This window comes from Crocodylus siamensis, chromosome 7, assembly GCF_052110815.1.
Source record: "Crocodylus siamensis isolate JL-2025a chromosome 7, ASM5211081v1, whole genome shotgun sequence".
Taxonomy (NCBI): Eukaryota; Metazoa; Chordata; order Crocodylia; family Crocodylidae; genus Crocodylus; species Crocodylus siamensis.
In genome coordinates, this window is record NC_143401.1 from 74,935,634 (window position 1) to 75,079,812 (window position 144,179).

Here is a 144,179-nt window from a genome sequence, read left to right on the forward strand (position 1 = left end):
AAAAATGCAAATCCCAGAATTATAGTTCTTTAAAAACTTCTCACAGGAACACAGAGTTACATAGTTATACTGCAAGCTACACATTTAGGGGCTCCCTTCTTGCAATTTTCTCCATACATAAAACAGACTGAGGGTCTTGTCAATGTAACCAAATTCTGTTCACTCACTGATTTGTATGTAATGGAGAGGGTCTCATGTTAAAATTTGCATATGCCCAGCAAAGGAAGAAGTTCTACCTCTGCAGCATGTTCTCAAATGTCAGTGAAGACCATCTATGTGCACTCAACAAATTGGTGGAAAGGAATTAGGAGACCTGGCTCTTCTGCATTCTTTCAGAAGAAAGCGGCTGCCTGGTGCTTTTATTTCTGTGTTCTGAAGTTGATCTCTCTCAGAAACCTGTAGTAGGATAAGCCCCTATGCAGTAGGCTGTGAAAGAGGGTAAAATGCATCTCCCTGGATCTCTGAGGACATAAGAATTAAGGTATTGCAATCCCAGAATCTTCCCCAAAACGGAGAAGTAAACAACATGTAGGACCAACATAATGCAAAAGAAGCTCCAAGTTCAGAATGGACTTTCTTCTGTGGTGTCCTTAGCTTTTGAAGGTAAGGAGAATTTTTAACACTGAAATTTCTTCCTTTTAAGTCAATTGACATGCTATCTCAAAGACTTCACTGGTCCAGAACTGTGCCCTTCATAAGCATCACATGCTTATGTGAATTCTTGTTATGCAAGCACTTGCCATCTCAAATAATCAAAATTTGATACATGTCAAAGAACCCAAGACTTTTGCTAAACTGACTGCACAGGTTGCAGCATTAATATTAACTGAACATTAGGTTTTAGACTGAACACTACAAAAATCAGATTATAAACTGACAGCTAGCGTGAGCCAAATTCTCGCACAGCAATATCAGAAAATGGTTCCTCATTTTCATGCATTTAAAATTATTTTTGTCTATCTATTTTAACTCTTTAAAACTATCTTGCTGGTTTCAATATTGGATGGACACTATGAGTAGCCTGCAAGTTCTTCTCTCTCGTGCTCTCTCTCTCATATTTAATTTGACTAGTCAGTGCCATTCATTGATTTCTTGCAACGGATGAACATAATGAATGCGGACTTGATCCATTTGCTCTAAATGCATGACTTCCAGCAGCCACCATTATCCTGCTTTATTCCAACCTCCAAAGGAATCAATCCCATCTCCTTCATCCCATCTCCATCCTCCATTTATTGAAAGAAAATATTTCCCACCTCACTAGAATAATCCTAGCTAAGTACTATTCATGTTGAATACATGAGAAAGGCAGATCTTGATGGAACATCCCACACTATTACCAGTGCTGAAATGGAGAAAAGAGTACAATAAAGAGTATTAGCATGCAAAGTTAGGGAAAATATTCTACACAAAACCTATTTGTTGTCTGAGTCCTGTGAACAATGGGAGAGATTGCAACAGATATGATCCTGTAAATCAACGTATAAAATAATTAAATATATGTTGATAACCAACATTATGTCATGTCTACCTCTAATGCTCTTACTGCTATAATTTGTTCCCTGCTTGCGGGTAAAATATTGAGCTTGTTTACACACAGAATTGTGAATTGTCTTTCACTCTTCCCATGCAGCAGGAAAATCTGTACTGCATTCAAGAGCAGGCCTGTGCTTACATGAAAATTCCCACAAAGGCAGCATCAAAGACACCGTTTCCCAGACTGCTTTTTATTTTTGTTGACTCTATTGATTTTGTGCCAGAGTTTAGTAGGATTCAGTTTTAATTGATAGTCTTGTAGTTCATCCCTGGTTTAAATTATTAATGAGCAACATGTCTCAGTCATCTGCTTGCAGCACTCCACTGTCTCAGAAGTAATTGGCTTCAATATATAACACCTGAGCATTTGAACAAAGAATGTGGAGTATTTTACAGTAGCAGAAGACGACTTCTGGGTACATTTGAGCTGCTATAGCTCAAAGGTGTCTCAGTGCTATTATAAACCACAGTTTTGAGAGGTGTATAAACTTCAGCTGTAAAATTCTCAGCAAGCCTAACAGTACTTTGAGCAAGGCGTGATTATTGTTAGTATTTGCTTTGTTTTTTAAATCAAGTTACTTCCCTTTGACAGTGTTTTGGTTGCATCAGAGGAACGCAAAGGTAGTTAAGTCATGTTAGCCTAAAATCAGGCATAAGACAGGGCAAACAAGTACATAAGCATAACTGGTTCGGAGAGAGATGAGCTTTCATTGACAGCAACCTACTTCATCAGATAACTAGGAATAGATTATATATATAAAAGCTTTCCTTTCTGCTAGTCCTTTCACAGCATACACTTCATGCCCCTCTGAACCAGTCTCTAAAGATCTGCCCTGCCCTACCTTCTGCCTTAAAAGTAACATGGTATTATTTCATCTGGTATTTAGCTTAGACTGCACTTGTTTGTATCCTGCATATGTAAGTAAAAGCTTATTTAAGATCTCTCACAATTAAGTTATTGCCAAAAAACCTTGCTTCTCACACATTTCTTGGACTATCACAACTATAATAGGACTCATATCCTACTACAAAAATACAAAAAGTTAACAAGGTGATTTTGTATCCAATTGCCACATTAAGGGACAGTTTTCCCCTATTTAAATTAGTATTGATGATTGTTAAGCAATAACATGGACAAAATCCTTTTGCTATTATGCATGCAGGGATGATAAGCAAGTGATCAATTTATTTATCCTCTGCCTTTGACTCTTATTTGAACTCTGCCTATTAATTCATCTCTGCTGGTCCTACTCCCACCAATGCAAACCTTTATTGGTTTCACACTGCTGACTTCTTTAGTTTAAAACTATATTCTACAGAAGTTTTTTGTTTCTTTCCATGAGCACTACTGAGGTTGTGACCAAGTTTAAAATCCAGTATCTTGCCAGTTCTCTCTCTTGGGAACTGATGCCTTATAACAGTAGTCAAAACCATAGCAGCAAAATTTGGTACCTGGAGCAAAGTCCACAGTGGCAGCCCACCCTTGCCCCATGCACAGATCCAGGGGGCACACATCCCACCATACTTGCTTGGGAGCATAGGTGCAGGGAGAAAATCCTATTTGGGGAGCTAAGTAAAACTTAAAAGATATTTCTACACACACAGACAGATGCTACACAGCAAGTAAGTGTGTAGTGGGGGGAGGGGGGGGAATCTGTGCACGGGCCAGAGGTAGGCTGCCACTGTAGGCTGTGACTCCATGCCCCGCTGCTTCTGCCCCAGCAGCTACACAATGCCACATGCCTCCTGCATGCTGCTTGCACCAAGGCCAATGCCTGCCTGGTTGCACCAAGGCCCCCTCCCTGCCTGCCCCCTGACCCTTCTCTACCCCCTTTTACCCCTACACACTTACCTGATGAATGCTACTCCACATGCGGCAGAGCAGGGCTGAGTTCCCAGCCACCTGCAACCTCCAGCTACTCATCTATGTCTGTGCGTGCCCCTCCAACCCGCTGCAGTCACCCAGAGCCCACACCCAGGCTGCCCTGAAGTCCTCTGAGCTGCCACCAATGTGTCACATTGGGGAGAGAGGGAGGACTAAGCCCCATTAGCCCCAGCCTCCCTATGCCCAGGAGTGCAGGCAGCAGCAAGTGCTGCCCTTCCCCCAACCCCATGCCCCCCTAAACAAGCCATTCACGACTCCGTCCCATACCCTGCCCCAGCTGGGCAGTGCCTGTTGGTACCCCTTTGCTTTGGTATCTGGGACAGTTGCCCTGCTTGGCACCCGCCTTGCTATGGCACTGATAGTAGTCGCCTTTTTGGCAGTTGTGCCACACTGATCCTGCCAGCAGTTGGCTGCGATACCCCACAGTGTAGGCTCCCTGCGGCCTGCCTCTGGTGCCTGGTTTGCTCCCTGCTCTATACACTGATGGATGAGGATCTGTGCTTCCCATGGCAAAAATTCTGGGGGAGGAGGCGGGGTGGCACCACACATACCGTTCCATTCAACCCTTCCTCCTCCACGTACACTACTGGGCAGAGGACTGCCTGGCATCTATGGCTGGGCTGCATCCCAAGATTCCCAAAAGAAGGGCATTCTGGTGCCCCTGCTAAAGCCAGTGTGTGTGAAGCTTGCTCCTCAGCTGCAGGAGCAGCTGCTGCCAGAGTGTGAAGAATGCTGGGGCAGGTAAGATACCCCCCTCTTCTCTCCAAAGGTCATCACTGCTCCAGCTCGCTACCCTTAATGCGATATCTATACTGGTTCCGGCCCTGGGTCACAGCAAAGATGGCAGAGTCTGGCAGCACTGAATTCTCAGCAGAGTGGCTAAGCAGGTGAGCAGGGCACAATGGGTGGGGAGAGCCTCATTGCCCCATCCCTGCAAGCCTTCTGGCCTTCTGGCACCAGGCTCTGCACCAGCTCTTCACCCAAGGTGTGCTTCCAGCCCTACTCCGTTCCCCTTTGTCGAAATCTCAACCACTTCATGGTGAACTCACTGCCATTTTCACTGCAGTCCAGGTCAGAAGCTGGCACAGCTGCCATGTTAAAAGTAACATTCCTACCAGCCCCCATGTGCTACTCACAGCAGCTTCATTCATCAGCTGGGGCACACATGCCATGGGTTGGCCACCCGTGTTTTATAACATTCAGTGCACTATTTATTTAAGACTGTGACAGGAAGCCAGGCACAAATGGTCCTATTAGAGAGCAAAGATGTATAGTGCAGCAGAGAGAAATGTGTCTTCTATAGTGAGAATATGGTTTTAATAAAAGCCCTGTGCTAATTATTAAAAGAAAGCAACTCTTTCCCTAGTTCTTTGCTATTGTCATGGGACACAGTAGCAGAAGTGGACTCATTTTAATCAAAGTAAAGGAAAGCAGATATCAAAGCTCAGTCCTCTGCTAAATGCATGGAACATTGCAAGTGGAAGGAGAACTTCCCCCCACATCCAGGGTAGCACTTTGCTGCATTTTGTGCTGTCATTAATTTATGTGTTGGGTGGGAAGCTGAAAAGATTTCTAAAATCATACAGCTTTGCAGAGAAAGATGATCAGAATGATGAAATATGTTATGAAATCTGTCCTTAAAAATTTGATGAGCATTTTCTTCCCAAAAAAGGAATAAAATACATGAATGGACATGCTCTTAAGAAAGGACATAAATGCTAAGAGAAATATAGAGGTATTTAAGGGCTCCCTGTGAATAGAAAGAGTATTGTGATGCTAGTCACATTAAGAAAACATGCCTTGCAACTGGAATTTTAAACAAGGAACTTTCAAAAGGAATTATCATTCCTGCCAGTCTTAGCTAGGGAAAATCCAAGTCATTTAATAAGATGGGACTAGTACCTTGGTGCAAGAAGTAACAAGGGAAAACAAATTCTAAAGACTAAGAAAACATCAAGAGCACCAAGTTGGTAGAACTGGGGCAGGTACAGCAAATGGGAACACAAGGAATGAAGTCTCCTCAGCCAGCAGTATCCTGGGCAAGACACGGGAGAGTGAAGTGGTATTGGGCCCCTACCTCTTGAAGCGCAAGTAAAAGTGTTTGCTTCGTAGAATGCGTGTCCAACACAACAGGTATGAATGGGCCTGGACTGATAATGGCAAAATTTTCTTTTCTGTTTAATTTGTAAAAAGTTTAAAGTACATGAATCTTTGCCCTACATTAGAGAAGCCAAGGATAATGCTTAATAGCTCAATGGATCAATTATAAAAATCTGTGCTAGCTTCAGAGACAAAGAGTATGTGTTTGAAATCTTTAGCATTAATGGTACCATCACAAGTGACCTCCTAGACTGAACTACACTCTGATGTAGACCTCATAAAATGCACATTTTGGGAAGCACAACCTGCTTGAAAGAGAAGTAATAGAATCTGACTAATAAAGCAGCTATGTCTTCTGGTTTCATTGCAAGCCAAAAGGTATCAATCCCAGCACTTCCTTAAGAGCAAGTATTGGATAGGATAGAGAATAGGAGTAGGCTACTGAAATAATACAGTGTCACGTTCCTAGTAAATAAAATGGTTATGTCTACATCTAGGTAGACCTAATAGGGCTCAACAAAGGCCCATTTCAATGGGACTAATATTTCACTCATCTCCAAATTAACTATCATAACAACATCCTTCAATATTCTAAATGCAGCCAGTAAATTTTGGCAAGCTCTATTCTTGCCATCCCAATTTGACAATTTTTATAGCACCATTTAAAAAACACCATTTTTGTCATATTCCACTTGGAATCATAAATCCCCCAAAAATCTGTGTAAATAAAATGAGTAGGAGTCTGCAAGGCACTGAGGTGTGGAAGGTTGATACAAGTGTTGTTTTAATTCATGGGGTATCTGAGGAAAAAGGATGTAAGATTTGGACACATTCTGAAGGCTGCAAGACTAAATTATACAATTAAAGTATAAAAAAACCCTCAGTTACAAATCTCAGAGTATGTGATCAATTACAATGGGTAAGAACAAACCTAGGAAAGGTCAAGGCTCTAGTAGAAATTCCACCACATACATGTTTTCTTGCCTGTTCTTCTGAAGCATCTAGTCCTGGCCTCTGTTGTGGAAAAGATAATGAAATGGATCTCAGTCCAGGATGGCAACTCTTATTCTCTTGTGCTCCTAAGGAACACATTAGAGGCCTTGGCATTCATTTTCTATACATCCTCCATTATGTAAATGTTGAAATAAACTTTGGATAACTTTGTAGAGAGACAGGGTTGTAAAACCAGATTCCATGTTTTTGATGATATAAACAGGAAAGCACTGATTTAGCTGTTTGACTATAGTCACACAAACAAGGCAGTTGAAACCTGCTACCAAAACCAACAGCACTCATTGTTAAGAGTGGAAAGCTAACTGATAATCTCTGAAGCTATCCTAGTTAAACAATTGTCAAGTATTTGTCATAAATTCTTTACTTTGCTGAGGAAGGGGTTCTTCATGAGCAACTCCTTTCATTGCCATATACCCAATCAGGTTGTAGATAGATGCATGTTATTAATGACTGTATACAGATAATTGTAAACCTGGGGGAGTGGGGAATCATGGACCTGAGCTGCTGGAAGAACCAAACAAGAGCTCAGAGTTCCTGGGGTCTGGCCTACACCCATGCTCCCAGAAGTGAGCATGTTTTTGCATTTCAGTTGCATTGATCTGAATGCTAGTTAAATTTATGCTCAGATTTCCAATACAGTGATTCTCCTGAAAAGAGACAGGTGCGCTCTCTCTTTATTCCAGGGCCCATCTAACAAAGCTTCCTTTGCTTCAGTTTGGGGATAGCGAGCTCACTTCACCTATATCCTAATGGTTACATTTCTTTCCTAAGATAACGTCTTGGAGCAAAGTCATACCAAACCATCATCAAACATGTATCAAATATCAGATTGTCAATCCATCATCAAACAAGTACCTTGTCAAGTGCCTTAAAACTCATGGGAGTCCTTCTGGGAATGTAAAGAATTTATTGGCATCTGTAATAGAGGCCTTCTATGATCTTTCCAACCTCACTGATGTTTTAGCCCATGCTAAGGTACGGTATTCACAGGCAAGGTCAGCTCCCAGACTACCGCACTAAGCAGCATAGTTTGGGGAGAAGGTAAGCAGACCTCAATGGTGAAAGAACAGGTTTGGGACTATTTATCATTGGTAGGTGTGTTGCCAGTAGGTCAAAGGAAGTGATTATTCTCTTGTATTCAGCACTGTTGAGGCCACATCTGGAATACTGTTCAGTACTTCAGTTCTGGGCCCCCCACTATAGAAAGGATATGGACAAGCTGGAGAGAGTCTAACAGAAAGCAACAAAAATGGTTCAGGGGCTGGAACACATGACTTATGAGGACAGGCTGAGGGAACTGGGCTATTTAGTCTAGAGAAGAGAAGACTAAGAGGGGATCTAATAGCAGCCTTCAACTACCTGCTTAAAAGCAGATGGAGCTAGACTATTCTCAGTGGTGGTAGATGACAGAACAAGGAGCAATGGCATCAAGTTGCAGTAAGGGAAGTTTAAGTTAGATATTAGGAAGAATTTTTTTTCACTAGGAGGGTACTAAAACACTGGAACAGTTACATGGTGAAGTGGTGCAATCTGCATCCTTGGAAGTTTTCAAGACCTGACTAGACAAAGTTTTGGCTGGGATTATCTAGTTGGTGATGGTCCTGCTTTGAGCAGGTTAGATGACCTCCTGAGGTCCTTTCCTACCCTAATTGTCTATGATTCTATGATATGATCTCCGTGGGAAGCTATTACAGTTACACAAACATGCTTGGAAGCCCACAGCGAATTGTTCCAGATGACCTTGAGACAACAAGGCCAGGTATATACAGAGAATGTTTTTTGCGTCTAAGTGCACGTAACAAGTTCAGAAGGTATTTTTAGTGTCTAATCAAGTTAGCAACAGGCCACAAGCCATTCCACCATTAATAAAATATAAGGCAAGTTACCCTTCAACACTAGAGATTTAAAACAAAGTAAAGTGTGTACTAAAGAAGACCCATATGGTCTAACAAAAATCCTACAGATCACTCACATTATCCACAAGCTGCTTAAGCATGTGGCAGTATATCTGGTGCCCTAGTGGACAGCTGGTTACTCTTATCACAGAAATTAGAACAAATTAAAAAAGCAGTAAGATTAATATATAACAATTGATGATATAGCTACAGTTTCTTAATGAGATGTCATTTTCAGCTAGTAACCACACAATACAATAAGAAAGGCCATTTGGCCATCTGATTACCTATGGTAAACAATACAGTAGTCTTACAGTTCTTAAAAGGTGATATTTTTTGTTACTGGGGAGATGGAAAAATGGGAGTCAATTTAGGAAAAAACAAAGCAGCACCATGAACCTATAGATATGCTGTTATCTAGAATAAATGCCCAGGTGGGGAAAAAACATCCCTAAAACTAATTCTGATATTCCTTTAGGCCATGGAAGATCTCTGCCAGCACATCTGTGAAAACAGCATCAGAAGATTTGAACTAACATAATTTACTGTGTGAAAAATCATACCGATTCAAGTGGGAATTCTAGTTTATCTGAAGCTATATAACTTTCTGTTTTTTTCCCAGGGTAAATATTGTGTGTAAAAGAGTATGAACAATTTCAGAAAAAAAATGGCAAAATATATGCATGCTTTATACAATGTTATTAGCCATTTTACACAGCACTCACTAACAGAACTTTGTGAATGCTACCAGTTATTTCATCATTTATTTAAGAGCAATCCTGTCTGCTGAAGAGTTACAAAAAAAGGGGCAGGAACTAGAAATCAAATTTATTTTGGAGAAACTGGTTAAAAATACACCACCATAAAAATCAATCACTTTAATTTTTTCCCTGGGACCTAACCAAATGATTCTATATAAAATACAAGAATAAGTATAAAAATGTTGGCCAAGAGTAGGAAATTTCAGACAGGTACAGTTAACTCAATTTGAAGTTCTGGATAATGCTATCTGAATTGATTTCCTATACGATTTTTTTTTTTTTTTTTATATAGTCTTGGATTGGTAAAAGGCTAAATTAACAGGCACTCTGCTACTCACAGTTTCTTCCAAGAGAGCTAAGAACATTTCTTCCTGGCCAAAAACATCAAAGACTAACACCTACCACCTGTAGGCAGAAAGTATAGGCTGCCATTTTCAGTGAACTTCCAGGTTCCTAATAGTTACTGTACTACATAGCTTCCTGCCTTGGGTACAGATAAAAACTGTAGTATTTGATATTTTAACTAATAGTAAACATTCACCTTTAATGACAACCCACTTCTCTTCAAGCCAGTAAAAGTTTTGCCTTCATCACTTTTTCTGCTATCATACTGCTCAAGGAAACCTTTCCACCACAGAAGCACTCTATCAAGATGTCACTCAAGAGGTAAGTACTAAAGAGGGGCGTGAGACCTCTAGTAGACAGGTCTTATATCCTCACATCAGGAGCGGCTCTAACTGCAGAATCCAACAGGAAGAAGTAGTGTCTTACTGTTCCTTCCAGATAATGAGAACTACTTGACTTAGCAAATTTACTTTCATTACCATGCAAGTAAGATATGTAGAGAGAAGGTGACAAGAACTTTGACTACTCACTGAGGTCTCATATAGAATGTATGCTAGGGCTGCGTGAAGCTTCGGTCACTGATTCAACTTGGCAGAAATTCAACCCAATTCAGTGGCCAAATCTCCAAATCCAAATTGAATCAGGACACAGTTTAATCTCTCCAAATCGAATAGATTCAGAGAGATTCAGAAAGATTCAATGATTTGGACATAGACACGACTTTAAATGTTTTTTCTACATACCTCCAGGTACTGGGCTTTGTGAATGCTGAGATGCTGTGGCAGATAGAGCATCCCACAGGAGCAAGGGGGGTGGGGATGAGGGGGCAGTCCCCAGCATGCTTGGCAGCAGACCCGGAAGTGGACCAGAATCACTTCTGGTCCACTTCTGGGTCCATCAGGGAGCATGCAGGGCCCACACCCCCAACATCTCCCCAACTCAGCAACTAGTGCCTCCTGGGTCTGGAGTCAATTACAAAGCCAAAAGGGGTGGGGGGGCAGTATTTCTAGTCCACTTCTGAGTTCACCGCCAAGCACAAGGGGGGGGGGCACTCCTGTGGGACTCTCCATCCGCCCACCATCACAGCACTCGTGAGCTACACCTAGTACCTCGAGGTATATAGAAAAAACATTTAAAGCTGTCTATGTCTGAATTGCCGATTCTCTGAACGGGCATCGAATCTTCAAATTCGGATTCAGCTGAATTGAATCAGAAGAGTGATCTGAATCAACTAATCAAATCACTGTCCCCGATTCAAGCCGAATCCAAATCCAAAGCGAATACAGCCCGTTTCGCACACCCCTAATGTATCCCATTAAGAATTTTTACAAAACAGCCAAATCTTTGGTGAGAATTAGTTTGTTTTGCTTATGAGGTCACTACTGTGTTTGTAACAAAGTTCTGTGGAAATTACAATGTTATATACAAATGAATAAATATGCTTGTGCTTGCAAAATGAGAAATCATCTACCAAATCTTGAGAAGTCTTAAGAAGCAGAGGCCTTGTTTTCTGACACATAATAAAAAAAATAATGAAATTGGAGGTAATGTTTGAAAAGTCAGATCTAGAAAATATTTATTCTAGAGAAACATCATTTTGTTTAGTCTTTGACTATTTTAAACATTAAACTTTTTTTAAAAAAAGAAAAAGATTGAGCTAGTGATACTACAACCATTTAAATATACAAAATTGTAAACCTGTTACACAAAATAGAAACAATAAGTTTTATTCAAATCTTATATAATGTATGTTGTTTAGTTTTTAATGTTGTTTAGGGCTAAATTTGACAATTTTCAAATACTTTTATTTGAAGGAAAAGAAACAGAAGTTAGGGAAATCATTTGCTATTTACCTGAAAGACCTGATGCCCCAGATTCTAATCTGCACTATGGCTGGCTGCCTGCAGGAGCTCTTCACTTGCTGCCGCCATGCTCCCACCGCCAACAGTGCTGCTGCCACCTGCAGGAGCTTGCCATGCTCCCCCCTGCTCCCTGCCTTCGGATGCACGCAGCGTTCATAAGTATATGACTGAGGGTATCCTCTACCTCTCCCACCATAGTTGTGTTACTGGGTAGAGAGGATTGAAAGAGTCATGGGGTCAGAAGGAGAGCAGGCAAGAAGTCCAGTGAGGTGGGCATCCCTATGGGAGAAAGGGAGCCATGGCCCTTTTTATACATTTTATCCAACAATTTTAATGAAAAATCTATAAATAGCACCGGGAGCAGAATAAATATGCCAACACAAACATTGGCCATATGAGGTCCTAAATCAGTGTAGCTTGTTAGTTCGACAGACTTTAAAAATATCAAACTTAAAACTCAATAAGAGAAATGTCTTACTATGTAATTAACCCAAGAAATAAGGTATGCTGACAAATCCTAGATATTCAGTCTTTTTCTTTAAAAAAAACAAAAAAAAGAAAGAAGGAAAAAGGAGAAAAAAAGAACTTTTCTATCATTTCTCCCCAAAATAAGATTTAAATTAAAATCTATTTCCTCTGCTTCTTTGGGGTCTCCTTAACCTGTTACCATTAATCCCCTTGATTTCATAATGAATTCCAAAATGAACTAGGAATCAATGCTTTGTTTTAGATTATCCTCTCATTTATTTATTCCTAATAGTATTAGCTTGGTTACTTGTATTTTCCCCCCTCCACATGATTATTATAAAACAAGGGGTAAAAATGCTCACAGCCTACCCCTTGCTTCAGTCTTGTTTTCACTAGGACCCCTAGCAGACATGTCATTTAAAGTGCTATTAATGTGTTAATGGAGCAATAACTTTTAACTTGCCGTACATCCAAACAATTTATCATCTCATAATGACACCCAAAAATGATGATCCAGCCACAAAGATGTTATTTGTTAAATGTAAAATATCTTTTTTTTTAATGTTACACATAGGGGCTAGGGACAGAAATTCCATATAAACCAGTATAAGCAGTCAGAAACAGGTTCAAATCCGTAGCACAACATAAATTCAGTAAACATCAGCCACTTTCAAAATGGCCAAAACTGGTTTAAGATAAACATGTTTGGCTGTAGCATCAGACTTCAGTGATTTCGGTTAAATCAGTTTGTTTGTTTTTTTTAACTTGTCCCAGATCCCCTTGACATTCAAGTTAACTCACAGTCTCCCAGCATCCCAGGATGCTTTGCACCTCCCCTACAAACTCTCCCCTCTCAGGGTGGGTAGGCTAGCCCTGTAATTACAGCACATTGGAGCAGACTCTATTAATCAAGCCTGGTGGAGCATGGTCATTACCAGGGATCCCAGTTTTCTGTGTTAAAAAAAAGCAAATTCTCTGATAAAACCCCCAACATCCATAATTAAAATGAAGGACCACTTATATAGGTATCAACTGAACTATGTTTACTTGATATATTTATCATTTTAAAGCAAATTAGAAGCCTACACTGCCTCAAATCACTATAATAAATAAATTTTAAATATACACATTTTTGGCATTTGCTTTTGGGTTTATCACGGAAAACCAGAGCTCGCAATGCTCCCTTAGCTCACAGAACACAGACCCAAGCTCCTTACTCCCAAGCCATAGCCCCTCCGCTCTCCTGGTGCCCCTCACTCCCCCCTTCCACAGCCCCTAGCCCTGCTGGTGCCCCTTCACTCTACCCCCACAGCCCCCAGCCCTGCTGGTGCCCCTTCACTCTACCCCCACAGCCCCCAGCCCTGCTGGTGCCCCTTCACTCTACCCCCACAGCCCCCAGCCCTGCTGGTGCCCCTTCACTCTACCCCCACAGCCCCCCAGCCTTGCTGGTGCCCCTTCACTCCCAACCCACAGCCCCCTGCCTCCTCCAATCCTGCTGGAGGGGGCCCCCAGCTGCCAGAGCTACAGGGACCTGGGTCTGCAGGCCCCTGCCCCCACAGGAGGCTGAGGCTGCTGCAGCAGAGTGGAGCGCAGAGCCCAGTGCCACCCCCACCTAGCCCACTGCCTATCTGCTGTGGGTTCAGGGGGTTGGCGCCAGCTCCACTGCAGTGTTTACGTGTCTGAGGGGCAGGGCAGGATCCATGCACCCTAGACCTGTGTGCAGGGTAGATGTGGGTGTAGCCTGCCCACTGCAGGCTCCTTGCCCTGCAGCCCTCCCCCAGGGTCTCCACAGCCCAGCAGATGTGACCCAGTACATTGCAGGGAACAGCAGGGACACATAGGGAAGCTAGTTGCAACTGTGAGCTCTGCACTACCCTGGCAAGGTGTCCCCTGCCCATGCAGCTGCAGGGGGCAGCAGCAGTGTGAAGTTGAAGTTGTGCCCCTTGCTGCAGCCACACAGGAAGGGGATGCTGTGCCAGGACAGCACAGGGCTTGCAGCAGCAAGGAGCTTTCCTGTGTAGCCCTGCTGTGCCAGGTCACACCCACTAGGGTGTGGTGGCCTCAGGAGAGGGCAGCAGGGCAGAGAACTGGAACCCACAGCAGGCAGCCCACCCCTGGCCCTGCCCCACACACAGATCTGGGAGGCATGGTTCCTCCCCCGCCCCCTCCCAGTGTGAATGCAGCCAGCCCCACCCCTCCTACCACCTGGATTAGCTGCCCATGGCCCCATCCCACTCCCCACTGGGGCCCTGCGGCTGCACATTGTAATCCTGTTCCCCAAGCCCCACACACTGCCCAGCTGGGTAGCAGCCCCAGCCCTGCCCAACTCCCTCTATCCCCTCCCTCTCCCCCTCTGGGGGCCTCAATCCCTCCCCCCCAAAACTTACCTGCAGAGGCTGCTTTCCAGTCTGCCTGGTGGCCATGTGCATATATATGGCCACCTACCTGACTGTCCTTCTCCCACTCCTCCCCACCCCTTGCAGGCAGGAACTCTACCAGCTTGCAGAGAGCTCTTTGCAACACTGCAAAATCCATGGGTTTCTCTGTTAAAATGATAAATCCATTTTTTCCTCGCGTAAGGGGGAAATCTGGGTTTTCTTTCATTTTTCCATGGGAAATGGAAAACCTGGTTCCATGATAATTACCACGCTCCAACAGATTTCAGCATCACATATATTGGCATCCCCCCACACTGAAAAATGGCTTTAGTGAAAGCATCCCCACCGCCATTTTTCAGCACAGGGATGCTGATACAGGTGATGCTCTGAGCTCTTAGAGCTGCTCTAATTAAACCCCCTCTGCCCATCTTCCCCCACAACTCCTGGAGCATGTGTATAAATGCTCCATGTGTCAGCAACCTCAAACTTTAATATTCAACACAATCCAATCTATGTGGAGATGGCCATGAGAAAAATCAACAACACTTGGGATGGGGAAAATGTCATTGTTAACTCTTCCTGCATTAGAACAGAATCTTACCTACAGCTGTACTTAGGAAAAGACAGATTTCAAAGGTGTTAAAAATGTATAGACATTCTGGATCTGCACCTCATTTTGCGGGCTGGGTAAGCAGATTTCTCTGTGCTTAAAAAGAGCTTGGCTGCTGGCCCTGCAACTAACCAGAGCCTGTATTATTCAACTTCATGTCTCTGAGAGACAAAAGGGAAGGATTTAAAACCCATCTCGTGCTTAGCTGCCTGTCCTCTTTATAACATAATGGTGTTAACCATTTAGTTCTGCTTCAACATTTTTTCTTTTTTCCCTTTTTAACAGTTTCTTGTTTTTAACATTATCCTATTTTGAGAATGCCATTGTTCTCAAGCGCCTCTTCATGAGGACTCCAAAAAATAAGGAGTGGAAAGAACAAATAGACAATGGTAAAATTTGTAACAACCACACCTGTGAGAAAAAGCTTTTTTCTTTTCTTCATGCTCTTTCAGTCACCATTGGTCTCACCTGCACTAGAGGTAGTGTGTGTAAATAATGCATCTTCTCTTTCTCAATTATCTAATTGTCAGTGTCTTAAAACACTTCCACAGTGAATCTGCCTACAGGATCAAATGGCTGGATAAGAAATGAAGTTCAAATGCTTAACACAACAGGTAAATCGCTGGCTGTAGTGGATTCTCTCTTACTTGAGGACCAGGTATCTTTCTAAAATAGCTGCTTGAGCCTGACCAAGTAGATGGACAAATATCATGATGAGTTCCTGTGCAATGGAAAACAGACATGAACCAGATGAGGCCAACTCTACACCACTCACTCTTGGTCCCCCCTCTCTGGCACAGAGAGTGTGTTGATGGCCCTTACAGGTATTAATAGCCTCCTAAGGAGCAACCAAACATAAATCATAACAGCCCAGAGGTTGCTCCAAGATGATACCCCAGAGAGTTGGTGCATGGTGTATCAAGTAGATTTCATAGACATTAGGGCTGGAAGGGACCTCGGGAGATCATCGAGTCCAGCCCCCTGCCCAAAGGGCAGGAAGTCAGCTGGGCTCATAGGATCCCAGCAACATAATCATCCAATTTACTCTTGAAGGTGTTCAATGTAGGTGCTTGAACCACCTCCGCTGGCAGACTGTTCCAGACCTTGGGGGCTCGGACAGTAAAGAAATTCTTTCTTATGTCCAGCCTGAAATGGTCTTGCAGCAGTTTGTGACCATTCGACCTCGTCATCCCTTGGGGCGCTCTGGTGAACAAACGTTCCCCCAGATCCTGGTGGTCACCCCTGATAAACTTATAGGTGGCCATCAGATCACCCCTGAGCCTATGCTTTTCCAGGCTAAAGAGTCCCATGGCTCTCAGCCTGTCATCGTAAGATCTGTTTTCCTGACCTCTGATCATGCGCGTGGCTCTCCTCTGGACTCTCTCAAGCTTCTCCACATCCTTTTTGAATTGTGGAGCCCAAAACTGGACGCAGTACTCCAGTTGAGGCCTCACCAAGGCCGAGTACAAGGGGAGAATGACGTCCCGGGATTTGCTCGAGAAGCATCTATGGATGCAAGCCAGCATTTTGGTTGCTTTACTAGCCGCAGCATTGCATTGCAGGCTCATGTTCATCTTGTGGTCAATGATGACCCCCAAGTCTCTTTCTTCTGTAGTGCTATCCAACGTAGCACTGCTGAGCCTATAAGGATGCTGCAGGTTTTTCCTCCCAAGGTGGAGAACCTTGCATTTATCGGTGTTAAACACCATCAGGTTCTCGTCCGCCCATTTGCTGAGCTTGTCCAGGTCAGCCTGAATCACCCGCCTATCTTCTGGCGTGGATGCTTTGCCCCAAAGTTTGGTGTCATCAGCGAACTTGGCCAGTCCACTCCTGACTCCAATGTCCACATCGTTAATGAAGATGTTGAACAGGATGGGTCCCAGGACAGAGCCTTGAGGGACCCCACTGGTCACAGGGCACCACGATGAGTGACTGCCATCGATTACAACTCTCTGGGTCCAACCACGGAGCCAGTTTCCCAGCCAGCGGATCGTGGTGGAGCCAAGGCCACAACTGGGCAGTTTGGCCAAGAGGTGATCGTGGGATACCAGATCAAAGGCTTTTTTGAAGTCAAGATATATGACATCAATCTCTTCTCCCTTGTCCAGGTGATAGGTCACCTGGTCATGGAAGGAAATGAGATTGGTCAAACAAGACCTACCTGCAACAAACCCGTGCTGGCTATCCCTTAGAATGTTAGCCTGGTCCAGTCCATCAAGGATGGCCTCCTTAATAAACTTTTCTAAGATCTTCCCCAGGATAGAAGTCAGGCTAATGGCCCTGTAGTTAGCCGGATCCACTCTCCTCCCTTTCTTGAAGATCGGCACCACATTGGCCTTCTTCCAGTCTTCGGGCACTACACCAGAGCGCCAGGAGTTTTCAAAGATCCATGCCAGGGGCTGGGCTATGATGCTTGCCAGCTCCTTGAGTACCCTGGGGTGCAGATTGTCAGGGCCAGCTGACTTGAAGGTATCCAACTTCTCAAGGTGTTCCTTCATGAGGTCAGCATTGATGGAGGGTAGGGGATCCCCATCACCCGGATCTCCCTGTCCCATAGTAGGCATGGGCGTCCCATGGGACTGATGAAAGACTGACGCAAAGTACCTATTTAATAGGTTGGATTTTTCCTGGGCGTCAGTTGCCCCATCTGGTTTAGCAGGGGTCCAACATTGCCCTTGCTTTTCCTCCGGCTCCCCACATATCTGAAAAAGAACTTTTTGTTGTCCTTGATGCTTGAAGCTAGTTGGAGTTCAGTTGCAGCCTTGGCTTTCCTGGCTTGCTCCCTGCAGGACCGGACTAGTGCAGAATAATCCTCCTTGGAGGTGAATCCCATCCTCCATCCTTTGTAGGCTTTCCTTTTTAGCTGCAGGAGGTCCACTAGGTCCCTAGAGAGCCAGGAGGGCTGCTGTGCCTTCTTGCTGCCTTTCCTCTGTGTTGGAATTGATTTAGCTTGTGCATTGAGGATCGCTTCCTTGAGAAGCAACCACTCTTCTTGAACTCCCATCTCCCTGGGGTCACGGTCCCTGAGGGCCTGACTGACAAGCCTCTTGAGCTTGTCAAAGTCGGCCTTTCTGAAGTCAAGGACTTCTGTGTTGCTGACTGACTTGCCAGCTTTACGGTGGATGGTGAAGGTGATCAGCTCACCCAGCTTCCCATCAATCACTAGGTCGCCGATTAGGTCGTCCCCCGTAGCCAGTACCAGGTCGAGCAGTGCTTTGCCTCTCGTTGGCCCATAGACTTCTTGAGTCAGGTAGAGGTCATCCACACACAAGAGAAAGCTTTGCGACCGCTCGGATTTTGCTGAGTGATCTTCCCAGGAGTTGTCCGGGTAATTGAAGTCACCCAAGACCACCAAGGTCCTGGAGCAAGCGGCCTCAGTCAGTTCCCGGGCAAACTCCTGGTCAAGCTCAGGACTTTGAGTGGGAGGTCTGTAGTAGATAGCATCTGCAGTCTTAAATCTAGAATGAAGCAGAACATTTAAAAAGCACAAAAGAAAATGACCTGTATTTCAAGTAAAGAGAATTCAAAAACTTTGATTTATTCCTTGAGAACCTTTTTCCAACAGTGAACTTCAGGAAGGCCTGAGGTTTTACCTTTTTCTTTCTGAAGCAAATATTAGATTCCTGGATCTTGAAATTATAAGCAATATTTTTTTTAAATGTGGATAATGAGCCAAAGTCTCCATTCCTCATTCATCAACACTCAAGAGTAACCATGATGAAAAATCCTCTTTCCCTGAGATATTCATCAGCAAACAGATGATAATCAGCATAAATATTCTGACAAAATAGAAAATATTGAACCCTGATATAATAGTCACTGAACATTTTTCAGTACAGAGATTATTACGTGCCTGGTAATTTTTAGCAGTTCTGTACTTTCTTCTGTTAGGAGAAAGCTCCAATATATGTAACAATTTGCCCCTATGAGCATTAATTATTCAACTTCAGATTTTTATAAGCTTCCAACAACAAGAATATATATATATATATATATATAGTTCTGCCAAGAGCAGGAGTGATTTGCTATGCTTCAAGACATAGATACAGCCAGAAGAGAGAGCTGAAAGAAGACTAAAATCATATTTCATTAAGTTAGTGCTTAACAAAAATGAAACTGTTATAATGCAATGCATGAGTGAATATTTTTGCTTGTCCACTGTTTTTATTTACGTATCCAAGCACAATGATATCACTCGCCAAACATAAATAATCTGAATGGCTATGCCTTGTAAGCACTTCATAAATACAACAGCCATTGTGATTCTCCCCATCAGCAGAAGAGTTTGCTGGATTGAGATTGCACCATTGATACATTCACTGATTGAAGACATACCATGCTGCATTATGACTTTTTGAAAGGCTGTTCAAAATATCTCAAGGTAGTAATCTCTTTCCTAACCCCGTTTCTGGCCCTGCAAAAACAAACTCCATTGTCTACACTAAAGCTCAGTCAGGTCCTCCATGGGCTCAGAAATGTATCCAATTGCACAATATAGATCTATATTGTTTTAGTGAAAATATATTATTAGGCAATCCAGGTTTGATTTTTTTTTCAAAGTTCTTAATTTAATATATAATAAAAGCACTTTACGTGCCAGCTTATAATTTAGTAGACTGAAATGCCATGGAAGATGCGTAAAAGATAAACACAAGCAATAAAAAAGGATCTGGTTAGTGTTTTGACTGTCAAATCCTCAGTAACTAATAAGGCTGTGTATGTTCTAGGACTGACTTATGACCTTAATCATGAACACTGGATTTTCTTAACATAAAAATCATGGTCTGTATTCCTATGTTCAACCTGCTTCTCCATGATTTTTTACTAATTTAACTGTAAGCATTTGAATAGACTAGCTAGAAACAGATACTGTCTTCTGATGCCCAGCATAAAACAGTCAGGCAGGTGGCATAACTGACTACAGCTCAAGACCCTGGTGTGCAGCAAATCCCCAGGTGACAGAGCTAGCATTGAACAGGCTTACTTGCAGAGTCTCTTTTTGTTTCCTCTGCTGTCTATCCTCTTTGGAGAAAAAAGTTTCTATAGATACTGCTTTGTCATAGCTACCACTGAGGCCACCCAGTGGCTAAAATGAGGATGAAGTCAAAGATACGGTAAGAGAAAAATACTGCATAATCTTCTTTTTCCCCCCTGACTCTTATCCTTGAGTTTAGGGATTTGCCACTCCCAGGAGGAAGTATATGGTCTCAATAAAATTGTTATCTTGCAAACAAAATTAAATGCACTGTTAGCCACTGGGCTCTAACCTAACAATATTGTCTCATTCAACAAATACCATTGTGCTGACAGAAAATTATGACACAGTCACACTTCCTGGGTTCAACAGAAAAGGCAATGAAAGCAGACAGTGGTTGTTATTATTAGATATTTATACCGTAGGTTTATTCTCCTTTGGTTTGCTTCTCCTCACATTTTAAGCTTTCTTACATTTTATTTCACTTTTGCAAGATAAAGTAATTTAATAATGAGAAATTGAAAAGTATTTCTCCAGACTGCTGCCATTTGCTTCGTTTTCCCCATATAGTCTTTTTCTAGCCGTACCCTACATTACTTCGGAAAGCTCTGCTTCAAAATTCATATCAATGTATTCATCAAGGAGTCAAGTAGACATTAGAGTTTATTAATTAAATAATATTTTTTAAAAATAAACTCCTTGCTGGAACTGGTCAAAAATATTGCAAACAAGAATTAATTCCACCCCCACCCTGCAAATTACTTTTGACCCAACCAGCACTACACACAAATCCAGCAAATAGTTTTAGCTATGAAAAGATTTGTGATGCCCTATCTTACACTTATTAACCAATCATTACAAGCCTAGATTAGCCTCTCAGTCCATTTTTCCTTTCAAACTGAAAATAAAAAAGGCACATCCTCTGTGCACAAATGTTAAAGGTTTCCTTGGTATTTGCTACCTTGGAAACACTATACTAAAGGAGGACCAATAAAAATATATTATGTGGTTCACTCTACACCATAATCTATCTAAAAAGGTCTGACATGTAAAATGGTACTGTTGTACTGAGGCACTGATATACAGCCTTTTATTTTTAGATGAGTACTTCAGGATCAAAGGTCAGAACTAATGCAAATATTTCATTTGGTTCTTGTTACAGAATATACTGTAATCTCTTCAGTCTTTGCTTCTTTAAAGTTATTTTTTCAGAGAGAGAACAAGTGTGCTTTGTATGCATCACTGACTACTAAGCTGTACTTCTACCTTGCCCCCTAATGCCATGTTTTCCGTCTGTCAGAAGCCTCTAGTAGGGAAACATTCAAGGGTGCTGTCATTTACTAGACTACATTCCTTGCTGAACAGTCACGGAGTCAGTGCACAAGCTAAATCTATTCCAACATGGAGGAAAGGCAGCAAGAAGGCACAGCAGCCCCCCTGGCTCTCCAGAGAACTAGCGGACCTACTGTGGCTAAAAAGGAAAGCCTACAAAGGATGGAGGACGGGATTCACCTCCAAGGAGGATTACTCCGCGCTGGTCCGGTCCTGCAGGGACGAAACCAGGAAAGCCTAGGCTGCAACTGAATTCCAACTAGGCTTCAAGCATCAAGGACAACAAAAAGTCCTTTTTCAGATATGTGGGGAGCTGGAGGAAAAGCAAGGGCAATGTTGGACCCCTGCTAAACCAGATGGGGCAACTGACAACTGACGCCCAGGAAAAAGCCAACCTATTAAATAGGTACTTTGCGTCAGTCTTTCATCAGTCCCATGGGATGCCCATGCCTGCTATGGGACAGGGAGATCCGGGTGATGGGGATCCCCTACCCTCCATAAATGCTGACCTCGTGAAGGAACACCTTGAGAAGCTGGATACCTTCAAGTCAGCTGGCCCTGACAATCTGCACCCCAGGGTACTCAAGGAGCTGGCGAGCATCATAGCCCAGCCCCTGGCACGGATCTTTGAAAACTCCTGGCACTCTGGTGTAGTGCCCGAAGACTGGAAGAAGGCCAATGTGGTGCTGATCTTCAAGAAAGGGAGGAGAGTGGATCCGGCTAACTACAGGGCCATTAGCCTGACTTCTATCTTGGGGAAGATCTTAGAAAAGTTTATTAAGGAGGCCATCCTTGATGGACTGGACCAGGCTAACATCCTAAGGGACAGCCAGCATGGGTTTGTTGCGGGTAGGTCTTGTTTGACCAATCTCATTTCCTTCCATGACCAGGTGACCTATCACCTGGACAAGGGAGAAGAGATTGATGTCATATATCTTGACTTCAAAAAAGTTTTTGATCTGGTATCCCACGATCACCTCTTGGCCAAACTGGCCGGTTGTGGCCTTGGCTCCACCACGATCCGTGGGCTGGGAAATTGGCTTCGTGGTCAGACCCAGAGGGTTGTGATTGATGGCAGTCACTCATCATGGTGCCCTGTGACCAGTGGGGTCCCTCAAGGCTCTGTCCTGGGACCCATCCTGTTCAACATCTTCATTAACGATGTGGACATTGGAGTCAGGAGTGGACTGGCCAAGTTCGCTGATGACACCAAACTTTGGGGCAAAGCATCCACGCCAGAAGATAGGCGGGTGATCCAGGCTGACCTGGACAAGCTCAGCAAATGGGCAGATGAGAACCTCATGGTGTTTAACACCGATAAATGCAAGGTTCTCCACCTTGGGAGGAAAAACCTGCACCACCCTTATAGGCTCGGCAGTGCTACGTTGGTTAGCACTACAGAAGAAAGAGACTTGGGGGTCATCATTGACCACAAGATGAACATGAGCCTGCAATGCAATGCTGCGGCTAGTAAAGCAACCAAAATGCTGGCTTGCATCCATAGATGCTTCTCGAGCAAATCCCGGGACGTCATTCTCCCCTTGTACTCGGCCTTGGTGAGGCCGCAGCTGGAGTACTGCGTCCAGTTTTGGGCTCCACAATTCAAAAAGGATGTGGAGAAGCTTGAGAGAGTCCAGAGGAGAGCCACGCGCATGATCAGAGGTCAGGAAAACAGATCTTACGATGACAGGCTGAGAGCCATGGGACTCTTTAGCCTGGAAAAGCGTAGGCTCAGGGGTGATCTGATGGCCACCTATAAGTTTATCAGGGGTGACCGCCAGGATCTGGGGGAACGTTTGTTCACCAGAGCGCCCCAAGGGATGATGAGGTCGAATGGTCACAAACTGCTGCAAGACCGTTTCAGGCTGGACATAAGGAAGAATTTCTTTACTGTCCGAGCCCCCAGGGTCTGGAACAGTCTGCCAGCGGAGGTGGTTCAAGCACCTACATTGAACACCTTCAAGAGTAAATTGGATGCTTATGTTGCTGGGATCCTATGAGCCCAGCTGACTTCCTGCCCTTTGGGCAGGGGGCTGGACTCGATCTCCCAACGTCCCTTCCAGCCCTAATGTCTATGAAATCTATGAAGCTTCCACAGTAACCCCTCTCTGAAAACATGACTTATTCTTTGCTAACAATTAATTTACCTGTTGAATACAGAGATATTTTGGAAAATAAGGTAAAACCCATTGACAGGCTTGACTAAAATCTATATTTGATGCTGAAGGGAAAAAAAAAAAATCAAAGAAGATAATAGTTATTAGGGATTACTCACTGATCTACATGGTTTAAAATCAATATAAAATAAATACTATCCAAAATCAGAAGCAGCTAAGATCACAGTAACAAAAATATTCTTGTAGTGTCTCTGTCACCTAAAGATTGGATTGCTATAGCACACTCTACAAGGAAAATCCAGGTTGAAAGAATTTGGAAAATGAATTTGAGTGCAGCATGTAGAGGATTTCTTATTAAGTGAAATGATATGCTGTTATTTCATAATATTTGTCCACCAGGTTCTGCACTAGTTACTGGGTACAACTTAAGGTGTTACTTTTAAACTATAAGCTCTACCACCAGACTCTTACTAGTTAGGTTTATTATGTTATTTTAGCATTCAACAGACTCTCTCTTTGAGGCAGGGATTACCTTTTCATTCTGTAGGTGTTCAGTGCTCATCACAAATGAAGTCTTGGTCCGTAGTTGTGCTACCATAATACAAATACAAATGAGCGTTTTTCTTGCCAAGCTTGGTCAATCTTTTGTGTGCTTAAATTAGACAAAGAAGGCTAGGTGCTTGAGATCATTTGGATTATATCTAAAGATTTCTTGAGTATATAAATTCAGAACGAACAACAAAGAACTAACTTTTGGAACCACGCAGCTCTTCATTCGGGCAACATTTCTTATAGAAGCCTTCTGAAAGCAGTAACTTCCCTGTACTTTCATAGTGCAAAAGACTCAAATAATATCCTTGAGCAACAGTACAGGTAAACTGTGCCCCTTTAACCTGCTAGAATTCTTGCAAAAACTTAACAAAATAGTAGATGAAGGAAAACAAGTGATATGATTTATGTAGATTCTCGAAACTCTGTGGCAAAGTGCCTCAGTAGAAGCTATTAAGAAAACTCAGTAACCACAGGGTGAAAGGTAAAAGTCTTGTCATGGATTAAAAACAAGTTAAGAAATACGAAACAGAGTGGAAATAAATGGCCAATTCTCAGTATGGAAAAAGGTTAATAATGGAGTGCCCTGGGGATCAGTTGTAGGTCTGGTGTTTTTCCAACAGAGTCATTAACAACCTGAAAAGGGTGGTAAATAGTAAGGTGGCAAGGCTTCCTGACAAAATTCTTTTAGCTCAGTCAAGACTAAGGAAGGCTCTGAAAATTTAGAAGGAACTAATGCTAAGGAATTAGCATTTAGAAGGAATAAATTCAGGGTAGCACGCCTCAGAAGGAACAATTTTAAAGTACTTGAAGACACTGTTAGGCTCTGTATTAGTTGTAGTCATGTAAGAAAAATATGTAAGAATCACATGGGGAGTTCAATTAATGCTTTATGGCTGCTCAACCTATACCAATATGTAAGTTACTCTTAAAAGAAAGAGTAACCTGGAAAGTACAAGATCTCAGAAATAAATCAACTTTCTCTCCTCATCTTTGACATTTGTATTTGGCTTTGTGGTTACCTCATTGAAAAAATAGCAAAAACAAAATCACTTCAGAATAGCACAGTGACATTCTGACAGTAGTTTGTCTGTTGCACATTTTTATAAAGATAATCCTCTTTGACTACTTAATGCTCTTCCATACAACAAGCTTCATGCAGTACATCTAAGCAGTATCTTTTGGATCACCCTGCCTCCTTCATTTCTGGGGATTTGCACTCATGGTGTGCTGTCCTTTATCACTCACCTCTATTAGTGATATCACCAAGGCTAAATAAAGGCAGCATATTCTGCAGAGATGAAGGAAGTTCAAGGAATGTCTGATGATAAAAGGAAGACAAGTTCAACAAGAGATTTCTCATTCTTCTTACTGAATCCTGTTGGGATGATAAACTGATTCACCATTAGACTGAAACATTCAAGGAAAAAATCTCCACAGAGTTAAAGGAAAGTTAGTATGATTGAATTGACACACACTGACTAGTATAATCTGTAGATGGAACCTGTCTAATGCTGGTGCAGGGTTCAGCTAACCCTTCAGATAAATGTTATGGTTATGAAGAGTATATCCTAGGAATGGGCTGGCAATATGCATGTGTGTAATAACTAGTAATTATTTATAAGATACTTATATGGACCTGATGGCATCAAAGCACCTCACTAACTTAAATATTTTCAAAATATACTTGTAAGATAGGAAGTGCTATTATCTCATTTTACAAAAGAAAAACTGACATCTAGAAATAAACTTTAATAGGAATTAGGCACCTAATATCTTTGTGGACCAGGCCAAGATCATACAGGAAGGTTGCGGCAGAGCAGGAATTTTGCCCAAGTCCCAGAAAGGTCTTCTAACCATGGAGATACCAGACTGAAAGTTGTCTTGTAGGAAGAACCAGAACTATTAGACAAATCAGGGTTTAGCTGAGATTCAAACCAAGATGTATTAAGGAAATTGCAACATACAGGTATAGTTCGTTTACCATTATCTTGGGTTTAATTGGGGGAAAAAAATCAGATGTAGCTCTGTGTTTATTCTCTTTGTGAAACACATCCTGTTCACTACATCTTACTACTACTGAAATGTATGGTGCAATGTTTTCATTACTACTGTATTGACTTGATTCTACAAACCACGGGAAGAGTCCCATGTCTTATCACATATAAGTATGTTGGGTGCAGGCAGCTGCTGTGTCTTGGGCCCCAGGGTCAGGGCTGTAAGCCCAGCTACTACCTGCCCCCCTACTGCCTCTCCCCCCCACCATCATCTACCTCCTTCCCACATACAGCCTCTTCTCCCCCTCCTCCCTTAACCTTGCTCCATGCCAGCAGGCTCCATCCCTACTGCAGCCTGAGGCACTGAGCATGGTTTCTGCCTGGCTCCAAAGCAGTAGTGCACAACCCACAGCTGCTTTGGGGTCAGGACTGAAGCTGTACCTAATGCTCCACCCTGCAGCATGGATGGAGCCTGCTGGCTTAGAGCAAAGGTAAGGGTAGAGGGAAGAAGGAAGCAGAGGCCGGAGAGGAGGGGAAAGAGGGGAGTAGAGAAGGAAAGGAGACTTGAGTTTGTGGGGGACCAGATAAAAACAGGGGACAAACTGTTTGATCTCCCCATATCATCTGCCCCCTACTGCCTAACACCCTGAAATAGTGGGGGGGATGAATTAAAGATGACCCCCCCCTCCAATAATGAGATTCTATAGATGGAAAATTATAACAATTTTCCATCTATAGAATGTAATTATTGGAGGGGGGGTCATCTTAAATTCAGGGTCATCCTAGATTTAAGTAAATATGGTAATAAAGTTTCAAATCACTGTTACTAGAATCCTGGATAATCGTAGTTCCAATGTAAACATAAAAGTGGATTTTCTTAAATGAGCCCCTCAGTACTGGAATAGTGAGCCAGAGGAGTTGTAGGGTTTAGGCACTTTAGCTTTCCTCACCTGTTAATCATTTTTGACTGATTGCTACTTTGATGAGTTCTAATGCTATTACTTATACTAACAAGCTCTGATCTGCATATTGAAATACATCAACCTATACATGAATTGAAATTTGTTCAGCAATACTGCTCTGCCAGCTGACCCTTTATAATGTATTTTGAGAACCTGGGGATGAGCAGTATTTTGTTAGTAACAGAAATGCAGTGATTGTACTAATATCTGTATGGATTTTTTTCTGATAAATGAACATATCTTTGTGGGATATTCAACTTGAACCAAGAAATATTCTATTATTAATTTAAAAAATGATAAACTTATCCAATTATTGTTGTCTGACTATACTTCTATTTTTAATTTATTGAACCCTAAGTTTAATAATAGTTTTATTTACATGGAATCTTTCAAACAAAGATCTTGGGGTCTTTACAAATATTTAATACATCTCAAATCAATTTAATATTTAATACAAATATTTAATAAATCTCAAAAGAAGTATTATTAGCTTTATCTATAGATAGGAAAATAGCAACAAAGAAAGATTAAATGACTATGAGAGGTCATATAGATGCACAATTGCTAATCCAAATTCCTCAGTGCACAACTGTTTAGCAAAAGAAAGTAAAGCTGTTGTGTCCAGATGGAATAAGAAATGAGGAAGAGGTTCAATGCAACACCCCAAGATGCCTGTCTGCACTACTTATTTCTTTCCTACTTTATTCATGTTGAGAAGCAAAATGAAGATATAGGCTGGTTGATGTTGGGATAGCTGACTATTTAAACTGATCTATCCTTTATAACTTTGGTCACCTGTTCCATCCCTTATAATCTGGGTTTATAAAAGGTGCTCCATGTTCCTGATTCTTTGTACACCTTATCACTATAAAGTTATGTTTTCAGTAGTAATTTAACAGAATTACTCAAACATCATCTTTGACTGAAGTTATTCAGATTGTGAAGTTGTTCCTCCCAGAAACGACTGCATTCTGGATACCAGTGGTGATGCATAGGGGGTGCATGGGGTGGGGAGGGGAAGAGGGGGCAGGCAGGAGCAGGAAGGGCACCTGTGCAAGCACTGGCCAATAACTGTAGCCGCTCCCAGAAACAGCTGTAACAACTCCCGAAAGCGGCTGGAACAATTGACTGTCACAGGATTGGCCACGAGGGACACCCCCCCAGTCGGTGGGATCAGCTGTGGGCCCCTCCCCAGTTGGTGGGACTGGTCGCAGGGGGGCATGTGCCCCACCTGACTCAGGCAGCACTAGTCGCCCATGTTGGATACCACCAGTTTGTTGTTGTTAAAGGCAATGCACTCACCCAGATGTGGCTCTGCATATTTTCAGTTCTCTCTTGGGCAAACCAAGTGGCTCCACAACAAGTCAAAATAGATTTTTTTAAATTGCATTATTTAGAACCTGATAGGAGGAATTTAAAACATAGGTCCTTAAAGAGACTTCTCAATCAGTCATTTAGAATGTGACTGTTCAGGAAGGGAAAGCAAATGGGAATTAGAAAGAGATTGCTAGAGACTGCAACACTGGCTGCTATGATATAATATATATAACACCTTAATAGCCTTTATATATGACTTATGTGCACTTCGTCATTTTATTATAGTTGGAACTAATAGCACTGCCTGTAATAAAGGTTGTCTAATATTCCCATTTTAAGACCCCATTTTCAGTTGCTTAGATCTTTGCCAAACTTGACCTCTTTGAGCTCAGACTTCCAATGTTAGGGGTCTGCTTTACTCCGATTTTTTTGTTTGTTTGTTTCTTTGTTTATTCTGGAAAAAGTTCTGCTAAAATGCTTCATCCATTTTCCAGAATGAGGTTAAGGTCAACATAGGTTGTTTTGCCTGAGATAAATTCCTTACAGCAGCTTCCTTGAGAAAATCTTATTCCCTGATTCTTTAAAGGAAGTAGTGATATGCCTTGTACCGCTTCTGTGAAAAACTGCCCAGATTTGGAAAAGCCTTTGAAAAAAAAATCTCAATTTGCACATGCTCAGTTGAGACTTCTTAGCATTTGAGTAATGTTAATATTCTGTGTTCTAGACCATAACTGCAGTGGCTGAGCAGAACTTTCCTTGAAACACCCATCCTGGGTGCCTCAGGCTACAGTAGTGCTGAGGACCAGAACTGAGCAGTGGGATAGTGCCTCCCCTTTTGCACTCCTAGCCTTTTTTTAAATATCAAACTTGGGAAAAAATATGTGGTCAAGTAGTTAAGGATAATCATAGGAAATAAGGCTGGAATGCCATATAAAGCCAATCCCCTGTTTAACACAGCATTTTAAAAATGCACACACAAAAAGGAGTTAAGGTTTTACAGACACCCTTATTCTGATATGACCTATTTTTTAGTGCAAATACTCTTTTAATCTAGATTTTATAAAATATTATACAGGTTGCTTTTGTTTATAATGGGGAAACAGGAAAAATAAGTATTATTCAATTAGACCCCAACCCTACAACAATTGCTTAAAGCTACACAAGGAATTAAGTTCAGGTACTAAAAAAATCACTGGGACAACTGATAGGGCATGAAATTAAGTACATGCATAAATCTCTGAAGAATCAAGGCTCTAGTTTGTCAAAATTTCATAGGAAGGTTTGTCATTTGTTTACAATCCGCTTGGTTCAGAGACTTCCTATTTTGAATAACATTGTTCATGTATCTCTGAGGCAATGTATGTCAAGAATGCTAATCAAGAGAGAGGTTTCTTAGACAAAATTTATGTAATTTGCCTGAGATTTATTTTATATTTGCTTTTTGCTAGGATCCTGTCATCATTACATATATCTGCAGTATGCATCCATTGTTTATATGTAATTTAGAATTCATTAAAAATAATTAAGGCAAAATGGTTCATTTCATAATGAAGTTGTAATCTACTGCTCTTGAATAGAAGCTATGTGCAAAGAATGTTGAAGCAAGTCCAATTCTTAACTATAATATTTTAGAGATTGGTTTTCAATACTAAGAACATGGCATCGTACTATCTGGAAAGATCAGTGTTGTCTTTATACTTCAGAATCACCAAATGAGACATAACAAAATAATAATCAGCTGATCAAAATAAATGCCAGATTAATTAGCATATGCTGAATAGATTTTTCTAAGACAGATATTTGCTACAACTACTGCTACATTATATTTCCTTTTCATTGCTCCTAGATTCAGAGCTAACCCACAAATATTTGTGATGCAGAAACAATTCCATCTACCTATGTATGCAACACAGTTTTCAAGAGGATTTAAAACCACAGCATATTTTCTAAAGTTTAACCACTTTGGGGCTCTGTTTTGAATAAGCTGGAATGCTTTCAATGCAGCTAGTAAACTGACTGTCTTATATAAAGGCTTACAAACAAATTCATTCTCTTTCTAAAATTGCATTTCAGTTACACAAAACCAGACAAGTTTGGAACATGCAGATGAGCATCTCAAGGAGTATTTTTAATAGTATTTTGCTGTATCTAACTCCAACAGAGTAATAAGCTTTTAAGGTCTTTGCATTTAGAATTGTAAATTGTTCTTATGTACAAGGAAATCAGGCAATGTAATTTTCCCCTTATGTAATTGTTTATGGAAGATGTGGTTATATCATTATATTTCTCTCATTAGATATGATCCTTTACATCAGAAACAACTGTGTTTTTAACCATGTTAAAAAAAAATATATTCACTCCACAAGTTCAAAGCGGCAGTCTCATATGCTTTTAAGACAAGGAAGGCTCCATCTAGTGTTACTCACTTAATCTAGGAAAAAACAATATGGTAAAACAAAGAAGTTTAGAATAATTGCTAAAATTGCCAGGTATATTTCAGAGCAATTCTAGTAAAATAATCAGATTTTCTGCCCATATGTTCTTATTTGACAGCTTTCTAACCAACCCCCTTGTGGCTCAGTGTCCAAAATCTAAAGCAATGAAATCAGGCAAAAAATAATCTTGAAGGACTTTTTAATATAAAAAGCCTACTGTTAGCTCCCATAGGAAGTTGGAAGTGTATCACATTCCATAATATAAAACCACTCCTACTTATAACTGTTCTTTGGTTTTAGAGGTGAAACAGGGTAGGAAAAAGTAGTCTGGAAGGATACCATACCAAGCTTTTGGGCTCATAGGGAAAGCCAATGCTTACTAACAGTACTACATTTCAGATTATGTCTTAAAAGCTTCACACTTACCCAGTCTCCTACACGTGGCTCCACAGAAATGGAAGATCACAGCATCTGTTACAAAGAGGTAGAAATAATACCACAGACACTTTTTCTTCTTTGGGAAAAGGAGAGGAGTAAGCATGCACATACACGCACGCACACATATGCAGTCTGTCATTCAAAGTAAACAAGGTCAGGGAATATATCACACCAGTCATCCTTGCATATAGTCTGAAATGCAAGTAATATACCATATTTTCTCACCTAAACCATTCACCTCTTTTCCAACATTCATGGCCTGAAAGAGGGGGGTGGGGGTAAGAGAGAGTGCATTATAAGCAAGAAAATAAAATAGCACTTTTGCTTCTGCCAAGGAAAAGCAAAAATGATTCTGAAGTGCTGTATGTGGGTATTTATAGATGCTGGCTGTGGACATCTTCTTGACCCTCGTCTTCCTCTTCAGCCCTGGCAGAGGCTCCTGCTACAAAAGCAAAGGAAAAAAAAGAGAGAGAGCTTTCTTCTTCATTTTCTTCAATCTTTCAGAAACAAGGTACATGCCTTATTAAGGGGCACGTTTTATGTAAAAAACCAGGGTGTTTCATTTTCAACTTAATATAACCCTGTTTCTGCAATCTCTGTTTTCATATTATGCTAGTAATCCTGAAGAGACTAATTTTGAAGGGATTTATTGAGTACTTAAGGCATGTTTACATTGCCTCCAGACCTTGTTAAGAGGCAGCATAAAGTATACTAGGCCCAATACCAGAGGTCAGCAACCCTTTGCTGCTGGAAGCTCTGGATCATAGGGAAGTAGGGCTGGAAGAGACCTCATCAGATCATCTAGTCCAGCCCCTGCTCAAGGCAGAATGATCCCCCAACTAAGTCAGCTGTCTAATCTGTTCTTGAAAATTTCCAGGGATGGAGATTCCACAACTTCTCTAGGTAGCCTGATTCAATGCTGGACCACCCTCATAGTCAGAATGTTCTTCCTAATCTCCAACCTAAATGTCCTCTGCTGCATTTTCCTACAGCCAAAGAGAAAAGATCATCCCCATCCTTTTTATAATTATCCTAGTTCTTTCAGCTTCTCTTCATAACTCTTGCTTCACAGGCCTCTAATCATTTCTGTCACTCTTCATTGTGTCCACCTCTTTTTTTTAAGTGTCGGGCCCAAAACTGGACACAATACTCCAGGTGAGGCCTCACCAGTCCCAAATCGAGCAGAAGCAGCACTTGCCTTGATTTGCAAAAGACAATCCTGTCAATCCAACCCAATGTTGCTGTGGGCATTGCGTGCATGTGTGCGCACACTAGAGAAAGTATGAAATCAATCAGATGAAATTGAACAGGACAAGGTGAAAAGTCCTGCACCTGGGACAGAATAGTTGCATATACAAATACAGACTAGTAAACGATTGGCTAGGCTTTAGTAATGCAGAGAAGGACCCGGGGTTACAGTGGAGCAGCTTATATTCAGCTGAATATGAACCAATTGTGTGCTCTTCGCATGCATGCACACATACATCCTCTAACTTATTATTAAAGACGTTAAACAATGCCAGACCCAGGATGGACCCTAGGGAACCCCACTTGATACTTCCTCCCAACTAAACATTGATCCATTAACGACTACTCATTGAGCACAATGATTCAGCTAGTTATGTATTCACCTAGTCTATACTTCCTTAGCTTGCCAATGAAAATGTCATGGAAGATAGCATCAAAAGCTTTTCTGAAGTCAAGATATAGCAAGTCCACAGCTCTCCAAGCATTACCTTATCACAGAAGGAAATTGAGTTAGCCAGGCATGATTTGCTCTTCATGAATACATACTGGCTATTCCTAGTTTCCTTTAGGGGCTTCAAAATAGATTTCTTAAGGATCTTTCCAAGTATTAAGGTTAGATTGACTGGTCTGTAGTTCCCAAGATCCTCCTTTCCCCTTTTCTTAAAGATGGGCATTTTTCCCACATCTGGAACATCAATTAATCTCCATGGTTCTCAAAGAGGATAGTCCACAGCTCTGAAATGACTTCAGCCAATTTCTTCAATTACCCCAGTGTATCCCATCCACCCCTGCTGACTTGACAGTATTTAGCTCCTTGTCCCAGACTGCAAATCTCCCAAGTTCCAAAGATGGCTGCACTTACCCTTTCTGCAGATACCCTCACTAGTGTGGTTGGGTAAGTCCAGGCACAAGACAGTAGCAGAAAAGGCTGGGTGGGGGAATACTGTAGATGAAATGAGCAGCAAGGCACAGCTTTGTTTTGCCTGAACCTCTGTGCACCCTTAGACAGAAACTGGACCTTTATGGACCAGATGCAACTTCGTCACAGGCCAGATCCAGCCCACAGATTGTTGACCCCTGCTCTACACTGTAAATAGAAGCTCCCTGGCTCAGGTATTTCCAGGTTGGCACTGAGATGCAACTTAGTGCAGTCCAAAGGCAGAGCTGCCATGCTCATAATTACAGGACTGAATTCAAATAATGTCAAAGTCAAAATTCCACTTGACCCTAAGCAGACCATTGGACAAAGTGGGATAAGGCATACTGTTTTTCTGTAGCAAGGGAGTGATGTGGCTGGCATTACGTCTAGTCACCTGTGAATAACCCAGCCTGATATAACAAGGTACTCATTTACAGCTGGGTTAACTGGGGCTGGCCTTTGATGCAAGTCTCACACTTGTACCTCTGGTTAGCACCTTAAAAATTCTGCTGGTGTGCCCCTTCAAAAAAACCATTGGAAATATTTAAGAGCATAAAATATACCACAAAAGCCAAGTTCTTTTAGAGTCTTGAGCACTGAAACAATAGTTTCAAAAAAGGTTCTGAAAGTTAAACTCACTCACTAGGTTGATTTCAAAGGGCTGAGCAGTTGGAAGGGTTGAGGTGACTTCACTGGAGGATGCCTGTGAAGCAAGAGCAAAGAGAGGCAATTAGAAGAAGCTTCAAAACAAGTGAGCTGCAGTGGAATAGAAGAACGAGACCATTCAAAAGAGAAAAGGATCTTTATTACTCTGATCTTCTCGCTTTACTCCTGTTTCACAACCGTCTTACATTCTTCTAAGTGATTTTCTTCTTTTACGTGTAATTAAACACAAGCCATTGGTTTTTTTCCTGGCATTTATCTTAGTCTATCACTACTTCTTTTCCAGACCTGAAGGAGGGCACTTTGGGCTTGAAAAGGTTGTCCAACTTTTCCCCCAGTTGGTCCTATAAAATACATCACAAAAAAACCCTCACTTTCCTAGACCCTGTAGCTATAACAACACAGCAAACCTACTTCAGTGGATCAAAGTCATGGAAGTTGACTTAAATGAAAGCAGACTTGAGCCAACGTTGAGAGCTTCTGAAAATACCACCCAAAGTTTAATGATGCCCTTTCATTTGTGCTACCAAAGCTTCAAGTAGACTAGTCAAAATTTCCAAACTGCAACAAGCACCTGTTGACAACTGTGCTTTTACTTTCAGAGTACAGAAATGTGCACTTGCATATGAACATTTCTTCTCAGGTATGCATTCTGATTGGCTGTGGGTGTCTGATTAGCATAATTCTTATGACAGGTTCTATATATACACACACAACAGAATGCTGGAAGGACCCTAAAGTTGTTAAGCACCCACACCATGTTACATTTTAAATTAAATCAGGCTGATTCCCATAAGCCCTTTTTGGAAATCCCAGCAAAAGTATATAAAAACTCTGAATCTTGGTTGCCCAGCTACCAATCTTTACCAGTAATAACACAAAGATCTGCCTGGTTCCTATATGGCTATTCCTCAACAAAAGCTTTGTGAGTATATGAACTGCTCTGTGCTAACTGGCTCTACAAACCCTCTGTTCCAATAGCCTCAGTGTCTGCCATCACTGATTCTACCTTAGCTCTTACAAAAGGAAAAAAAAAAAAAAATGAATCCATAACCCTTAATCCTGCAAATGTCCAACTCATTTCCTCTACCCACTTCTGCCTCTGGTTCTTTTTCCATAAAATCTCTCCCCCAAAACAGATGCAGCAATCCACCAGTTACTTTTAAATGCCTCTTTTTCAAAAGAGCTGAGCATCTAGGAGTTTCCTCAAAACCAATGGTGAAAGTCCCCTGCAGGACTATTCTATCAAAAGTTTTTGATAAAACTGAAGTTCTCAAAAGACAAAGCTATAAAAAATGACAATAAAAATCAAGTTTAAGAGCAAGTGATTAACTTATAACCAATGGGTTTGGGTTTTTTTTTGAAGGACAGATCCTTTTAAAGTAGGACAGTTGGGATTACGAAGTTTAAAGACAAAGCTTGCATTCTTTAGTTTCAAAGGAACTCTAGTTTTCCCAGAGCTAGATTAAAGCATAAATACTCTAGGGGCTGGCTCCAGCAATCAAGTGATGGCATCTGAAGAGGAGGAGAAAGTTCCCTATCCAGCCTTTGTGGTTGCAAAAAAAGCTTGAAAACAACTTGACCACAACCAGTGTAGCAACATATCTGAGAAAGACCTGAAAAGAACCCAAAAGTGTAAAAAAAAAAAAAAAAAGTTAATCTAAATGTGGTGTTAACTCTCAAATCTGATGCCCTGGGAACCATGCCAACACAGCAACAGACTCATTGCAGGAGTTCACTGGGAGTAGTCCCCCCACAAACACAAGTAGACAGAGAAAATCTGCTTCATTTGGTACCTGTGGACCACACTGTTGCTACCTCTATTTTTTTTTTTTAATAGGAAAAGGAAGATGCTTCTCCTGAGAGGCAGTGGCCATCTACCAGAAGTTCTGGTGCTGTCAAATGGACTGCTGTTCTGCTGCACCTGCAACCCCACCTCTTAAATTTGTGTCCCTGGCACAAGACAATGATAAGGAGCTCCAAGTCATCTCCAGCATATGCTTAGAACAGGACCCACCTCTGGTCCCTTACATGCCTAGGTAATAACAGAAAAATAGGCTTTTCTTTGTCTGGAAAAGAAAGCTTGCACAATACATTCATGGTACAAGATATGAAATCCTTTCCTGCTCAATGATCAGTGACATTTTTGCACATGCAGATCAGTAGGTCACATACGTCCCACCTTTCTACCAACAACTGAGCTAACGCTGCAAGTACAAGAGACAGACAGAAATTCCTATGAGAGAATCAGCTGGTCAGGACAGCACAGCATGGGGGGAAAATATATGCATTTTCATCAGGTAATAAGGATGCATCTATACTACCATATTTTCTTGCATACAACCTGCACTCCCCACCCCCCAACCAAAACCAGCAAGGGAAATCAGGGTATGAATTATATGCAACGAAAAGGATTCCCTGTGGGTCCATAAATGCAGAGGGGGAGGGCGGTGGAGTGGTGGCAGCATGAATTGCCGTAGCCGTGAGGGCCTTGCTGACCAGCTCCGTCCCCCCTGCTGGCAGTGGCCAAATCAGGCCCCACTGCATGGCTCTGGCTCCGTCTCCAGCCCCTAGTACTGAGTAGACCCTCAGTCCCAGACTCCACACCCCAGGTACTTATCTATATCCTAAGGTAATCTCTCTTTCTCTCTCGGGGCCTTCCCAAAATATTTTATATTTGTGTTATACTGGGGGTCATGTTATATATACGAGAAAATATGATACACAAAAAATAATCTGTTTTTTTATTACCTATTAGCTTGACAAAAAAAAAAAAGGTTGTTCTTAACTGCAGAGATCAGACTTCTCTTCTCTAGAGCACAGATTAGATCTCTGTTTATAATAGAGTTTTGGTCAATAAATGGTCCTGTACTGACACCCAGTGTTGAAAAGCATTATTACAGGTAAGCATTTGATTTTTTGCTTGATTCAGTAACTGGTATGCAGTACCCTCTTGTGGAAATCTTGCAGTACTATTCGATAATCATTGGACAGTCAGGAATTGCAAATGGGGTATAGAAAACATAGGTGGAATTTTATTTATGTATATACCCAAGTCTTTCAGGAGATCTTAGTGCTTGATGTATACGACACAGCTTTATTAAGGCTGAATCAGTACTGGAGAACAGACTCCAATATTCATATTTTGGAATAAATATAACTTCTGGGACAGTGAAATTAAACCACAACACCGATACATCTGCAACAGAACCTTATCATTACAATATTATGCCAATTCATCTCAAATATTCATCGTGAAATTATTCTCACATTTGGGGGGAAAAAAGTACCAGGAATCAACTGCTAAGTTGATTCTATTGTCATACATCTGCACCTACTAGCACTGCACACCTATTGTATTACTTTTTGGAACAATGCAATTAACTGCTTACTGAAATAAAGAGCACCATAGGGTTTGGGAGCAAGTCTGAAATACTGCTTAAAGTTGGTTAATTCTAAACTGGAAATGGAAAGCATTAAACCACAAACGCTGCATGCCCCCAGAGGTGGGGGGGCATGGCAAGCTCTGGCAGGTGGCGGTGGCACGAGCATGATGGTGGCAAATGGTGAGCTCCTGCAGGTAGTTACAGCACTGTCAGCAGTGGGGGGTGGTGAGCGCCAACCAGCAGTTGGCGAACACCTGCAGACGCCGCCGGCAATGGCCAGCAGTGACTGGGGACTATTTGCAGACAACAGGGAGAGGGGGCAATGGGGAAAAGGTGGTGAGCAGTGACTGCCAGCAGTGTCAGCAGCACCTTTTTGCAGGAAGTGCACTGCCACACTCAGGGGGTGCACACGCACCCCCTACGCCTCACCCATGCATTACACGACAACTAGTTATAGTTCAGAAACATGCCATGAGCTTGAAGAAAAAGTTTTAAAACAGCGCAAAATACAACACAACCAACAGATGTTGATCTCAACATTAACATCTGACCCCCTTGTGAAGTGTTGCCTGTTTTCTAGTTGGTCTTTCCTGGAAAAGAGTTACATCAGCACTTTATAATCACCAGTTAGTGCTCATAAGTGGGCTTTTCCAAAGCCCAAAGCACTTGGGGAGAAGGGGAAGCAGGAGAAGGTGCTCTGCTCCCTGCTTGCCTGGGACTGACACACTCTCCCTCCCCTGGGGGAGGCAGAGGGAGAAGCAAAGCACACTGGCTGCCTGTACAGATGTTCTGTCCCCGCAGGAAATGTTCTCCAGGGAGTAACTTCACTCCGGTTGCTCCCAAGTTATTTTTCTCCAGTAGCCACTTTTACTCTGAGAAAAAAAATTATGAACTTCTGTACACTCATGGCTTCTCCTGAGGGAGCAGGGACTCTCCCTCAAGAAACTGAACATCTGCCCTAGCCCACTAACACTGACTTCGGGATGGTTTTCTGAGAGGAAATAAGATTAAGCCACCTTCTAAGCACAGTCTGCAAGACTAGAATTCCTATTTTGTTGGTCTTATAAGATGCAGCTGTGTCGCACTTATCTTGCACAGATTCACAGAAGTTTAGGGCTGGAAGGAACCTCATGAGATCCACCGTTCCTATCAATGCTTGTAGTGTTGTGTCAGCGCATGGAGTGAAGAGAAAGGAAAGCAGTAATTGCTTTCTACACGTGACACTGTGACCCTCTTGATCAGCAATTATTCATGAAAACAACATCAATAAAGTTATAGAATTATTAATGTGGACATATTAACATAATAAACTCATTAGTATAAATTAATCTGTGTATATTAATGTACAATACCATGGTGATGAGCTCCTGTAAAGGTTTGTTTGTACCTGAAGAGCCAGTCTAAATCATTCTTCTTAAAAGCTCACTGGAACATGTAAATTCCTATTGCATCACCAACAATATGGAAAGCTTGGCTGTCACATTCTAGATTTCAAACAGGTTCAAGGTGGTACAAAACAAAGGCAGTATTTTCTTCTTCAAAATGCTACGTATCTGAAAATATTTGGAGTAAAGATGTCATCAGGAAAGAGCTAGAACACAGATTTTTAAGAATTCTCTCATGTATTTAGAAAAATGCAAGGAAAAATGCTAGAGGAAGACAGATGGAAGCGTCTCTGACCACCGAGTCTGCGTTGCCTACTTTGTAAAGTTCATTATGCTAAAATGAGCATAACATTACATCAGCATGACTAATGTTAGTGCTGCTGAGACTTCTGACTGGAGGACAGGAAGATAAAGAATTTCTCTAGACCAAACTTGACAGATGTGATTATTCTATCTACTGTATTTTCCAAGTTTGATAGCAGAATTTTGTAAGAGAAAGGATAGGACTATATAAGAGTTGAAAAGAGATTTTTTTAAAGATGCCTAGAGTCTATCAATTGCTCACTCATGAATGTTTCCTAAATTTGTTGCCTGAAGAATTTATTTCCATCTAGAAGATTAAACATTTCCAAGTAATATAGACAGGCTCTGAAGTAAGGAAAATCTTATTTTTTTTAAACACAGGAAAAATCCTGAAAAAGGACTCTTGTCCTCCTTGCACACAGATGCAGGAGGTAAGATAAAACCACAGACAAAGAGGAGGAAGTCAGGCAAAAAAAAGTGGAGATAGGAAGGGAGAACATACTTTAAATACATTTTTATTTGTTTGTATACATTTTTGTTTGAATTTACTAAAAGCTGCTTTTCTTTTCTTAACCAATTGGGTTATAACATGATATATAAAGACAGAACACTTATGCCTGACTAGATATGTTTGTCAAGATAGCCACCATGACACTACTGTATCCTATGGCTACTATTTATCTGATGGAGGCTGTAAACATAACATGAAGCACCTCAGAGCTGTTCTTGTTTCATGCAGGATGATTTAAGGCTAAACACCACAATTTAAGTGCTTCATTAGCTGTTAACATCTGTCCCCTCACCACTTTCTAGAGTGTTTTGAAAGGCACTGCAAGAATCTCAAACAGAGACAGCTTAAATGCCTCTCGGATACACCCCTTACTCATATACAAGCTGCTGGAATCATTTCCAAGAAATATAGGAGTATCCCTTTTATTACTGTAAGGATGGCCTTACCTGTGGATGGACAGCAGGCAAAGTATAATTCAGAGTAGTACCAAGACACCATAAGGAAGGGCTCACAAAAGGGATTCACTGTTCAATCTAGGTAGTAACTTAAACTAAGGAAAATGTATAAATTGGTTTAAAGTCGGAATGAAAATTGAGTGCTCGTCTTCCCAAAGATTTTCCAGAAAGCACAGTATGAATTTGAAGTGGAATAACTTGACATTCCAGAAAAATGCAGTTTAGCTTAAAGCTACATTAAAACAAAAAGTTGTTCTTATCCTGGAATAAGTGTCCATACATGGAGTTATTCCATAAATATTTCTGATATAACTTCTCATATGGACAGGCCTGATGTTTGAACAGCACAGTTAAGATCGATTTTTCCCACATTCTTGAAATCATATGTTCACACTGTGAATTTTTTTCAGCTAGCCATCCCATATTCCAAAAAAATTCTATGGGGAAGGGAGGGGGGTAGTAGGGAAATGATTTGCAACAGTAAAAGTAATCTCAATAGAATGAAGATTGTAACATAGCTCTGGCATTTACAGGCCTTTGAACATACCATTGATGCATTTAGGATTAATATTTAATATTTCACTGAATTTATGGGCTTAAATGTCCTGCTCTTTATTTAATGCTAGATGCCAGTCAGCTGCTTTCACGTACTGTACTTTTTATAGTATTTTTTATACAGTTGTGATGAGTTGTATCTATATCTAGACAGCTAGAGAGATATATAAAATTTAACTAAAAATTTTAGAGTTTATTTAAAATAATTGTTTCTAAGGAACCAACTGAATTTAGGAAAATGAAGATGGGCTTACAGTTTCCTGTAGACTGCAGCTATGCTGGCATCATGCCTCTCATGCATAAATTTCACTCTTCACTACCTCATTTGTTAAGCTAAATGATAGGCTTTGAACTTCAAGTCAACTTTCACTGAAAGAGTTGCTTTTCTGATAAATACCAATTTTCAGTTCCCTGTAAAAGACGAGATATTTTTGTTAAAACTTTATCTGTCCCCATGTATCGAACAGAGATATGGAGGTCAAAGGACACGAGTATTATAATTGCTACTAAATTATTATTACTAAAACTGACAGAATTAGAAAGGTTTCGTGCCTTGCAAATGACCTACTACATGCAGAATAAATCCTTAACAAAAAGGACAAAACAACTTGCATCATCGTATTTGTAATGTCCTGCTTTTTGGTACATAACACTGAAAGACCTTTGACATTCTTTTCCACAGAAGTTGGCGAGTGGTTTTTTTTATTTTTAATCTGCCGGTGCATATTTATGTCTATTCTGTACTTTTGGGAACACTGCCATTGTAAGCATGCGATGCCCATTCCCATGCCACATGCAAACAAGAGTCAAGTAGCTGATTTTTTGTTCTTGGGTTTCAGGTGTGTGCCCATTTTTCAGTGCACGTTGCAAGCAGAGCAGGGCATTTCCACAGAATCCCAAGCACAGTGCAACATCACAGACATTTCCTGTGAATTCGAAAGCTGTATTAAAATCTATACATCAGTTGCCATTAAGAGTTTTGATAATGTCAGTGCTTTTCAGTTGCCCCAAGGTTTTTCTTATACAAATGTACAGAAAATGCCTTGAAATCACTGACATTATCTAGTTTTAAAAAGCTGCTGTATACTAGCAAACTTATACTGTGATCCATCACTGCTGCAGCAGGATTAGCAGTAGCAGCAACAACAGACACTGTAAAGCAGAGCATTCGTTTTAGCCATCCTATTGAGTGCAACACAGCTACTGTTTAATGCTGCACTGTACTGCACTATTAACATTAAAGTTTGGACCCACTGTCAAACACTCTTCTACTTGTGAAACATCTTTAAGAGCCATAAACAGTCAAGACCTCACTAAAAACTACATCAGGAAGATGGCACCTGCAGGAGCTTTGGGCTCTTTTTACAGAAGTTTCCTTTAGATAGATATCACCTCAGTGGTAACTAGGCCTTACATCTTGTTTAGCAAGACAGTTTAACACTGCAGCATAAATTATCATGGTTGAATTCATTGTCAGCAAGGGAACAGTCTACAAAAGGTCAACAGCTTTGTCCACTCAGAAGCCAGTTTAAGCAAATTTGAAAACATGTGACAAAGCAAATTTATCAATTTTCACCAATATTTATGTAAGTAAGGGCACATAGGGAAGTCCAGATTAGATAATCAAAGGTGTAGGTTTTAATTAGCATGTTTTTTCTAGTATTTCCTACCTGTTTCTTGTAACTTGGTCACTGCAGCCAGAGCCTTCTATGTTGAAAGACGTGTAAATGCATGAGCATTGCCTTTTTTTTTATTTGATAAACAGTCTAAGCTTTTAGTAGAAGCACTCTCAGGGTAGAGCATTTTATTCCCAACAGGCTTTCATTTAAAGGCAGAACCTGTGCTATTCTCCTCATGTGGAATCACTTTTTTCAAGAAAGATTTTAACCATTTGACAAAAATCTCCTTTCGTGCTTGCTTCAAATATTTATGGGGATTTCCTCCTCTTACCCACCCAGGGATTACAGGCCAAATGTATTTGCACAGTTTACAGTGTTCCACCACAAAGAGGCAGCCTCCACCCACAGATAGCACTGTCAGATTTCTGGGGAATGTCAGAACTTCATATGCACACCATGTTCCTGCTGATGCTCCCGACTATGAGAAACAGCTACTTCTATATCTTCTGCAGCCACGATTGTTGAAGTAAGCTAAATGTGATGGCGTTTCAATGGCAGACTCAGCTTTTAGGTAATAAGGTAATGATGGTCAAATTTCCTCTTCCTGTCCACACAAAACACCTATCCTAAACTATCAGAAATAAATACAAGCTTTTAAAACTACAGAAGTGCAATTTATAAGATGCACATAGGGTTGAGTTTATTATCAGCAGAAGTTGGATCAGCAAAAAAGTATATATTGTAATACAGATAATATGATAACTTTTTATTTTAAACTCCAAGTATATATAAATAGGTGCATTATTTTTCCCTCATTTTCCTAAATCCTCCTGGTTAAAAAGTTCTCACTTGTAGGAACCAGCATATAGTACTTTTCTTCACAAGTCCATACTTGTCAATGTTGCCACCCTAAATAAAATCAAAATATAGCCATCTATACAATATAAGGTGCAATTTGACTTGGAGGATTTAAATCAACCATATCCAAATTAAATATTTAGAAACAGAGCATTTACACTTTCTGCTACGAACTACTTGGAGAAGTATGTTCCCAGAAAATCTATTTCATCTGCAAAAGGTACTGAAGTCTAATTGATGGAACTCACCAAAATTCAGCACAAGATAGGGATTATCAAAAACAGCAGAATTTAGCTAATTTGCACCAGTGCTGGAAACAGCCTTTGAAATGTGTGCATGAGAAATTAAGTTAACAATACATACATAAGGTGAATGAAACACAAAATGAACTAATCATAATTTTAGTTCAATGATGCGTTTTATACTAGTAAAACAAGGTAGTATATTCTGAACAAATGAACTCTTAAAATTTAAAAACTTCAAAGCAAAGCAAGATTAGTTCAGTTAGGCTTCACAAAGAAGTTGTCAACCCACTGTATTTTGTGCAGATTATTGTGCGAAGGATTAGGTACATTTTACTGCACTGAATTTTGAATAGAAGTTTGCATTCATGAAATATATATTGTAGAAAAAAACCAACAATTTATATTTAATCTTTGTTTAATTAAAGGTTCCAATTCCTAATTTGACCACTGGGATGGTGTACTTTTTGGTATAATATTGTTTAATGAGGTAGGCAATGGTTATTACTGACAAATGCCTGGAATATATTGCAAATCATTTTGAAAGATTAATTAAAACTTGTTTTCATGATATGGACATGATTTTCTGTAATGAGATTAAAATTGATCTTTCAGTTATAAAAATGTTAACTAATTTTCAAAGAAATTGCCAAAATTATTCCCATACTATTAATACTTGAAGAGATTAAAAAGCAATCTGTTTAAGGGTGTGTGCGTGTGTGTGTGTGTACATATACTTCCTTTTAATTCTGATACAAAATACAGCGGTGTAAATCTAGTGAAATCTAGGGGTTGTCAAATGGTTTAGGGATGGATGTAATAAAGGGTACAGGTGCCTAAAGATGGACTTTGATAGAATTTAGGAAACTAAATCTAAAAAGCACATACTTACCTACCACCAAACCCTAGAAATGCCAGATGAATTTAGACATCTCCCTGGTGAGTTCTGTTTCTGTTCTATCTCCCATCTCAGCAACTCAGCCCTTCTCTCACCTAAACCCACTCAAAAAAGTGCTATTCTGCCTAAATCCACAAAACAGCTCCACCCAGTCGGCACGATCAGAACAATTTCTAACACTTGGAGAACTAGGACCATCAAAAAGATGCAGCTGTGACCACTTTTTTTTAGTTACCATTTGACAGTTTCTCAGTAGCTTATGTGAAATGAATTTAAATTGTCTCAATTCCAATACCTAGACAATTATGAGAAGTGCACAGCCATGGTGAGCGACCTTGTTAGTCTAAGTAAAGAAGTTAAGGACAGTTATATGGAGACTGAATGTTCTTGGACTTCAAGAAGTGATGCCCTCCAAGTCAGCAGTGAGGCAGATGTAGAGAGCCTTGCATTGCCTGTACTATAGTTTCAAGAAAATGGACAGAATTAGCTTCTATTTCCAACAGTAACAGTTCCTGTATTGTCTGTGTACACTACACACTACTGCTGTTCTGTCGAAAAGCGAAGCGCGTGTTTTAGCTTCCTAAGCTTTTTCCCCCATTCAGCTTGAATAACAGAGGTAGAGAGGATGGAGACAATGGGTCTTTGAAGGATAAAACAAGAAGAAAAACACATCCCCCATGTACTGAGATAGAGGATCCCAGGGGAAAAAAAACACACTTCTGAATATTCATCTCCCAGGAAGTAAATACCTATTTTATTTCCTTCTAGCAGCAACACTAAAGGTACAAAAGAATGGCCAAGGTTTGGGATTTACTGAATCATCTCCATCTTAATTTAAATATGACCGTTTTTCCATTGGACATATTTAAATAGGCTGAATATCACCTGAAGTCAACAAACAATTACTGTAAACTACGCAGAAAAGAATATGTATTACACATCTGAAACTCATTAATAATGATTTAATTGTAGTATTCCAGATTAAGGTTTCCATACTAATTTTTCTGCTTGCTGAACATTAAGAACAAATATTAACAGACATACTGAAAATGGTTATGCTCTGTGCTGTGGAGGCAGTCCTATTTAGGTTTCTAATAAGAAATGTAGCCCATAAAGCTGATGTGTTTTAGCTGAGATGGAAAGTGGAATGGGGACTTACACTACAATACTGTTAACTGTCTAGATACAATCAACACTGACTGATATTTACAATAATGTAATGAAAAACAAACTTTTTAACATTCCATTTTAATTGAATTTGAAGATATAAATACAGTTTTGCATTATGGGTGAAAAACTAGTTTTACATACAGATCTAGCATGAAATTGTGAAATATACAGGGCAAGCAAAAGCTTTATTTACTCCCACTCCATTTACCCAGGGCAAGTCATGTATTGTTCCAATTCAATCCATAAACAAATCATTTTTTGCAATATTTCAGCTCCTATCATTAGCAGTCGTGTCCATTTGCATTAATTTTCTCCCTTCAGAATGAGTAACAATTCTCCATTTTCTTTCAGTTCCTGTAAAGAAAGATATAATAATAACTTACTACACATATTTTGCAGTTACACTGGCATCAATTCAATACAACTAGTTTACAGATAAGGAAATCAATCCAACAACTATTAAAGGGATGGACTAGATGACCCACCAGAGGTACCTCTCAAGCAGAAGTAATTAATTTTTGTAATGCTTTATTTAAACTATTCTATTTGAAGGCCTATTTTCTTAAAAAGAAAAACAACAACAAACAAAAACAACTTTTACATAGAAAAAGACCCAGAAAATGAGCATGCAAATGTATTTTAAAAGGTTAATTTTTGCACAGGTCATTCAAAATGTATTTTGGTCTACATTTGCAACATTTTACAGCAGGTTAAAAAAGGGTCATCCAACAACATAATCTGTTACCAAGCCATATACAATTAAGTGATACATGATGAGATTGAGACAAAGAAATTAAGAATACATGCACGCATTACTTCAGATAGAATAAATTAACTTAAATCAATTGAGTGCTTTATATGTGAAATATTAAATATATAAACATGTTTAAATTATATTGAAAAACAGCAATTTGAATATTAAGAATTTTATCTTATTTCTTAATATTGTTTTGCGTGTTTCATGCGTGATTTTACGTAACAATGTACTCTCTAAGGTGTGTAATGCTTATGTACCAGCAGAATGCACCACCAAAATCAGCTGAGTAAATGCTCAACAAGGCTGATGACAGTTACATTCTTCCAAATTTCCCCACCCCACTTCCCCAAACTTATAGATGAATATAATATACTGCAACTTATTTTCAATGCCCAAAATTATACTTATTGATTACTGTAAGAGATAACCTATAATTGTGATACACTTGTTAAGTAAATATTTTTTTAAAATCATCTATACAATTTAAGTAATACCAACTTATTTTTAGAATTAAATGAGATTTATTGACTATATCTTCCCAGGAGTTACAATGCCTATGGAATTGGCTATAAAACATTCAGACAAGAATAGGCTCAAGAGTATTTGGGGTTTAGAACACTGTGCCTGCTCTGTTACAAAAATCAAAAACCATAGTAACAAATGCAGATCTATTTTTGTTGCTTCAGGGTCTGTTCAAAATACTACAATAAACCTTGCCTTTTTTTTTCTTCTTTCGGGAATGAGACAGTTTGCTAGGAAAAAATGTCTCACCTACCTTATTTGAGAAAAGCAATGTCAGAAGTAAAACTAAGAAGCAAATGAAACCTGTAAAAATGCACCCACGGGGTAAAAATGGTCTTTACAGTAAAGGTAACTGACTGCTGTCAAGAAAATACATTTCACTGCTACATCAGAGTCTGTGTGAGTGCTAGAGATTTAAAGCTCCTTTCAACCATACACTGAAATAATGAAAGTCATAGTAAAACCAACCAAGTCATTCTATTTCAAAATCTAGGGCCATTACATGGGTGTTTATGTATATTTTAGTTATAAAAATATTTTCTCTCTCAGACTATAACAGTTGATTTACATGTTAAACAGCATTTTTCTTCCTTACCTTAACAATATCCAACCCTCCAACAAGTTCACCTTTCACATACAGTTGAGGATATGTTGGCCACTTTGAGTAGGTTTTTAATTCTCGCCGTACCTAAGGAAAACAATCTTAACTTTAAGCCTCTTCATTACAACTTTACTAGCGTAACAGAAATAATCAACGACGTAGGAATGAAAAAACCCCCTCACATTTACCTCTTCATCTTCCAGTATGTCAAATGTCTCAAAATCAACACTACAAAGAAAAAGCAGAATGATTTATGCAGTTTTTCCTACATAAGACTGTCAAAGAAGTAACCAACTTATTTGTTTTCACATAACTTGCTAACTCCCTGATGATCAGAGAGGATTTTTATTTATAGTCAGTAAGAAAAAGAATGTAAAATAACCCAGCCAGTTAAGTGCAAGGTGAATGACACCAGAACATTAGCTAGTAATTTTAAGAAAAATGTTAATTATTTTAAAGGATATTGCATACGTTAGCATAATATAGCTGTACATCTGAAAAGCAAGAGTTACTGTGACCAACACAACACCCAATTTAACGGAAAGGCTACTGAGCAGATAAAGTGACAAGCTGCACAAAAGACCCTGAATAGCTATAAGACCCAGCCAGACATTTTGGGTATACAAAGCAAGCATCCAACATCTACCATTTACTAATTTGTGCTAAGTACAGACAGTCAAAAAGCCCAAAGCTGAATCAATTCAATCTTCACACACTAGTCTAAACCTGTGTAGATTAAACGGATAAATGAATAAACAAACATTCACTTTTGATTCCAGAAATGCAGTTATACATGCCTGCAGTAGCTAAGGCCAGAGTCCAGGGGGCAATAGAGCACACCTACCTGCTCCACTGGAGCAGACAGCTTGGGGCAAGGCTAGTCCACCCACCTTGCGGAGGGTGGTAGGGCTTGCAGGGGAGATGCAAAGCATGCCGAGGGACTGAGAGTTAACTTAAATGTGGAGGGGATGAGACAGAAGTTCAATAAACCAATTTAACATAAATCCTAAGTCTGATACTACATTCATCCAAGTCTATCTTAAACTGGTTTTTGGCCATTTTGAAAGCAATTTATATGCACTGAACTTTTGTTGTGTTATTGATTTGAACAGGTTTCCAATCACTTATACTGGTCTGTAGTACAGACTGGTTTGCCTGTAATTTCTGCCCCTAACCACAGAGTCTAAGAAAAGATAACATTTTGAAGACTAATAATAATTCTTGTAGAAATAAATGGCTCTATTTTTTGCATGGTCATTTAGCATTGTCACTAAGGCGGCATGAAACAGTCTCAAGCAAGATTACTGATCCAGATTATTTTTAATACATAATCTTCTGTACTCTGAATAAAACTATTTCTTAATAACCAGCCAGTAAGCAAGTTCTTAAATTCTGGCTTTGAAGCCCTTATACAGGACAAGGATTTATAAATAACTGCCTATTTCTTAATTATGCTTTGATTATATAAATCTCTCCATTTTGATAACAGTTCTCAGAGCTAGTTCACAGGTCTCTAAGCAGAGTTGTCTTGATTGTACTCCCCTCTAAACACATACCATGCAGCATCTGTTCTAGAAGGAGATTTTAAATGAAGTTTCCTTTTGAACTAGGATTACTGTGGGGATGAAACCCCGGTACTATAAACTATCCGCCCTGGACAAAGAACTGCAGGGAAAGATGGAAAAATCAGAGGTTACCTATGACAAGAAGATCAGATGTTCAGGTCAGCATATATTTTGTGGGCCATAAGGGAGTTTTAAGAGAGCTGCTAATCAGACTGAAAGGATTTCTACGGTTGATAAACAGAGGAAAAACAGGAGAATCAGAAGAGGAAAAAATTCATAGTGCTTGGTGTTAATTGGAGCAGAAAAACACCAGTTTGAAATTTCAAGTCATGAAAATAACTAAGTAATATATACCATAAATTTAATTTAGTAGCTAAATATATTTAAGGAGGAATATAAAATTCTATTACAATTGGAATTATCAAAGGTTCGCTGTTTTTCCTTCCAAATAGTGGTTATGGCCCTAAATAGCCAGGGATGATTATGGATTTGAAGTAATTAGCAATTGCTCTCAATACTGTGGTGCCTTAAGAGAGAACAAGGATGTAATATGCCCAGTAACAATAAAGAGTATTATTTTACCAATATGATCAGAAAATTGACCTTTGAGTTGGTTTAGTGGTTTATTCTAGCAATATCATCATAAAATGCTAATATTATGCTAACAATATGTGGCTACCACACCAAACTCCACCCCCTTTCTCTTAGGGTAAAATCTTCTATTTTTAGACCTATTAAATGCTCTTTTTTGATAGAGACAAGCCATTCTCCCCTATGAAGCAGTCTTTCCCAACTTTTTGTAAGTCTATTCATAAAAGTTTAAATTAAAATTTTAAAAAAGATGACTTAACTGTAGCCTACATACCCAGTGCCATTTAGGATTTCTATAATTTGCTTGCTGAATCCACATTTTGCTGCCTAAAAATAAGAGGGAAAATATACCAATTAAACCACCATTTTTGTGGATTTCCAAATGAAAAAATCTTAAAACAACAAATTTGGCAATTCTCACCCCCATAATCCAATTAGGAATCATTTTTACTGCTTTACAGACAACCTTCACTCTTGATGTCCCATTATCTCTGTACTATACTTTCGCTTCCACTTTTTAGCAGCTAAGTAGTAAACTTCCATTTTCAGGCCCAGGTTTAGTTTCACTACACAATTTTTCACTCACGTCTGAAAAGTGTATAAAACACTGGAAAAAAAAAATCACATTTTCCATTTCTTCAGTTCTGGCACTTAGATGGATTCCACGGGAAACATATTTCCACAGCCATCCATACTGTTGTTGGAAACTGGCTACAGCTAGGGTACAGGGTATTATTCAAGTATGCAAAAAAAAGCCCAAACTACAAAGAAGCCCAATTAAAACATACTGGTTTCGGCTCCATGCATCAGAAGCTTTATTCCTAAATACAAAATAACTCCTCCCACCCCTCTTACACTATTTTGTCAGACAGGTAGTAACTTCCTGAGCTGACGGGATAAATTCTTCTAGAAACCTGCCCTTATATTTGGAGGATGTAGATGTAATTGCCTGATTTAACCTTTATCAGAACATATGGCAAGTAGAAGCATGTAAAGTATCCAGCCTGATCTGACTAAAATCGGTACATAAAATGTTTTATACAGACTATACCCTCTTCTTGGGGATTTTACTACTGGTAACAAACAAAAACCCTCCAACTTTATGAATCTTATGCTGAGCACTCCCCCCAAAATTGACTGTTTAATCTAGTCATTTCTTTGAGGGAAGAAGTAGCTACTTTCAACTAACAGATGTAATCCCACCCACTATATGATATTCCTGGAACTAGCTAAATCACCCCTGCCACAGAGTCAATATCTTCCTCCAGGACTCAAACACCATCACAGCAAATCAGCAAAAGAGCCCTTAATATGCTGCTTATAATGCAATTAATATACAAAGAAGAGTCAGGGAGCACAGTAAAATAAAATGGGAGAAAAGCACCTATTTCCCCTCTAAAAATATTGAACAAACATCTCTCATACTCAGATTACAGAACAGAGGGGTTCATTGCCTAGAATCAATCATCCCAATGAAAATTGATTTAAGTGCACTTGAAGCAGTTTTCACCCACACTGCTGCACCTGTCTCACTGCTCACAAAGAGTACAATTTATCCCTTGGCCAGTTTGTTTGTATATGCGACACATTGAGAAACAAGGCGACCTTTTGATTTACAGACATTTGCTGTCATTTTAATCCTAATTGTTAGCAGTTGTCTTTTTTAGATCATCATACTTATTCTGGTCTGTAGGATAATTAATTGAAGCTTAAAGAGACACCAGGTGTAGTACATCCTACACATGGGAAAAGAAAACAGTGGATCATTTTACGGTACGTGGTGCTATATTTTAGTCTTAAAACATCCTGCAGATTTTTTTAAGCTGTTCTGAACATATGCTTAATGAAGACAGAGACAAATTTAAATGAATAGCGCACAAAGGGAGATGCCACAAGATGTGCCTAAGATCAACACGTGGGATAATAAGCAAAGGGCAGGCCTCAAGTGTGGAAATCTAAATAAAGCAGCAATAAAAGGAGGAGGGAGAGCAGTAAGAGAAGTGAGACTGATGAGACTACCAGTAACTGTAACCAAAGACCAGCAGAATTGGCTGAGGACTATGAATGTGGATTGAGCCAATGGACATAACCAAAAGTTTTACTGTCACAATGGTTTCAGAATGTCATAGTGCCCTGCTGATATACCGATAGTATTCATGTAAAATATGGATTGCTTTGTAGGGTTTACAGAAGCACCAATTAAGATACACATAGCTAAAATTTCATTAGTCAAAAAAAGAGGTTTAACTATTCCCTTGTTGCAGATATGAACAGATAAAGAAATTACAATAAAGCCACTTTTGAGATCCTTACCTGTTTGTTGCCTTTCATAAATAGCATCACAGGAGCCTTGTTTATCAGGCCTTTAAGTCTAAAGGAGAAGGGAGTGGAGGAGGGGGGAAACGATAGAGAAACAATCAGTTCAATTATTAAATTGTACTTTTGTCCTACTTTGTCAGTAAACACAAATATATGAAAGATGGGGAGATGATAATTCACAGATTGCCAAGTATATTTCAAGCAGTCTTATAAAACAACTACATTCATTTGTAGTATTTTATTTCATTTTCTTCATATGCCATTGTAAACCATATTACTTCTAAAGCAGTGATTTATTTTTCCAGACTGAACTGTTACCAAGATGTAATTAATTAAAAAGAGGTGAAAAAAAACCCCAAAGATATCTGTAATACCCAGGCATTCACATATATGATTTTTCAAAAAACTTCAAAATCAAGTAATTAGTCGTTCAAATTCTTCAAACACAGAAGTCTTAACTTTTCATAAAAGCAGCTTTGATAAATACTGGTTAAGACATGACATTTCATTATTTGTGGTAGCCTCATAGTATATTTTGCATATTTTTTTCAGGTTCTTCACTTCTTTACAAAAACACTCCATTAGAAATTTTGATTAATTATATCCAGAACATTAGATTCCACAAACATCTGATAAGTAAGGAATCACATGTTATGACCTTCCAGTATAAGCTCCATCAAATTGTAGGAAACACACTACATTTCTTTATTTTAAATGTGGGATAACAGCAGTCCTGTTTGGCTGAATCCTCCATTAATACAGAACAGAGACAAAAGCCCTAGAGTGGCACATGGAACCAGCTGCTTCTTTTGTACCCTTAACTAAAAAGCCATGGTCTAAGTTTAAAAAAAACAGGGGAGCAGCTGATTTACCACAGTCATAAAAACCTTTCACTTTGGGAGATTGCAAGCATAATTCCACCATGTTGCTTTTCTCTGCAAAAGGCTGCCCCCTTTTTGCAATGCTTGCTCCTCCTTCCCAATATACCAGGGGGTTCCTGGGAATAAAATTGGTGCAGGTGAAAGACCCTCCTGCTTTAGCTTTCTGCCAATGAAGAATTCTACTGCACTGACAGATTCTCTATTGCTCATACACTATAAAAGATTATTTGGAACCACTTACAAAGTGACTTTGGACTAGAAAATCTAGTCCCTTAAGTCTACATTCTTGGCAGAAACACTAAAGAGTTTTCTGGCTGGCTTACGGGCTGCACGTTTGAAAGTCTAAACTGCAAAAATAACTATTATTTCAACAATGGGGGAAAGTGGGGGGAAATAACACAGAAAGATTAGGCAGTTTACATGGAAATCAAGGTACAGTAATCTGAACCCGTTCACTTGCTGTGAGAAGACCTGCCAGGTGTAACTCATCTAACTTGGGAAGTGCCATTTTTCCACAGCCTCCCAGGTAAAGAGAAGCATTTCACTGTTAGGAACAGATGAGAGGCCAAGTGAAAGAAGAGAATCTTTGTTAAAAAACTTATCTTTTGTAGAAATAGTAACAACACCGTAATACAAACTAATAAGGTCAAACAGCTAAACTGCCATCGTTTTGTGTGGAAGTAACTATCCCTTGCTGGATTGAACAGCATGGAGAGACATGTCAATTGCTCAGAAATTCATGAGAGCAAAACCTAAAACAAGTTTAATTACACTGTTGCAAAAACAGGCTTATATTTTCAAGGGAGAACTGGGAACTTGGGAGCCAGGAGCAGTGGGGAGAGGAGGGATCCAGGTACACGTGTCCCGCATGCACATGCGCCCCCTTACCAGACCCAAGGCAGAGGCAGATGCAGCAGCAGCGGAGCCAGCAGTGGAGGAGCAGCAGCTGATCCCCTTAAGGTAGGTGGGCAGAGCGACCGAACGCAGCTGAGCCGGATCCGGAGGGGAAACCCCCCAGATGCCTCTTAGCTGAGCCGGTAGGGAGCCGCACTCCCAAGCCGCGCCACATGAACACAGTGCGCTGGTGTTTGCGCCAGCGGGCAAGCAGGAAGAGCCAGGAGGGAGAGAGACTCCTACTAGGGCAGGGCGAAGGCACTGCACTAAGCTAAAAACAAGCAGCAACTCCTATGATGGTGTTGATGCAGAGTGCTGTCAGGGCCCCTGCCTGGGGGGAGCAGCCTACCCAAGGCTTGTCTGAGGCCTCCACCCAGACATAGCCCATGGGGGAGCTGGTGTCCCCTCACCCCCTGGCCTGCGGAGGTTGCCCAGAAAGGCCCGGGTGGACAGGGATTTGGGACCCCCACACCTGTCCTGCAGGCGCCCGCCTTAGGGCCCTGGCGGTGCAGGTGAGGGAGATCCAGGAGGAGGTTAGCAGGCTGAGGGGAATCAGGGAGGTGGAGGAAGAAAACTGATGGCTATTTCCTTTCCCTGCAGGGTCACAAACCCAAGGAAGAAGCACCTCGGGAAGTGCCCTCCACCACAGAGTAGCAGACGGTCACCTCCAGAACCAAGGCTGCTCGTAACACAGCTGTACCAGTTCCTCCAGTCCAGCTGGAGAATAGCTATGAGGCCCTAGCAACACTGGAGGAGAAAGAGGGAGAGGAGGCAACCGGGGAGGAGGCAACTCCACACTCTGAACAGGCTGAAGGAGCTAAGCAGTCCCAGAGGAGAAAGCATCGAGTGATCGTCATAGGCAACTCCATCCTGAGAGGTACAGAGGACCCCATCTGTCGCTAGGACCCCTCAACACACAAGGTCTACTGCCTACCTGGAGCAAAGATTCATGACGTGACGGGGACGATCCAGGCCATGATCCAGCCCACTGATTACTACCCCACGGTCCTAATCCATGTGGGTACTAATGATGCGGCCGGGAGAAGCCCTGATCGCCTGATAGCGGACTATCACACTCTGGGGTGCGTGCTAAAGGAGATAGGCGCACAGGTGGTTTTCTCTTCTATCCTACCAGTGAGCGGACATGGAAGACAGCATGCAACGCGCATCGCAGAGACCAACTGGCAGCTTCAGGAATGGTGTCTCGAGCCAGGCTTTGGCTTCCTCGACAATGACCGGCACATCACAACAAGAGACGTGCTCGGATGGGATGGGCGCTGTTCAATTTCTTCATCAGCGATTTGGACGACGGGGTGAAAAGCAACCTGTTTAAATTCGCTGATGATACCAAAATTTGGGGTGAGGTGAGCACGCTAGCAGGGAGGGAAAGATCTGGATAGGTTACAGGAGTAGGCCAACATAAACAGGATGCGTTTCAATACTGACAAGTGCAGGGTGCTGCACTTAGGCAATAGAAACCAGCAGCACACTTACAGAATGGGAAAACTCCCTTCTTGAGAGCACAGAGACAGAAAGGAATCTTGGAGTCATTATTGACTCCAAGATGAACAATGGGCCGACAATGCAAGGTCACAGCTGGCAGGGCTAACCGGACCGTGTCGTGCATCCTCAAGTAGAGCCAAGGAGGTGATCCTCCCTCTCTAAGAGATGCTGGTCAGGCCACAGCTGGAGTACTGTGTCCAGTTCTGTGCGCCCCACTCCAGGAGGGATGTGCACAACATTGAAAGGGTCCAGAGGAAGGCCACCCACATGATCTGGGGACAACAGGGCAGACCCTACAATGAAAGACTGCGGGACCTGAACCTGTTCAGCCTTCACAAGAGGAGGCTGAGGGGGGACCTGGTGACTGTCTATAAACTCATTGGGGGGGACCAGAAGGGTTTGGGGGGACACTGTTTCCCCTAGCGCCCCCTGGCATTAACAAGGAATAATGGACACAAATTATTGGAGAGTACGTTTAGATTAGACATCTGCAAGAACTACTTCACAGTTACGGCGGCTAGGAGCTGGAACCAACTTCCAAGGGAAGTGGTGCTGGCTCCTACCCTGGGGGTCTTTAAGAAGAGGCTTGATGCCTGCCTGGCTGGACTCATTTGAGTCCAGTTTTTCTCCTGCCGGGGGGGGGGGGGTGTCGGACTTGAAGATCTACAAGGTCCCTTCCGACCCTACTTCTATGATTCTAAGACTCCACCTTTCCCCTAAAGGTAAGCATGTGTTTTCTTCTAGGTTGGCGGATCTCCTCCGGCAGGCTTTAAACTAGGCTCGTTGGGGGAAGGGGAAGACAAGGGCGGAGGAAACACTGGATTGCCAGACCAAGGAACACCCACAAGTACAGCCCAGCCTAGACTGACGAGCGGAACATATACACAGGTAAGCAACAGGGGCCAGGGCAATGCTGTGATTAGGGGGCCAGTGCACACATCCATAGGAGGCCTCAAATACCTCTACGCAAATGCTCATAGTATGGGAAACAAGCAGGAGGAACCTACCCTCCTGCTAGCTGACACCAACCCAGACATAGTGGGGCTCACTAAAAAGGGGTGGGACCCAACAACTGTGTGGTGAATATCAAGGGCTATAGGCTGTACAGGAGGGACATGACAGGGAGGAAAGGCAGAGGGTGTGGTGCTCTACATTAAAGAGGAATACGCATCCTCATCAGGTAGCAGAGTCAGAGGAGGGGCACATGGAAGTGCTCTGGGTTAAAATACAAGGCAGTCGAGAGGAAAGAGACTTAACAGTGGGGGTCTACTACAGACCACCCAACCAAGGGGAAGAGCTAGACCAGGAATTCTTAAGTCAGCTCACGGAAGTAGTTAGGTCAAAGGACGTGGTCATTATGGGTGACCTGAACTTTCCAGACATCTGCTGGGAAAAGCAGTTAGCCAGGTCTGACAGCTCAAGTAGTTTCCTAGCCCAAATGCAGGACCTCCATCTAACCCAGGAGATGCACAGCCCCACCAGGGGAGACGCCTTGTTGGACCTGATGCTGACAACGGGTGACGACCTAGTGAGAGGGAGCTGCGGATGCTCAACCACCTGGGCGACAGTGATTATTGCCTGCTGGAATTCATCATCCAGAGTAAGGTGGCAAAGACCTGCAGCAAGACAGCAGCCCTAGATTTCAGGAGGGCAGACTTCAATGAGCTAAGGAGAATAGTCAGGGAAGCACTGAGGTCCCAGAGGGGAGGAGAGCCAGGTGTCCAAGAAGAGTGGTTGCTCCTTAAGGAGACGATCCTCCAAGCCCAAAGGGAGATAATCCCAACACGGATCAAAAGGAGTAGGAGGGCACAAAAGCCCCCATGGCTCACCGAAAGCATCCGGGAATGTCTTCTAGCCAAAAGGGAGGTGTACACCCAATGGCAGGGAGGATTATACTGCGGTTGCTTGGGGATGCAGGGGGACAGTCAGGAAGGCCAAGGCAGAGATGGAACTGGGACTAGCTTCCCGGATCAAAGACAACAAGAAGTCCTTTTTTAAATACATAGGGGGCAAAAAGAAGGTACCGGGTAACGTGGGGCCCCCACAGGACACACTAGGAAATTTGGTCATCACACCAGACGACAAAGCTAACCTATTTAACAATTTCTTTGCTTCTGTTTTTCTGAGCAGGGACCAAATCAGCCCTCCCCCCACCAGGCGCCCCTCAGGCCCCAAGGAAGGTGTACCTAGGCCATGGGTAAGGGAGGATGTAGTCAGCAAACTTCTGGAGGGACTGGATGTATTCAAGTCAGCTGGTCCGAACGATCTCCAGCCCACAGTGCTGAGGGAATTAGCTGAGGTCATTGCAGGACCCCTAGCACAGCTGTACAAGCACTCGTGGTGATCTGGTGTGGTGCCAGAGGACTGAAAGAGGGCCAATGTGGTTCCCATCTTCAAGAAGGGGAGGAAGGAGGACCCGGGGAACTATAGGCCAGTTAGTCTTACCTCAATCATGGCTTTTTGAGATAATTATTCTGGCACATGTCCACGAGGAGCCAGCAGGGGAGATTATGCTTAGGGGCAACCAAAATGGGTTCATTAGAGGCAGGTCCTGTCAGACCAACGTGGTGGCCTTCTACAAACAGGTCACCAAATCCTGAGAGGCAGGGGTAGCAGTGGACATAGTCTTTCTTGACTTTCGGAAGGCCTTCGACACTGTCTCTCACCCTGTTCTTATTAAGAAACTGAGGGACTGTGGTGTCGACACCTACACAGTCAAACAGGTCGCCAACTGGTTGGAGGGCCGCACCCAGAGAGTGGTGGTAGATGGATCATTTTCGACCTGGAGGGATGCGGCCAGTGGGGTTCAACAGTGCGGGCCCGCACTGTTGAACATCTTCATCAGTGACTTGGACAAGGGGGTAAAAAAAACCCTGTTCAAATCTGCTGAAGACAATAAGATGTGGGGGGATGTTGGCACGCTAGAAGGAAGGAATAGGCTACAATCAGACCTAGGCAGGTTACAGGGGTGGGTGGATGAGAATAGGATGGGGAGGAGGCCACTCGATCAGGGGGCAGCAGGGCAGGCACTACAAGGACAGGCTATGGGACCTGAACCTGTTCAGCCTCCACAAGAGAAGGCTGAGGGGGGATCTAGTGGTCTGTTACAAACTAATCAGAGAGGACCAACAGGCATTGGGAGAGTCCCTGTTCCCCCGAGCACTAAGAGGAGTGACAAGCTGGCAGAGGGTAGATTCAGACTAGACATCAGGAGGCGCTACTTCAGTGTCAGGGCAGCTAGGATCTGGAACCAACTTGCAAGCGAAGGGGTGTTGGCTCCTACCCTGGGGGTCTTTAAGACAAGGCTTGACAATCACCTTGCTGTGGGGTCGTTTGACCCCAGTACTCTTTCCTGCCATGGCAGGGGGTCAGACTTGATGATCTGCTCAGGTCCCTTTTGACCCTACTAACTATGAAACTATCAATGGAAAGATGAAAATTAAACTGGGCAACAACAACTGCTGTAAAATGAGCGATGTTTTTCATCAGACAACATATTGGACTAGCTCTAAAACTTCTAGTTTTACTTTTTTGAAGAGGAGCTCTAAGACAAGTGTGTACAGGAAACAGACAATTGTACACGTTACATTATTGTCAGAATTAGTAGAAATTTCAAATCCTGGTTTAAAAGATTTTGCTACTTGTTTATGGAGACATCCATCTAAACAAATCCTGATTTACAGAAAGTTATGCACAAACTGGATGAAACAAATTAGAAATGATTCAGGCTGGCAAGTTGAAGAGGAGAAAAACAGAGGAAAAAAAATCATCTTTTACAAACTGAATCAGACTTAAAGGAAATAACTGAGAAGGGTTTTATTTATTACCAGCAGCTCTGCTGAAGGGAATGGTTCAGTAGTCTAAACATCAGGTTTCAAAATATTCAGTACCCTTGGAGCCAGTGGTTCAGGTCTCAGCAGAGGAGTCTAAACCCTTCTTCCACAAGATGCATAAACTTAGTAGACTAGGTAGACCGCTGTCTGGAATTGTTTTCCCCCCCCAGATGGAAACTGGAAGTCTGTTTACTCTCAAGGATGTTTAGAAGCCCATAGCTTCTGTCCTTAGAGTCACAAATTGGTTTACCATGTTTATCTGCATACCTTCCAAAACATAACGCTTCACATTCTGATTCTATTTTACTATACTATCTAGTTTTCCCAAATGTACGGTGCATTTTCCTATCAATAATTTTCATATACTACTTCTTACACGCAAAATAATACAAGCTATAATCCTGGCACTGTAAATGAATCATCGCGGAGACAGACCTTTGCACATAGGAATATGGTTATCCCCAGTGAATAAAACAAAAGCAAAACTTAAGTCTAAATAAGGTTTGCAAAAAAAATTACTACGTCACTTTATGATATAAGTAAAAATATAGAGGCAAAAAGCTCATAGGAAATCAAGGGACATGCACTCATCTACAACTTTTGTATTTAAATTATGCAACTTAACACCTTGTGGTTGTTTGCATTCAGTGCTTGTTGAGTGGTTCAATGCATCAAGGATGAGGACCAGTTATTTTCACAGCTTTATGGATTGCTAGTCACTAGATTCAGACCATGACTGGTATCTATGCTTCAGTATTTGCCTTGCAACCCTGCAAAATTCAGCACCCTCACTCTTGCCTGAACTTATAAAAGGAAAAGAAAACTGCTGATACCTGCTAGTCCCTACTATTATAGAAAAACTCTTCATGCATCTAGCACATGATTTGTCTGGTTACCCATCCCAGTGCTGCTGCCCAATTTAAACAGTGTCAAATTGAAAGGCTTAAGATGGTCCAATTGACTTCTAAACACCAAGCCAAATTCATGGACTGAAAACTGAGAATAGATCACTAAGTATGTAATGACAATAGGAAAGACCAAAAAAAATTGAAGAATGGGCCAAACCAACATAATCACTCTCTAGTGATATCAGTAATCAAGTCTACAACAAAAAGCTCAAATCAGGGGAAAAGTCACTTTCATAGTTATAATGTGGAAAGTTCTATAAAAGATCTTCTGTTATGTCATTTTCTTAAAAGCTAATTCTTGGTGCGATTCAGATAAAGAATATGGATGCAACCCTTAAAACTAAAATTTCTTATATGCTACTAAAATAGACATAAGGTGTCATACTTGTCCTCCAATTTTTGTGCCTTGGGAAAAAGTGTGTCCAGTTCTCCAGAAGCCTCAAGTTCCTGGGCAGGGCGGGGAGAGCAAAAACAGAAAATGTTGAGATTTAGAAAGTGTTTTACTCATAAGTGCTATGTAATTGTATATATATTTATACACACACTATATATATATATATATATATATATATATATACACACACACTATGTACATACCTGCACACACTATATATATATAAAAGTTTGTGTGCGCACATGTATAGACAAACAGACAGACCTAACCTTAACAATATCCAGTCCACCTATGAGATCTCCAGCTACGTACAACTGAGGATAAGTAGGCCAGTTGGAATATGTTTTCAGTCCTTGACGTACTTCTTCATCAGAAAAAATATCAAAACTGCTAAATAGAACATTATGTTTGTTCAGAATCTCCACCATTTGTCTGCTGAAACCTGCAGATACAAAGGACAAGAGCAAGAGATAAATTATAACTATTTAAACAAAATGCTCCTATATGTAACAAATTTTAATCAATTCAAAGAGATATTACAAATATTCCATGCAACCTCTTTTCAAAAGGTTTGGATGTTTCATTTTTTTCTTCAACTTATTAATATTGCCAAGTAGCACAGGGAGAAAATGGATAAACCTGGTTATATTACAGAGGTTTTAAAACCTCGGTAAGTGTTACACCACTTGTTAAGTCTTGAAGCCTGCCTGTGAAAAGAAAAAGTGAGTAATCTCAGCTCACTACATTCTGTTGGCTAATCATGCAGTTAAACTAGAGAAATAAATTTCTATGTTCAGTCTCTTAAAAGGCCTCCTTTCTTCAGCATCTTCCTCCCTGTCCACATCTTCCACTTCCTTCCTGCTTCCCTAACCTCACCAACACATTTCTGCTGTTTCCCTTGTTTTCTCCCTCTGGCTACTGTTGATCTCACCTCACAACCACAATAGTTGACGCTGACAAACTAAAGAGCACTGCAACTATTACTCAAGCCCATTGTGGTGGCAGTATTTTGACTCTGAAAATGACCTTATTATGACCAAGTTTCAACCTCCATTGCTTTGACAGTGTACCCCTTCTCACGTCACAACTTGACAGTCCCATTTTTTAAACTATTTATGTTCACAAGAGTACATAATATTATTTTACTGCACTTGTGACACTTTATTATGTACTATAACTTTATTATCCTTTTGTGACACATTTTCGTTATGTACTTTTCTGACAATACTTTCTCATTAGGACATTAAGTACTGGACATTAGAGTGAAAACATCCATATTTTATAAATCTATTTAGTAGCCTACCTTGGAAAAAAGAAAAAGCTGAAACATTTTTTTTTATTAGGGTATATATTTTTTTTAGAAGTAGTAGTTAACTTACCAAAAAAAAGTATACCAGGAATTTAACTCCTGTAAAAAGTGTGTGCATGAAACTTACCTATAACAAATGATTCTTTATGCTAAAAGAGTGACCCTATGTCATAATTGCCAGAACCACTGTAATTTATTAAAACTGAAAACTGTTTGATTTTTTTAGACCCTTTTCTATTTGACTTTTAAACAAAAAAGTCATTATTTTTAATTAATCATTTTGTGTGTCCAGGCCATAGCTACACGTAGTTACAAACGCTGCAGGAGAATTTTATCACTCATATTTCCATTCCAAAGAAACACTCAACCTATTATTTCAAAGATAAATAAGTGGCAAAGTTGGACATTTGATTTGGCTTTCCTTTTGTGTGGTAAAATGGAAAACATCATTAGGGGTTGGCATTCAAGAGTATTATCTACTTCCTGGCTTCTACAAGCATAGTACAAATAAAGGCTGTTCTTCCAGAGGAGAATCTTAAACAGCAGCAGTTTACTAAAGAGGCCATATTTTCTGTCACCTATCAAAACTGTCCTGTGCAACAGGCAATGGTAGGTAACCTTGTGAGGTTCTGAAGTACTTTGGTGCAATCCATATCTTGTGTGGCAGGACAAAGCCAGGAGATGATCTGTAGAACCTGTGAACAAGTCTAGATGCTTAATCCAATTGTTTTTCTACAACCCCCATCATTTGCTTTGTGACTGCCATCCTGAGGCTTTGAGAGCTTCAGAAGGGAGGTGAGGGGAGAGATCCTGGAGTAACAGCAATCTTTTGCAAGGCTTTGGATCGCCACTTAATGGCAGAGGCCATGACTTAAAATTAGAGAACTTACTTACACATCTGCAGTAATAGCTTTACATACATTCCTTCCATGTCCCATCAATAAGATGAATATGGCTGCAGGAATGACCCCCAAATACTTAAAGCACTGTATAAATATAACAGAAGCCAGTACCCTTTTGGATTTACCCTTCCTTACTGTTTCCCAACTCTCTTAAAAAAAACTCCCCAAATATTACGTGAACAAATAAAAACATTCTATAAAATATAAGAGAGAAAAAAGAAAACCTGAAACAATTCTTAGATGTTTAATATACACAATGAAATAAAGATTTTTTTTTTAAATGCAAAGGTGTACCATATAAGAATAACTTTTCTTGATTTCAACTTAAGGCCTCCTATTAGTTTTTGAAATATGGAATTGCACTACAGCTCCTGCTGTTTTCATGACCTGCAATTTATTGAGATATGAGGTACTAGTATTTATATGTATGGCATCTAAGTTGCTTTTCTTCCTACAACTGAAGTGTTAAGTTCATGTACAGCCTGGAGTAAAACACGAATTCTGAAATCTTTCATTCATCTGGGAGTTCATTAGTAAACAGCTAAAGGCTGATTGCTGATGGTTATTCTGTTGCCAATATATTAACTCATTTCTACTGTAAGAGACTGAGCAAAAGCTTTACTTTCGCTGTAGGCAATTACATGCAGACTAGAAAGATTGATTGGTTGCGTTTCATTTTTAAGGGTTAAAGTAGCAGGCTGGAAGTGTTATACTCACAGATAAAGTATCAGTATAGCTTTACTTTCATAACAAAAGATTTAGGTTGTATTTCTGAAGGAATGCTACACATGCATTACAGAGAATAATTAAACTGTGAACAAAATGTTTTGCGTGAATATCCAGTCACCCTTAAAACCCGCTCTACATTCCACAACTCTAATGAGAAACTAAAGAAAATTATGATCTCAATGAAACAAGCAAATAAATAAAATCAAAGAACAATTTGTTGAAACAACACACCTTACAGAAACAAGATTCAATAGCCAGCAAATGGAAGCCAAGAAGATAGATTTCACTTGATACTATGCTTAGCTGCATTCCCAGACCCCAACATAGGATTGGGTTCCACAACACTAATCAACTGCATTCAGGTATCATTGCGAGTCTGTTAGTTGCACCAGACAGACTACGTTCCCAAACATCTTTACCATTAAACACGCATCAAAGCTTGAAATTATTTAAGATTTTTTCATATTTAAGATTTTCAGTTGCATCTCTGACAACTTATACAAAATTTCTTTTCCCTCTGAAAATGTATGCCTATTTTCCTCATTAAGGAAATATTTTCTCAACAGATTTTGATTCTAGCTGACCACAGGCTTTGTTAAAAAAGAAAAAACTTGCAAGAAAAGAAAAAAAATTTGGTTAAAACACAAAGAAAGTCCCTGATTCCCTTCCCTCCCCTTATTTTTCCCCCAGAGAGAGATCCCCACATGACCTGGAAGTCATCAGTTCCCCCACCACTGCTCTGTGCAGGACCAGTCACCAATGATCTACAATGCCAGAATCGTTATAGACTTCCATTTTTTTCTACGGTGATAAAGCTTTTGTTCCAGTGGTCTCTATGGACATTAGTGACATTGCCATTCCTTACAATCATCCAAGTTATCTTCTACTCCTCTGTATTCTAAAACCTCTTAACAGACAAATAGGTAGAAGAACTATTGAACTATACTCTTGAGTAGCAGGATGACAGAGGAACATGCCATAGGAAAACTGACAGGTAGACAAAGGCATCTAAGACTCCAGGTGCGCATCCAGGTATGTGTGTTTACAGCAGCACAAATTTAAGCAGGAGATTTGTGCCTCAGCACAGGTGCCTGAACATATGCACTTTGGTGTGGGACAAATTGTGCCACTTGGGGCAAACTGATTCTGCCAGCTCCTCCCAGATCTTCACCTAGGGGGAGCTAGAGGCTGGGGCTAGCACCTGTGCTGGCCAGAGCAGTATAGAATTCTGCCCTGGAGAGCAGCTCAGGGCTACTTCCCCTTAGCAGCTTCCGAGGCTCAGCCACTTGGTATCTAGGGACATGAGCCCCTGGTGCCAGCTGGACTGCTGAAGCAGCCCTAGCCTAGTGACCCCTGCAACCTACACCCACTGCAGCAGCCTGGCAGTGGGGGCTACTACCTGTCTGTGACCTGCTGCCACCTGCAACAGCAACCACCTCTTGGACCCGAGGCCCCATGGCTGCATGCCTTCCAGACCCAGACAGTGACTGCACAGCCACCTTAGCTCTGATACAGGCACTGTAGCAGAGCTGCTTGCACCTCTGAGCCAGCTGCCAATGGGCTGTGGCTGCGCAGTTGGCCTTCTGGCAGAACTGCAGCCATGTCTTCTGGTGCCCCCGCTCTGCCATCTGGACAACCATCACCCAGAAGATGCGCTCCTTGTGGTGGCCCACTTTGAACAGTCAAAACATGTCCCAAATGGCCAGGAGGTCAGCCACCTTGTCTGCCCTCCAGCTAGGTTCCCAGTGCTAACCCTGGGCAGGCTCCTCTGCCCAGGTCCCATCACCTGCTTCACCAGCAGGGATCCTGGTGTTCCCAATTTAAAAATTGTAAGTTCTCTGATTAAAATACCCAAAATCTATGTTCTTTCATGATTAAAATGAAACACCACTATATATAGAGATCAGTTCAGCAATGTTTTATTGATGTATTTAGAAGTTTAAAGCAATTTAAAGCAATTGAAGCCTACCAGTGCCACTACCATCATCCTAAAATGAATTCTAAATATCTATACACTTTGGCACTTGCTTTTGGTATTTTTAATCACAGAAAAACTGGAGCTGCCCTTGCCCCCTTCAATCACCAGGATGTGGGGTCCTGAGCAGCACTGGGATGCCAGTGCCCTGCCCCCCAACTCCCAACCCATGGCCTGGCAGTGTCCTTCACTCCTGACCCACAGCCCTTGCCTGCCCCCACTAGCTCCCTCCTGGCAGCAGCTCCATCCTACCTAGCATCAGGACATGGAGTCCAGCTGCAGCTGTCCCACCTGCTGCTTTGTGGCTCTGAGCAGTGCCAGCCCTTACTGTTCTGCTTCCCGAGTCCAGGCCCCAGCAATCCCCATGCCATTCCTGGGAAGCCTTCAACTGGGGCTCAGGGACTAGGCAAGGCAAGCCAGGCTGCTCTATGACGGAGGTCTAAGCCTGGTTCTGGCAGACTCTCTTACCCCAAGCCCCATCTCTAACACACACACACACACACCCCCTGCTGCCACCTCCACTCCTCCCCACAGCCCATCACACCCCCAAGTGGTTTCTGGGACCAGGAGCCCCCACAGACCAGGGCCCCATGTCCCAGCACCAGTGTCGGCATGGGGCAGGGCTCCAATGGAGCCACAGCTCCCACCAGCAGGTCCTGTCCTGTCTGGCAGCTGGACATGCAGGGTATGAGATTTGGGGGAAGGGGAGGGGAAAGGGAGAGTATGGGGTTTGTGGGGGGATTGGAGTGGTGTGGAGGTGGGAGGAGGGACTGCTTGAGAGGGGTCATCCCCCTTCCCGCACAGCCTACAGCCCCCCCACAGCAGGAGAAACAGCAGCAGCCATCAGGTCACTCATGCCCACAACCCCCAGCATCACAGGGCTGCCTCAGGCCAGCAGCTGCACATCACCAGCCCAGCCCACGTGCCCTCAGACAAAACCGGGACAGCTCCTGTCATCTGCAGCTCTCAGCACTGCAAACAGAAGCCACACACCATCAGGCCAAGTCAGGCCCTGGCCTCCATGCAGGGTCATGCACCTCTGGGCTGGGCCAGCTCCATGCAGACAACACCCAGTCAGGTCCCTGGGCACACAGCTTCTGCCCATGATGTCAGAAGCCGTGGGTGATAGCAAGAGCTCACCTGGTTCTGTCCAAGGGCATGTGGGCCAGGCCAGGCCAGCACCATGTACAGCTGCCAGTCTGAGGTGGCCCAACACCACTAGGGGTCTCTGCCAAGAGAGGACGAGTGCCTCCAACTGCTGCTGCTCCTGGGGAGGAGAGGGGGGCGGAGCAAGGGCACTGCAGGCTGTGCAGGGGGGGCGCGGATGAGGGACCCACCCCTCCTGAACATTACCCGCCCCCCACCCCCACATCCCTACTTATGTGGGACAGCACCTGGGTCTGAGCCACTGCTGCAGACTTGCCCTCTCCTATTTGCACCAGCACACTGAGGCAGCGTGCTGGAGAAGCAGGGGAAGGGGACAGATATAGAGATGGTATGGCCAGATGCTAGCGCATCTCTTTGAAAGACCCAGCCTCTGGTTGCAGCCTCTCCTACCTAGAGCTAAATCTCCTACCCAGCTTTTTCCCAGCATGTTTATTTGATACCGGGATTTCCCAGTATCAAAATTAAAGCCCAACATTTTTCCATTCCCAGAGTGCCTTTTGCAGCATCTCAAACTGCTTTGAGATACCACAATAGGCACATTGTTGCTCATCTGAACACGGCCTAGGGAGCCAAATAAAAATTCTGTGCTTTTATAAAAACCTTAATCAATATTACCACGTGTTGATACCACAGTACAAAGTTTCTATCACACTCTACATGGAGGTTTTTAAATCTGCAAATGCCTGAATTAGAAGAAAGTTAATATAAAAGTTGCAATGAGGATGGGTATCTCCATAACCCATCTCCCCCAAAAGCATGGATGGAAAGCATGAGTTCAATAAACAGCAGTGACTACAACTTATTTTGTGTTCGATAACTGGCTTCAGAAACCCTGACCTCAAGCTTTTTATCCCTGAGATGCGCATAAAGATTCTTTATGCTTGTCACATCTCAACATTATCGGCCTCTTACACAGATTAAGTAAACTTTCACTTAAAACTAAAGCTAACACCCTTGTCCTTCATCACAGGTAAGTATAAGCAAGGTGTAAACTATAAGAAAAAGAGTTAAAGGACTGATTTTATTAGGAAAATTGAAGTGTCTTGCTGCCATGGCAACAGTGATAAAACATCACTGCCTCCAATTTTAGAATTCCATTCCCTTGGGCTATTCCAGTGTTTTAACTTTGCCTGGAGATGGCAAGATGTTTTCATGCTCTTCCCTACTTGTTAGACCTGTGGGCCTGTGTTGCATTTGGGGGGGTGCTGTTTTTTCACACTGAAGAAGTAACAGCCTGCAGTCCACCTTACTTTCATCTCAAAAATGCCAAGTTAAGATAGTAGATGAATGTGCACTTCTGCTGCTACCAATGGAGTAAGTGATGACAAGTAGGATGCCCAGCAGAAGTAAGCTAGCAATCAAATGTGGCCCACTCCAAGTAAAGACATACCCCAAAAAAGCAGAGAATGATTCTATTCCAAAAAAGATAATGAACAGCCTTGGAAAACTGTTGTGCTGCTGGTTGCCAGAATGGTGCTGGAATAGAAGAGAAACACAAGGTATATGGGCAGTGATGAGAACTGTCTAGTCATGTATTCTGTTTAACATGTGCAGATCAGCAAGAAGTGTGCTGAAAAACATGTTTACAATTGCTTAAGGGGCAGCTGACATCCATGCAGTGCCTTCTGATTTGTCTGAAGCACACATGCGTTTTAAGTCTTCCAACATACCTGAATGCCTCACATTTATGTAAAAACTAATTAAAGAAAGTGGGAATAAGATGAGAAAAAAAGCCCTGATCATTTCTTCACCTACCAAAATAAACCTGGACTTAAAGCTACCAATTTGTCAAGCTGGCTTGACAGAACATGTCTGAAGCACAGAGTATATTGGACAGGACACACATACAAACATGGATAAGGAAAGGCAGGACAGACAAAGCAGTTGTTGTATTTGTAACAAGAAAAGAGGTCTAAAAATGTTATTATCTGTCCAATGTGGATACCATTTTGACCAAGGAACATACACACAAGAGGTGGACAAAGGTTATTAGAAAAATGCACCCTAAAGATCCCAGAGCAGCCACCCCTACACAGTTTTACAAGGTACAGTATCAGACAAAACTTATGAGAAGTTGTATCTCCCAAGTTCAGGGATACCCATGATGATGTCCACTCAGGCATGGTTTGGTCTACTCGTAGATCTCTAAGTAGCACATCCATCTCTTGCTTTTCAAAGATGACATGATATAGATTCTAGCATCAGATATACTAATGAATGGCAATGGGAGGTTTCATTGGTCACCTCTTAATACCCCAAAGTGTGTGTCAAGGCATACTTTTTCAAGACAACGTTCAAGTCTTCCAGCAAGTCTGTCCTCTTCTGCCTTGGAAGTCATTTTAAGTTTGTGATGCATAATTGAAAAACAGGAGAACAGCCTTATCTTAGGCACTCGGGAAATCAGAGCATTCTAAGCTCTAACAATAAGTCTTCTTGAATAAGTCATTTAAATCTTTCTCTGTGCCTCCATTATTATTCTCATATACAGATAGGGAACATCCAGCCTTATACAAGTGTTATGAAAATAATGTTATTTAATGTGCTTATACAGATACTCTTGTAATAATGTATACCACAACATCGCTCTAAATAAATGCAGAAGAAGCCCAATACATTAAGCAAGACATTAAGCTATATTAAGCAAAGTTCTTACCACAGCGAGGCTCTTGTGGAGATCCTTTCATAAACAGCATGCACGGTGCAGCATTGATCAATTTCTTTAGACGCACATTAAGATCCTCTTTCACATTATCATTAGATCCAATGGTAACAGAACTGCTGGATGCATGGCGCTGGACTTTTCTGGTCAGCTCTGGGGCATGGGCACCATCTAACCTGTCAATTTTCTGAGAATTCTAAAGAAGCCAAGAAAATAGCTCAAAAGCATTAGCTTCATACACTGTCTTTTGAACTACTAAAATCAATTTAGTAGAGTATCTATATATAACAGATAAGGTGGCTTAGTGCATTGACCATCCTGCTGGTCTTTAATATGAACATAAATGTCCCAAACTAAATGAATTTTTGGCCACAGTACTGTGCCTGTACTGGGCAAAAGTTCAGTCCCTTGGTTTAAAAAAAAAATTGCAAAAAGATTCTGAAGAATTCTAGAGAACAAACACTTGTCATTTCCTCAAGATCATTACTTGCTTATTCCATCTGAATTATCTAGCATTACAATGAACCATGGCTGAATCATTAACCATATCTGACCCAATACCAAGTACACTCTTGCTTCTCAGGTATAATAAAAGCTTTCTATAAATCCCAAGACATTTAAAGGGGATTCTAAAATATTAAACATTAATTTTAGTATCACTTCTGTAGGCTGATCATTTTAAATCTGTCAGTAAAAAAGATACTGAATACACATTAGCAATATTGACTTCTGTCATCTCATATTGAAAACAGTACAAAGATAATTACAAGAACTACTCTTCTGGACCGAGGCACTTTCATGCAAATAATATGCAATCCATTTTCTCTTACCTTAAAAAACAAGAATGTTGGAACAGAACTAATTTCATATTTTTCAGATACTTCAGGCACAGCTTCAGCTTCCAGCTTAAGAAGTCAGAGAAAACATGGTTTTATTTTCATAATCTTCTTTCAAGTTTGATTGTGCATGTCAATCCTGTCCATAACATTCTTCTAGGCATTTTGTGTGTTTTAAAAAGGAGTTTGATGCAAAAGTTTGTGACACATTTGCATTTAAATGAGACTCACTGGGCTGGCATGTCATCCACTGAGCCTGCACAGTGTCAAAACAGGTTCATAGGTTTTTATTTTGTTGCACATTTCAAAAGATGCCTGGAGGCTGTGAATAAAATTTTTGGTGCACTAGTGACCTAGTAAATTTTCAATCATATGCAGCTACTACTATATTGAAATCCATAAATCATTGACCCCAGTTATGTCATGATTACAGTGCTTATTTTCTGCCCACAGCAATTCTTGCTGTTTGCTCTATTGACTAATTTCGAGAGGCAGTACATCATGACTGACATTTGCAGCCTTCTGCAAATTATGAAGCAAAAAGGAGTATTTCTTCAATAAACTATTGATGTCTACTAAATTTTACTTTTAACTCCTGCAAGGCTGCTGGCTACTAAGTAGAAAGCTTGTTAGATTATCAGTCCTGTAACCTATTTTTCCTTCAAAACTGTATTTTGAAATTCTGAAGTGATTATTTACCATGAAAATAAGCACTGCTATTCATCAATGCCCAGAACAGAGATCCAAGTCATAGAAGCTGACTTTAGTGAGGGAAGTTATTGTTTTAGGATATTTTTCGATAACACCAATGTTAGAGTGGTATAAGGATAAAAACAAAGGGATAACAGTATTAGGATCACACTAAAGGAAAACAAAGATGCTTGATCATTGTACATTTACAGATACATGAAACTTTTCAAAAAACTCATCTGTCTGCAAACTGTACAGTTTACAAGCATGCAGAAGCCAAGGAAGGCTCCCACCCAAATATTAAAAGTTTTCAAGAAATGCCAGCCTTCTTTGCTCTCCTCATTTACAGCTTTCGATGCAGTGAAAATTTGGACCTTTAAGTATCATTGGAAAAAATAGGCTTTGGTTTGTTCCAACTATAAGGCTGCTGTTTCCCTTATCTGGAACACTTCATATTTAGCCCAGAAGCACCAAAATACGACCACGAATTCTGAGTCTATCCCAAGTCCCTACCACAACAATCTATCAGAGTCAATTGAGAATCAAACACTGTCAATATACTTTATCAATTCTCTTTCAAGCGTCTAAAAGATTGTTACAGAAAAGATACTGAGGGGAGGGGTTGTTTGTTTTTAGTTCTGCCAGATTATTTCCTAACTACCTGCACATTTCATTCCACTTTGAAGCTCCTTCAGACATGGCATGTTTCATTTTATAAAAGTTATTTTTATACTTCTTTGGTTAAAAGTAAGATAATCGCCTTAACATTACGAATCTAAGACTACACTAACATGGCTGCAGGTAATTTATTCTTTTAAAATGGTATTTTAAAAGACTCTTCACGATTATTATGTTTTGAATTTATACAGGGTTATCCATTCGATCACAAATAGATTTTAAAACCATTATGACACTGTACAATTCAGAAATGTTATTCATGACTAGCTACCTGAAATAGCTGGTAGATTTGTCAAATTGCTACCAGGGATAACTGGATCCCCAGACTTAGCTATTCCTGAATATGGATCAAAGTTCTATCATTTTAGCTATGAAAATACTGTATTTATTCCCATGAGGGAACCCAAAAATTGAAGTAAAAGACTTATTCAAAGCTGTTGATACTTTATCGCTTTGGCAGAATGCTCTGGTGCTTTTGTATCATAATTGGGATGCATTTACAGGCCCAGTGTTAGAATTTTATTCTGCAGTGTACTGTCCAGTAAACAGAAACATAACATTAAAAATAAATATATTTCAGTCAAGTCTGCACAATAACTAAGCAGTTTGGATTGGAGATTTTTTGGCCTACTATAGGCTAGAGCAGCAGTACAACATAGGCAACAAGAAACATTTTCAACATTTTAAAAAGCGAACAGTCTTTCAAGATAGTCTAATTAAACAGGTTTTGTAAATTAATACACTTAAAATCAGATCCATCTTTCTGCTTTACAAAAGCAAAGTCCAAACTGCGAGATGAATCATTAAAAAACCCAAAAAACATAAAGGCTGTAAGAAATCAAATTAAAGCACATACACACAGCTGGTTATGCCATTACTCCCTGCCCTGATAATCACAAAAGTGTCTCATTAACGAGAGAAAGTTGTTTTAAAATGAACACCATGTAGATCTAGTGCATTATTTTTTTTCATATTTGTTCTCTTACTGGGATATGCAGATGATCGCACAGAAATACTGCATCTCATTTGCTTACTGCTGCTCAGTATAGCATACTAGAATGACATATCACAAAGAATTAAATTTATCTTTCTGTAAACTCAGCGAAGATTATTGTTCATCCTTAATAACAGATAGGAAAGCAACTAATGTATCTAAATGAATCCTGAGAAGATCATCTTGCCCAACCAGCAACACTGCTGAAATGAATGAAAGCTCTAGCAAACCTTAAAAGAGCAGCACTGGCATTTTAATCTCAAATCCCTGGGATATAAAGATCAGGCCTGAACAATACAGCTAGTTACAGTACTTGAGGGTTGAGTCATCCAAGTTACATCAATTTGTGGACAAACCTAAAATCCTTTTTGCTAAACGAATCAACACGGAGAAGGGATATTATAGTTAGAAAAAGCAGGAAAATACAATTTGTTATTTTAATCTGCAATATCAAGCTTTCTAGAGTGATTGAGAACAAAAACTTCACCCAAAGTATTTTGACAATACTTTTAAGTTGTAATAACCTTAGGATTCAAGGCAGTATACGTATTTCTTATTTCTAGACTCCAGAAGCTATTGCAAAAATAACTGTTTCTTTAAGCTTTGGAGTTGTTTCCTTTAGCTTGTCTTTGATACCTTCAAAATAGCCTTTACTAACTGGACATAACATCTTACCTTCACAAAGGTAACTTGCACGTGTTCCTTAGCTAGTTCAGCCATGACATTGTTCATCTGGATGCACTGAGGAGCCCATGGTGCCCAAAAATGGACAACTACAAGGGATCTATAACAAAAGAGAAACACATAGCAAGACTTCTAATAAATGCAGGTTATTTTTTACAGATGGTACTTTGATACTGAAAACATGAAGCCCCAATGACTAGAAAAATATAGTTAATTATAATGGAACAATGAAACACTACTGATTAGCTCAGGAAAACAAGAATCCTTATAGCTTAAACTACCCATTCTAAGATTATTACAATTTTCAGAAAACAGAATCACATCAGTCGGTCACATAGCAAAGGGACTGTAAAAACCAAGCATTAAAAAAGAACAAAATTACTAAGTTTTCCCCACTTAACATTTTTACAAGAATTATTAACCAAGATACATGCTGGAAAACACTTTCAACTGGCGACTATGCAACATAAAAGGGGTGAAGTTAAATCAGAATTGGAAGAACCTTGACATCTGCCACAATCAAATTTGGCAGCAGCAAAGTAACATCCCACACAAAGTTGAGACAACAACTGAAGCATGCACAAAGCTTAGCAATCTTAGTTATTCTCCAGAGGGAAGGATGAGGCATATCACATTTAACAGATTCCTGTCTGTGCACCTCTCATCCAGTTTCCATACCACGCAAAGGATCTGTGGCCCCCTGACAACCGAGGACCCCCCTTTCCCCATGCCCTCCCACCACTATTATTTCTTTACTCTCTGGAAGACGGAATCCTTTTCAGAACAACTGAGAAAAGAGCTAAAATGAGGGATGGCTTTAGGTTGAAATCTGTTAATTTCTGTCATTAGCAGGGATTCCTGGTTTTCTTTGTTTAAAAACAGCAAATTATCTGATAAAAAAATCCTAAATTCCCTGGTTAAAAAAACAAAAATCCAAGGTTTTCCACAATTAAACTAAAAAAACACTAAATATAATGGGTATCAGTTGAACAATGTTTTACTGATATATTTACAATTTTAAAGCAATTTGGAAGCCTACCAGTACCTAAATCATTATTATAAAATAAATTTTAAATACCTATATATTTTGGCATTTGACTTTGGTTTACCATGGAAAACCAAAACTCCCCCTGCCCCCTTCCCTCACTAAGACACATGTCCAGCTGCCATGCCACACAGCCCCCTGACCCTGCTTGTGCCCTCATTCCCAAACTGCAGCCCCCCACCACCCGGGTGGTCGCCCTCACTTCCAACCCACAGTCCCCTGTCCCCTCTAGCCCTGCCTCAACTACCTCTACCCTGCCAAGTCCCGTGTGAACTACAGTACAGTGGCCTGCACAGATGGCCCCCAGCATTGGGTACAAGCAAGCACACCCTGTGGGAAGCTATAAGCAGCAGTAACTAGGGCACCACACACTACCCCCCATGCCACTGGCCAGCGTTGGGGCTAGTGCATGGCAGGGAGGACGAGCACCATGCTCCACAGCAGCAGCGTGGAGCAAAGCGCAGCTCTGGCTTGGTCACACTGCGGGGAGCAGGAGGAGGGCGAGGGGCTCCAGGTCCCATCCTGCCTGAGCCAGAGCACAGTGGCAGCTCCAGCATTTGTGGGCAGCAGTGGAGCCAGTCCGGCCCCAGTGAGGGTTAGAGGGAGGAGGGGACAACTGGGCACCCCCCGCACTGAGCTAGATGGCCTGGCTATGGCACCCTTCCTGGCAATGTCTCCCAACCACCCTGCCTCCAAAGCGCCAGCCTGACCAGGCACGTGCCCACCTCCACTAGAGGGACAGGCACTAGCAGGTAGGCACCACTGGCAACAGCACAGAGCTGTGTGAAAGTGTATATGCACACAGATTCATATATTATAAGACTGGAAGGGACCTTGGAAGATCATCGGGTCCAGCCCCCTGCACAAAGCAAAAAAGACAACTAAGGTCAGGTGACTCTAGGAAGGTGCCCATCTAGTCTCCTCTTGAAGATTTCCAGGGTAGGCAACTGCACCAACTCTGGAGGGAGCTTATTCCACTGTCTGGACACCCTAGTTGTGAAGTAGTTTTTCGTAATGTTGAGCCTAAAACGGCCTTCCAGGAGTTTGTGACCATTACTCCTAGTTTTCCCCCAAGGGTGCCCTGGTGAACAGTTATTCACTGAGCCCTTGATGCATGTCTCTGATGTACTGCTAAGCTGCATGCCAGGGTATTGTTGGCCCTGCTGGCTACAGTGTCACACTGACAGCTCATGTTCATACTGTGGTCAATTATTATCCCCAGGTCCCTTTCATTCGTAGTGCAGGTCACGTTGGTATTGCCAGCCCTGTAGGTGTGTAAGGGATTGTTCCTCCCCATCTGGAGCACTTTACATTTCTCGATGTTGAACTTCATCTGGTTCTAGTCTGCCCAACTTGAAAGCCTGTCTAGGTCCACCAGTATCTGTAGCCTATCCTCAAAAGTGACCACACTCCCCCATAACTTGGTGTCATCCACGAACATGGCCAGCGAGCTCTTCACTCCCACATTCAAATCATTGATGAAGATGTTGAATAGCACTGGGCCAACCACCAACTCTTGTGGGACACTACGGGCCACTTCCCGCCAAGATGACACAGACCTGTTCGTTAGAACTCTCTGTGTCCCAACCCACAGCCAGCTTCCTACCCACCTGACAGTCTCACAGTTAAGCCCACAGTCTTCCAATTTGCTCACAAGAACGTGCGCTGCCAATGTGGGGACGCAGTGAGGAAGGCTAGCCACACCTTGTTATGTATCCACAGATGCATCACGAGCATGTTCAAGGAGGTGATCCTCCCCCTCTATATGACATTGGTCAGGCCACAGTTGGAGTACTGTGTCCAGTTCTGGGCGCTGCACTTCAGGAGGAATGTGGACAACATCGAGAGGGTCCAGATGAGAGCCACTCACATGATCAGGGGGCAGCAGGGCAAGCCCTATAAGAGGCTACAGGACCTGAACCTGTTCAGCCTCCACAAGAGAAGGCTGAGAGGGGATTTGGTGGTCATCTATAAACTGGCCAAGGGAAACCAGCAGGGAATGGGAGAGTCCCTGTTCCCCTGAGCACTACTGGGAGTAACAAGAAATAATGGCCATAAGTTGACGGAGAGTAGATTCACGCTAAATATCAGGAGGCACTACTTCACGGTCAGGACAGCTAGGATCTGGAACCAACTTCCAAGGGAAGTGGTGCTCACTCCTACCCTGGGGGTCTTCCAAAGGAGGCTAGATAGACACTTTGCTGGGGTTGTTTGACCCCAGTACTCTTTCCTGCCCATGGCAGAGGGTCGGATTTGGTGATCTGCTCAGGTCCCTTCTGACCCTACCGACTATGAAACTATGACTTCTTGTTGTTCTTGATCTCCATTGCTAATTTTAGTTTAGATGCTGCCTTAGCTTTTCTAAGCTGATCCCTACAAGTGCAGGCCATAGTTATATAGTCCTCCTTGGGGGCTACGCCTAGCTTCCATTGACTCTTTCTTTTTTCTTAACAGGACCATGATTTCCCTGTTTAGCCAAGATGACTTCCCAGCCCTTTTGCTACATCTCCTCCACGTGGAAAAGGACTTCTTTTGTGCTTCAAGGATCATGTCTTTTAGGAATGACCACTCTTCATGCACTCCTTTCACCTTTGGTCCCTGGCCCCTCAGAACATTCCCTACTAGTGACCTGAGCTTGTTAAAGTTTACAGTTTTGAAGTCCAAAACTTCAAGCCTGCTATCCCATTTGTCTGCCTTGTGACGGACTAGGAATGGTACGTAATGGTTTCATGATTGCTATTGCCCAGGCTGCCCTCTATGTTTAAGCCAGTGTTGCCTACCTCCAATCACCCTCCTCACGCTTCCACCAGTCCCAAGCAGCTCCTTGCAGACTGGAAGGCTGCCAGCCTGCAAAGGGAAACCTGCATTTTCCCCACAGTTTGTTCCTTTAATGGGGAAAATACATGTTTTTCTACAAACAGAAAACCCAGACCCCAGGTCATCAAGTACCTTCAAAGAACAAGTTACCACAACTCAACAATTACTCAGCATCTACCATTTCCCTTCCCTACCTACATCAACAAAGTTCCATCAACTGATACCTAGAACATTCCCTGAAATTTTTTAATTGATCAGATGCAGTATTTAAAAATCATTATACTACAGCCAAACAGAAAACCCATCCATTTGAACGTAAGCACCTCAACCAGAAAGAAATAAAATGCATTAATAACTGCAGTGACAATACATTTGGATTTAGGAAGTAAACTGGAAGCAAAAATAAAAATTAAAGTAAAACTTGTTTTATTATAAGAGCTTTGAAAAGAAAAGCTTGCTTTCCCCTAGTAACGTGCTGCCTTCTATTAAAGGAAAGCAAAACTAAGTACCTTCTAAAGCATAGCTATTTTCTTCTGTTTATAGTAAATCAGTGGATTTTTTTTATCATGGACAACACTGCTTATGCAACACTGTTTGTTACCTGACCACAAGGCACCACCTTGTGGTCAGGTAACTGTGAATTCAAAATGTATTCACAACTTTCTGCTATAGGGTTAGATATAGTTATGATGGTCCAGAAAAATGTACAAGAGGTAAGGAGGTTGTGATATTCTTTACTGGACCAACCGTACAGCTGGGAGAGTCTTTGGACAAGCTTTCAAGCATTTAGTGCCCAAAAGTTTACCTAACAGTACACAGTTGGTTCAATAAAAGATATCACAAAAAATCCTTGCCAACTTTCTGTAGCGATTCTATGCTTTCTATTAGGATTGTTTTCTTTCACTGTGTGATGATCAAGTGTGGTTCTGCTCCAGAAAAAAATCCTAATATTGGTATATTTCTCAGGTTTTGTAATTCTATACAATATCACAACACAACGATGATCTTTTCTCCAAGAGTCAGCCTTGCAAATCATGAATTCAAGAAAGCCCTTAAGCACAAATGTAAGTGACTTCCTCCCACAAAGATGCTTTTCTGTTTTTCAGCTTCAGCCTGGTTTCTTTTCCTTTCATGTTCCCTTCCTCACTCTCCCCCAGCTAACAAAGATTCTGCAGACCAAGTTATCCCCAAAAGCATGTTTAAAGGGTTAAGCAGAGTTACACTGGTGCAAACTCCACTTAAAATTGATGAATATACCCTTTAATTTTTTTTTATTTGTTAATAGAATCAATCCTATAGTGAATAAGTCAAACTCACACAGAACCACTCTTCCCCCTGCAGGAGAAGAACTGCATTTCAGCAAGAGGCAATGTAGTCCACAGTGGTAATTCCTTTCTGTGGTATGTCTACACTACAAAATGAAGGTGCCATTGCAGCACAGGTGGCTGCAGCTTCAGCAAAAGCTAGCAACCACAAAACAAGACCTCCAGAGACAAAGATATGCCCTTTGCTAGCTGAGGCTGAGGTTTGTGCTGCTACATCTTTATTGCTATTTTTACCCTTGGCTAGCTAGATGAAAGCTGGTACAGATACACCTATTCTGGCTGCAATCCCACCTGCAATTTTCTGTGTAGACATACCCTTTGGGAGGCAACAAATAAGAAGGGACAAAAGCAGCATACAAAATAAGGTATACGATAGAGAAAACAAGTCAGGCAAGTTGACCCTTCTTCATATACAAGGAGAAAACAAAAGTGAAAGGTTCATTTCTCCCTGTACATAAGAAGACAAAGTTACTTGGGAACTCTGGGCAGCAACTTTCAGGCTAAAATTCTGGCAGGTTTGAAAAAGCACGGCAATTTACATGAACAATGAAAAGCATCCAGTTATTAGCTATTAAATTTTAAAAAAGAAGGGATACAAACTCTCATGTTTCAAAGCATAAAGAAACTTATGTGCAAATTTCTTCTACAGACTAATTATTCCAGACCTGTCCACATCAGTTTTTGCCTCTTCCTTTAAAGAAGAGCTGCTCGGGCACTACTTCTCTGGCTGGTGCTACTGCCAGGATTTCTGAATTCTACCTTCCTCTTTCAGCTTCCTCTTCCTGCCCAAGAGAGGGGCATTGGCGACCTGCATCCAATACAACTTTTCTTATGCTAAACTTAGCTTTCATACTTTTTGGGGGGGGTGCATAAGTATTTCTGGGGTGTTATTTGCTGATAGTCCAGTTTACACAGGATTAGTTCTAAACTCTGTACAGACAGTTCTGCAATACTACCAAGTTATTAAGGTCTTCCTCCTTCAGAAACACTTTTGATATCAAATTTGAAAGACTTAAACATTGAGATATATCCTAGAAACCCAAGTCCTGTAACTGATATCTCTTAGTTCTGTGCATGTTATAAAAACAAAGCATACTAAACAGCACGCAGTTATAAATTATTGTCCAATTTCCATTTTTATTTTGTAATACACAAATATTGCTACATGAAAGAAGTATAATGAATTATTATAAAGACCTACAATGATTGAAAAAATCTGCAGAACAGTTCTTGCTACTGCTACTCTGTTAACAGTCAATATGCCTAGATTAGAATATAATGTACAGAAAGTCAACGGTCGGCCCAAGACTAGGTGACTCTCTGACCAACTTCCATAGCCAGTGGCACTGACGTAGCTAGTCACTTATGACCAGCCATAGATACAGCTTGGTTGCCAAGGGGCAACTTTCAGCATAAGGCCAGGACAAAGATCAAACTCAAACACAGAACTATAAAAAGGCAGCTTAAGCTCTATACCACCAGCCTCCAATATGCAAACTTATTATAATCAAATCTGAACAAGACATCAGTCTTGACCTGACTGTATAGAATGACCCTCAAGTCTACACAAAGACACAAGAGAATCAAAGCAGTCCATGCAGTTCATCTGGGTGCTCAACCATGTGCTCAGCAGAAGTACAAACATTTAAAGTTAAGGATATGGTGAACCCAGAAAACAGATTAGAAAGCTACGCCCTCATGACCTTACACCCAAAGCAGAAATATTACTAAACAAAATAATTAAGTGATCCTTTTTCCCCAAACTTAATACAACTGTATGTTACATAAGTTTGTTCTAATCTATTAAGTTTCCGTAATGTATTTCTAGAAAACAAGATTAACAATGCAGTTGCCGTCGTCTATATTTGCAACACCACAATGCACGTTTTCAGATTATAAGAAACCCCAGGGCCTGAGAAAGTAAAGGGAAGGGGGGGGGAGGGGAAAAAAAAAGAAAGCAAGAGTGCGCCTTTTAATTCACTGTGTAGAAACAATCAAAGGAAAAAAGATGTAAGGAACAATCTAGCTAGATACGCATTAGGCTCAAAGGACTATTTAATAATCTGATACACTCTCTTTTTCACTAGTCAAGCACAAGAGAGAATTCACTCTTTTCCCTAGCTGCCAAGCAGCATTTCCCATGTGTCCAATTTAAATTAATCAGTATGGTAGGGGTACATCTTATCAGATGAATGTCATCTCATAAGCAGTACAGGAGTAAGAACCACATGGTTGAGTAATTCCAGCCCCTTTGACTAGAACACCACTTATTTGAAGACTGCCCCTGACTATAACATATCATTGCAATTTGTTTTATTTTATAACAACATGGGTTTAATGAAAATAAAATGAAAAAAGAGCACAATCAACATCCTACTTTACTATGAATCATTTACATAATAGTCTACTTTAACCAGTGTTGCAATTAAGCCACCTTCTCAGGTTCTGAAGAGTTTTAGTAAAACCTGAGAAAATGGCAACCTAGAGAGTATGGGTATTAGTTCCAGTATTATTTTTTATTAGTGTTGTTCTTGCTGTTTAGTTTACATCACAGGTGCTAGTTTAGTTGGCAGCAGAGATGATCCAAAAGTATACACTAGACATTCCCTATGAATCTCCTAGTTATCTGCCTATGGCCAAATACGCAGTCCTGCTCACCCAGGCAAAGCTTTATCGAGTGGAAGTTTTGTTTCAGAGAAAACTAAAATATAAATCATAAGCTGAAGTGAATTTCGTGTTATTGATTCCAGTCTAGTGAATGATAAAGAACTGTTCTCCAAATAAAGCACTGAAAACATAATGAGTCCTACTTCTATAGGTTATCTTTTTGTTCATGTTTGCTTATCATATGCACTATACATGCTAAAATAAGCTCTTAAATATTTACAAATCAAGAAAATGATACCAGTTATTATTAACTGTCTGTATACACTATTAACCTCCTGAACCACCGTCTTGATCAAAATTAGAATTCATGGGGAATTTTAGCAGATTTAATACCTGTATCATAATTTATCACTGCTAAGTTTCTGCAACTCTGAAACCAAAATATCATTTGAAAAAATTTAAAAAATACAAAGTTTATAGTTATTCCATTCTATGAGTTACTACTACAACTGCACACACACACAATAAGTTTACCACCCAATCCACTCCATTAGACTACTTAATTTCCAGACTTTTTTGAAACAAAGATATTAGGAAATATCAAACAGCCCAAAACCCCACAATCAACAGTATAATTAAGACTTAGCCCACTTTCTTTTTTTCTGAGAGTTAAAGAGGTTCTGGATATTTTTATGTTAACTCCTCTGTTCAAAAGATTTATTTAAGAGAAAGGAATTATTCATGCAAGAGGAGCCAATGAAGAAGCTACATACTCTTTAATGTACATGATCTAAAATTAATTTAAGCAACCTGAATAACAAAACAAGTGACACTAACACCTTAAAGGTGAGAAAGCTAGTAAAATCAATTCTGCTAATCTTACAAATATGATTCACAGAAATTTAGGGCTGGAAGAGGCCTAATGAGATCATTGGGTCCAGCCCCACTACTCTGGACAGAAAAGACTTGTGTGGTCAAATAACCCCAGCAAGGTGTGTGTCCAGTCTCCCTTTAAAGCTCAGATAATAATAATGCACAGCCCCACAGAAAAAGTCAGCAGAAGGAAGATGCAAGAAAAGTGTGCAAATCCTATGCTCTCAAAAATCTAAAAAATTTAAAGACACACACGCGCACACACACAACCTGCACCTCCCACTGGCCAACACTTTGATGTGTATGATTTGGGAATGAGGTGAACAATTTCAGCCATCCATTTAAACTTCTAATTTTAGAAACCATCTCATTGGCTATATGTTGCCAAAAAAGTTACCAAGTATTTAATTATTTGATTCACCAAGAAAGGTTCATGAAACAGCCTCTACTTTTAAGGCACCTCAGAAAAATCACCTATAGCATGCCAATAATTATAGGGGCCCAATAAGGTAATAATAAATAACTATAGCTCAGATTCAATGAATCTCAATTAATGTTAAACTACTTCTATTTTTCAGCAAAGCACATGAGCACAAACTTAACTTTAAGTACCTGATTAGTCTACTGGGATTTTTCACAAGCTGAAGTTAGAAATATACAAAAAGTTCCCTCCTCCACCCACGGGCAAGGCCTAACTTTCCAATGCTTGCTTGGGTTTCACTGTACGCATCATTATGTTGGACCACATCAAAGGATCTCAATGCAAGATCAAGGCTTGGCACTTCCAATTATTAAAAGATTAAATACATTTTAAAGACCTCTTCAGTTATGGTTAGTAAGAAGATTAGTTACCTTTGTTCAGCACCTGTTTCTCTAGTTCTTTTCATATTTAATTTCTCAACTGACAATTGAATGCTACACTGCTTGGACCGCAGACCTGTACAGAGGTGCTGGTTTAGACCACCTCCCCTTTTCTGGGTCAAGGAAACATCTCTTATGATAAGGTGCATCGAACTTGATTTGTAAAATTGCTCCTACTGTGTGTCTATGCCCCAGAAACAAACTGAAGGAAGATGTGGTCCATTCTATAATGCTTAATAAATACAAGCTGTTTTAAGGAACACAACCCCCTGTGCCCCCACGCCCCACCCTCCCCCCCACAACAGTATTACACAGAGACACACAATCTTGTTTGAACAGAAAGTGTCCATTTTAAAAATGTCCAGCAAATATCTCATTGAGCTTAGGAAGAGGAGATGAAACTTGTTTGAGTCTCTGGTTCATGAATACAACTATACTAGGCCCACTGACTGTACGAATAGATACAGCCTCATTTTGTCATTAACTTTATGTGTTCACTAACATAAATAGCAGGTACAGGCACAACTCATTTTCTATGGAATAAATCAGCTTCACTCCTTAGAAAAAGTGGAGTGGGAACACCATGCACCACCTTGCCGAATTTAAGTCACTGCACTCTGACATAAAAGTGTCCTTCAGAAAACGAGGTGCAACTGGGTACCAGTCATATGCCCAATTACTGCAGGAAGTCAGCCCAGACAAGCTGATCACGTCTTTGCTCCTTATTACAGAGGGAGCTTCCTAGAGAATAAAATCCAGGGTACGTCACTCCATAGCAATCTCACTGTGTGTCCACATGCACAAACCAGAAGCACTTTTACTTCCCCCTCCCAGAAATCCCCAACTCCTCAAAAACTAAAGCAGCACCAGGAACCTGTTGGACCCCAAGTTTACGTACCTGGGCTTTAAAAATACCTGTCTGTAAAAAGGATGCAATTGCTTCCATTATTTAAAAAAGACAAAACTTCTTAAAAACAAGAGCATCCCCTCCCAAGCGCTGCCATCCCAATGCTGCAGCCCCAGACGTAGAAGCAAAATCTCAAATAAAAAAAATCACTCCAAAAAATAAAGAAACCAAGCAAAACAATCAACTTAAAGCAGGTTCAGAAAGGATTTCAGCTTCCCTCAGCAACGAAGTCACTCAAGGGGTTGGTCCGACTGCACTTTCAAGGAAAGGCAGGTGCAGCAGGGCAGGTGGGGCGTGAAGCACCAGGAAGGGATCTGCCCCAGAGTGGAGCAGGGAACAAAACCGGCCCTTCCAGCTCCCACATGAGGCTGCCCCGTGCTCACTCCCCGCCGCAGGGGCCTCGAGCCCCGCTGCTCATGAACTGCAGGCCTCAGGAGGCCAAACTCGGCACTGGGGGGCGGGTACCACCGACAGGCGCCTCTTTTGTGTCGCCACAGGAGTGCTGAGCGCCCCACACCCCGCACCACCCTGCCGGGGGAGCAGTGGGCCCCAGTCCCGCCCGCCCTCGGGCCTCCCCTCAGCCGGTGACTGGGGGGGGGGTGGGGGCGGGGGCTGACAGACCCCGCGGAGTCCCCTCCCGACCCCTGGCCGCACGTACCCGCCCTTCTGCTGCAGCAGCTCCTGGAAGCGCTCGGGCGATCCCGCCTCGGCCACGGCCGCCATGGCTGCAGCTGGGGCTGAGGCCGGGACGGAGCGCGGGCGGAGCCTGCAGCACGTGGGTCTGAGCGGCCCAGCCAGAAGCGGCCCCACCCCGCGCATGCGCACAGCGCCTTCCTCTGCCGGGAGGTGGGGCTGGTCATTGCCCGCCTTCCCGGGCGTGAGAGACCTCTGCCCTGAGCAGAGTTGACAGCCTCGGGGGTTTCCCTGCTCGTGTTAAGGCCAAGCGAACTGCACCCGTGTACATGTTGCAGCCGGAGTTGGTTAGTCAAGGATATGAAGCTGTGAGAGAGAGAGAGAGAGACCCCTTGTCCGGGCAGTGCATCTCCCTTTCCACAGAGGCACATTTTTGTTTAATCCTATGGATGCTATATGCTTTGGTAACACAGTATACTGGTATTTCTAGACGGGTTTCCCTCACTTTATGCTGTACATACATTCCTGGAAAATGGCACATAACTTGAATTCGCATAGAGGAAACCAGATAAAAGATATCAGATTCACCCAAAGAATTCACATAGAGGGAACCTGCTTTGCAGCGTATTGAATAGAGGACATGTGCAGCTGAGCTTCTAATAAAGATGCTGGGTGGTCAAATAGTGACAAGAAGCAACTCACGCCCTTATTTTCATCCTGGCTCAAGCATTGCTAGGCTGAGTGGAAAATTACACAGGTTTCCCTCGCTTCATGCTGTAAACACATCCCTGGAAAACAGCACATAACTTGAATTCACATAGAAGGAACTCACTTTGCAACGTAGCAAATAGGGATAGTTTGCAAGACCTTGGCTGTGCTGACCCGCAGACCCACGTCTATCGCTTTTACAAGACAATTTTGGTACTCCTCAACAGCAGACAGTTCACACAACCACAGGATGGTGTTGAACTTTACCATCATGGGGATGGCAACTACAGAAACACGTGACGCAGACAACGAGCGAGGAGCACGGACGGATCCACACAGGAGACTGTATTTTGGTGCTCATCACTCCCACTACACACCACACAAAGCAGCTGACTGCGGGTTTCCACCACACCAATCACATAAGAGTGAATTTACCTCGCATATCACAAATTTTTGGTATAAAAAGAGTCATCACAAAAGAGCGAATTCGCTTATACAGAACCCTCATAAAGTGAGGGAAACCTGTACCAGGAAACACCGCTTTGTTCATACCAGTTGACATAAGAGTCCGCACGGGGAGATACACCAGCATACTGCTATTGTTTTGAATTCACACTTCGGCTTTTCCTAGCACAGGTTTCCCCCACTTTATGCGGGTTCTGTATGTGCACATTCGCTCTTATGCGATGACCCTTTTTACACCAAAAATTTGTGATATATGAGGTAAATTCACTCTTATGTGATCAGTGTGGTGGAAGCCTGCAATCAGCTGCTTTGTGCGGTGCACTGTGGGAGTGACGTGCACCAAAATCCTGTGCGGATCTGCGCTCTTCGCTCGTTGTCTGTGACGCATGTTTCTGTAGTCACCATCTCCACAATGGTAACGTTCACCACTACCCTGTGCTTGTGTGAACTGTCTGCTGTTGGGGAGTACCGAAATTGTCTTGTAAAAGTGGTAGACGTGGGTCTGGGGGGCCAGTACAGTCGAGGTCTTGGAATGTGTCCCTATTTGTTACACAGTACAGTAGGTTCCCTCTATGCGAATTCAAGTTGTGCACTGTTTTCCAGGAACACATGTACAGCATAAAGCAAGGGAAACCTGTATAATTTTCCACTCAGCCTAGAAATTCTTGAGCCAAGATGAAAATACGGGCACAAGTTGGTGCGTGTCAATATTTGACCGCCTGGCATCATTATTAGAAGCTCAGCTGCACACACCCTTACTGGACTCAATAAGAGTTTTCTCCAAACAGGAGGCTTGAAGCAAATATACAAAAATATTATTCCATCCTTTTAGTGGCAAGAAATGCTGGTGTTGATTTCCCATGTGGACCAACTAAGGGACCTGCATGCTGCTTTTCCAAATAATAGCAAGGTTACGCAAAATTATACCTCTTAGCCCTGAAAAATGTTGTAGAATACCACCAATTAAGAATGTTTTACATAAAATACTAGATCTTATACTAGATCTAGATAAAGTTCTAGATCTTAAAACTCCACAGGCAAGTGACTACTGTTTTTCTTTCAAAGCTCTCCTGTTTAGCAAGGGTATGAATTGGCAACATGGCACCCAGCATTCAGACAGGACTTTTACAGTAAAATCACATCCATTTAACTGCTTTGGCAGTATTTGCACTCATGGAAGAATGGGCTGTTATGGAGGTTGTTTTATTTCATCTCATTATTGTACTGTGGTCTGAAAAAGGTGTTTATTATACACAGTGTACAGTTTCTGTTGTTCATTTTTCAGTCATTTGTGGCACATTTCACTAACATCAAGAAATATATTGCCAAGGTTCCAAAGCATAAATCTAAAACTAATTCTCTTGAATAAAATAATAAACCTATTTTTATTAAGGATCCAGATATTTTTACCTACTGGTTAGTAATGCTTGTACTATCTTCTAACTATCATCCATCCAAGAATCACTTGAAAGTTGGCAAGTGCAAATAATCTGATGACTAAAATTCTGCAGCTTTATTTGACAATGAAGTACAATAAAATACTTCTAAAAAATTTCCTAAACAAAGATACTCAACTAAGCAATCTGTGCTATATATGAAAGCAACATTGGCAACTACTATTTAATGTTAAAAAGATGCTTGTTTACAACATTGTTAAACTAAGCCACATAAAGCCACTTTAACCTCCCCCCTTCATATCTTTAATCATTTGGATGAAGTTTTTCTGAATTTCCCCATGTAGATGAGCTGCAAAGTTACATCTTCACTAGAGAAAATGTTGTTAGTTACCATATGTTAGCTAATGTGAGTTACAAAACCTTTTCCTAGTGGAAAAAAGGCCTCAAGGGCAGCATCCAGACAAGCACAGACATGCAGTATGTGGTACCACAGACAGGCACCACACATGCAGGCGATCCCTGCACTGCTACCTTGGGTCAAAAAAAACCCACACCTTAAAAAGCTGGGGCGCTGCATGTGGCAGAAGTGCATGCCACCCAAAATTGGAGCCTAGCCTGCCAGAGCCATGCTCCCAGCTGCAGGAGCACTGGAGCTGCAGCTCCCCCAAAGCCCCCACAACCCCAGGGAAAACTGCTGGGGCCATCCAAGGTAACCTGCCACACGTCAGAGAGCACATGGCATGGGCATTCCCTGGGGACAAGTAGCAGCGGCACAAGGTGTTCTGCTGCTTGTCCCCAGAGAAACAAATGTCTGGGCTCATGTAGACGTGGCCGAGTCCAATTTAGAGTAATTTACATACTGAGGAGATGGAGACAGATGTCAATTATGTCATTTTAGACTGTTTTAGATTTAAGAGGAATCACAAAGACTCGCATCAAAATTTACCCTGGGATTAGGACTCTGTAACTGAAAAGGGGAACGCAAGATAAAACTATGTATATTTTACTCTTGTATAATCATCCACTTCAAAGTAGTGCTAGGAATGCACCCTTTCAAATCAGCAGGAGCAATCATAGTATAATGTAAAAGCAGGTAATTTAAATTATGCCCATAAAGGTAGACAGCTCTTAAAAACTGAACAAAGTTTGATAGGCAAGATTTTTTCCTAGAATTCATCATTCATATCAGGTTGTTGTCCAAAACCTACATATTACCATTTCCCTTCATATTTCCTAAGCTAGTCCATTGAAATACATCAGATAGAATGTCAACCACAAATTAGATTTTCACTCCTAATGCTCACTGGCCATAAATATGCAGTTGTTACATTTCATGATCCCAGAGCTAGGATTACCCCTTGTGATGAGGAATCATGTTCTGAGGGAATGAAACAAGGTCTTAAGAGTGAATATTTTAGTTTTGCTTTCTCCAATTACACTTATGTGCTTGCAGTGCCTTTAGAGAAAATAAAAATTCTAATCCCAATAAAAGTTAAGCAAACTGAAGTATACACATAATGTACACACCATCTACTAAAGAAAGTTTTGTGGTCATCTTTTTAAATGTCACTTACAATCTTCATAAAACATTAATATATTGCCTGAAATATGAACAGAAATGTACTCCTGTTTTAAGGATTTGTAGGGAGAGGAAAATCCAGCCCATTGAAAACAGATTCTGCCATAAGACTATCTTCATACTTCTTTAATTTTTCCTTACTCAACAAGGAAACTGTCAGTCACTTTTGGTTGACTTTATAAAGCAGCATGTGGGAGTTTTATTTGCATATTCTGCTAAAGAGTGTTCAGCACAGACCTTGGAAAATACACATTTACAAATACAAAGTGCAAGTATTTTCTATTTTACAGAAAGACCTTCTACTATTGCAACGTCTAATACAATACATACATATTTTATTAATATGACTCACTAGAAGTAAAAGCAGATGCAGTACATGATGCACTGAATGTGTACACTGTCCTATACATCATCCAAGAAATAAAATAATTTAGATAAAAAGGTTGCCTGTATGGTTTTAAATTACACCAAAAATCAAATCTTAAGTCATAAGACAGGTATTGTAGAAACAGATCATTTCTGATTGTTCATCACAACAGTTAAATCTCAGTTTACTATATTTAACGTAAAATTATTAATATTGTACAGAACAATTTACATCGTAATAGATGCAGGCCCTGCTCCTGCGAAGACTTGCCTGACATGCTTACTTTTAAGTGTTCCCAATTTGTTTCATGGGAATTACTCCTAAGCACAATATTAAGGACTCAGTGCAGGACCTGATAAAAAATACCGTGCATTCAAAAGCTTGTCTGACTGTATCCCAACCATGCATTTTTTCCAGTAAAAGATATCACCACAAAAATCCTTGCCTTTTGCATAATTCCTCAACTATCATGGCTGCAATACAACTCTGACATCAGAAACATAGGTATGTGTGTACACACGTACACACACACCCACCATGAAAGTCCATCCATACAGGTTTGTGATTTCACAGGAAATGAGTGGCACAATCAAAAAAGTTTTAATGAAATAAAAAAAATCCAGTAAATTTTTTAACATTCTGTAGTGTTGAATAATGTCTTTAAAGTTAATATTCTGTGAAGCTTTTTTATCACAAAGAGGAAATAGACAAGTTACTAAAAATAAATAAACCTAAGAACAATCCATAACATTTTCTCTGATAAGATGATTTATTTTGGTTATAACAACTTTAAAAATTTTAACTAGCAACTTGTCCTCTAAGCTAGATAATTTCTTTCAACAGATATAAGCAGACTTTAATTAGTAGGTCATGTGAAAACCTTAACAGATAGAGCTAAAAGTATATAAGCTCATATCAGCAGCTGTTTTATGGCCATTTAAAAAAAGGCATTTAACCCTATAGAATAGCTTCAGAACAAAATTGAGGGCCTTAATAATAACACAATAGATGACCCCACAAACAAATCTGTGTAGTAATGGTGAACTATCATTCCCTTTTAATCGTATAAAACTGGACAAGGATGCCCTCTGTTACTACTCCTGTTTTATTTAGTCATTGAACCTTTTATGGAAACAATGATGAGTTTCAAATTACAGAAAAGGAATATGATTTATGCAATAAAATCATAATGTGTTATTATAGTCCAATTAACTCTTGCTGCTTGCTTCATAATCCAGTTGCTCATTCTTCAGATATAACTACTGGCCAATATTCGTTTAATGAACTGAGTTAAACAAATTTTTGTAGAATTTGAACCTGAGATAATAGCCCAATTTCTTTTGAAATCACCCCAAAATGGAATTAATGTGCGTCTGTGCTAACATACTCTCAAATCTAAGGACTATTCCAAAATTAAACATTAACCCTTGCTATTAAATTTTAGGAATGAATCTTATAACAATTATAAGAAGGATGTTGCTTCTCAAAATAAATATCATCCCCAGTCTCCTATGTCAACTGCAACTGTTTCAGAGAATTTAAAACCTCATTCTTTAATAAGCTTCACGAGACCTTTTCAAGGTTCATTTGGCAGGCAAAAAACAAGAATTGCCGTTAAAAATGTATAGGCCCATTGAGACATAGGAGAACTAAATCTCCCTAACGTTAAGCTATATTTCTGGGCATCCCATATGGAGTATTTGGCAGCATGGTCCCAGGGAAACCCAAGGATTCAATGGCTCCAGATTGAACAACAGGCAGCAGGCCAAATTAATCTGGCAAACCTCCCACAGCGCCCAGCTGATCTACTGCTCACCTCAAGTTGTGCAGAACCCCATTATAGAAGCACTATCCAAATCTAAACTAACAATACAAAATAGTTTAAATTGCTAAATGGGCAGTCACTCAAGAATGTAGCACTTTTTTCACTAAACTTGTATAATTCAGTCAGTTTACAAAAATCTGTGTATTCAAAACATTTACTAATAATAATATGCAAGCACCTTTTGAAGCACTCAAACCACCTATTTCTAACAGAAAGGTTTTATTTAATAATATTCTGGCAGGGAATTCCCCATTAAAATGAACACAATTAACCATAATTCTAGTTCTGTATATCCCCTGGTATCACTATTTATATATGGGACAAAGGGATATATTTACCTAGGCTAGTAGGCCTTGATACCACTTTCTTGACACAACACTAGACAAAGCTGTAACAATGGACAGAGGATATGTGATTCCAGTTTCCAGAGAAAAGAGTTGATACAAGCCCTGAGGGGAAACTGATGATGGTCTGGTTAACAATTACTCTAGAAAGCAGATACATTATTTTGTACAAGGACATATTTCCCTGTACATATAACAAAATATGTAACATTGTAATACATAACAAACTATGTGGCTTTCAGGGGGAAAATCTGTAGCAATCTTTTTTTTTTTTTTTTTTTTTTTACTTTACCTGGTTACATATTGTTCCTGTAGGTCTGTAACATGGTGAAAGAAATGGGCAAAGAAGGGTAAGCACAGAAGGTGCATAACAAATGGGTTGAATGAAGTGTCAGAGAGGCAAGGAAGGAGACATTCAGTACAGTCATCCACCCTGGTGATCTTCAAAAAACATCTTGATGGGGTCATCTGATCCCAGCAGTCTTTGCTGCCCAAGTGCAGGGGGACTGGACCCGATGATCTATAAGGTCCCTTCCAGCCACTAACAACCATAAAACTATGTAACAGTGAAAAATGGGTATGACAACAGGGAATGAAATAACTTTTTTGACAAAACAAGAAGTCAAGATCTTTATGGAATAAGAAAGCCATAACTGGAAATGGCCTGTGATGGATGTGTGATACAAGATAAAACTGTTCAAAGAAGAGTCTCTGGGCGAAGATGTGGGTCTGGGAATCTGGCAAGATGATACTGCTGTTAACAGTGACAGAAAAGGGGAGAGATGGGGAGGTTCTGAAAAGCAAAGCCAGGATTCACCTTTAGATATGGTGGATGAAACCCTGGCTCCACTGGAAACAATTTGAATTTTGACATTGAATTTAGAAAGATGAGAATTTTACCCATATGCTGAAGCTTCTAGTGAAACATATAGAATGAAAGAGTCAATTTAAGATGCAGAGCTGGTTAGCAGTCCTACAGCAAAGGTAGTGCCAGCACCGCACTGGTACCAGGTATCCCAGTGCAGGGGGCACCAAATCAAATGGAAGTAATTTGTTACATATTAGCATGTAGGGAGGTGCTCTGCACATGACATGCACCAGGAGCCAAAATGCCTGGTTATGTCTCTGCTGGTTAGAGGGAGACAAATCAGATGGTGAGAGGAAGATTTGTCAGTTCTCAGACTAAAATTAGTAACTGAAGACATGGGAGTAGATTAGACCAACCAGAAAACATATGATGCACTGGAACCCATGGAAAAGCTAGTTGAATAGATAAAAGGCTATTTTCATCAGTGACAATAAAAATGGGGTGGCTGCTACAGAAAGGCTAAGATCAAATGTGGACCAATGCTGTGTGGAGATAGAATCTAATAAGTTTTAAATAAATAAAAATGTGTCTCATGACAAGTCTATCAGAGCTTTCTTTAACATCAAAGCATAGAGTCATAAATCCTCCAGTTACTCAAAAGTGCACAAAACATCCCAGTCAAGAGAAATCAAATACTTTTGGACACACTGTAATTTCTCTTTTAATGCAGAAAAGCACAGAGTCCTCCAAATGGATCTCATCATAGTCTACAAAGACAAAGAACTTTTTGTGAGTTTAGCAGCTGTAGAGATAGTTGATAGTCTGTAGGTGGCATCAGCAGCCTCTCAAGATTGAGGTAAATCCCCATTTCTTTGCTGGAGATTACCTTATCAAATTACCTGCACAAGAAACATTTTAGGATTAGTACCCAAGACACTGACAAAAACATTTGCCTTGATCTTTTTCTATCTTGGGAAATTAATGTCTGTTAGCTGGAACAAAAAGAAAAGTGGACAACATAGATATGAAACTCACCCAACCTAGTAACAGCAATGAAATGCAGTTTTTTATGCATAAATATTGTAACTCTCAACTGTATTGTTGTATTATTCCCTCCTGGCACATGTCCAGCCTACTTTACCATATGCCTACTTTTCTTTATTTCTTATACAACATAAGCTTAAATCCTGATTATGGTTTACTAGTTTAATACCTGACATGCCCTGTACTGAAGGTACTATAGACTCAATTTATGCTCAAGAGGAGGGCAAAGAAAGTGCTTCAGGGACATCTTCAAGGCCAACTTAAAAAAATGTGACATCGATGTCAACTCATGGGAGACTATCACCCAGGACCACCCCAAATGGAGGAAGAGTGCTGAAGGGATCTCAGCACTTTGAAACTTGACAACAACAATGGGAGGTGGAAAAGTAGGAGTGGCAGAAACAGTGCATCACAGACCAAATCAAAAATCCAGCCACCCACCCCATACAGAAACACATGTCCACACTGCAGTAGAGTCTAGTAATCCCAGAGCGGCCTCATCAGCCATCTTTGGACACATAAATAAGACAATCACAGAAGACAATCATCCTCAACTGCAAGAGATTGCTGAAGAAGAGATGTTCAGTTTGCAGGGGCACTGGCTTAACGATTTAGTATCTCTCTTCTACCCATAAGTTCTTTGTTGCTATAATGTACTACATCATGTTTGTATCTGTCAGTACTGAAAAAAGTATCCAATTGATCTATAACCTATGTTTGTTTTTAAATCTTACAATTACACTGTTTGCAGTTTTACCTAAAGCCAAACAATACTAAGTTTGGGCAATTAATATTGTTTTCATTTTACAAGGTCAACCCCCTTCCAGTAGATAGCTGCTGCAACTTTCTAAGGTACTTCAAAAGGGCATGATGTTTATGTCAAGCCCCATCCCAGTGGAAATAAACTTTTTTCTTATTTGGCAAAATACTCATCAATGGAAAGAAATTACAGTTAGGTATTATTTAAACTTAATTTCACAATTGGCAAGTCAGACCAGCCTTTTTCAAATGCAACTGCTTTTCTAATACAGCTGATTTTTTCCAAAACTTGCACCTGCTCAAAGGAGATCCCTTGCTACATGTTGACACATTTAGATAGATGCATCACAAAATGCATGTTTCTCATATGATATCCTATTGTTCTAAAGATGTAAATATAAATAGAGAGCCAGTTAACAATGCCAATTGTACTGGCAAGAAACATAAGTGGGCTCTGGGGGCAATGTGGCAGAGTCATTTGAAAATAATTAAATAACTCTGAATTGATGTGGATGGATTTGGGTTTGGTTCAAATGCTGAAAGGACTCATGCTTCAGATGTTCTGGATTGCACAGATTTGGCATAATTTTTCCGTAAAGCACGTATCCTGATAATTTTTTTTTAAATGTAGATTTTTTTAAATCTGTCTTAAAGCTCAAATTGCAGAACAGAATGTATGCTGTTAGTAGACCTTACTAGATCCTTCATGGAAAACAAGATCTCAATTGCTCAAGTTGGGTACCTGTGTAACTCAACAGGGGAGATTCTCTCCTGCACCAGAGTTTCACTCAAAAGAGCAGGGGAGGCAGGGAGCCAATTCAGGAAGTTAATCTGTGATGGCCTCAATCCTGTGCAATAAAAACAGTCAATAGATTGCTCTAATTTACATCTTGGGTTTATAATCCCCAATATAGCCAGTGGATCACATGTATAGCTGGATTCCACTCTCCCATTATCTTCCTGTTAATAAAATGTCCCTTTCCTCTCCAACATGGCCTATAGTGAGGAAGAGATGTTTAGTGTAAAAGTCCTTTCTGTCATCTCTTCAAGATGTGGGGAGTTCTCCACCACCAAAAGGATTTCCTGCTGACTGCTAGTGGCCATAATCTAAACATTTTGCACTACCTGACCAAATCCAAGGGCTAGATCTCAGTGTGGACTGATGTCTTCAGCATGCAGTTTTCACTAGCACTCTTTTGACGAAGACCACTGTAACTACTGAAAAGCCAGGGGATAGCATGGTTCCAGAATTAGCAATTTTCTGTGTAGAATTTTCCAGTGACTTGAATACAAGTTATAAACTCATCCTAAGGATTTAAGGAAGAAAAAAACAGACTAAAATTACCATGTGGAACTTAAATCTCTGATGTATCTAGGCAAGTTTCTTAGATCCACTGTAGAATGCAGTCCTATTGCCTCCTTTAGAACAATGGGATAGGAAAAGTAGCATGACTAAAAGCTCTCCAATGAAGCATATAATTGGGGAATGGAAATGACTTCATCCCTTAGCAATATTTCATTAAAATAATAGCTAGAGAGAAAGAAAAGTGGAGCAAGAAAGTAACAAGGACTGAAATTGAAGAAGGTATCCTTTCTGAAGAAGTTCTAGGTCCTGTTGATAAGAAGCAGCTCTATGCTATGCCACCAAAAGAAAAGAAAATCACTATGAAAGGTCAGGAAATGTGACCATTTACTATAGGGGTTTTCAACCTTTTTTAAAAGAGTATACCCCTTCTGGGTACACTTCCGGTGGAGCAGGGGCAGCGGAGGTAGTGGCAGCTGGAAGCAGAATGCGGGGACAGCTTATATGTAGCGGCTCACAGTAACGGATGGCAGTGGCCACCATCGCATGCAAACTTCCTCCTCCCCTCCTCCCCCACTGCATCTGGGCAGTCAGGTGGCACCTGTGCAGCCCACAGAGGGGAGCTACTGCCCTCACCCCCCCCCCACCCCCAGCTCTGCTCCTGGAAGGTGGCAGCGTGGGGTGGTGGGTGGTGACGCTCCGTCCCCAACCACCCACATGTACCTCCTAGCCCCTTTCCAGGTACCCCCTGATCTACTACATTGACAGGTGGACTCGCTGCTACCTTATCACAGTTGCTGCTAGTTCGAAGATGCTCTGGCCAATACAGCAGCAGGGAAAATGAGCACTTTGACTTTTCCATGTTTCCTATTACGTTTAATGGAGAAAGGCCATTTCCTGAAGCTGTTGATACTGCCACCCCATATTACTGAGATGTGTATCTAAATGGAGCAGATCTTCAAATGATGATGTTTAACATACTCAAGGATTTTAAGATGAAACATGTGCCTATCATGTCAAATCAAAATCATCGTGCAGCAACCAAGAGAGATGCTATTGTTAAGTATTGTGAGTAATGAAAACCTGTGACATTATCTATGGCCCCTGCTCTTAGTTTTCCAATTTTGCCTTTCAGACTAGGAGACGCAGTTTCCTTCACTGCATCCTTGCTTGCCAATTAAATGTCCCTGTTAGAGACAAACACAGTGATTCTGGAAAAAAAACCCTGAAAACAGCTCAAACATTTTCTTGTCTGTGATAAAGTCTGTAGGAAGCACAATAAAAACACCTGGGCTTTACTCCCTTGCTGCACTGGTGTTTTGTGTGACTAATTTGCTAACATTTTGTGGGAGAGGTTTATTCCTAACTTCAGAAGAAAAGAGTAGTTACTGAAGTAGTTATGCTTAATGACTTCAGCTTCTCTCCTCTTGTTCTGAGATGACTTAACTTTTACTGCTGTTGATAAAAAAAAAAGTGTTAATAAAATATACCATGCAAATAAAACCAAGGTGGATGACAATGTATCTTTTATGATGCTTTCTTTAGTCTGTGCGTAAACAGACCAAGGCTTTTACTTTTCCCTGATAACTTTTCTTACCTTATTTTGTCATCTGGTATGTCAGTTATAACCCTTTTTATTTTTACCTCATACATTAAGACAGCATCAATCACATTTCCACATGGGGTTTGTTCTTTGGTGTTATAGCATTACCCAAGCTTGGAGGCACAAAAATTAGATTATAATTTATACTAAACCCCATATACACATGCACATATTCATAGTCTTACACAGACCATCTATTAAAATTTCTAGTTTAACAAAAGCAATGAAATCCAAAGTCAGTCTTCAAATTGCATCCTTAATTCAGCATGCTGTCCCACACCATTGCAGAACTTACGGTAACAGTATATAAGATCATCCAGGGTTTTAAAGCCACTGCAATGACATTTCAGGCTCAGCCTTTAAGTCATTTACTTGTAGTGGTTTAAGGAAGATTCTGAAAGTTATTATATAAAATTACAAATATGTGTGTTTTATAAATCAAAATGATCATAACAGGCCCAATCCTCCTCTCACTAAAGCCAATGTCAGTGTTCCCCTTAAATTCAGTGAAAGCAGAAGTAGGTCTGATGCCTGAAAGCGGAGACTAATTCATAACAGCTGATTTGGGATCTGTTGTAATTCATTATTATAAGGGGACATATATTATGAAGATGGAGATAAACTATGTTGTGTTAGGTGGGCACGTGTCATAGAAGTGAACAAATACAGATAAATGCATTTGAAATGTTTAGAAAAGCTCCATTTGTTTTAAAACTGCTTAAAAAGTCAGGCCGACACTGTACATCAGCTCTGGAAACGCACAGTTAAAAACATAAGCATTCTAACTTACAGGCACATCAATTACCTTGAAAATAAAAGAACAATAAGCCTGACGCTGCTTCCATTTAACTCGGTGACAGAAGTCCCATTTGACTTCTGATTCAGTGCAGAGTCGCTCAGTTTGAAGTACTTCAATTCAAAACAGCACTCTGCCAACAACTTTCAGGAAGAAAACCAAACAAACATCCAGTAGGAGATAAAATGTCACCAGATCAGAACTGCGATGCTTGGTAAAACATGCATGCAGCTGAACTTCTGGCAGAGGAAGCCTACAGATCTCAGGCCTCTTAGGAAAATGAGAAACTGCATTCCCAGTAACATAGGTACAGAGGCTATACCCTGCTGTAACAACCCAGCTGAGGGATGGTGGAAGTCCTAAGAGACAGGGGAGGTTGCTCTCATGGATATTCCCCAAGTAGGAAGCCTTTGGTTCTCTGTCTCAGGGTCCAAGGTTTATCTTTCATTTCTACAGCTCACCAGAGTCCTGGTTCCTCCCTTCAGTGCCACAGCAGGAAAGAGGGGCTTTTTTCAGCCAGCCAGCAGGCCTCCTACTCCAACAGGGGACCCTCTAAGCCTGGAGAAACACCATGACCACTAAAGTGGTTTTCCTACTGGCAGGGGATAACCGCTTTTCTGGCAAGGGGTAGGAAATGCATAGTCTCCCACTTCCACTTCTTTCCTGAATCGCTTTGCGGGAGAACTGCTCCTCTGGTGTGTTCAGTACCCAATGAGGTGCAGTGGCTTTAAACCTTGTTTATGGAAATGGGGAGTCTCCTCCCTAGCTTGCTCTGAGGGCCTTATAGCTAAGGGCAAGCAAAACTCAGGGGCATCCAAACCCCAACTCTCCAGCCTGCCTGCAAGTAGAATGCCCGCCAAAGATTTTTGGAAGCATCTGAAGCCCCAGGTGCGGGTAAAGGATGTTTGCTAGTAGTAGAAACATTTATGATGCTGGACTCTTGGATTTGGAATTAGTTTGGCTAATTTGGCCTTGGATACAAGTTATAAAACAAACTTCCACTTCCAGCGGGAAGATCTTGGCCATACACCCACTGTCTAGAAATGGGACACTCCTCCCTAGCTTGCTCGGGGGTCATACAGCTGAGGGCAAGCCAAACTCAGGAGCATCCTAACCCCCAGCCTCCAGCTTGGGCCTGCTGAAAGATATGGAAACATCCGAAGCCCCCAGTGTAAGGCCACATTTGGTTCTTGAATGACTCACGAATTTGGAATCGATTTGGCTAGGCCCCAGAAACATTTTCCTTTAAAAAAAAAAAAAAGTCTGGATTTCATTCATGTGCTGGCGGGACCTGCCCGTTCGCGGGCACAGCGTGGGTTAAGACGGCTCTTGCAGGCCGCCCCGGCGGGGGGACACCGGAGCACAGGCCGAGCCGCAGCGCCGCCCCTTGCACCGCCCAGCCCGCCCTCGGCCCGACGGAGGGCGCGGAGCCGGAGCCGGCCGACATGCGGGCGCTGCGCGGGCGGCGGGGGGCGCTGCCGGAGCCACAGCCCGGGGAGCCGGAGCGCGTGAGTCCCGCCCGCGGCGGCGGCGGCGGGAAGGGGAAGGAGGCGGCGGGAAGGGACGGGGCTCCCAGCACGTGCCGAGCGCTGGCTGCCGCGGCCGAGCCGAGCCGGGCCCGGGCAGGGCGGCTGCCTGTCTGCACCCCCGGGGCAGGGCGCAGGGACGAGGCCCCAGCACCCCCCACGGCGCAGGGGGAAGGGGCAGGTCTGCGGCCCCCGAGTCCCGGCGGCGCGGGCCCTGCGGCTCCGCCGCCAGCGCCCGCGTCCGGGGGAGTCCCGCGCCGCCCCGCTCTTCGCTCGCAGGCCCGCGGCGCTCCGGCGGGCAGAAGTGGGAACTGCTCGCACTGCAGTCGGCAGGCACGGCTCTTTGAGTAGGGGTGATATCTTTTATTAGACCAGCCGAGTAGCTGGGAAAGGCTTTTTGCAAGCTGTCGCCTGCAGTCGCTCTTTTTTGGGCAGAGGGAGCCTCTGCTGTTCTGAGACGCCGAGAAAGGTATCACTCCTGCGCCAAGAACCGCGCCTGCCTCTGTCCCTAGACCGACAGGGCTACAACCACACGCCCACTAACGCTGAAATGAGAAGAGCTGCCTGGGCTGGGTCAGCCCCTAGGTCCCTCTTGCCCAGGTTGCCAGCACACAGGATGCAAACCTGGGTTGGGGGGAGGGGGCATGTTTCCCCTCTTCCTCTTCTCTGGCTTGCAGCCTCCAGCATGAATTGTTGGTTTTCCCTCAGTGGAAGCCTGGCCTGGCTACAAGCAAAGGTTAAGGGCAGTGTTACAAGGTGGTGTGATGCAGTTTTTGCCCTTCTGTTTTTCCTCCAGTCTGCAAGTGAGTTTGATCTTATAACTTACGGATCCAGGCCAAGCAGACTTCAAATCCGCAGAGTCTGATTTGTTGGTCCTTGATGGATTTATTAAAGTTAACCACCTTACATGGGTTGGTCTTTGATGAAGGCTGGGGACTTTGACTTGGGTGTGCTGGTGCTCTTGCTGGGACCAAAGCTGGAGGTTCCTGCCCTTCTGTTCAGGGACAGACCAGTCACCTGCTTGGCATCAGTAAGGAACGGTCAGATCCATACAGACTGTGGGAGGGTTTTGCCTTCCTCTGAAGCAGGGGACATGGCCCTGTACCCAGATCTCTTGGGCATATATTGACAACATTTTCTAGAAGCAGGACATTGGCTGCTGTGGTTCCCCTGCTTTACCCGTGGCAGGAGTTAGGTCTCTGTTGGGTCAGGGCTGACAACAGTCTTATGTAGAGTTTAGATTATGGTTTGTATGGGGTAGTTTGGATAGGAATTATCCTGCCTTAGCGGGGTGGGGAGTTGGATTAGATGGCCTCTGGAGATCCCTTCCAGCCCTACATCTTCATGACTAAAAATATTTCAGACCATCCTTTTAATAAATTAAGGAGAGATTCTCCTGTAATGTGTTCTGCTATCAGCATATAGTTAATGCCCTTTTTAACTAAACAGAGGCTGTTGCTTAAAAATTACATTAGGAGTTTCTTACCCTGTCAAGCGGGGCAGGCAAAGCCCATCCCACAGGCGAGATCAGGCCCACAGCGGACTCCATCTCCCTGTGTCACTGCAGCTGATTTGCCCAGGGCGTGTGGGCTGTGGATCACAGTTCTGCCTGGAGTGGACCTTGCAGTCGCTGCTGCAGATATCCAGCCCCGACCCTGCAGCAGCTCCCCACCCAGCCACACACCCTGCCAGCGCTGCTGGGGCTGGTCTCCATGGAAACCCTAGCCACACACTGTCATGGTCCTGTGGCTGCTGGGGTCTCCATGGAAACCAGCTGCATCTACGTGGGCAGGGGCTGCTGAGAAATGGAGTCCGGGCCGCCAGCCAGATCTGCCATTTTGACCATCCCTGCTCAAGGTACTTCATGCAGCTTTCTTTAATGGCATTATTAAACTTTCTATACAGAATCCTAGAATGCAGCAGTCAGAATCGAAGAGCATAGTGCTCCAGAACAGTGCTGATCACCACTGTGACCCTGAGGGCCAACTTGGGCCCTGCTCACCTGGGTCAGACCCACGCAGCCTCAGCTGGCTGCTGCATGCCAGGGTTGGATCCGATTGCCCCACACTATTCCTGCCTAGCTCCACACAATGGAACCAGACCCCGCACTGCTCTACTCATTTGATCCAGCATGCAGGACCACACTCCAGCCCACAGGGCTCCCCATAGGTCCAGAAATTTAGTAGCAGAAGTGCAGTGCCACTGTTCCCTCACCACCAAATTTTCAGACCCAGGGGGAGGATTGCAGGCTGCATGACAGCACCAAGGGTCGGATCGACTCATGGGCCAGGCAGGGGTTAAATACCCCTGTTCTGGAAGTACATTAGAAAAAAATAGTAGGAATATTACTAATTTTACTAATATTACTGCTGTCTTTTTTTTTTTTTAAATTCCTGTGGTACATTTAATTAAGCTCGGGGGGAAAACACCAAGCCTTTTTGTACACAGCAGTTACTCCATAATTCTGCCCATCCACCACTATATGCTATTGAAACATACTCCATGAAGAAGCAAACATATAGATCAATATGGGAGAATTTGAGATTCCCAAAGTTAACAGCATTATAAAAAGTTAATTGTGAGAAATGTTTTAAGGGGAGAAATCTGTTTAACAATGACAAATATTTGCTGATTTTAGTAGGCCATCTAGAATGTTACAAAGCAAGGGGACATTGCACAGCTCTGTTTAGCTATTATTAACAGTTTTAATAATCCCATCCTACAGCCAGAAAATAAAGGAGCTATCACCACCACCACCCACTGTTAAAGACTGGCCTTCTCCACTTCTATTTAATACGCAAGCAGAAATTGCACTGCTTGCACTCAACAGACACTACTCTTACCATGGGCCATGAGCACTGGAAACTGAATTAGCTGAATCAAAATATTTGGCTATATTGCCCTTCCTAGGGCCCACATATTGCCCATCATACTAGCCCCTTTTTAAAGGCCTACTGCCAGCTACTAAACTGTACAGCCTTTTACAATGATATGCTGCTCAGCCCTGAAGACAACAGCTGGGTTGGGCATGTCTGATTCAGTTGTTTGGGAAATTATTTCCCATAGTCCCTATGAGATGTTAGTGCAAAACAAGAGTGAGATGCTCATATGTCACAAACAATTCTTACATCTTGTACCAAAAATGGTTTTGTTATCCAAAGCACTCATATGACACTGAGAAATCATGCAGTAACATGTAGCAGTAGCAGACCTAGAGCACTATACTACCAGGAGGGTTGTAGTATAGCACTGCTTAGAACAACATGTTTGTTATGGTAAGAGGCAAAGGAACCCCAGGGCCCTTATCCTTCCCTCTCATTCTTATTCTCAAATTCATAATGAAATGAATTCAGTGGTCCTTACATTGAACTTATATGCAGCAATATAGCTAGCTACCTAGAACATGGTATGCCACTTTCTTACATGAACAAAAGGAGCCATGAATGTTAATAAATATAAGCATGAAGGAAACATTCTTTTATCAATTATAACATGGATGCAGACAAAGCATGCTGATCCAAATACAAATATGTAAAGTGATATGGTTGGCAGAAAGCAGCAGGAGCCAAGTCAAGCAGGAGCTAACTACTGCTTCATGAGGACACACCAGATATTGAGGAATGTCTTGTTTTAAGCTCTTGGAAAGAACAGGTGATAAATATGGGCCAGATTTGCACCCCACCCCTCAGTCATTTGGAATTACCTACATGAACTATGGAGTATGCCACATGTATTGCACAAGGGCAAGATGTGGTCTGGCTATATATCTCATAGTCCCAATCCCAAATTAACATATCATAAAGGTGCACATTATATACATCCACTTATGGCTATGATGTATGGTGCTGAGATCCAAGTAGTGCTAGCTATTTGGATATAGGAAACCTTCCTGTCAGAAGGGGCTTGCCTATGCAGTAAGCAAGTACACTGTAAAGTCATACCTAAGCTGTTCCTTATTCATGCCCATGGGGACATGCTTAATATGCACAAAATGTACCTTTGTGTAAGGTAGTTTATTCTACTTTGAAAACGGAAAAAGTTGCTTTGCAAGCTAATGGGCATGTCTACGTGAGATGTTTACTGTGCATTAGCCGAATAACACTGCACAAGTAGCATGGCAGTTAAAACCATTCTAATGTCCTACTGCACAGTATATTTAGGCTAATGCACAGTAAGCATCACAAAATAACCATGTGCTGGTGCCACTGCACAGTAACTCTAGCTACTGTGCATGTAATTAGTACTTCATTAAGCAAATACTAAACTAAATATGCAGTAGCTAAGGCACATTAATGAACGTGTAGACGCATCCAGTGTGTAACTATGAGTATCCACACAGCAAGTTAGCCCAACGCATGTTCACACCTTGCTTACTGTATGCTAATTTTCTCATGCAGAAAAAAGATCTAATATATACATGGAACTGGCACATAGTATAGGTCCTAAGGATAATATCCTAGCGGTAAATGTCACCCATCGTAGCACAGAATAGATAGCTGTGCTATTAGCTGTTTCTAAATAAGTAGTTTGATTAGGTGTTGCACATGTACCTCTACACAGCTTTTCTTATTGTTTGTTCCAACTTGAAAGGTCCTGTCCCTTTTGGGAGCAAATGCTGTACAGATCCCATATACTTATTGTCTAACGGGAAATGGTCCATCTGCCTATTACCTTATAATTGTTATTTGTCTGATGAACACCCTCTTTTGGATGATATTTTGTCTTATCACTAGTTGGCCTTACCTAACACTACTCACTTCACTACTACCCTACTTCTGTAATGTGCCTCGTAAGGACAGTCTGTTAGGAGTTTGAAGTTTGCATTTGCAGGATAAAAGTTTTTCACTTTAACTAAGCTCAGGTGAGTTTATTCCTTTAATGAAACACATTCCAACAAGGTCTCTCTCAGTTTCTGCCATATAAGCACTTCTCTTTATAGTGCGTGCCAGAGCATTGACCGGGGAAGTTAATAGGAGCCTCAAGTCAACCTGAGTCGGTGCTCATATGCTCCTATTCCATTGGCTGATCATGCCTGTTCAAGTGTGACATGAGCAACAACCCATCTAGTTAGAGGCTAACCTTGTCCATCAGAGAAATACCATTTACAGGTAAGGAAAAAAATGTCTTGTCCATGAATTCATGCTTTCAAATTTCTCTGACTCCAAGTGACTAGGATACATGGAAAAAAAATCCTCTGTTTCTTTTTGAGGTTACCCAGCCAGATAATAACCTCTCTTGGCTCAGACATTGTAGATTGTCCAGTAACAAAATAAGTTACTAGAGACAGGATAACATTCTTGTCTCAGATCTACATGACAGGTACCAAGTCAGATTTTCTACTAACTGTCTCCAGTGCAAACCTTGCATTTGCAGAGAGCAAAGTATCTGAGTTAGATCCATCATGCAGGTCTGACAGAGTTTTTTCTATAAAACATCAGTTATTGGTATCTTATGATTGTAATGCAGGTGTTGTAAGAGCCAGGCAAGTGGAAACTGGTTCCTGCTGTAGATTTAAACTAGCGGTAGAGCCGAAGATTCCTCTTAATATGAACAATGAGAAGCTGACTTTATTTTAAGCTTGCATAACTTTGTGTAAGCTATGTACTTCTTGGGTTTAATATCAAAGTCCTTAAAACGTTCTTCTCTTGGAAGAATCTTCCAATAATGGAACCTTTGACTACTAACTCATGCTATCACCGGTGTAATGTGATAAGCATATCTCTAGTAGATCCTTCCTTTAAAATGAATCATCTCCATGGCAGCTAGAGTGTAAATGGGAGCTTTGCTAACTGATGCAATGGGGAAAGTGAGGCCATAGGTTTGCTGTCTTCAGGGAAGCTGGCACTGTTTTTTCTAATCTCTGTACTCTCAGACTTTGTACACAAGGTACAAAAAGCTAACACTGTGGTAAGTCCCGAGTAGGGGCAGAAAAGGGGCTGGGAGGCAGGGGAGAGTTCTCATTCTTTTCCTTCCCTCCCACAACTCCTCTTGTGAACTGTCCCCAGTGCATATATCATTCATGGTTTGCTTTTATTCTTTTGCGCGTTTAGGCATTTTTGTCTGTACACCACAAGTGCACTTTAAGAGACAGCTCTCGCTTTCAAGGAAATCCTGATTAACTTCATGTTAATTTCCAGGTTCTTTGACTTCAAGCCCAGCAAAGGGCTTAGCATTTTCTAAAGGATTATGTGTAGTGATCCCACAGCACTCCTGAGTTAACAGTACTGAAGAATGTACTCTGTCCAGTCCACTCACTGCAGCTCCAGGTGCACCAAATCCAGATACAAGGCAGTTTAGTTGCTCTGAGGCCACCCACTAACATGCCAGAAAGAGCTTGAGAGTGGTGATGGAGATAGCCCCAGGAGTGGTTTCACTACCTTATTTCCAAGCTTATGTGGAGTGAGACTGGTAGGTGGAGAGGAGGCTAGCAGTGCTCTCAGCCTTGTGGAGTAGGAGCCTATTTTGTAGATATAGTCTCCTAGGTGAAATATGGGCTGATAACTAAACTGAACAAAATATAGCTGTGCCAGCTGCCGTTTTATTACTGCATATATAGGATAAAACACGTTGGGCAAAGAGCAAATATCAGTAGAGGTAAATGCCTGAAATTGAGGCTTCTAAGAAGATATTATAAATATTATAATAAATATATGTATAAGAAGGCAAATGACAGTCTGCCTCACACACATCTGCTGTTGCATTTGGATTGGTTAATTCTATCTATTTAGTTCTTCAATCTGTTTTTCTCTCTTACATGTTCAATGTCTTCTATGAAGCCAGGAAATGAATTTGTGGCAACTTCATTTTTACTCAGAGGGAAAAAACATTGTTCTGAAAAGCAGATTTTTTCAACACACACATTCACATTTTGCTCTTAGGGGAGGTTAGTGTGTACCGTCTTTTAGAATCATCTTTTCTTCTTTACCTGGCCTGCAATAAATATGATCTATGTTTCTTATGGTGGCACTGGACCCACACTGGATACACTGTAGAAAATGATCATTAAGGTGATCCTCATACTGGAATTGCTCCTGGCAAACGAGGTGTCATTTTGATGTAATGTTTTGCCTATGGAAACTAAGTCTCTCTCAGCAACTAACTTTTTAGTCTTTATTAATCATAAACTTTGATCCTGCCTTGACTGTGTTCTGTTCACAATCAAAATTAAGGTATTGATTGTTACTGTTCCATGAGATAATAGTTCACATTCATCAAATGCAGGAAAATTTAGCTTTCTCTTCAGCCTTCTCTGGAAGCTTCCACAAGTTCTTTTAGCATCAGCATGATACGACTGTCAGTCAGCTACTCTGTATGCTAAATTTCTATCACTGATATTAAGTATCTTAAACCCCCAAACAATACCTTGAATTTATTTTTGATAAGCCAAATTTCTTATGATGCATAGCAGTAAATCACTTTTTCCTTTTATCCTTCATCTCATACATCTTGCTAGTTATGCTGCTCTACTAGTATGCCATAGCTTTTAATAAAGGACGAGTCCTGCAGCAACAAAGGGAAACGAATGTTTTCCCAGTGGAGGGCAGCCTGTCTTTAGAGGACCTTCTCCGACTTTTTGTTGTTATATTATTCACTTTCTTAGTACAATACATATTTTACTTTTTGATTTACCTCCCTTACAAATATCCTTTATTCCTTGGTAGTGTTCTTTTTTCAACTATTCTCCGCTGAGGTTTATGTTGTATTGATCCATTTTATTTTTACATAACAGGATTTCTTGTACATATTCAAATTTTAAATTTAGTTTCCATGCTTCAGTAGTCTGTTTAGTTTAGTGGCAAGTTATTTCCTGCCTATGAGACACATCTGCTAGTGAAAGACTGAACACTGTTGTTCTTAAAATCAAAGGTGAGTTCAAAGGGGCATAGGTGAAAACTTTCAAAAGTACCCAAGTCTCACTGAAAGTCAGCAGGACGTAGGCTCCTAAATACCCAAGTCATTTTTTAAAATATTTGCCCATTCTTCCATTATAGTGTAAAGTCACATGGTATGTCTTTTAGGGACAAACCCCATGTCATGGCCAGCCTACACTGCTGAGCTGCATCTGAGAATTCTTCCTGATGTACCTTCTAATCCTTGTCTCACATTTCCCCTCCGAGATGGGAAGATACTGTTGGCCACCATTTTACTGATGGGAAAGTGATGCACAGAGAAATAGGGGTATCTGTGTATGGCATAATGCAGTACCTTTTCGAGATACTCAAACTGCTTCCAACTGAGCTAACTCAGGGATCAAAACCACTATAAAGAACAGCAGGGCTCATTAGCCTGGTCAGAATGTATCATTGACATAGATACCTGGTTCTGGGACCCAAGTTAGTATCTCTGCCAAGTACTGCACTGTACTGTATAGATGTCCCAACAACCTTGAAGTTACAATGTAATGTGCTGCTTTGCATGATGCGTAAACTGAGATACCTAAAGACATCCAGCAAATGCATGGCAGAGTAGAGAACTAAATTAAAACCTCCCAAGCTGTAAACCAGCGTCCTCAGCATCCAGCTAAACCTAGGACCTTTTTCTCTGTCATGGCTTTTGTTGTTTTCAGATGCATTATCCAGTGCTTGATAAAGGTTTCTAAATAGTCTTTTTTATTCTTCCAGAAACGTGTGTGTAAAAGTTTAGAAACTGTTCCAAATGAGAGTGATGCTCACTGCCAATTAAACGAATGCACCATGGATTACTGGACTATGGAGCTGGATTCTAAACAGAAAGGTTTCCCAGAACAATGTATCCCTCAGGCTACAGAGGAAAAGCAAAATTCGGTGGTAAGTTAATAGTGTAAACAAAATATATTTGTTAGTAGAATGTGTTCTAAATATAATAAAATGGCAAATAATTGCTTTTTTGAGAGTTTTCTGTATTCTTGTTAATTAGATTTTTCAAAATCATGGAAGCAGAAGTACTGCCCAGCCTTGCCCAAGATGTATTGCTGGAGAATCTGTAAGTATATTAACCTTCTTACTGTGACATAAAAGATAGACTTGTTCTTAAATATTAGATCCATAAAACATAAAGTTAATAAAAACTACAATTACATTTCTCAGGAATAAAGCATGTAAATAAAAAAGGCAGATTGATTTAGCTTTTCCTAGCTAAGCTACTAGACTACAAACTAATATGTTTCTAGCATCAGGTTGAAAATATAGATATTGCAAACACATTTTTCAAATTCACTCTAAAAAGCAGAGTTTAGTGAAGAGACTGAATGAATATCTTGTGAAGTAGAAATAAACACACACTTTTCCATTGGTATTTCTCATTAGGATTCACATGGTCATTAAAAGCAGAGTTCTAGAACATTTTACGTAGACTTTTTATTATGCTGTTCACTGCTTTTTATAGTATTTCTATTCTGACTGCAGTGTAGCATAGACATACCTCAGCTAGCTTTACATTAACTAACACTGCTACTTGTAGCAGTCTAACCACAAGAGAAATGGAAGCACTATATGTTTCCCAGCCTCTTTAGAGACAGGGAAGCTAACCCAGACTTGGGTACAACTACACCATTTTACTGTAAAGTTGCTCTTGTGGCTACAGATTTAAGCTTAGACATTTATGAGTACAGCAACAACAGACAGTAATGCTCCTCCAGTTCCTCTTGCTTAACAAAGGACAGGAATTCAAATCTCTGGATAGTAGGGATAAAACGCTTGGGACCTCAGCTTAGGGAAGCAAAAGGGCCATCTTTCTAGTTTCCTTAAGTCCCAGATCCCACACAAGGCTCACCATGAATTACTCATTCTCCAAATTCACAAGAAATCCTCGAACAATTTGTTATAAAGGGAGTTAGTGGCTCCATCTACGCAAGCAATTGTTATTGCACAGTCTTTTAGTACTTGCATAACCAAGTACTAAATGACTGTGATGTAACTAATGTTACTGCATGGGTATGCCCACACAGGCTTTTTCCTGACACTACTGCACAGTAGCTTGTGACAACTGCACAGTACCATCATGTCACAGTTACTGCCCCCCCCCCACTCTACTGCCAGTGTTGACTTCCGCTTGCTCCCTTTTATGCTGCTGAACCACAGAATTTCAAGGAGAGCAAGGAGCTAGGAGCAGTCCTGTCAGTCCTTCTTGAAGAGAAGACTGGATGTTAGGGTGAAATCCTTAATTCAATGTGAGTTCTGCTATTGCTTTCAATGATTTCAATCAAATCAGTGCTCCTCCTCAAAAATCAGAAACTGCCTCAGAGAAAACATTTGTAGTCAACATGGAATGGAGCTACAGCCACTTTTTAAAAAGGTAATCCATAAAAGGTCTCAGGGGTCTTGTTCCTTTGAAGAATGAAATATCTACAACAAGGCACTGAGAGCCAGATTTTTAAATGTTTTTAGGTGTCCCAAATACTTTAAAAAAATCTAGCTCTGAGTAGCTTCTACTCGTACTGCAGACACTGGGAGCAGAAAAATCAATTCTCTAAGTAAGTGTTATAAACTCTTTGCTCCCTGCTGTTCCTGCACTTCGAGACATTTAAAATCATCTCTGGATTATAACCCCACTTGTATAGACTGTGTTTTGGCATATTTTGGAGAAGTCAGTTTTCAACCACATTTAACTGGTGTTCAGAGATACAATGGCATCATTAGGGTTAGCAACATTCTTTAATGTTCATGACTAGTATGAATGAAACTAAGGCTACTGACACCCATACCTTTGTAGCACTAAATTTACCCTTGTAATGCTACAAAAAAAGTATTTTTCATAGTGTTATGTATAATGCTTGTACAGTTACACATCACACTGCATGGGGCTCTGGGGCTCCCAGCATCCCACAGTCCTCCACTTCCCTCCCTCCAAGCGTGGGTGGTGAGGGTTTGGATGAGAGAATTTCTGCCTCTGCTGTAAGAGCCCTGCCAAGAGCTGGGGCTCAGGCAGTGGCAGCAGGATTACTTGGGGTGATGGGGCCGAGGAGTGCAGTGCTCCTGCCACCCCCTCTGGCAGCTGGGACTTTTCTGGCAGCTGCTGCCAGCTGATCACTGACAGCCTGTCTCCTTCCCTGGCAGTGGAGAGGACAGGCTCTCAGTGATCAGGTTCCCTGGGGACATTTGAGGTAACATTGTAGGTCCCTAGCCAGGGGGCTGGAACACTTCTGTGAACCCTTAGCACTATATTTTTGTAGTGCTACAAAATGCTGAGGCACTTTGAAGCATCATAAACACCTGTCTATACCCTAAGTATCAGTGGACTTAGGACCGCACTTTTAGCTAATATTAGATCGTGTTATAATCCAGTTTTAAATAATATTTGTATATAGATATATGTCTGGATTCCAAGGAGCACAATTTCTATTTTAGCAATAGCATTAGAAATATAACGTTGCTTGCATGTCTCCATATTAAATTTTACTGATCTCCAGTAAACATATGACCAGAAAAAATAGGGTAATATTCAGACTTAATGTTAGTAGGTTCAGCTCATTTGAAATTGAGTGTCATGGATAATCTGCCTCTGCCATTTTTTAAATTAGTACATTTAGTATACAGTTATCTGAAAGTAAGTATGTGTTGGAAGGAGGGAATCTTTGCTCTCACTGTCCTTTACAGGAAGATTATGATTAAAAAAAATTAAAGATTTATTTTTCCCTCTCTGCTTGCAACAAATATAAATGTCAAATTACACATTTATGGGGCTTTGCACATCTTCCACTAGGTAGGTTTACCTCCCACTGTCATCTTACAGTGGCAAATGTTTTTTTCTCAGGTAGCACAGGGCAGTTTTAAACAGATTTCCCTGTTATTTCCTCTTTGGTTAATCAGCTGCTTCTGGCAATTAAAGGGAATATATGAATATTTTAATCAATATTGTAGGCATACATCTTCATTCATAATACTTTTTTAAAAAGCAGTATTTCCAACTGAAGTATAACACTTAGCAAAACTGGTACAGGCTCAGTCAACTTAATTTTTTTCCAGAATTCAAATTTCTCCTTAACACAAGTCAAATTGTGTCAGTCATTTAAATCCAAACATGGACGTCTTTCAAAATTAAAATGGATATGGCCCCACTGAGAAGAAGGAGCCCTGCTATAAAAAGAGAAAAAGCCTACAAGGAACATAAGAGTGTTAAAACCATAATAAGAATATGTAGTTTCTACAGCTTACAGAGAAATGCAAATGAATTAAAACATGACAGCTAGCCTGGGGTAAGTCAGACACAAAGCCTAATGGGCTGAGATAATTTCTTTGTAGCGGTGGTCAGTGTTGTGTCTTATCAGCATTGTTTTTGCACTGGAAAATCCTGATTTTATGGAGTTAATGAGGAACAAAGATCTTGACTATCAGCAATTCCAGAATACTTCTACTTTCAGGTCTGTACTTTAACACCTCAACTACACTGGGGTTTTTATCTATGTTTAAACAGGTTTCCAGCTGGAATTGGTTAACTATCAGAGGAATGGCCCAAGACTTAAAATAATACATATAAAAGTTATGTCTGTTGTTTCAAAACAGAATAATGCAACTATAAAAAAAATCAGCCTATGTGGGGGAGCAGATTATTTCAACATTTACAATTTCAGAAGTGTTTTTTGGAGTGCTGTATTTCCAGTCTGCATAATACAGGAATGAGGGGAAAATAAGTGAAAACATTTTGGGGAAAATAAAATTATGTAACCTTACCTGAGTTGTTCGAAAAGCCTTTATAATGGGCTATATACATAGTACTAGGAGCTATTTGATAGACCTGTGCGAAGTGGCTAGTATTTGCTTCAGATTCGGGGGACAGTGATTCGATTCGGTGATTTGAATCACTGTCCCAATTCGCTTTGGCCAAATCAGCCAGGCCAGGCCCTCCCCCACCGCCCCAGCACTTGTTAAAAAAAAGCTCTGGTGTTCAGCAGGTACTGCCAAGCGTGAGGTGATCCCCGCTGCCCCCCACTTCCCACGCTGCATGGGGGACTCTTCACAAGCCGCCGCCCCCCCCCCCCCCCCACAGGTACCCCACCCGGGCGAGATCCAACCCTTTAAGAAAAAAATGAAACAACACTGGACTCACCACTCCTGCTGGCAGGGGGAGATCCCTGCTGCCCTGCGTCATGTAGGGGGCTCTATATGAGCCCCCTAAGCCCCAAGTGTGCTGCAGGAACAGTGAGTCCTGGGGCTTTTCTTGGTTTTTGTTTTTCCTTAAAGGGCCAGACCTGGCCAGGGCAGGGCACCCATGGGGGAGGCTGAGGGAGTGGGGGGAGGGTTGGGGGGCTCGTGACAGAGCCCCCCATGCAGGGTGGGGCAGTGGGGGGCAAAGGGGATTGCCCCGCTGGCCAGCAACTCCCGGTGAGCACTGGGGCTTTTTTTTTTTTTTTTTTAAGTACTGAGCTTGGGGGGGGGCAAGCAGGGGTCCCCCCATGGTCCCCTTCCCCCAACCCCCACTCCCCAGCCCCTACTTACCAGCTGGAGTCAGCTGCAGGCACCGGGGACTGCCCAAATCATCAAAGCTTTCTGAAGATTCGGAGAGCTTTGAATCAATTCAGGCCTTTAAATTGGTCCCCTGGTTCAATTTGGATTCGGAGGTTCAGCCACCGAATTGGGCCGAATCTCCTCTGAATCAAATCACCACCTGAAGTTTTGCACAGCCCTACTGTTTGATCCATTTGTAAACTATGCACACAATGTATTTATTCTCATTTAAATACGTAATATAAATAAAAATACACAAGTTACTTTCAAAGAAAACTTCTTAACCAGAAAATAAATCCTCATTCTACTCTGCACATGTTAAATATTTTATGTTTAAATCAAAATGGGAACATCTCTAACATGTTACAGTTACCATTGTGATGTAAAAGTTATCAGTATATTGTATACGGTTCTCTTGTTTTCTTCTTGCATGGTTATATTTTTAATCAGGCATCTGAAACTCTTATCCAAAACAGGGCACTGTTTCCCATACAAATTACATAGAAAAATTTCTTGATTTTTTGTATCAATAAGTTGTTTGCTATGTTATTCGCATAATCAAGATGAGATGTTTCTAGTTTAACTAATAGTTTCTCATTTATGACAAAGAGCACACTCAAAATAAACATTGCCACCAGTTTTAAGTAAACTTATTGTTTTGTGACTTGTGAATTTTGTCATTTCAGGGGCATTTTAACCATATTCTGGACTTCTAGAAGATAAGAGATTGCAAATCAGCAATAGTAATTTTTTTAACCTGTAGGAAAAAGGACGTATAAATGCTGTACAGCTGGATTTCTGTACACACCCATTCAATTAAGAGCATGGACTTAGATTTGTTATACAGGAAGATTTTTTTATATATATTTTTGGTGTACAATACCTTATTCCTTGGTTTTTACATTGGAAAAATGTTTTTAATTCGAGATTGCTTCCATCTTGATCTTTTTCCCCGGTGCCTCTCACTCAGTCAAGGTTTTCCTCCTAATCTTTATCGTGTTAGTAATGAGTAAAGAAACATGTAAAAATAGGACTGATTCAGGTTTTTTTAAAATTACTGCTAGCCAAGCTTTTTATCCAACCCTGTAAACCCTAACTCCTGTAAAGAGTCTTGCTGGAGCATTTTCTATCCTGTTTTGGATAGTTTTATAGGTACTAGTAGGGAGCATTTCTTGCACATAGATGAGGAATTTCATTTGTAGCTCAGCCTCATGGACGGGCACCTAAAGGGAGGGCTCTTTGCACAGACAGATTCTGTTCCTGTGCTTGCATTTGTTTGCATCCAGGTACCCTGTTTTTAAAACTTTCCATGTTGATGGACAACACAGTTTTACATACGCAGATGTCCTGGTGAAAGAGAAATGTTAAAAAAAAAGTTAGCAGTGTTATTTTCACAATATTCCATAGTTAAAAGTGGAATGCCATTACTTGCTCCAGGCAGTGGCCTACTCAGAACTGTCAAGGATACAACCAGCCTGCCCCTCCTTGAACCCAGCCTGTGAGGACTGATTTGCTTTCCTGTTGTTGTAGTCTGGCATGGGACAGCATTAGAATTTGGGTCTTTTAAAATGCCATAAAGCATCGTAGCTTGAACATGTTATTAAAATGCACAATAAATATAATTGTTTAATAATAATTAATGTTTAATAATAAATTATTATTACTGCCACAGAGTCAGATTTTAATAATCTTCTAAAATGAATCCATAACCAAAATTCAGCTATCTACTGTTGTGCCATTAGAGTGTGAGGGCAACATGCAGTTTCAGTTGAAGGATAGGGAATCAAAAGATAGACCATTTCTTGGAAGATGAGGAGCTGGGCTAATACGTCAGAGGCAGATAGACATGACCACACTTCTTCTATAATGCATGCTCTGGTAGGTACACAGGGAGCACAAACTGTTTTAATTTGGAGGCTCTGGTTGTGCCCAGAGGCTGCTCAAGGGAGTGCTTCCTTTAAGCATCCAGGCACAATTTAGCCCCAGACAAACAACAAGGATTCTGGATCAGAGCCTTAGCTACATTCGCTGAAGGACCCAAATAGTTCATAGGACATTGTGGGCATTACAGCTTACTACCTCCCTACTAATGGGAACAGTCAGGAGCCAGTTCAATTCCCCAAGCAATTTAAAACAGCAGCCCTAAAGCCACACTAGGCCGGCAACAGGCCTCTAAGGGCTGATATGCATCCAAGGATTATGAGAGCACAGAATGCTCAGCTGATGCCCCTCGGTGCTGCTCCCTGAGTTGTAGTGGGGAGAGTTGTGGCTGGCAAAGGGTTGGCTGTTTCTAAGAAAAAACATTTTCTTAAATAAATTGGTAGCATACAAATATAAAAAAGAAGTCAAATCTATAAAGCAGACCTACACTTTAGTGGCATGATTGCCTATCTTTTTGTTAGCACATTTCTTCCACGTCAGTGCAAGTTTTAGTGATGTTAAAAAAAGAATTCCTTTCAGTGTGTGGATTTTTTTTCAAACATTTTTAAAAGATCTTCATTCATAAAAACAGTATATCTGTTAAAAGCTGGAATCTTCCCACAGCAACCTCGAAGGGTGTCTGGCTACTGCTAGCATGATTTCTCTTGAGATTGCATTTTTTCCCTGGAAATGGATGCAAGCTTTAGACCTAGCAGCAAGGGGGTATTTTCTTATTAAAAGGATAAGAATGAGTGCACAAGTTATCATCTACTGACATTGATGCTTTTAAATACATTTTTTTTAAATGGGGAAAAAAAGTTGCTCCTAACCTTACCATAGCAGAAAGAGGCATACTTTGGTAGTGATTCATTCTTGTAAAATTTCCCAAGTTTTAGTTTTAAAAATATAGATAATATTACAAGCAAAATAAAGCATGACTGGGCACAAGTTTCTCTGAAGTAATACTTCAAGTAGATGGCTAAAAGTACAAAGCCAATAGTATCTGAAAATGTAGTTATTATACAGCAACTTGAATCCTCTTATGTTTTATTAAATAAAATGCAATACGATTAATAATGAGTCTAACAGTGTATAACCAGAGAAAAAAATATGGCAAAAAACTAAAACAGAGTATAGGACAAAAGCAGTCTTGGTTCTGCTACAGGAAAAGATTGTGAGAATGTGTTATAGCAGTTCAGCACCACCTTTTTTTAAAACACTTGGGAACATGTCTGTGTATATTGCTAAATTAGAAATGTGTTTATATGTTAATGGGAGAAATTTGAATTTTTTCAAAATAGCTTATTGTCAGTTACCTCTTACACTCTATATGGATACTGTCTGCAATGTCTTCCTTTGCTTTAATATTGTTATTTAGAAGAAAAATCTCAGTTCATCTAGCTAAGTGATTGACAGTTACTAACTAATCTAATCCACTTTGAGAATAAACTATGTTAAGTGGACTGGAGGAAATATTTTTAACAGATTGGACAATGAAGACCTCTTAATAATTCACCACTGTCACATCTTACCTAAGAAGGGCTAAATAAGGTAAATTATTTTGGGGAAAAACTGAAAAATAGTCAACTAGTTATTACCATCTTCACCACATCCTATAATGTGTTTGCTGTAAAATAAGCAACAGCTGTATAAAAAGTTTGGTGAAGAGATTTTAGAAGATGCAAGATACAGTTTTTCTTCCATTTGTTAAAGAAAGAGTCATTAATAGGTTTCTGCTGGCACCTTGCTACTCCATCCCAGTGAGAATCATTATTGTAGCTTTTTCTTTTCCATCTTCTTTCCCAACTAATTTCTCTAATGCTTGAGTTCTGGGCTTTACCTAATTTCTTTTCTTCTTTTAGCTAAACCTTGAATACCAAAGACCACAATCCTACTGAAATTGCTGGTAATTCCAGATTATCTGGGCCCATCTACAGTTGACATTCGACTCTTATTTCATAGTCTGCAAAAGCAAAAGGGAACTAAAAGTACCCTGTGTCAGTTATCAATATGGCAGTAAACACTCTTTCTGCTTTTGATTAACAATGGTGTCTATTATGCAAATTAGATAGTTTCTTCACTACTCAAGATGAGACCAAATTTGAGAATTAAAGTAATTCACGTGTGGCTCTTCCAAGCTTTGTAATGGCAACTACTGGCAAACTCTCAAGTACTATTTTTCTTAATGCAACTTACAGAAAAATGAAAAAAAAAAAAGCTTCTGGGATGTAACATTTTAGGAGGGAGGGGTAAGAATCTAGTTGTGGTGACTTCCTACTATTTATGGTGTTGAGCTCTTGAAATACTGATGTAAAGCCCTGAAGTGAACTTGGCTACATGTTACTGATATTCTGGGAATACTCGACACAAATCCAAGTGTATTCTGTACCAGGGTGTCAAGCTTACCTTGCACCCTGGGCCATAGGCCACAATCTAGTAGTAGCTCTGGCTTTGACCCAGCACAAATAGAGGCAGTTCCAGTATAGGGCACACAACTCGGCTCCAGCTCCTGCTGCATGTCCTGTGCCACAGCCATAGTTGCTATTGCCCCTGCATGCCCCATGCCACAGTGGGGCCAGTGGCCAAAAACTGGGTCCACAGCAGTGGCAACAGGCAAACCAGAGCTGTATCAGTCCCCACCCTCCTGCTGCCAATCACCTTATCCACTACAGCCCAAGGGCCATGCCCCCCACAGCATCCCATGGCCTACTAGCTGCCTTGTGAGTTAGATCTGGCCCAGCGGGCTATATGCTTGACACCCTTCTGCAAATGGTATCCTTAATCATGTGAAATGCCCAATATTGTTAAGCAGCTTTTTGTCAGCCTGCTGCTACTGCCATTGAATTCAGTGACAAATCCCTACTTACTTCACTAAGACCAAGATATTATTATCTCCTATGCATCTCTGCTGCTTCTTTCTTTGCCCATTGTCATATGACCACTGTTACTAATTATAAAGATGCCACATGACACTGTTCTCAGTAAAAGGACCACTCCAAGACATCTTCCCTTGATTTTCATGAACCAGAATATGCAAATTCCTACTGCAAAAAACTGAGTGATGGATGTTTATATCCATATCTGGATATTCTGGGCTGCTTTCGACTGTGTGTATATGCTAAAATAATTTTGAATGATTTTCCTACTGGAGTAGGGAACAGGTATAAACAAAGCAGCATAAAAAAAAGGAATATGAAAGCCAGTTCTTTTAATATATTTAAAAAATAACAATGGTGATTTTTTTAAAGAGTATATTGCATTTGTCACCCATTCTAGGCTTGCCATCAGTCATAATGGTCAAGTAGAAATACTGACATACATAAATGCAATACAGATTTGGACAGGTGAAAATTCTCCTGAGTAGACTTACTAAAGTTGCACTAGGACCACAAAAATTATTCTTTGAGGAATTTTCTTCACTCTATTCTATGACTAACATTTTGCTTTTATTGATAAATACTAGATGTGTGTTTTATATTTCCTAATGTTTATGCTTTTGTACACAAACACTTTTGGAGTGATGCTTTATTGACGTGTATAATACTGTTTTGGTAACTGTTTTTAATGCAGATAAACTGATACGACTATGAAGGGTTTTAATTTTGGATTTTGTAAATTGTAACTTATAAGAGCAGTACCATTAAACACCACCTTGACTTACTTCGAAGTATGAAACTGTGTATTTCTTTGTGATAGAAATATTTTTGTTTACCTAATTCAGATGTTATTTGTGTAGGCAGGTGCCATATCCCCCATCTACTGTGAGGAAGGTATGTGTAAATAGGCAGTTGCCACCAAGCAGCTGACACAGGAGAAGGCCTGTCCCTTTTTATCTTGAAGTAACTGATTTGTCTGTCCACGTCTTTAGATTCCAGGATGTAGGAAATGGGAGAATTTTTCACTCTTTGATTTGTCCCTGAAACTAAGAAAGGTGTACTGCTGAATAGCTTTCAAACTATAAAACATTTGAAACCTGAACAGTAGTCAGGCTTTAAAATTACTTTACATAATTTTACATACAAACAAAAGCAACCCTAACGTTAACAAACATATCTCCTAAGCCAGTAGACTAATTGCAGTTATCCATTTAAATGAATTGGCCAAGAGTCACATGATCAAGTCAACTGGCCAGGACCGGTCAAGTTAATTTTGGCCAAGAGTCATAATGGTAGATGGGGTGAGGGCGGGGCGGGCGGGTGCTGCTAGCTTTACATTATTTTTCATTGTTTGTGAATAGCAATTTAACACTAGGAGTCTCTTCAAAGTCCCATTGAAATGAATGGACTTCTCCATGCAAACATTGGCAGGATGCAGCTCTGACAGAGTACAGGGCAGATCAGGTTTCCAGTGTTCTAGTAAATGTAGCAGGCACTATTTTACAACACTCATTCAAAAAAGAAAACCAATGAAATTGTGTACTATTCACCTGTTTAAAGTTGGAATCAGGGCTCAAATGGCAAAGCTTAGCCCATAAAGGTGTTTTGTTTAAATCATGTTTGAAAAAGTACGAGTAGCCAAGACAGCTCAAGTTTAGGGGACACTTGCCAACACATATATTAGCAAAAGTTCAGGATTCTCAGTCTTTGCTCTTTCACATACTCAACACCACAAGTATTGGACCCTCTTTCCTATTTTGGAGCTCTCCCCTTCCCCCAGTTATTCAAAGCTCTGCAGAGCTGAAAACCAGTGAAGAAAGAAAAAAGCAAATGCATCACTCTTGTAGCAAAGTTTCGTGTTCTAAGATTCACTGTGTCTCCTCATCTAATATACCAGTCTACCAGAATAATAACTTGTTGTGGTCTCTTGGGCAACACAACCACCAATTTTGGTGCAGCCACAATTTTTACTGGCAAACTAAAGGCTTCCGCAGGTCAGCATCATGCAGGCAAAGCCAAGCTCATGCTAATATTCTGGCTTGCTTAATTTTCCAGGGCTTTTTGCAATTGGCTTCACACTGCAGGTGATTTTTTTTCTTCTTTTTTGTAAGATTACTACTGATGCTTGAGCCTCACCAATAATCAAACCTAAATTAGTGTTTCCATCTAATCGTGGTTATTTGCTGACCTGAACCTAACATTCAAAGGTACAGGTTTATTGCTATCTTTGTAGATATTCTGCTTTGGAACTTAACATACGAAAAATAACTTTAAAAAAGAGAGAATAATGCAGTATGTAATGCATAAATCAGCAAACTTCCTGGCTGAAATCTTTAATGGAAATTTTGAAGTTAAATCTTCTGTTCTATTTAAAAATCTCAACTCCCATGCTTTTCATCAGATGGAAGTTAATTGATTATGGGGAGAAAATCCTCTCTCTCTCAAATGTCTTGATAGGCAGGCAATTCTTACAGTATAACCAACACTAGCACATTATGGGAAGGATGGACAGATTTCTGTATCAAAAGAAGGAATTAAAGATTAGAATATTTGAAAATCATTCAGGATATGATAGAAGGATAAAGAAGTCCCACAAGAGCAAATGAGTTCCCTTTAAAATAATTAGAAAATCTGCATGCTCAGAAGCCTAGTAAGCAATTTTTTTAAAGACAGTGAAGAAATAGTTACAAATAGTTTGTGCTCTCGCATGCTCATTTTTGTTCTGAGCCCCTAAAGACTTTCTCCTTGACTGGTGTCATTCTCCCATTAAACAGATCATGTAGCTACATCAGTGACATATTTCACACAACTGTTCAGCCTGAATGTAACAGATTAATGGCAGTGACTTTGTAAGCTTTTTCCAAAGAGAGCTACAGGGGCATTTAGAAATGGCTTGGAAACGGCCCCTTGGGTAGAGCTGGAGCCAGTGGCTGTGAAAGAGGAACCTTCCAGCTGCTAACTTGAGAGATAGGAAGCGGGGCCAAGAATCTTTGAAAACCAGGCTGTGAATGATGAGTGGCCTATACATGAATGAAGCACATAGGCTTGTGACACCCAGATTTGAAAATGTTAGTCTGTGGTCTTCGTTATTTCATAATAAATAGTACCTCCAAATCTGATTTTTCAAATTATAGTTGTGGCCTTCTAGATAGCCTATGAAAAGATTTGTTTGATGTCTGACCATATGAGGGAGGAAATCATGCTGAAGTTTGGCTGCACAGGTTCTATAACTGTTGATTGATCCTATTTATGATCAAACATATATTGTATCAGCCTCTGGCACTGATGCTGTTTAATAATGACACTTGTTTTGTGGCACCAGGTGTGGTAATATACATTTGTGCGATTATGGTGTTGTTACTAAAACTATATAGAAATCGCCACATGATATTTACTTGCAACACGGGGTGTCATTCATGAGTTATACATAAATGGCAGCTTTACATATTTGAAAGGAACATGAACTGCTTCGTATCTTAAGTATGTTCCCAGGAGAGAACACCACCATTTGATCTATTTTTGATTAAAATGTAAAAATTAAAAATTAAATCAAATGGTAGAACTCCTCTGGGAAAACATACTTCAGTTGTGAAGTATTCCCTATAGTAACCTTGAGAATCTTACAGCTGTATTGTCTCATCTGTAGGTGGTCTCTTTATGTCACACATAATTAAAATGAATTGCTGTTAGAGAACCCATACTACCACATACAGATTTATGAACCTTGAGGCACCTCCATTCAGACACAAACAGTGATATCGGAAGCTGACTCCAAGTGTTGATAAGCAGCATGAGGACAGGTAATTGGTAAGTACAATGTTTACTGGTGAAGGTTAGTTATCTGTGCCATAAGAGAATAGAATAGGGGCACACTGTAAAACATTAAATATACTTCCAATAAAGAGTGTTTTCTGGAGGAAGATAATGTACAATGTAGTTTCATTATACTACATTTTGCTGTGGAGCCCAATTGTCTTCAATGGTTAAAGTATTCAAATAAAATTTTATATATTAAGAAATGGCTAATATGTCACCAGAAAGAATTGTGAAATTGGATTTACTAGGAGAAATGTGCTTTACAAAATCTAATACAACTTGTTTGTATCAAGCTACTTTATCAGGCTGTCTCAGAATATGTGAATGTGTATTTGATAAGATTAGAGAGTAGTAGAGATCAGGAAAAATAAGTATAGAATTTGCATTCACATTTTCACATACCTGAAGGACAAAATGTCATTTTTTTTTTATTTGGTCTTGCTTCTCTTAGTCTTGTCAATACTATCCATAACAGTGATTTTACGTGGGTTATATTTAAAACTCCCAGCACATCTCCAAAAGTGAAGTGAAATCTCTAGCTTGAATGGCAAAACATAGCTCAATTCATTTTTGTCGAACAAAAAAAAAATACAAGTATTAGAATTCTATCATCATGTAAAGATATTTTATAAAACCTTTGTAATAAGCAGTAGAAATATTTTTTTTTAAAAATGATCAGTGTAGTGATAATTCTTAGAAAAAAAATGTCTGTGATCTTTGAGTATGGAAATGTTTCTTTGTAGAGACATTTTCAATGTATAATCAAACTGAAACCTTTCTGTAATTGCACAGTAAGAATCCTGTTAAGTTTCAAGCAAGAGTGCAAATTGAATTTTGGCCTATAAAAGTAACTGGGATCTGCTAATCTAGAGAACTACTAGACATTTTCTGGTTCCCATTGTCCAGAATATTTTACATCACTACCATTGCCATCTAAATAGGTGTGATACTTAAGCACTTGAAGCAATGCTGATGAACCACTCGAAGTCTGTAAAAAAGCCAACATTTTTTACAAACAGCACATTATTTCCCTACGATTCAAATCATGTTCAGGCAGGGACGTGAGTGGTTGGAGAAGTCCTTGCCCAGTTCTGTTCTTTCACTCCATTAGTGACCTACTTACTCTCATCCCTATGTTTGAGCTGGAGTGAGCTATGAAGCCAGCAATTAGGGCACCATGCTGACTTGCACTTTCTTCTGAACACAACAAAAGATATTATCTCTAATATGTCCTGGATTCACACCATTAAAGGACAGTATCAACCAACATTGATTCTTATCTACTGCCAGAAAAAAAAAAAAGACTAAGAGCTTAAGCCTTTAGACCAGTGGTTCCCAATCTTTTCAGTCAGGGCACCCCTCCACCATATTTTGAACCACAGCAGGGGTTCTCTCAATTTGTTGCTACTTCCAGATAAAGATGCCCCATGCACTTTCTGCACACATGCACAGCCCTGCTGAGTTAGGACTCTGAAGATCAGCCTAAAACAGGAAAGAGCTGCCTTGTGATGTCCAGTAGGGGTGTGTGAAACAGGCTGTATTTGATTCGGATTCGGCCTGAATTGGAGACAGTGATTTAATTCATTGAGTCGAATCTCCGTCCCCGATTCAATCTGGCCAAATCTGAAGATTCAATACCGATTCACAGAATCAGTGATTCGGCCATAGACACAGCTTTAAATGTTTTTTCTACATACGTCAAGATACTAGGTGTGGCTCATGAATGCTGTGAGAGTGGGGCGGATGGAGCATCCCACGGGGGGCCCCACGTGCTCAGCAGTGAACCTAGAAGTGGACCAGCCCACTTCCAGGTCCACCACCGAGCACACGGGGGGACCCCACACCCCCTCAGATCAGTAATCAGCTGTGGGGGGACCCTGCACCAGCACTCCCCAGGCCCAGGAGGCACCAGTTGGTGGGGGGTGCAAAGGTCCTGGCCACATGCTCCCAGGCAGACCCGGAAGTGGACCAGAAGTGCTTCTGGTCCACTTCTGGGTCTGCTGCCAAGTGTGCTGGGAACCTCCCGTGCTCCTGTGGGATGCCCCATCTGTCCCATCTGCCCCACCATCTCAGCATTCACAAGCCCCTGGTACCTTGAGGTACGTAGGAAAAACATTTAAAGCTGAGTCTATGTCCAAATTGTAGAACCTTTCCGAATCTCTCCAGATCAATTCAGAGAGTTCTGATTCAATTTGAAGAGATTAAAGGGTCTCCTGATAAGATTCAGATTTGGAGGTTTGGCCACCAAATTGGGCCAAATCCCCACCAAATCGAATCAGGGACCAAAGCTTTGCACAGCTCTACTATCCAGCCCCCTCTACACTCTGGAAAATAGAGGTAGGTGGGTGGAACTGTCCTGCGCACCTCTTTCAGGAGGGGCTGGACTTGGGCGCGAGGGCTACAATCACCCAGCTCCTGCCTGCTTGAGGCTGATCAGAGCCCTAATATGACAGGAGTGAACTAAGGGCAGTTTTACCTGGCTGCTGCGGCACCCCAGTTGAGAACCACTCTTCCGCCTACCTAATTCTTCCACATTTCTCACGCATGGTAACATTACTCAAAGCCTAGTGTGTCCCAGGCCAGAGCTTGCAATCCAGCTCTCTGCTGTGGCCCAAAATCTCCACTCCCTTGGATAGCCCACGCCACCTGCACTTACCTCGCTGCAGGGCCCTGGCCCCTCTGCAGCAAAAGTAGGCACAGGCAGGAGAGCCCACCAGAGACAGCTGTGGAGAAGGGTGCTGCAGAGGGTACATGTGGCTCAGAACATCCCACAGGAGTGCAGGGCCCCCCCCCCCCACGTGATTAGTGGTGAACCCAGAAGTGGACTGGAAGTATTAGGTGGCTCAGAACAGCAGCATGCCACCTAATCCCCTGGGCCAGATCCAACTGTTTACAGGCTGAATCCAGTCCACAGGCCATAAGTTGCTAACTTCTACACTAGACAGTGAGATACTACAATAATGAGCAACACAGAAATGCCATTACACAAGAATTTAAAGTTCAAAGACAGTGGCTATAAAGGACTGAAGTCCATGGCCCCAGGGTCCCAAAGCAAGCCCTAACCTGCTTTGGCCAGTGAGTCCCTCCGGTACCCAACTGACCCCCACTCCTGTCCTTCAAGCCCTAAGTGGAGGTCCCCTTCTAGCCCCATGAGTACCTCAGGGGACCCATTACCTTAAGGGCTATTCATGGTCCTACAGCCACACCTATGCCTCACAGGTGTTACTTAAAATTGTCAACTGAGCCTAATGGCCCTGTCTCTTAATCATCCAATCTGCCTAGCCTACTGAGCCCTTGGCCTAACAAGGCTCTCTTATCTCCAGACCCCTAAAACAGCTTCCACCTGTCCTAGGCTTCAGCCCCCTTCCATGATTTAGCCCCCACTCCTCAGCTTAAACTTGCTCTAGCTTCTCTACTGTAGCCTTAGCTTTCTGCCCTTTGGGCCCCTGACCATGGCTGCTGTAGCCCAATCCCAGCCTTCTGGGTCCCTGAACCCAGGCTGGGCTGCTTCCATTCATACTCCAGTCAACCCACCAGGCCCATGGCTCTGGCAAAGCTCACTCTTTTTCTGGGCCCCTGTCCCTAATCCCTCCCCAGGGTTCAGCCCTCTTGGCTTAAGCCTGCTGCAGCCTCAGCCCTCCATTTTCTGGGCCTCTCACCCTTGCACTGCAGCTATAGACCTCTCTCAGCCCTCAGCACTCCTGAGTCCCTGACCCCAGGACAGGCTGCTTCCAGGACCCCGGTCTTTTGCCCTCAGTGTCCCTGAACCCAAGCCAGAGTGCTCCCACTGGCCTTGCCTCTCCTAGCCTCATCCTGCAGCAGCCCACAGCCCTCTGGGTCTCTGACACCAGGATAGGCTGCCTGACCTTGGCCTTAGCTCTCCCAGCACACCACCCCCAGCCCTCTAGGTCCCCGACTCCCAGCTATGCTGCCTACTACTGAGTGCCCTACCCTGCCAGGCATCTCTACTTGGCCTCCAGACCTCCCCATAGCTATTACCTGATAGTTAAATCACAATCTAAATGCAAACCCACTAGCTGTGTAACAAAACGTCTCTCCACGTTGAGTATAACTTCCCTGCAAGTTATAAGTCCCCCTACCTCTTTACTTCCAGTTCTCAGGGACTTCTTCGGTGCTGGCCAGTTCCTCTCCTACAGCCATCCTGCTCAGGAGCTCCTTTCCCCACTCCCTACAGGGCCAGACTAACTACCTGGCCTCAGGCACTGGTCTTTTGTGACTCCAAAGCCCCACCCCTTCCTGTTAGGTGGCTGTCCACCCACCCACCAGGGCTTCCATTTGGGGCCTGATGACCAGTCTGCTTTCCCTGCTGCAGCTTAGCTCTGCTCCTCGTAGCTTCCACTTCTAGGCTGCCTAGATGCCTGCCTTAGCCACATATGTTCCAGCAGCAACAAGTATAGTCCCTCCCCTCAAAAGTGGCTCCTATCCCAGCTGATACTGGCCTGGTTGCTTCATTACAGGTAGCCCCAATTCATCTGCTAGTGCTACCCAGCAAGCTTAAAATACTGCAGCATCCCCTTAAACTGGCAGGAGCCTTTGGCTCCCTGTTACACCATGCCACACTGGCATAGCAGGATTGCTTATGGGATCAAGCATCAGATCCCTTCATGCTATACTGCCCCTGCACTGTCAGGTCAGGATTGCACCCCATCCCCACAACCCTTCACTGGCAAGTAGCAAACTCCCGGGGCTGGGCACACAGACCCCTTGAGCAGAGCTCCAGGCTATGCTATGCAGTGTGAAGTGAAGCCCTTGACCAGCTGTAACCAAAGCTTAGGAGTCCCAACCTGATGCTGCTTCCAGCTGAGGGGGCCCATCTGGAGTCAAGATCGCTGATGTGCCCCTGCAGCTAGGAATGGGAGCTGATCACAGCTCCCAGCCTCCAGGGCACATTGGAAAACTTTGACTCCAATGAGTCAAGGAGGTCAGGAGCAGCAATCGGCTGATTGGCACTCAGCCTCAGAAGCTCATGGGAGTCAAAGACTCTCATGCGCTGCAGAGACTGGGAGCCCCAGTCAGCCTGGCCATGTTCAATTAATGGGGCAACAGGAACCAGTCACAGTGTTATTACACATATTTTGTAATGTGTCTAATAACCTTGTGGCTTATGCCTTGTTTTATCACACCGTTAACTGCATGAACATGTGGCCAGGTAACTACTTAAGAATGATTAACTGTTTAATCACATCTTAAAAGTAACATGTACTAGGGTACATGGAAAGTTGGTGCACCAGATGCTCCGATGGTATAAATTCAGCATAGCTCTACTAGTGAAGACCCTCTGCTTATCAGAAGCTTGTAGGCATGGCTGCTTCAAGCTATTATTCTCTCAGATGTTAATTTGTTACTGTGAGAATGATCCTGCACTCATATCCACAGGCTTAGAGCACCAGAGTCTTATGAATTATTGCAAAATCAGTAGAAGCAAATGCAGTATGCATGTTCGGTATAGTATCTAAAAAAAACCCTTAAGATTTTATTTCTAATTTAATAACCTCCAAATGCACCAAAGGGATTACTTCTAAATCAGAAGTTCACAATTTAACCTGATATTTTAAAATAAAACTACTAAGTTATCAGAGCTCAAAATATTTCACTGAAAAACAGGTGAAAGCTGTTTTTATTTCATGCTTCAATAATTCAAAAATGGCTTAAATGATTTTATGAAACTTCCAAAACTATTAACTGCTGAACAAAGACCAAATACACCAAAGACTCTAAAGCGTAGGATTATTTTGAAAAAATTATAAGCAATGGAAAATGGGGGTTGAGTAACACCTATGAATGGGTGAGGAATATTGCTACCATAATACTATTATAAACAGAATTTCCCAACAACTTTTGATTAGCAAACATTGCCAGTATATGACTAAAAATGAGAAACAGTGCAAGTCAGCTTCAAAGAAGATTGTGATAGTACCATCACAAACCACTAACCTTTCACTGTGATTAGCATAAGCATGGAACTTTAAAGGATTACTTTCTGACTACTTTTTAAGAGAAGTTGTTCTCTGGCAATTCTATAACCTAAATGTGGCTACACACTTTGGAAAAAGAAAGTCATGTCATTCATTTATGTTTTTTACCCCATTCTTGGCATGCTTCACTTTTGTGACAAGGTATTTTGGATTCTTGCTAAGGAACGCATTAGTCATAACTGCCAAGTACCCCTTTCTCAAATAACTTCTGGATTACAGACCTGATTTACTTCACCGGCCCTTCTGAGCCACTACCATCTACTGAGTGCCATACATGTGCAACATGCCTGCGTGCTAAAAATACCTTCTGAATGTTGTGGGGGATAACAAAATTAATGCACATGGGAACTGATAATTTGCTTTAAATAAAACTGTGATCTGTGACTTTCAAAATAAGCAAAAGAATGAATCTATATTAATAATGATCCATGATACATAAAAAAATACAATACGAGAGCATACAATACTACAAACCAATGCTTTTTGTTTTTTTACAATGAAAATATTGAATGTCTGTTTTTGCAATCAGGCACTCTTCTAAAAAAAAAATGCCCAGGCTTTAATGGACATATTGTTCTACATCCCTATATTTACACCAAAAAAGTAATAAAGGTGACAACCAGAAATCAGAAATGGCAAATGTTATGGAATTTAAGAGAATCAGTCCAAGTAAAATAATTCATGTGGGTTTCACTTCTTATTGCATTTGAAGCAACTGAATACCGAATTAACCAAACATTCTCTTAGAACAGCATCTGTAAGTAAAGAACGAATGTCAAATTTAAATCAGTGGAGTGTCAAACTAACATCTCCATCATCTCTTTGTATCATTGATAAGATTTTTGGAAAGGGTGCTAAAGTTTGGAGTGGGGATTGGGAGTCATGAAGTGTTAGAACTTGATTCCTGACACACATTTTGGAGGAAAGCAAGCTGCAATATTAACCACAGCTAAAAAACAAGCTGGATGTATAGTTGTGTTTCCATTTTTGTAAAGACTTGTGTATCGACTATATTCATTGCTTATTTGAATCATGACTATGAAAACGTTACAACTATTGAGGTCACTCAACAGACGAACAAAACAGTTCCAGTTGAGTACACATTTTATTTTTTTCATTTATTTAACTACCAAATGGAAGTCAGCTGAATATGATGCTAAGGAAAGTTCTTGCTGGAAAATGCTAAACATAAACAAATTAGCATTATAAATGTAGTTATATAAAAATCCTGCGATTGATTTATTTGAATGGGAATCCTGTAGGGAAAACAATGAGAGTTTTAAGTACGTGTAGATGGCAGAATTAGGTCCCATTACCAATTAAAAAAGAAAGAAAGAAAAAAAATAGAACTTAAATAGGGAAAAATAAAGGCATCTTTTACAATTGAAACTGTGCAAAACTAATATTGTATTGCTGTATAAATACTAGGTCAAGCAAATGTGCAACACTTTACTGTTACTAAATTATAGTTCTGTTTTCACTTCCATAGATTCAGAAGGGGCCATATTCCAGCACTTAAAACTTTAGTAGCCTTTGTTCTGACCTTGATTTAGATCAGTGAAGAGCCCTAAGCGTAGAAGTAATCTTCATGGAATTATAGGGCCAAATTCTCAGCTGTTGTGCACAAAGGTAGCTGTATTGACTAGAATGAAGCTATGGCAATTAATACAAGCTGTGGATCTGGTCTATGGACCAGCCTGAATATGTATAGCCCATGTGCCACCACAAATACCTCCTTCCATATCCCAGGGAATCTGGGAGTAAAAATTCCATGCGGGTGGCAAAAGTCCTAGGGTAGCATTCAAGAGCTGCATTTTGCCTGGCTGCCTCTTTTCACTCATATACTATACTAATACAGACAAGATAACCTGAACATGTCTTACCTTGTTTTGAATGTAAGCAACTATACCCATGTACATGTTTAAATAAAAAGAATACCTAAATAAAGCATATTTTCTTCAGTGTAAGAGCAAATCAGTGCATCAGATGGAAAGTGTAGAGTTCAAAATTACCATATACAACCACCCTGCACTAAGTCTGCTAATACTCCCTTTAGAGCTCATCAGCTGAGACAACAGATTTCAAAGTATGAATTCTGGCATTGCACAACCCCAGGGCTATTCATTACATTATACTATTTCCCGTCTGTTTTATGTAAGGTAGAGATGTATATTACAGTAGTTTGCAGGCTATCGTTTTCATTAATAATCTGATCCATGTTTTTAGATTATTTTAGTAATTACTTCACATAAAAAGACTACTGAGTATGATTACAAATATGTCTTTGTTTTCATTGTCTGCTTTTGTGGTGAATACCAGATGTCTGAAGTTTTTGACTTTATTTAACAATATAAATAATGTTCATTGAGGTTTCCAAATGTCTTGCTCTGACCTCAGGGGTATACAACTTAATAATACAAAACTCTCACAAACTAATCTGCAAACTGTTCAAAGTTCAGAAATTAAACCTTATTTGCATACAAAAATACATCAAAAAAATTAAGAGCTGAATTCTTTTCTTTTTGGGGGGAGGGTTGGGTTTTTTTGAAGATCTGCATGCCTAACTTGCAAATTCCAAACACACTCAGAACAGCAAATATACTAGATTCCCATGCACTGTATCTGTACCTATGAACTTGGCTCTAAGCAAGGTTTCCCTAGCTTTGTTTTTGCTACCTGTTCATTTCTGTCTACCAGTTGTCTCATTCCTAATGGTCTGGTCCAGAACTGGTTGGCCTGTGTTGTTCCTAGTTAGGAATTCACAGACCTTTGGAAAAATAGATTCGCATTTTGTAAGAAATGACTTCTGATTGAACCTGTAGTTTCCCTATTTGTTTTTCAAAGATATTCTATTTCTGGATTAATATTGTCAGTTATCCAATTCAGGGCTAACTTAAATATACAGCTGTTTAAAAATTGTATGATCCCCCCACCCCAAGTTTACCTCAAACCTGATTAAAAAGAAAGGTGAAAAAAGCTGCAAGAGTTGTTGCTTTCCCAACTTGCTAAAGGAGATAAGAGAGTGCAGAGCTATGCTACCTCGTGTTTCTAGCGACCTGGGATCTCTCTTTCATTATGCAGCATTAACAATGCACAACAAGTAACATGATATTGTCACCACAGGAAGGACCCCTTGTTCTGCCTTTATAAAACGGCACTTTATGCTGCCAATCATTGCCAGGACCACTGTCTGGAAGTTCGTATATGCCTAACCATAGTTGGGTTTTTTTTAATTTGAAGTTGTTGTATTGCAGTTGCAATGTTGGGTCTGAACAGTTTTGAGTTTAGGATACATATGTGAGATTTACTCTCCAAAAAGGAAAGTTATGGGTGTAGGTCTGATTTTTTTTAACAAAAATTAAATGAGCGTGTCTTTCAGAGGTTCTAAGCACCAGCAGCTCACACTGACTTTATCTGGACATGTGGGCTGATTTATTTTGCTACTCAGAAGGTCCATATATAAGAATAAAATTATAATAAACTGTGTGTTATATAAACAAAAAGCAAATTTCAAGCATAACTCCTTTATCAGCAGCAACAAATGAGATTCAAATAGCCAGGAGTCCCTCCAGAAAAAAAACCAAACAAATACCACTTCAAAATCCCCTTTCCCACTCAGAAGCACTGAATCTAAGTGTGAGTGTCCCCCTTATTCAGGGAAAAAAGCACTGCATGAACTTGGAAAAACAAAGCAATTATATATCTATCCGAAGGATAAGGAGTTCTACCCCTCCCATTAACTTTGACTGTCCATTAATTCAGTCCCCCCAAGTGGTACAAACATTTCATAGACAAATATTCTATATTATACCATCTTCCCCCCAAGTCCACTAGCTCCAGGACCCCACTCATGATTAGCTGGATAGTATCATCCTGGAGCCTGGTCCTGTCCTTTGGCTTCACTCCTAACTCAGCTTCATTTAGCTTTTAGACAGAAGAGACCTCACAGTAATGCATACGCCTGTGCAGCTATCCCCTATGACTTCACCAAGCAGCCCTCCTGGGCAGTGGTCCATCACAGATCAGCTTCTGTGTTGACTCCTACTGAAGAATCTTCTGAACAGAACAGTATCAGCAGTAGAAAAGACCCAACAACAAATCCCCAGTTTTCCCACCCAAACACATTCAGTTCCACTACCCAAGCAAATCTTTTCAGTTATGGTGAGTCCCAAGTAGCACAGGAGGAATTCTGGGTAGAAAACTTATACAAATGAAGCTTTCTCTATAGCCACACTTTCTCCTGACAGTAGAGAGCATTACTAGATCAGCAGTTCTTTCTGGGTTCTGGCCCATTTCAGGGCTTGTGATGATATGCAACCCCACATGGAGTCTGAACCTGTAGTATAACTAAGGGAGGTGGGGGGATATCAAGGGCAGGAACCCTGGTTACCCACTTGGGGAGAGAGGTGCAAAAATAGCTGCCGCCAACCAGCCGTTCCACTGCCTACTGTGGCGTGGCTTCCTTCCTACTTGTGCCTGAACCTGCATTGTGTAGTTCAATGTACATTAGGCTCATGACCCCACTTGTTAAGTCCGTGATTTAGTTTGGGAACTGCTGCTCTACAGCATCAAGCTAAAGGGCTTACTGAAATACTGAGTTTAATAACTGAACCATACCATTGTACAGCCTGATATCATGCAAGTTCCTGTGGGAGTGAATTAGAGGGTGTTTATACACGTGTTCTGGGAGTGGGGGAGGGGAAGGTGCTTTAAGTAGAGCAACTCTCCCAGAGCCGCTCTAATTAAAGCGCCCAGAGCATCTTCTCAATCAGCGTCCCCACACTTCAGAATGGCACAGAGGTGCTTTATCTAAACCTCATTGAATGAGCTTTAGATAAATCACCCCTGCCATCATTTTGAAGTGCAGGGATGCTGATATACGAGATGCTGGAGGCTGCTAGAGAGCAGTAATTACCACGCTTCAGCAGATTCGATTAATCAAGCCTGCTCCTGTATAAGCTCCCCTGTAAGTCTTGATCAGGCTCTGAGAAAGCCTCATCTCCCAGGCTAGGTACAGACATTACAGGAGGCTAAGGGGAATTCTGATCACATCAAAAATGGCCACCTGATCTTAGTTCATCTAGGTGTGGACCTTGTACTTAGACCAGTGGTTATGTTGATTTAAGGGGAAACTACAGAAGTGCAGGAAGGTTACATTGGTCTAAAATGGACAACCTGATCCAAGTTATCTGCAAGGAACCTGGTTTTCTCTGTTTAAAAATCCCAGATTCTCCGATTAAAAAACACCCCAAAATCCATGTTTTTCTGTGATTAAAATGAAAAGCCACTATATGTATAGGTATCAGTTGAACACAATGTTTTATTGATATAGTTACAATTTAAAAGCAATTTTGAAGCCTACCAGTGCCTCAATTATTATAGTAAAATAAATTCTAAATACCTTTATATTTTTGCACTTGATTTTGGTTTTTTATCATAGAAAATCAGAGCTCCCTCTGGCCCCTTTACTCACCAGGACATGAGTCCAGCTACAGCTGCACTCCCCCCACCGCCTGCTACTTTGTGGCACTGAGCAGCCCTTATATGCCAGTGCCCTGCCCATGCCATTGGTGCTCACTCTGAAGCCACAGCCCTCCAGCCCTGCTGGTGCCCCTCACTCCCAACCTGCAGATCTCTGGCCCTGCCAGTGCCCCTTACTGCTGACCCACAGTCCCTCATTCCCATTGGTGCCTCTCACCCCTGAGCCACAGTTTCCCAAGCCCTCCAGCTCTACGGGTGCCCCTCACTCCTATCCTGCTGGCCCCCATCCCTAGGCCCCATCCTCCCAGCGTGTGTGGAAGGGAATACGTGGGGAATGGGGTGGGTGTGTGGGCACAGGTAATGCAACAGGGGAGTGGGGGGGCATGCACCACCATAGCCACAAAGGTGAGATGCCCCCTCCCCACCTAGCCGCAGCAGGAGGCATAACTCCATGCAACCACCACTGCACCTCACCTTGGTAACCGTAGTGGCACGATGCTCCCTCCCATGCTGGGCCTTGCCTGCTGGGCTGTGGAGGTGGCTCCTGCCCAGAGCTAGTCTGGCCAAGCTGCAGCCCCATGCCCCGCACTCTACTGTGGATACAGAAATCTAGCGGGGGGGCATGTGCTCCCCACCCCCTCCACCCCATAGACTTACCTCCCAGGAACTGCAGAAGCTGTTCTCCACCACACTGCCTGGCTGTTACATGCATGTGTGTGTGCACATGCATGTGGCATGCCCTGCCCCTACTTCCCCCAGCCCCAAACAGCCCCCTGCAGCCTCAGCCTGCAAGGGGAAACCCATAGTTTCTTGGGTTTTTGTCCTTTAAAGGAGAATATCTGATTTTTTGTTCTTTAAAGGAGAAAATCCACATTTTGCTGCATTTTTCTGCAGCAAATGAAAGACCCAGATCCCTAGTTATCTGTATCTCAGAGGTAGTTTAACACATATTGGATCCAGCAAAACCAATCTAATTGAACTTCTGTACAGTTCCTAGTGCAGCCAGAGAGTTGTGTTTGCCATTGCAAGGCACTGAGGTAGTAAGTTAGGGTAAGGGGAGGGGAAGAAAGGATTGGGGGGGGTTGCTGGGAGAGGGTTGTTCATCTAGGGGTGGGGAGGTTTGAGGGGGTTAAAAATAGCCCCTGGTTCCAGGGGAGGGAGAGAGCCCCTCCATCCTGCCAAACCTCCCTGCAGAGTTGCCAGCCCCCCATATCTGCCTGCCCTTCCTTCCATCTCAGATTACTTCAGTCAGGTTCCCAGGACCAGTGAATGCTGTTAAAACTGGTCCCGGGAGCAGTTTGCAGGACTGGGGGCAGTTCGGTGGCACTGGGGGGGATGGAGCAGTTGGGGGGGGATTGGAGAGCTTCTTTGATCCTGCCAACCCCGCAATCTCCCCAACACCCCTGTGGACCCCACTAGCCCTCTGATCCCTAGAAACCCTCCTGCACCCCAGCAAACCTCCCACAGATTCTGCTAGCCCCCTCTGATCCCCCCAAACCCTCCTCAAAACCTGCTATCTCCCTGATCCCTCTCAAGCCCCACACAGACCCTGTTAGCCCCCCGAACCCACTAAACCTTCCAAGACACCACCAGTCTCCCCCTGCAGACCCCCCTCCTAGTCCCCCAAGTGCCCCCATGGACCCTGCTTTTCCCCCGAATCCCCCCAACTCCCCCAAAGACCCCACTTCTCCCCGGATCCCACCAAACCTTCCAGCCCCACCAACACTGCTGGGCTGTACTTCTTCTCGATCCCCCAAGCCTCCCCCACAGACCCCGCTTGCCCCTCTGATCCCCTAGCCTCCCTGCTAGTCCCCTTCATCCTGACTTACCTTTGACCAGGTGGCCATTTTAAACTCACTCTAACTTCCACTAACCTCCCTGAATGTCTGTATGTGACCCCATATATGCAGATATAGGCAGTTCCACTGTTCCTATGGAGCAGAGTTATAGATAGCAGAGCCCTGCATTTCAAATACTCTGGGACCCATTTACATAGCTATTTTAAATAAGCTAGTTTGTAAAAATGTGTAAACTTTCTGGAGTCCTCTATATTGAGCCATTGGAGTGAGCAGGCAACAAAAGCAATGGGCTACCAACAGCCAATGTTACAGAGAGAGCTTGCTGTTTCATCTGCACCAGTTACAGTTTCTTTCTGGAACTAATGCTACCATACTTAAATTTAACTGTGATAATAATCCAGCTAGGAGATAACAAAGGCATACATATTTGGGGTGGGGTCATCATCAGCAAACATCAGCTCTCCTGGCCAGATTTTAACAGATATCTTGGAGTTATAATCATGTGACAAGTCTGTTGTGAGCAACAAGTCATCAAAAAACAACTCAAACTGAGGGCTGTCTTGATGGTGTCTTGATGCATGTCTGACTTGGAACAATAGCATTTTGATGCAAGTTCTTCTTGGTTTCCCTTTGTCTAGTAGTATAATCTTCATTTAATTTCTATCATTTTTTTTCTCATCTGGGGCAGTGTAAGCATTTTAGACAAATAATTTAAAACAGAAAACTGAAATAACACAAGGAGTCAACCTCATCACCAAGGTCTCCCCTCTGCCAGGTTTTGAATCATCTTAGATTTAGAAACCAGATCTCCCCTTCCTTGGGCCACTGCTTTAATTACAAGGTAAACAGCAGCAGTTACAGTTAAGTACCAACCCTCCAAACTGGGGAAAGTGATCTGAATCAAGGGCAGGTGGAAGTGCCTGTTTTGAATCACAGGCTTCTGAGAGGGGTGGGAGTTCAGACACACTCCTGTACTTGACAGTAGGCATTTCGGGGTGGGGGGGTGGGGGGAGGTTAATTGCTCTTCAGAGACATAATTCTCCCCATGGACTATATACAGATATGGGATGCTTGAACATGGTCAAAATGAATTGCCAACCTTGAGCAATGAAGTTTTAGGTGTTCAGATGCCTAAGGGTAGGTACCTACATGATATTACTGGTTTGGTTTGGGCCATTTCTTAACTATTTGTTTAACCACCTCAAAAGATACAAGACATCATATTTCTTTATTAAAGCATGTACATCAAAACAGTTTTAAATTAAATTAAGCATACTAATACCTACATCAAGACCCAAAGTTAGTATTATTATTAAATTTATTTAAATAAGTAAAATAACATGGTGTATCAAACAGCCGTAGCCAAATTTTAAAGGGAAGCATTATCTTTTTAGGCATATACAGAATCAAGTGAAACGTGTTTGGTTTCAGCAATCAAATCAACCTCTATAAATGTCACAATGTAATGCACTGCATTAAGTAACTATCTATATTACTTTCAATCTTTACAACGGAGAAAATTCTGGTATTTACATTTTTCCAAATGTAAATACTTTCAGCTTATCTTGTGCAGAAAAGCTTTCACCTCAGATACTTCTGGTTTCAGTTTAGCTAGCAAAGGCAAAGAGAATATGTTCTTGAGATAGATTAGTTCACTGAAAAGTTGAGAAACTGTCTGAAAGCTAAAATATAAGGAAGTGTATATTCTTTTTCCAATAAATGTACATTAATTTAACAGAATTGGGAAAGGATTAGATCAACTAATTCCAAAAACTTGACAGATGGAAAGCAGGATTTTTACAATGATTTAGGTACCTAAAGATGGAGACAGGGGCCTAGTGATATTTTCAGAAGAATATGAGAAAGTCAAATGGTTAACACCTATGTTTTTTTCAGCTCCATTCAGTATCCATGGCAGATAGGTACATAACTGTTCAGGCTCTTCAAAATCTCATGATGTACCTGTCTCCATCTTTAAGCATCAAATACCTTAAATAATCTAGTCAATGATGACCAAAAGCAATCAGATAATTAATTAAATAGCATTCTTATTTAATTAAGGGGAAAAATGAAGCAAAATTATTGAGTATTTTATCAAAATGTTAATTTACATCCAAATGCAGTTTGATACAATCAAGTAAAATATAAACAACTAGCAAATAAGAAATGTGTTAGTTATAATTGTATAATACAGCTAAAATGTAAAAGTTGAATAAATGTAAAATAACCTGAATCTGAGCCTGAATAAAAGAAAAATCGCTTATATAATGTATACAGGTATAGAATATCACAAAATTTACTGTAAATTATAAAGACAAGCTTTAGTTACAAATCAACATGTTTTCAGAATTAAATATTACATGTTTTAATGGTTATACCCACCAACTAAATAAACCTTCTTTATCAAATAAACACAAAATACAAATACAAAACAAGAATAAACTAAATTATTTATGTCAAGGCTTGCTAATTTAAAGTATGATTAAAATGATGGATATGAATTATTTGAATTTAATTTGTTCTGTCTCTCTCAAATCATCTAAAACAGTTTAAGTCAAATAAAGATTATAAATATCTACCTTGGCTTCTACAAGGCAAAAAGAGTATCACTTTTATCTATCTTTTATTTTGGAATCCACCAAGTATCACAACTCCACATGGTGCCTCAGAACACTCAAATTTGCATTTATGTTTCCCTTATAATTGAAAGAAGTGTATCAGCTCAAATAGCTGGGATAGCTACATATGCAGACATCATAAATTATTCCTTCCAAAGTGAGTAGTAATTTATTCCCATTATACAGTCTCCAGATCTTTTTTTGAACATAGCATGGAATAAATAACTTGCTTCATGAAAACCTCCTGTCTTCATTGAAACCACACCTTCTTTTAGAAAATCATCACCATAAATATAAAAGACACATATCTGGTGCTCTGCTCCTATAAAAAGGGGAGGTGTGTAGCAGGGCACTGAAGTGCCTGCGACCTATGAAGCAGTAAGTAAGGAGCCCAGCTGCAGGTTGCCAGGGCAACCAGTTGAAGTCAGCTGACAGGAAGGGGCAGGGCCTGGCCCCTATATAATTCCCAGACTGAGGCCAGATAGGCAGTTCCCTGCTAGCAGCCAGAGAAGAAGGAGTTCTGCCAGATTGAACAAAGAGGAGAACTGCAGGTATAGCTTTGAGACTGGGGGAAGGATTTCATAGACATTAGGGCTGGAAGGGACCTCGGGAGATCATCGAGTCCAGCCCCCTGCCTAAAGGGCAGGAAGTCAGCTGGGGTCATAGGATCCCAGCAAGATAAGCATCCAATTTACTCTTGAAGGTGTTCAGTGTAGGTGCTTGAACCACCTCCGATGGCAGGCTGTTCCAGACCTTGGGGACCTGGACAGTAAAGAAATTCTTCCTTATATCCAGCCTGAAATGGTCTTGTAGTAGTTTATGACCACCCAACCCTGTCATCCCTTGGGGCACTCTGATGAACAAACGTTCCCCCAGATCCTGGTGGTCACCCCTGATAAACTTATAGGTGGCCATCAGATCACCCCTGAGCCTGCGCTTTTCCAGGCTAAGAAGCCCCATGGCTCTCAGCCTGTCATTGTAAGGTCTGCTTTCCTGACCTCTGATCATGCACGTGGCTCTCCTCTGGACTCTCTCAAGCTTCTCCACATCCTCTTTGAATAGTGGAGCCCAAAACTGGATGCAATACTCCAGCTGCGGCTTCACCAAGGCCGAGTACAGGGGGAGAAGGACATCCTGGGATTTGCTTGAGAAGTATCTATGGATGCTAGCCAGTGTTTTGGTTGCTTTACTAGCCACATCATCACACTGTAGGAACATCTTGTGGTCAATGATGACCCCCAAGTCTCTTTCTTCCATAGTGTTAGCCAGTGTAGCACTGCCAAGCTTATAAGGACGCTGCAGGTTTTTCTTCCCAAGGTAGAGAACCTTGCATTTTTTGGTGTTAAACACCATCAGGTTCTCATCCATCCATTTGCTGAGCCTGTCCAAGTCAGCCTGGATCATTCGCCTATCTTCTGGTGTGGATGCTTTGCCTAAAAGTTTGGTGTCATCGGCAAACTTGGCCAGTCCACTTCTGACTCCAATGTCCACATCATTAATGAAGATGTTGAACAATATGGGTCCAAGGACCAAGCCCTGGCGGATACCACTGGTCACAGGACACCATAATGAGTGACTTCCATCTATTACTACCCTCTGGGTCTGACCACGGAACCAGTTTCCCAGACAGCAGATCATGGTGGACCCAAGGCCACAATTGTCCAGTTTCACCAAGAGGTGATCATGGGATACCAGATCGAGGGCTTTTTTGAAGTCAGGATATATGACATCAATCTCTTCTCCCTTGTCCAGGTGATAGGTCACCTGGTCATAGAAGGAAATGAGAATGGTCAAGCAAGACCTACCCACAACAAACCCATGCTGGCTATCCCTTAGGATGTTGACATCTGCCAGTCCATTAAGGATGGCCTCTTCAATAAACTTTTCTAAGATCTTCCCCAGGATAGAAGTCAGGCTGATGGGCCTATAGTTAGCCGGATCCACTTTCCTCCCTTACTTTAAGCTAGGCACCACATTGGCCTTCAAGTCTTTGGGCACTACACCAGAGTGCCAGGAGTTTTTAAAGATCTGTGCCAAGGGCTGGGCTATGATGCTCGCCCGCTCCTTGAGTACCCTGGGGTGTAGAATGTCAGGGCCGGCTGACTTGAAGGTATCCAGCTTCTCAAGATGTTCCTTCACGAGGTCAGCATTAATGGAGGACAGGGGATCTCCCTCACCCAGACCTCCCTGTCCCGTAGCAGGCATGGGCGTCCCATGGGACTGATGAAAGTCCGACACAAAGTACCCATTTAATAGGTTGGCATTTTCCTGGGTGTCAGTTGTCAGTTGCCCCATCCAGTTCAGCAGGAGTCCAATGTTGCCCTTGCTTTTCCTCCAGCCCTCCACAGATCTGAAGAAGGACTTTTTATTGTCCTTGATGCTCAAAGCTAGTTGGAGTTCAGTTGCAGCCTTGGCTTTCCTGGTTTGCTCCCTGCAGGACCGGACCAGTGCAGAATAATCCTCCTTGGAGGTGAATCCTGTCCCCCATCCTTTGTAGGCCTTTCTTTTTAGGCTCAGGAGGTCTGCTAGGTCCCTGGAAAACCAGGGAGGCTGCTGTGCCCTCTTGCTGCCTTTCCTCCAAGATGGAAGAGACTTAGCTTTTGCATCGCTCCCTTGAGGAGCAGCCACTCTTCTGGAACTTCCCTCTCCCTGGGGTTGTGGTCCCTTAGGGCCTCACTGACAAGCCTCCTGAGCTTGTCAAAGTCGGCTTTCCTGAAGTCAAGGACTTCCATGTTGCTGACTGACTTGCCAACTTTACGGCGGATGCTGAAGGTGATCAGCTCGTGGTCGCTGTCACCCAGCTTCCTATCAATCACTAGGTCACCAATTCCATCATCCCCAGTAGCCAGTACCAGGTCGAGCTGCGCTTTGCCTCTCATTGGCCCATAGACTTCTTGAGTCAGGTAGAGGTCATCCACACATGAGAGGAAGCTTTGTGACCACTCAGATTTGGCTGAGTGATCCTCCCACAAGATGTCTGGGTAACTGAAGTCACCTATGACAACCATGGTCCTGGAGCATTTGTGTACAGGCAGGCAAGTGTCCCCTTGGGACCAGGGCTGGGGCAGGGGTGGGCTCTGTTAAGTGCCTTGGCCTGCTGGCTTTGCAAGGGTTGCTCAGCAGGCCAGCAGTACCCCATCCCCCAACGGGCTTAGTTTAAACCCGGTGGAGCAGGTCAGCCAGTCTGGCTGAGAAGAGCCTCCTCCCCAGGGGAGAGGTGGAGGCTATCTCTTCCCAACAGCTCGCTGCCTCTCTCACCACAGAGCAGGCTGTGGTCATGGAAGCCAAAGCCTTCCCAATGACACCAGCGCTGCAGTCTTTGGTTAACTACGTGGATCATTTTCTCCCTCCTCAGCCCATAGCCCAAGACTGGGAGGATCGACAAGAACACCACCTGTGCCCCCGGACCCTTTAGCCCCACTCCCAAATCCCTGTAGCGCCTCATGACCTGGCTGGGAGCACTTCACATGGTGCCCACATGAATAAGGAGCATAGGATTGTGGTCTGTGGGCTGCAGGAGCTTTGGGATCTTCTCCGCAATGTCCCATATGTGGGCCCCCAGGAAGCAGCAGACTTCCCGGACCGAGGGGTCGGAGCGGCAGATTGCCCCCTCAGTCCCCTCCAGGATAGAGTCTCCCACAACAAAGACCTTATGTTTTGTCTTGGGGAGAGCGGGGACGGTAGCTGCAGTTGAGCCTGTGTTGCCTGTGGGAGCTAGCAGCTCAGCAGGCTCTGCTGGAGCAGCAAGAGGTGTGTACCTGTTGCTAAGCTCCGGCAGGGCAGGGGCCTTGGCACGGTGGGCCTTAGGGCCCTTGACCACATGCCCCTGACTGGACAGAGCAAGAGGATAGAGCACCCCAGATGCAGCGGGACTAAGGTTATAGCCAGGCAGCTCGAATTTATGTTGTAGCCAAGAGGCTTGAGTTTCTGTTTACTTTTTAGAACCGGTGGTTTGGGTGAGGCTATTCGGGGTTGGAGGAGGCCTCATAGGAGACCCACAGTAGCGTGGGGACCCTGGTGCCAGAGAGGGCACAGAATTTTGGGTGTACTGACCCCAGCCCCAGAGAAGGAGAGTAGAAAGTTGGAGGCCAGGTAAGGCCAAGGCCGCCTGAGTGCTGCAGTGGGGTTCAGGACCCTGAGGAGCAGAGTTGGGGCCAGGCATGGCTATGGCCACCTGAGCCCACCTGAGAGTGACAAGCCCGAGAGCCAGGGGGGCAGTTAGACAAGCCCCAGAGGCAAAAGAGGCAGTGATTGAAGGGCACCTGTGGGGCTCAGTTGCGAGACAAGGCTGCAGAAAGCCCGAGTGCCAGAAGGCACGGTGAGAGACGAGGGTCGCAGAGGGCCTGAGTGCCAGAGAGAGGGCGCAGAGAGCGAGACAGACTGAACAACATCTGGTACATCAGCGAGGCTTGGCGCATGGTAAAGCGATGGTTGGAGCCATGTATAGCCCATAAGGCTGGGGCACAGGAACACCCATTAGTGCACAGGAGTAGAACCGTGTCTAAGAAGATGAGAGACAACCTCCCTTTTTATTTATATATAAGATCAAGACATGGCGGGCGAGAATGAGGGTGCTTTAAAGCAAACTTAGCACGGTAGGGGGCACTAGGGGAGACCACAGCTGCCCCTAGGACCCTGCTCCATGTCATGCACTCTGTCAGACAGAAGAATTCTGGCAGATCAGTACTTGAGTCAAAAAGGCTGCTGACAATCCCAAATAAACACACCATGGGTGAGTGTGTCTACACGTGAATTTAAGTGTGCTTAAATTCAATGTTCATTCAGTTAATGGGTATTACGCATTTTTTGGCAGGTGTCTACACATATTGAGATTTGGGATTAACATTAGTCCCAAGTCACTCCAGTCCTGCCATGTGCCTTTGTGGCCACTGGGGGGAGCTTTAGCCTCTAGCCACATGGCTTCCAGCATTTGGCAATCATGCTGAAGCCAAAAGTAGCTCCCAGCCCTTGACAGCCATCTTAAAAGCACACTCTCTGTACTGTGACCTCTGGGCTGAGGCTTCCTGTGTCAGAGGAGCAGTGTGGCAGAGACACAGGCATTATGTGCCACTCTGCTCCTGTCACAGCTGTACTTCCCAACCCTGGCTGCCCCAGTTCCTGGCCCTGGCACCCAGAGACAGGGTCCTCTGCTCCTCAGGGTTGCCACAGCTGTCCTGCTTGCCCACCTCGATGCTGAGTGCTTTTGGGGCCCCCACTGCCATGCAGCTGCTGCTAGCAACTATGGCGACCACGGGCTCCAAGATGCCACTGCTGGAATTGCCATTGCCCTCCTGTCCCACCAGCTCCACTGCCTCTGGACCCACCATGCTAGCCAAGACTGGTGGCAATGTTTCATTATACATGAATGAGACAATGACCCATGGGTTGACAAGTTCCAGATGATCCAGGACACATTCAAAGACCTGCTGCTCCAGCTACAGCCTCATCTGGAGCACCAGGACATGGAGATTTCATTCCTGCTGACATCTGCTTGTCCTGCCACCCACACACCCTCCACCCCTGCCCACCCCAAAGCACTGCTCCAGGACATGAACATGTTTGCAATGAAAACCTTTATTCCCCTCATAGCCTCCACCCCTACACCCCAAATTCCTCCATCAAGCAACAGAGCCTAATCCCCACTCCCTTCATAACACACAGAGCTCCTCCACCACTCTCCCCAGGCACTACCAGTAAAAAAAACCCCTTCCCAAACTAAAAACTATGCATAATAGGCTCAGTCTTTTCTGAGTCCCTGTGATGGTTGGGGCCTGACGTGTTGCACAGCCTGTTGGGTGCATAGCCCTGCCCCTCAACTCGCCTGCCATGACTTTGATGTTAAACCATTAAGAGAGGGGTTCAGTGGAGATCTTCCTGGGAGGGCCTCCCAACAAACGGCAGTACTCACGATTTTGTTGGTGCTCCACCTCCCCTGCACCCTGTCCACTTGCCAACCAGATGGGTATTTGTAAAGCCCTGTGGGGTTGCCCACAGCTTGCTTCAGGTGAGGTCCCACACCGACATGGACATGGAGGAATCTTCTCCCTCTGACCTCGAAGCACGGCCTGCCATCCGTAGGTTCCTTAATTTCCCTTTCCCTTTTCTTTGTTCTCTCTGTCTCTCTACCTTCTTTAGAAGAAGTAGTCCCCTGAGGAGGAGGGGACTGTGGAGCTGCCTCCTTGGCTTCAGCCTCCTCCAGGGGCCTCAACTACCTCCTCTACCCTGCTCCCTACAGGGAGCTCCAATGCTTCCCACAGGCTGTCTTCGGTGGGGAGCTGGAGGGCTACTCCTGCTCTGCCTCCTGCAGGGGGCCCAGAAGTTTGGCCTGCATTGCCTGTGGGAGCTGTACAGGCTGCGCCGCTTCTTCCCCACGCTGGAGCTTCAGCACGCCTAATGTGCTGCCCACCAGCACTCTCTCTCCCCAGCTCCCCATCTGCCCTGGTTTTGGCAGGGCTTTTCAACTTTCCCACCAGCTGCCGTGATTGGTCCATATATTCTCTGTGTGGGGAACAGCTGATTAAACAGCTGGCATAACACAGTTTAATCAGCTCCTGCTCCGGCTGTCCAGCACAGGGTAAATCACCCCCACCAAGGTTTGGAGCCTGCAGGGTTTCCCCTCTCCCCTTTGGAAGCCTGTAGTGGCACCGTGCCACCACAGTCCCAAAGTGGGGGGCTGTAAGGTGGAGGCGCACGGTGCACAGAGGCCAGCATTCTGACTGTGGACAGTTCTCCCATGGTTCTGGTGCTGTGGTGAATGTCAAGGGCTCCTGCAGGCAGGAGGCAGCGGAGGCCCTCCTCCGAGGCCGAGGGCGGGGCCAGCTCTGGGCCAGCAGGTGAGACTCAGAGACACTGTGAAGATGGGGGCCAGACGTGGAGAGGAATGGACATGGCCTCCACCAGGCAGCCCTGACTGGCCAGTTGTTGCTGGAACAGTGAGAAGACCTTGACATCTCCAGATAGGTCCAGTGCTCCCACTTCACCTAGTCCTATGCCTCCTCCCAGGCAGTCTCCTGAGCAATATCTTCCTGCTGCCAGGTCAGGTCACACACCTCCTGTGCCTGCTCCCATGCTGCCCAGTTCTGCACCATTGCCACCAGCTGCTGGAGCAGAAGGGTCCAGTCCCTAGTGTGCTGCTGGCACAGTTGGCACATCCAAGTGGCTCCAGCAGTGGATAGTGGTGATCCCACAGGGCCCTGTGACTTCTGCCCCACATCCGGATGTTGGCCCTGCAGAGGCAAGAGACAGAAACCTTTTATGCAAGTTGGCAACATTTCAGAGATAGGATGCTCTGCACCAGAGGCCCTGTGCTACCTGGCCTCAGTTCAGATGTCAGCCATACACAGGTTCCCAGGGGCTACAGTAAGCTGTTTGGGTAGGGCTGGGCCCAGGTGGCTGCCAGCCAAGCCCTCCAGCCCAGCTTGCTCCCCAGGGGCCACTGGGTACTGGCCACAGGCAGCCTGCCTCCCCTGCCTGCTTCTAAGCTGCTGCAGCTCCAGACCCCACTCTCTCCCTCCTTGTAGACCAGCCACTCTGCCATGCTGCTGCACAGCCCATTGGTGCCTGGGCTCAGAGTGCACAGGGCTCCCTGACAACTGGGATGAGGGGATGGCTGTGCTCCTGCCCTTCCCACAAGGGCCCTCTCTGGGGATGTGCCACAGGGCCAGCCCTCCCCATGCTGCCACTGTGCCCCAAGTATGCCCCACATGTTGTGTGATATTTGGCCATTTGAGTACCCGCTCCACATGAACAGCCTCTGGATGTCGGCCCCACCCCAAAGTGCCACGAGGTTGCGCAGCTACTCCTGGGTCCAGTTGGGGGCCTGGGCACTCAGGATGGGTGTGGGCATCTGGACAAGATCAGGGCTCAACAGGGATAATGTGCTGGACATACTCCCTGTGCCAGCTCTCTGGATCCCCATGCAGCTATCCCTGCAATGCCAGCCCTGGACAGCTGCCAGCAGTACCCTGGACAGGGGCATATCCAGGGTCTGGGAGCCACACAGCAGAGACACTTCACCGCAGGACCTACAAAGAGACAGAACTGGGAATGAGGAGCAGCAGGGAGCAGGTGTTCATAGATTC

The 144,179-nt window shown here is 42.0% G+C and overlaps 2 protein-coding genes across 3 annotated transcripts; one reads left to right on the plus strand and one right to left on the minus strand.

The window, feature by feature from the left end:
- Positions 1–44,965: 44,965 nt before the first annotated feature.
- Positions 44,966–83,825, minus strand: GLRX3 (glutaredoxin 3). The gene is made up of 11 exons (XM_090057577.1): positions 83,673–83,825; positions 72,571–72,679; positions 69,528–69,602; positions 68,692–68,893; positions 60,226–60,398; positions 59,948–60,009; positions 51,538–51,595; positions 49,499–49,551; positions 47,257–47,296; positions 47,063–47,155; positions 44,966–45,542 (listed from the first exon to the last, which is right to left on the minus strand). The coding sequence occupies exons 1-11, from the start codon at positions 83,735–83,737 to the stop codon at positions 45,492–45,494; spliced, it is 981 nt and encodes a 326-aa protein (XP_089913703.1). The 5' UTR covers positions 83,738–83,825; the 3' UTR covers positions 44,966–45,491.
- A 14,132-nt stretch (positions 83,826–97,957) lies between these two features.
- Positions 97,958–117,172, plus strand: C7H10orf143 (chromosome 7 C10orf143 homolog). Of its 2 annotated transcripts, none has more exons than XM_090057718.1 (4): positions 97,958–98,153; positions 106,793–106,957; positions 107,067–107,132; positions 110,114–111,357. In XM_090057718.1, the coding sequence occupies exons 1-4, from the start codon at positions 98,091–98,093 to the stop codon at positions 110,207–110,209; spliced, it is 390 nt and encodes a 129-aa protein (XP_089913844.1). In that variant the 5' UTR covers positions 97,958–98,090; the 3' UTR covers positions 110,210–111,357. The 2 variants fall into 2 exon arrangements, with proteins under 2 accessions (XP_089913844.1, XP_089913845.1); XM_090057719.1 differs by lacking the exon at positions 110,114–111,357 and adding an exon at positions 112,279–117,172 and having other exon boundaries at positions 97,974–98,153.
- Positions 117,173–144,179: the final 27,007 nt, after the last annotated feature.

Bases quoted from the DNA above. Each gene is read 5' to 3' on its own strand.
- C7H10orf143 (XM_090057718.1), top strand. From the start codon at position 98,091: ATGCGGGCGCTGCGCGGGCGGCGGGGGGCGCTGCCGGAGCCACAGCCC. The intron at 98,154-106,792 runs GTGAGTCCCGCC...TTATTCTTCCAG, and splicing joins AGCCCGGGGAGCCGGAGCGC to AAACGTGTGTGTAAAAGTTT. The intron at 107,133-110,113 runs GTAAGTATATTA...ATTTTTTTCCAG, and splicing joins GATGTATTGCTGGAGAATCT to AATTCAAATTTCTCCTTAAC.
- GLRX3 (XM_090057577.1), bottom strand. From the start codon at position 83,737: ATGGCGGCCGTGGCCGAGGCGGGATCGCCCGAGCGCTTCCAGGAGCTG. The intron at 72,680-83,672 runs GTACGTGCGGCC...CTTTTGTTATAG, and splicing joins CTGCTGCAGCAGAAGGGCGG to ATCCCTTGTAGTTGTCCATT. The intron at 69,603-72,570 runs GTAAGATGTTAT...TGACTTCTTAAG, and splicing joins TGCAAGTTACCTTTGTGAAG to CTGGAAGCTGAAGCTGTGCC.